General features: G+C 40.0%; 2 protein-coding genes and 1 long non-coding RNA gene across 7 annotated transcripts; all 3 read right to left on the bottom strand.

The window, feature by feature from the left end:
- Positions 1–28095: 28095 nt before the first annotated feature.
- On the bottom strand, positions 28096–31732 carry LOC138109130 (uncharacterized). Its single transcript, XR_011150298.1, has 3 exons — positions 31635–31732; positions 30335–30443; positions 28096–30005 (listed from the first exon to the last, which is right to left on the bottom strand). It is a non-coding gene; the product is annotated as an uncharacterized lncRNA (long non-coding RNA).
- Positions 31733–47354: 15622 nt separating this feature from the next.
- Positions 47355–109554, bottom strand: RAB28 (RAB28, member RAS oncogene family). Of its 5 annotated transcripts, none has more exons than XM_069014429.1 (8): positions 109275–109554; positions 101534–101630; positions 96292–96380; positions 88903–89032; positions 56178–56281; positions 53271–53348; positions 48928–49025; positions 47946–48031 (listed from the first exon to the last, which is right to left on the bottom strand). In XM_069014429.1, the coding sequence occupies exons 1-7, from the start codon at positions 109350–109352 to the stop codon at positions 48933–48935; spliced, it is 669 nt and encodes a 222-aa protein (XP_068870530.1). In that variant the 5' UTR covers positions 109353–109554; the 3' UTR covers positions 47946–48031; positions 48928–48932. The 5 variants fall into 5 exon arrangements, with proteins under 5 accessions (XP_068870529.1, XP_068870527.1, XP_068870530.1 ...); XM_069014427.1 differs by lacking the exon at positions 109275–109554 and adding an exon at positions 107723–107844; XM_069014428.1 differs by lacking the exon at positions 48928–49025 and having other exon boundaries at positions 47355–48031; positions 109275–109547.
- Positions 109555–133503: 23949 nt separating this feature from the next.
- On the bottom strand, positions 133504–136015 carry NKX3-2 (NK3 homeobox 2). Its single transcript, XM_069012213.1, has 2 exons — positions 135535–136015; positions 133504–135069 (listed from the first exon to the last, which is right to left on the bottom strand). Exons 1-2 carry the CDS (start codon positions 135929–135931, stop codon positions 134591–134593), a joined length of 876 nt encoding a protein of 291 aa, XP_068868314.1. The 5' UTR covers positions 135932–136015; the 3' UTR covers positions 133504–134590.
- Positions 136016–144179: the final 8164 nt, after the last annotated feature.

The following is a 144179-nucleotide window of genomic DNA, read 5'->3' as shown; positions in this document are numbered from 1 at the left end:
CTGCCTTTGGGCTGGATAAACTTGTAAACCCTCTGACAGAAAGGGAGAAGCATCAAGAGATAAACAGGGCTATGAAATTTCAAGGTATTTTAAATTATTTCCTATTGTTTTTTACCTCAAGAAAGACTCATGTTCATGGTTAGAGATTTTAAAAATAGCTGAGTAACTTCCTGGCTGAGGGAAAAAGAAAGATACAATTCAGGTTTATTGGCTGCCTAGCAGACATTACATTCTGGTTTTCTCTGTGCTTTTGCACAAGCAGTTTCCTGTATGTACACAGTCATAGAATCAGAGAATACACTGAGTTACAAGGGACCCATCAGTATTACCAAGTCCAGCTCCTGGCCCTGCACAGGAAACCCCAGGAATCACACCATGTGCCCAAGAGTATTGTCTAAACACTCCTTGAACTCTGTAGGCCTGCTGCTGTGACTTCCCTGGGGGGCCTGGGTGGAAAAGTTCTTTCCTGGCTGAAAAGCTTTTTCCCTGATATCCAACCTAAACCTCCACCACTCAGCTTCATGCTGTTTCTTCTAACCCTGTTGCTGGTCATGAGCATGAAGAGATCAGTGTCTTCCCCTCTACTTCAGTCCAAGATGTGAAAGTTATCCTCAAATTAATTGTTCTGTTATTTTGGTGCCCAGTGCTTTAAGGAAGCCACTGCATATTCTATCAAATCCTACCCAGCTCTTCAGATAAATCACTACTTTAAATATTCAGATACTTTGCCACTCACAAGAGCAGAGGCTGAATCCACTGGTTTCTGTTTCATTAGTATCCATTTATGGCTGTATCATATACAACATTTGTAATGAAAACAATAGCTTTTCTTGTGGCTTTTTTTTGGTTTTATTTTTTAATTTCAGAATACCATTACCAGAGGACTTGGGAAACTGCTGAGTTCAATCCCATGCAATACTATACAAAGGAAATTGATGTATCTTCCATGGTCATTGGAAGAACACAACTGTAGAAAACCCGGAAGAGCAGACTATTTGAAACAGGCTGGAAAGGACAAAACCTACATGACTTCATGTTGTGTTTAAAGCTACATTTGTGTGTCAAGATGGCTCTACTAGATGTGGCCACTGCTGATATTCGAGACACGGTGCAGAACCCATGCAAAACCCCACTGGGAGAGGGGACCAAACAGTTGTTTTCTCTTTTTTGTGCTGCTTAGGCATATTCACTTGGCTTGAAATAATCAAGTTAAACAGATTCTTCATCTCTGCCTTAACTCTTCACTCCCAAAGCTATGCCCAAAGCCAATTATATAGAACCCTATAAGGTAAATATCCCTGGTTGTACAAAAACAAACTCACTACATGTTGTTTATTTTTATGAACTGCTAAGAATCACAAGAAAACTCATTTTCTTCAAATACACTCAAGTACAAAAAATGGTCACATGAAGGCATAGGCAAAAAGCTGATACAAAGGAGTAGAATTTTAATCAATCACAGAATTCAGAAGGAAACAGATTTGACTAAAGCATGACCTAGTCAATGCTTACCAGACTTACATTCTCAAAGTAGCACTCTAAATAGTAGAATGTAATGCTTACAAGGAACATTCATCAAAAAGACACTGGAAACTGAAGTTCTTTTGGTCACTCACAGTTAAATATCCTATTTGAATTTCTAATTCCTCAATTTTTACTCAGACAAAAGCAAGGATATGCCCCACTCTCTGAACCAGTTTTGTCAGGAATTATTGAAGAAATGTTTATGCAATGGATATTAAGGGTTGTGAGGGAACTTTCACAACCCTTGTTACTTTTTTTTACCTCTGAAGGGAGGTACCTCAAGTCAGATCCCATAGGCAGGGAATACCATAAGCTGGGTTGCAAAGATTTCACTTTGCTGTAGTAAAGCTGTGATGTTACATTAATTTCGTCGGAGCAGGGCTGACAGGAAAGCATGTGTGGGGTCCCCCATTGCAAAGGAAAAAAAATAGAAAATCTCCAGTTGGAAAGCTCTGTATGTATTCTAGGATCTCACATCTCGGTGAACGTGTCCAAGTGACCAAACTCACAGCTAGAAACAGTAACTTAATCCCCTCTTCCAAACACATTTTAGCAACATGTGGAAGCCACTAAGAGGGTTGCAACAGATAAGTGACCACACATAACAAAATGAGACTCATCAAAATAGTTGTAACAGACTGAGAAAAACAACAACAACAAAAACTGGAGCAAACAAAAGAAATTAACAGAATGAAAGGCAGGCATATTAGAATAAGCCTGGGAAGTTTGAGTGGAATCCAGTTCACCTTATTTATGTAATTTTTTTTTTTTAAAAAGGATGTCTGATTTCAGAAGACCTGTCAGCTTTTCCATGAGCATGAAAAGGGTTTATAGGAAACAAGTAGAATCACTGTCTAGAGCTGGTGTCAGAAACCCCAGTATCAGAGCAGAAAGCTTTCATCTGGCAGGGAGACTGAAGGGAATGAGTGTGAATGAGTAACTCCTTCAATGACTGATCTACCTACTTAGTACTAATAGGAGTTATTACAAGAAAGCAGAGAATCAAATCCATGCCTTTCTGAATCCAAATGATTTTCAATAGAAACGCTCTGCACAAACATTTATAGAAGTGAAAGGGTGACTCACTGCTTGCATATAAGTTTGTCTAGGAAATTGTTGTCTTACTTTGCAGAGTTACATTTTAAGTAGGTGGTCTCCCATTTTTGAATTAATATTTGCTTCCTTTTTTTTTAAGGCAGCTACACAGCCTATAAAATGCTAAGGCTTGTTTCAAAGTCTTGCCATTCTGCACTGTTTAAATAGCACAGCTCTAGAAACCAACACATTTTGAAAGCATTACCCACCCACATCACTAGTCATTAAATGAGCAGCTGTGTCCCAAAGTCTCATGCCGACTGGAGGAGTTTGGAGATCCCAAATTCAGTGTGGGACCTACTGACCCACACTGCTCCTCATCTGGTGCACTTACACAGGAGATGAGGCCACTGTTTCAAGCACACCTCATCACCTCCCTTTGCTTCATTCTTTGTGCTTTTCACAGGGTGACCTTTTCAGTCACCTGCACATTTTAGTTTAGAAGTCTTTGTTTGTTTTCTGAATAGCTCATATTTGTGGCTCTCAAGCGTGTGCCCTTTGACTCCATCTTCCCAAAGGACAGCCGTTTTCATCATACCTACTTGCTTTTCCTAAACCACAAAACAACACTCTGAGTCCTATGATAAGGTGGTTGCTTCTCCTGCTAATCTCCAGACACACAGCTCTTTACATCTGTTGCTATTGTGTCAAATCTCTTTGGAGGTGTTTTACCAATGCTCATCTTCTTTGAGCATAACCAAGATAGTTTTCTTCTAGATTTGCTCAAATCAAAAGGACTTTTTGCTTTTTCCTCTCTTTAAGAATGTTTTCCTGATTGTTTTAACTGTAGAAAACTCCATAATTAAAAAACGTCTGCTTGTATGATTTTGAGGTAAGAGAGTAACAGTGCTGAGTGCCACCAGAGACAACTTTGGGTATCCCCCAGTCTACAGTAGGAGAGCTATGTCTTCCCAGGGACACATGAGACCTTCAAAACTACTGTATGATGCCTGGCAGCCCCACAGAACTGTCATACACACACTCTAGGGAATCCTGATAACATGGTTGCCTGGGGCTGGGCAGCAGAACTGAGCTCTGTCTCTTATATCAGGCTTGCAGTATGCCATGCAAGCAAAATCAGCTGAGGAGCCTTCATCCCAAGGAGTTTACAGCACAAGAATTTATAGCTGCAAGACTAAGGTGTAACATAATGTCTGTTTATACCTTGAAGACTACTGAAGATGTAAGCTGGCCAGGAAATAGCAGTCAACACAAACATTCAGGGAGAAGAGACAGCAGGCTCTAAACCAGAGAGGAAGAGAGTTCTTGACAGTGAGTGTGAATCTAAAGGAAAGCTAAAGGAAACTTGCAGAGGGGCTGCATGGAGAGATTTTTAATAATTTAGAGGAAAGACAACAATTATCTCTGGTTAAATAAGTTTGCCATGACAACCTCCAGATTTAGAAATCTCCCTGCAACTTGTGGATACTTCAGATTTGAAAGCTTGATTAACAAAGAGGGATCTCCATGTTTTTATGTTCTATGTGTTATGTGTAAACATACATATACAGAATGTCTTTTCTTCTTTTCCCTTCAGGTTCTTATAAATCTCTCTCTCTCTCTCTATATATATATATAACAAATAGTGGTTACAAGTAAGTTTTACATTGAACAAACTCATAGTAGAACATGAAACCGAACCCACAACCTGAGTGCACGATCAATAGAACTCCTAAGCCCTAAGATAGAATAAGCCATCTCCCTAATACTGTTTTGTGCAGAAGCACACACACGTATGTCTAAGACACAGGATTGAAATATCAAGACTCTGTTTTTAGCTATGCCAAAGCTTTTCCACCTGACACTAAACATTATTTCCAGATAGCTTAAATCATCACAACTACATTGAAATCATTAATTCTTGTTAGCAATTATGTGTACAATCCTCAGACCTCAAATTTATAATAAGCATGCAAAGCTGAACAAAAAAGAAAAAAAATTCACGTTCTGTGTCCTTGTTTGACATAAGATGCAAAAATTTTTTTGCATTAAATAATATTAATGGAAATTTTTAATTATTAGCTTGAAGACTGTCACCTATCACGCTTGATTTTTCAAACAAGCTGACCATCTTTGGCTTGCACTGGTTTCAACCAGAGCTGCACTCCCTTAGTTTGTATGAAAACTTCACACCCATGTAAACACAGGAGTAACAGAGAAACTAAGGTCAAAGCAAGACACCTAAAAGGATAGAACTGAAACATCTATATATTACAGTAATCTAAATTTGATCTTCTTTGTATTCAAATTGACATTGAGAAGGAAATCTTGTCATGTTTTTGAAAATAGCTCTATTGGTAGCTGTAGAAAAGCTGTCAGAGGTACCTGGCCTTCTGCTGCTGGGTCACTCTTGCGGAAGATTTTTGAGCCAGTTCAGCCTCCCACTAATAACAAACAGATGTACTTAATGCTACTGAATGTAAATATTATTCTAACACACTTTTGCCTAGTTTTCCATGAGGCCTTATTTTGAACCACACATGCTTGTGAATCCCCCTGCCCAAGGGTTCTGCAGGTGGCCTATCTCACAGCGCCATTAGAAAGTTAATTACCTACAAGGGAAGTTTAAACAAGTTGTTCCAAAAGCAGTGGAACTAATAAAGCCTGGTTTCCTAGAGATTTGTGGCTTGCATCATTCCCTGCTCTGTAATGTTACAGTCCAAGTCCCTTTTCCATACTCCTTTGATAAATTCCCCTCTCTGTGATCCACACTGCTCCCCTCCACCCCTCCTGTATCCATCAGCTTCAGGTCAAACAAGAGGCACTGTGCTTGTTTCTGAACACTGTGCATGCCACTGGCTTGACCAGGATATGTGTGCTGAAAATTTTCCCTCCATCCCTGTACATCTGTGTTTCCTAGCTCTAGTTTTCTCATAATAAAGAGGAACTTCACAATGTTCAGAAAACAGTGGCACTTACATTCAGTAAAAATGGCCAACAAGTTCAGAAATCTCTTTAGAATAAAACATCTAATCATACTCAGTGAATTATTTTATTAGATACTTTCCTTCAGAAATTTAGTCAAAACTGTTCCTTCCTCTCATATCATCTGTGTATATTTTCCCACTGGTTAAAAGGACATTTCATCTCTTAATCTTCTAGCTAGTATCAAATCTTTAAGACCGTTCCAATCACTGTCTTCTTCATCTCAAAGATAATTAGGCCTACAGAAAGATAACTGCACACCTTCCAAAATTTATCAAGTAACATGTTGTACTAAAATTAAAATGAGGATTTTAATTTTTTACTGCCACAGGGAATGAGATTACAGTCTGAACCACTCTCAGATACTTGAACTCTTCAAGGACCAAAGTGTTTTATTTCCTTTTGATAAGCCTGTCCCACAGCTCTCATAGCATCTTTTCTTCACTAAGCAATGGTCTAAAAGTGTAATTTTCTTGGACTTTCTACTCAGTCCTCCTTATGACTGTTGTGAATACCATGGGTCAGTAATCTATACAGTGCAGGTTTCCTAGCCCCTCACTCACAGAGAGATTAGACTTTTACAAGAGAGACCTTTCTTAATAGCAAAAATAATAAATGTACCTCCTAAAATAACATCTGTGACTCTGGCCCAAATCACCCAAAGATATTTTTCTATCACCCAGTAACTATAACACGCATGCATATTACTATCCCTGAGCTCTCTGGTCCCATTTTGATTAATCTTTCCCCAGGACACAGAGCCTTCCAAGACATGAATCACTTTGCTTGATTTTGTCTGCACTTTTCCATGTCAGCAGTTTTCCTGCCCCGCCACATGATGACAAGAGCAGCATGCAGCTTTTGTTGACTGCCAAGTGTTACACTCACTGTCACACGAGTAGGAAAGGCAGTGGAAACAGATCTGCTTTGTTTAAGGATGTGCAGTGACTTTGTAGGCTTTTCTAGCTTCATCTATCAAAATTCAAAACCTCACTTTCCAAAATACCCCACAGACTATGTGAAGGTTTGAGGCAAAATTGCTTTACCATGGGTTGGTATGACACAATTTAAGTGTCATAGTGGTAACTACACACTTGCAACACCCTAGGATAACACCCATTTCTGAAGGCTGAGTCCATCTGAAGAGCCTGACCCTAACACCAGAAATTCCCTGTGACACACTCGACTTCCCCAGCACATTTACCTCACCCTCTCTAATGAGCACAGAGCTGCCCAGCTTCTTTCCAATGCCCACCAATTTCATATCAGCCTTGCCCTTTGAATCTATCCTTGCCCCTATTTCGATGTGTTGCTAACTCTGCAGCAAAGCTACACCCTTCTTTTGGTGGAGAATACGTTAAATACTTTTTCATTACAATAGTCATTAAAGACCTATCATGAGTCAAGCCTTTGGTCAGGACTTTGTTTATTCTGCATGAGAGCTTCAATGGAACTTGTTCCAACTGTGTGCATTCATCTTACAGCTGATGAGAGACATAGGGAGAATTTTGTTTTGACCTTCCTAAAATAAACACTTTCAAGAAAAGAGATACAAAATAAATATCAAAAAGATTGTAAAATATTGAGGAAACTTGGAATGTCTTAGAAGATTACATAGTGTCTTCCCATTCAAAGAGATTAATTTCTTTTCAAAATCCTCTTTAAACTGTAAATTATCAAATAAATATCTATTTCAGTGATTATTTAGAAATTTAAAAACAAAAGGATGAAATTACCAGAGAGAACTATTAAAGGAAGAGGAGGTTAAGGTTCTGATTCATTTTAAAATCAGTCCTAGCTGAAATCTCTGGTAGGATGTTGTAAAGAAACACATGGGCAGCAGCCGAAGAATCGAACCCACTGCTCAGGGTCTGGGAGAAGATGAGTTGTGGGGTGGGCTGCAAGACCCAGCCAGAGACACATCTACCCTACATATCACAATGTCCTCCTCTACCCCATGCTCCTGCAATTCATCTGGTTCTGCCCCTGGTGGCTTGTGATCCAGCTAGGAAAAGGAGTGAAGATATTTTCCCTTGCAGTTTTTCCCACTTCTTCAAGGAAAAAAGAGAGGCCGAGGTGAGGAGGAGGTGGGAAGAGAAATGAACGCCTAGTTGTTCTCTGCAACGGCGGCTGTGAAGAAATAAACAACTCACATTACTCACAAGAGGGGGTGAAAGGAAAGTGTAGCCAGTCTGCACTAGCTGGATTTTCCTGGCTCCAGCAAACCCCTCCTGGAGTAATATATTGAGCCACCTCACACCCTTCTCTCCTTTATCTGAAACAAACTGTCCACTCGCAAGAAGCATTTTGCCTTCCCTCGCAGACCTGTACCCAGCTGCTTCACACAGGTAAAGGAACAGAGGGACCAAGAAGTCCAAGGCACAGACAGAGACTCATCGGAGGAGGAAAATAGCCACAGGAGTCACAAGGAACTGGAAATTCCAGTACCATCCAGGAAAGAGATGGGAATAGGCTACACTGTTTGCAGAGAGGTGCCCTAGCTGTAAAGTTGCCAACTTTCCTTTTGACCTGCAACAGAGATCGTGGTGTGGCTAATACACAACAGGGAAGCTGCACAGGGACTAAGGAAAGTAAAAACACCACTTCTATTTACTCCGCCAGATTTGGATTTGCATGGCAGGGTGGCAAACTGGGAACACACGGTGTATTTGCTGCAGTTTTTTCAGACATAAGTTGTTTGAACATGTTTAATCCAAAACATTTTACCAGTTTTGAGAGGAAATGAATAGAGGCAAAATATGCATCTTCTTAGAGGCTTACATTTGAAATATACAATTTCATGCACATGGAATATTCAGAATTCTACATCTTTGCTTTGAAAATCATAGGTTAGATGATGCCCATGCTAGAGCTCTTTCCTTTCAAAAAAAACCAAAAAAATAAAACTTCCAATTTATTTTACATTCTTCTGTACCCAGTACAACTTAAAATTATCTTTCTAACTCTTTCACTTTTTTCATAAAGATTGCATACTACCATCTATTTCTTTATGCTTGCAGTTACTAACAAAATGGTATTGCAACCAAACTCACAATTTTATATAACCCCCCAAAATTATGGAAAATACTGTGAGTAGTGGAAACTTCTAGGAAACATTGCTCTAATATGCAACCACCAGATGACTGCACAACATATTTATAACTGTTTTAGGAGGGTAACTTGAAATCTGAATCTAACCGTTGTGATGAATGATGGTATTTGAATTGTCTTAGAAGGCAGCTTTCTCTTCCACTGAAGATACATCATAGGGGAAGGATTTATGGAATTCACTTTTTATTCAATGCCAATTTTCCTTAAAGCAATACAGACAAATACACAAATTCCAGGTCAGCCCTGAAAAGTCTGCAGCCCAATGGAACACAGTGGCAATGCAAGCTGAACAGAGGACATACTGGAAGGAATGTTGGGAGCAGTTGGCATGGGCAGGACACTGTGTGACCCATCTGCTCTCAGGTCACCTTGGCCTTGTGAGTACCTCCAACACCAGCTTCCTACCCATAACCTCATCAGAGACTGCCAAACTAGGAATCCCACATCCAGCTCTCAGGCAGGGCCAAATAACAGCCTGGTAAGCAAATGCAAAAACTCATCTCTTGGTCACTTTCTGCAAACCCATTGTTTGGCACCTTCATTCAGTGTATGGGGTGGCTCTGGCCCCTACCTTGAATTTGGAAATTTCTCTTCAAAAGAGTAGCGCCCAGGAGTCAGGCATAGACAATGCACAGGAACACTGAATCACCTCTTTACCTTTGCTTATCAGTAGATAGATGACTTTGGTGTCCAGCTCCACTTTTTCAGACATAACTTAGGCATCAAGAACCACAGATCCATTGGTCTGCCATAAAGTTAGCTCTAACGACCTCTACATGTTTGAAAAATGTGTTAAGTTCCTTGTCTCTGAGTTGGCTTTTGTAAATGTTTCCTTCAAGCCATTTTGGAGACAGGCACATGTGAGAGGACCTAGCTGAATAAATTTTCATCCACTGTGTGTGTGTCTCAGCAGAGCAGCATAAAGCAAACCCTCATTCTGTTAGAGATCCAGAGATTTCAAATCTCCTTTCCTGCACAATCCATTATCTCTGTTAGTTACATTACAGCATTGTCAGATATCCCAGTATTGACCAAGGCTCTTTGTTTAACATTAGGATCCCACGCAGGAGCTTCCTACTTGTTGGCCAAAATTTACAAGAGAGGGCTTTGACCCAACTCAGTCTAACATAATCCACTGCCTAGCAAATGTGTAGACTTTATTAGTGGGCCCCCAGTCCTTCATCACAATATTGCTGCGCTTCAGCTAACCAGAATCCATGCTATGATCATCAACATTGTACTTTCCAGAAAGAAAATTTCCTGGGAGTCCTTTTACAGTCTAGAGCCAGGATGAGGCAACTTGCAGTAGGAAAAAAGAAAGGCTTAAATGTAGCTCACTGGAGCTGGCCAGTGACTGAAAACCTGAACATTCACAGACAAAATCCTGGCCCTGTTAAAGGGAATGAGCAAATTCTCATTGATTTCAGCAAGATCTGGATTTCTCCCAGATGTAGTCAGAAAAATCTTTAAAAAATCACCCTCGAGACTAGGTCAAGCATTCACATTCCTGCTCCTGTAAAGAACCAAAATTCTCTCAATCCCCAGAGCATGAAAACCAGCCCTATATCTAATGTAATTGCTTTTATCTTCAAAAGCATAGCAACTAGTCCAGAAAATGGATCAAGAGGCTTGTTAAATGTTAAACAAGTTACACTCTTCTGTCTCTCCCTTATGTTTCCTCCTGTTTATTTTAAAAAGGAGCTTTATAATCCAAGAACCTAATTCCCATCCTGCAATGTTTCCAGCGAATGAGTTATGGGCATTACTAGGCCGATAAAATACTTACAGGATTTCAGAATTAGTTTTACCTTTTCTAAAATCATCAATTCTTAAAATAAAGTAAGAGGAATATCCGGTGGAAATGTGTTTTATCAAAAGGAAAAAGGCTGCACCTATATTTAGTCCCATTCAACACAGACAGTTTCAAAGGAATACTGTAAGTAAAACCCTTAGACAACACTATATAAACACATTATTTAAGCTACATTCTGGATCTGATTAATTATAACAGGAGATCAAATGTTAACAACTTAAGAATCTTCACTCCCATCTACACATATGGAGTACTTTAAAAAGTATTATAATTTCAGAGTAATAAATAAGAGCTCTCACCTAAATTATATGAACATTATCTTTTGATTGCTTTAAGGTGAATGAACAATATGGTTTTTATTGCAGGCTCATTTGGTAGAAGTTGCCCATATATGGCTGCTGAGAGAACCAAAGAGGAAAATTATGTCCTTTGTAAGAACATTTAATTCACATTCCTGTTCTGTTTTCTGTACAACAGTTATGCTTATGACAGGTATGCATTCCTGCAGTACTTACAATGTGTTTTTATATGAAAAAGACATTCATATTCATCCTTAGCTGAGAACATGTCTTGCGTTGCTGTGAGTGTTACAGTAATCCTGTTTCTTAGGAGAATAAGCCAGGCCAACTTTCTCAGTATTTAAAGTCCAAATTCAATTTGTATCCTTACCATTTTGCTTCCAGTTATTTTCTCAAATACTGGAAAACTTCCACTAAGCTCTACTTCTTACAAAAATATATTGAATGTTTATTGCCTGATAACAATTACAGCAATTTTCAGTATAATTAGAACTGCCACATCCTGTAGTCACCAATTTAAGTGAAAGGGAAAAACCATCTCCAGTCCAAACCATAACACAGATAGTCCAAGCTCATTCCAGATGAGAGAGAGCAGAAACACAAGCATGTGATCCCAAGTTACCAATACAGACTTTTATATGCCTCATATCACCTTATAAAATTCAGTAATGGAAGTGAATCCTTTATTTGAGGTTTCAGCTATTTTCCTTTTTCTTTCCCTTTTTCAGAAGCAGACATATTGCGCCAGAGTTTCATTTTGAATTAATAGTCAAAGTGATCAACCTTAAGGTGGAAGACTTGCAAGGAAAGCAAGCCCAGTATTTTGGAAAAATTACAGCTGTAAACCGCAGCAGAAATCTACTTCCATGAGTTTTCATGGTGCAAAATCAGACTTTTGGGAGAAACACCTTTTTCTTAACATGTATGAGTTTGGCATCAACTAGTAACCTACCTGTTTTTTAAGAGTTCAGCAGTACCCAGACCCTGAATTTGGGTAACTTCAGACCATGAAACATGGAAGGAGGGGAGGAACAGATGCACAGCATTGCTTTTACTCTTGTTTCAGTGTCACATTTGAATCAGAAGTAGGCAGGATTTGTACCAAGCCACCACAGCATTCTGGTAACACCAAAGATATGTCATCTTTATTATGCCACTGCATCCACCCTCCATTTAAAAATGGACACCAGAAACCAAACTTACTTGGTCTTATGTATTCCGATGGCTGTAATAAAAAACAAAGGATGCTCCAGAATTCAAAATGTCCACTTCCCTATAATACTTGTCACATCTTTATCCCATTCACCACAAGTAACTCAAAGAAAAAGTTTAACTTTTTCATTTACTTTTCTTCAGAAAGCAGCAATTGAATGGTTCATACTATTTGCTCTTTGACTTGTTAAATATTAAAATTTTTTCACCTCAGAACTCAACTAAAGTTTCAAAACAAACTTACTTTCTACTGGAAACATGGGGGAAAAAGAAAAAAAAAAAGAAGACCCAATATTTTATCTGGAAAATGGTTAAACAAGAAAAAAAATTTTTAATTGTATTACTCAAAGTAACCTTATTTTTTAGATAAGCTCATTTGTTTTCCATTCTATGTTGTTTTCCAACAATAAATGTATAATCAGAATATATCTAAGGAGCTGTGATTGTTATTTCCAGGACTCACAAGGCAAGAACTTAGATATTTGATTGGTGTCTGAGCTCAAAAGAGCAGTGACTTGACTTAACCAACTTCTTTCTCCTGAAATGAGCCTTAATACATCATACCTGCACTACTCTCCCACCCTCTCCCCTACCCTCCCCAAAACCATGCCATTGCACCAGGCAATCACCTCATCTGAAACATGACCTTTCATTTCAGCACCTCCATTATCTTCTTTGCTTCCTGAAGTTTCCATTTCTCACCAATTCCCTTTTGGTCCATGGGCATGCATGGTCCATGCTTTCTTTAGACATTAACCTCATGTTTCCTCATAAACATTCAGTTAAGAGAAACCTTCAGAAAGAAAGGCAGATGATATGCTAAAACTCAGGAATCTGGGGTCCTTTGCATTCTTTGTCCTACTGGTGTGGAAGACAATTTGCTGTAGGTCTGAAGACGTACTGTATTATTCATTGGCCTTGACCAGCTAGGAGCATATAAATATTTCTGTATAATACCATTTCTGTCTAGAATACGCTTGATATTTAAAACGTATATTACATGGTTAGGATGGTTTGTGCAGAAAACAGATATGAAATGCTCCAATGATGATGGCACCATTAACTGCATGGAAAACTATCAGCTAACTTTTCTACATTAATTTTAATATTTTTCAATACTGTGTCAGGACGACTTTTCACTTCAAAACAGCAAGTGGATATCCCTCTGGATAACCACTTTTTAGATTTCAACTGCATGAACTCCATAAGAAGAAGGCAGCAAACCTTCCAAAATGTTAGGTGCGGTTTTCTAAAAACATCTTTGTTGTTAAGGAGCTTAAACATACATCTTTTGAATTTGCACTTAAACAATTATGAAAAATATCATAAAGCAAATATGAAGAAATGTAAAATGTTGGGGTCCAACACCTGAACAAAGTTCAAGCCCTGTGGAATACGTTCATTCTTTTAAACTTAGCTCAGGATTAACAAGTAACACTAGTCAGAGCCAGGGTGAAATATGGAAACTGTCTTATTGGGAGATGAATGGATAGTACAAGCCTACAGAAACAGGTCTGGACTTTTTGCTTATATAATGGATCACCCAGACAAAAGCTGTAGCTCCAGGTTAAAGGTACATATTTATGAAACAGGTGCCATCTTCCTCCTTTTCCCCTGGTCCCAGAGCATTTCTAACACAGTAGAGTTTTGTCTGCTGCTGGTTTTCACTGCTATTACACTGTAGGGACTTGAAGGATGGAGCTCTGATTCTTTAACCTGCTGCAGAAATCTTTGGGAGAGAACCAGCCCTCCAACTTTTTTACTTATTTACCACATACATGATTCAGAGCTAACAACAGTTCCCTGTTTTATTCTCCCATCTCAATACTGCTCAATACTCAATACAGAAAAAAAGAAAGCATATTTCCTGTCCAGCTAAGCCCCGAAAGAATTATGATATCTTTGGCTTTCTTGAAACTAGGACAAGGCAAGAAGTCCTTTGGCTCTGAGGGTTTGTGAGGCTTGTCACAAAGACAGTGACTCAGCTCAGAAAGCATACGCGGTGGTGCTCCGTGGGCTGTGCAGTGTATCCAGAACTGGTGTGCCTGGCCCTGAGACACTGGAGAACATGGCTGGCCCATGGTCCAGGACAGCCTCAGAGTGCTGGACTCGCAGGCTGAAAGCTCTTGTTCTATCAGCTGCTGTCCCCAGCATGTAGGAAAAGCAGGATCCCAGCCACGGTCAGCAGAAACAGGCTCACCCTGTTCATTTCAGCTACAGCACATTGTCATAAATCCTACACACTGTGTGCAGGTGGCCAAGTGCCCCTGAATGCATGACCTGCTGCAGCAAAAGGTAGAGCCCTGCCTGTAACTGGAAATGACGCCCCACCTGCCACAACTCAGCAACACTGAGTACAAGAATGGTTGGATTAGGTGAGATGATGAGCCTCCACTGTGGAGCACTTGCTGCAGTCAGTGTCCATGGGTGATGTTCTTAGACACATGGTTTAAGCTCAAGATTGTTCTGTGCGAAGAGTGGATTTGGACTTACCGATCTTAAGGGGTCCCTTCCAACTCAGGCTATTATTAATCCATGGAGCTGGGACTGGGATGACTTCGAAGTTATGGAAGAGATGTTATTCAGTGCTCTAGTCCAGTAAATGAGCTTCATATCCTGTAAATGATCCTTTCATGACAGAGATGATTGACACAAGCCCTGCAAGGTCTGTAATTTTTAAAGGCTGCTTTTAAAGGGCGCAAACTGCTGGGAAGTAGAATCAGCTGGGACAACTGTGTCTCAATATAAATATTTTGCTATATTATGTGGACTGTCATTAACTCCTATATGAATGAAAGTTTCACAAACAGAGGTTCCACCTCCTTCAAAAAAATAAAAATAAACAGCTATGGGTGAGCCAGGGTAAAATTCACATGGTAAGCAACAGAGTTCAATGTGCTAAAAACCATTAATCATGCTGAGATCAACCAGTGCTTTACATATTTCCTCCCCAAACTCTGCCTTGTGGGTGATCTGTCTCCTAACAGGTTTTCTATCGTTGAGTTGTAAAGCATTCCTGATTAATTGTTTTTGGCACTCAGTCCAAAGCCTTGAAAGCCCAAGTCCTTGAAAATAAAAAGCAGATCCTTTCTTTAACATCAGTGTTGGACACAGCACTGGAACACAGTCTACACTGTGCGCATAACAGGAGAGGAGTCTATGGCCTGCACATTGGTTTGTCTGTGGTATCAGGGAGGCACGAGGCTGTCAGCAGTGTTTTAAAGCAAAGGCACTAGAGAAATGAGAGCACATTTGAAAGAAAGGCTATTGATATTAAATTTATTCGTCCTTCACTCTACCCCAATAACTGTGGGACTCGTTACTGACTCTCTAACTTCCACCATCAGACAGTGATCCAGTACACCCTTTCTGCTGACCTGTTATGTCGGGGCCCCTTCCCCCCGCCATGTGGTCCTGGGAGAGGGGCCCTGAGGGGGAGGCACAGGGTTTCCCTACTCCCTGGCCAGCCTCGTTCCCCATGGGTTGTTTTGTGTTCCCCTGCGTGGGCAAGGACCCTCGGGTCCTGTGATTGAGCAGTTCCTCAGCAGATCCTCAGCCATGAGGCTGGAGAAATAAACATCTCTCTGAAGCATCTATCAAGAATCAGTCCATATATATTCCTTTTCCACAGGCCTCGTTGTCTGATACACGTGTTGCAGTATCCCCACTGTAACAAATGGTGGGTAATGCGAGCAGACGATCCCCGATCCCTAAGGACAGCGACTGGTTTGTGAGTAAACTCTGGATTTCTCTTCTTGTTTTTGTTTTGCTGTTCCATCTCTAAATTATGGAGGAACCACGGAAAGACTCTTGGCTCTCAGAGCCACATATGGACATTTATCTTAAACGTGAAAAGATTCTTGAACAACAATTTGTAAATTTTAGCTTAATTCAAGCTCAAAAGGAACAGAAACACTTCCTGGCATGGTTGTTTAAGAACTTTTTCTACGTTTCTTGGGATTTAATTCTTACCAAAGACTTTTGGAAGACCGTTTGGACACAGTTAATATCTGAGTCAAAATATATACCGATGGAAGAATATTTTCATGAATATTATTTAATTACCAAGACTGTTGAGCAATGTCCGCTGTGTCCTTGCAAAGTTAAAACTGCTTCAGGGACCGTGCGGCCCCGGCCACGTGCACCGAGCGCTCTGCGAGCAGCAGCGAGGCAGATCCCGTGTGCGGGCGGAGCCACGCGAGCCGCAGTGTCGGTGGCGGAGCGAGGCGCGGCAGGAGCAGTGTGACCCGGCAGTGCCCGCCCGGCCCCGCGCAGCGCGTGGTGGAGCGAGCCCCGTGAGCGCCCGAACGAGAGGAGTGGCATGCAGGTGATGGCTGGCGGCGGTGGCGGTGGAGCGGCCAGTGTGGGAAACTGGAGCAGGGCACGGGGGGCCGCTGCTCAGGGGCCCGGCCAGACGTGGATGCAGCCCCAGGCAGCAGCAGCGCAGCTGAGAGCAGAGGTGGCAGCGCACGGGGAGCTGAGCAGCGTGGCCTGGCTCATGCAGCCCCAAATGCAACCCCCGGGAAGAGTGTGCAGGCATGAGCAACCCCAATGGCCCTGGCAGCCCTGACAGCCCCGGCAATTCCAACACGGGAGCGAGTGAAAGAGAAAGCAAAAAAACAGCAAGACAGAAAACAACAGCCACTCGGAAAAAGGAAAAGATCACCGTAGCTAAGATTTTAGGAATAGTAAAATGGTATAATGTTAAACGCAATTAGGGTTTTATAATGAGATGTGACAACCAGCAAGACATATTCATTCATAGAACTGCTATTAAAAAGAATAACCCTGAAAAGTACATCCCAAGTTTAGGAGATAGAGAAGTAGTAGAGCTCCAAATTGTGCAAGGTAGAAAAGGGTTACAAGCAGGAGAGGTCACTAGGCCTGATGGTGTTCCTGTAAAAGGCAGTATATATGCTAAAAATCGTAGTCATGTTAGACAATATCTCTATTATAAGCCCCCCCTACAGTCTCCCTTTCCTAATCCCACCTTTCCCTTTTATCCTATATCCTAGTACCCCCAGTGTATTCCCAATCCATTTTTTCATCCATGGTTTCCCTCACAAAACTATGCCTTTGCCAATTGTTTCCCCAAAAGTCCCTTTCCAAATCCGAGTGGGGGATGAAGAGGGGGAGAGAAGAAATTAACTATTGTTGTTTAGAGTTCCAACAGGTACAAATGGAAGAAACCCTCTCCTGCCTCAGTTTCCCCACAAAGTATGCCCAGAGAGTCCTGTCTCCCTTCTGTCAGCCTTAAGATGTTCCACAGAATCTGTTTAGACATTTAAAGACTCAGGAGGGTGGCTTGTTTTGTTTTGAAACTGTCCTTGTTATCTCATGTTTATCCAGTTGTTTTCAATGTTAAGTTTTAAATCTCTTTTTGTTAAAAATAAACGGGTGAAATGTTGGGGCCCTCCCCCTGCCATGTAGCCCTGGGAGAGGGACCCTGAGGGGGAGACACAGAGTTTCCCTGCCCCTGGTCAGCCTCGTTCCCCATGGGTTGTTTCGTGTTCCCCTGCGCGGGCAAGGACCCTCGGGTCCCGTGATTGAGCAGTTCCTGGGCAGATCCCGGCCATGAGGCTGGAGAAATAAACATCTCTGAAACATCTAGCAAGAATGGGTCCATATCTATTTCTTTTCCACGGCCTCGTTGTCTGATACACGTGTTGCAGTATCCCCGCTGTAACACTGTTACTCTCCCTGCCTTTCCTTAACCTCTCATTCTCATTAGTTTCCTCCCACTTCTGACAGAAATGTGCCATACTCTCCTCCACTGTTTGAAGAAGAAGAGCACAAAACCCACTCTGGCTTCCATCTTTTTATCCTATGTTTTTGACAGTTGCCATGAGCAGTCATTCTGAATTCTTCCCCACTGACCTCATTCTTTACTCAGTCCAGTCTGACTTCTCTCTTGAAATTTCATTCTTCCAGATACAGTGAAGCACACCTCCTACCTGAATCCAGATGTTCTTACTCCACCTACAGTCCCTCAACTTTCATCTCTTTGTCATGCTTCTCTTTACATCCAGCCTTCCTTTGCTATTTGTGTTTTGATTCGGCATTCAACACATCTCCTTCCTTTTCTTTTCCACTTTCAACAAAGAATCCAAACACTCCATCTTCGGTTTATGCCCTTTCTCTTTCAGTTTCCATACCTTCCATACCACCTTAAAATTGCAACCCACACAAACTTTTTGCACAGAATCATTTTATCAGCTGTGTATTAAAGTCATTACATCACAAAATTCATTAAATTACAAATTCATTACATTCAAAATAATTAGTACTGAATTCTGTAATTCTGTAAATAGCAATATTCCTAGACTGCAGAGAAAACAGAGCCTCTTTTTTCTTTTTTTTCTTAGTCTCTTCTCATATAGAATTATTGTCTGAGAACTGCCATGGTATTTTTAAGCAAAAAGTATCAAAGCAATGTATAATTCACTGTCATATGGCACTGTTATGGTATGCCCTACAGTTATACCTCATCTACACATACTCTGTCATAATTTATTTTGTCCTTCATAAAAACACTCAGAACTTCCTAAATTACCCATAATCAATAACATAAAAGGACAACTCTTCAATTCTCAGAACAATAACACTTCAATTTATATCCCCTTTCAGGTGTAAAAATAGTACTATTTAGTACTATTATTTACTATTATAGTATTATTGTGTCTCATGGCTTGGGGTTTCAGTGTGTTTAACTACACAGTCTAATTTTTCATAAAGCTTGTAACCTGAATTGAAAGATCATTTCTCTTTTTGTTTTTACAAAGGTCAGTAGGAATCTGTTCCTGGATTTCAGCAGAAGCTTGATCAGACACCTGTTTTCTGTGATACTCAGCTTCATTCATCACTGTTATCTACTATTTATTCTTCAGCACTTGACTAGGGTTGTGATTAAAACACAATTAAACTAAACAAGTTAAAGGAAGTTAAGAGACATTAAAAATCATCGCTGTTTTAATTAAATAAGATATGCAAATAACTGTTTATAACATAAGAAAAATATACTCTGCATAAGAATTAACAAACTGCAACAAAGAAAAATTTAATGAAATTCTGCATCTTCATTTGAGCTGGAATTTGTTTAAATACAACATACAATCATTTTAGAAAAACAGTTATGGATTGATCAATGCAATTACAGTTTCACCTGTGAAAGTGAAAAAGCTTGTTAATATAGGTCTGTAAGGATCAGCTCCTTCATTCCTGTGATTACGTTCACTTAGTTATTCCAATTTTTATTTGGTTATTTGTCCACGTCATGTCTTATCCTTTCTTACCATTAAATGCTCAGAAATGGAAATTCTTATTTCATGTTTATAAATAACCTAGCACAACAGGATCTCAGTCCTGCTTATGAGATTCAGAAACAATTTGACTTCTAATTATAGGGACTTCATTACTCAAGGCCAGCCACAAATACAGTCCCATTTAACTCCAATTAAATAGATCTGTAAACAATATTGCTGTCAGCCCCTTGTTTTTGTGACAGAATCTGTAGAATAAATGAATGCTTTAAGCATTATCGTTTCCCCTCTCATGTACAAGACATGGATGTTTTTATGTAGCCTCTCCTGTCAATAAATTGAATGTATCATTTAATGTTTCATGGAAATCCGTGATCGATGTTCCACCTCAAAATTGCTAAGAAGCTCTGTGTTGGCCTCTAACCTCAGCTGCCCCAGTATCTGCTGGGGGTAAGTGGATGCAACAAAAAATGTCTTGGTCCTTTGAGCTTGCCAGTGAACTGATTTAGAGCACCCCACGCCACATCTGACTAGCTGTGACCCCACAGGGCTGCCTGCCAGCTGGGATCTGCCAGAACATCGTGTGCTTTGGACATTCCCCTGTTCCCACAGTAACATTTCTGTCGGGGGGAATGTGCTAAGCAATGAGAATACCCAGCTGAGGAGATGCAGCAATTTTCCAGACATCCACAGTGCAGAATAAAGGCGCTCAGACTGACACACTCCAAAGCTGTTTGCAAAAGCAAACCCTCTTATTCCAGGATTGAAAGATCACACAACACTACACCAGCCGTGGCTCTGAAAGAGGGAAGGGGAAATGCTGCCTATGAAGGCATTTCTATTTTAATTTATAGGAGAGCTAAGATAAACAATGCAAAACTGCAATTGTATTCAGACAGAGAGCAACTAAAATAAATCCAGATAACAAGGATTTGTGGTTTCAGAGCACCATTCTGTCTTGGAGCAGTATTATCTATCTTGTCCACGATTTTACACGTGTATTTAAAACTGTCCACCCACAGAAAAATTATTTTTATAAAATCAATGTATATAAATAAATGAGATGTATTAATGAAATTTTTTTTTATCTCAACTATCTTTGCAAGATAAAATACATACTTGGGAGGAGCCTAAACCAACACCCACCTGCATATTAAATTAAATTATGTGTTTCTTAAAAATAGCTTTTTTTTTTATGAGACTTAAAAGTGAGGCTCTAACTGCCAAGAGCACTTAAAAGTCCAAACCCATTTCCAAACAGGACCTAATCAACTACCTTGGCTCATTGTCTCCTGCTTGTTCACTTCCTGTCCCAATCGAGTAGCCAGGATTGCTCAACAGCATTGGGTGGTTATTGAATTCCTCTCCCATCGATCATGGTGCTCCAGTGCTGGGTTTCCGAAGCTGTGAATAGTTTTGCAAATCCCTGATGAAATGCAAAAAGCACTTTGGGGGAAAGTTGATAAATGAAAGCTCCATAGAACTTTTTTGTTTAGCACAAGAGCTTAATGGAGCATGATCGTGGTGGGTGGTGTGCACCTTCGATGGGGGGCGAGGGGCAAGCCAGAAAACAATCTTGCTGAGAAAAAGGAGGAGGCAGAGACAGTAAACATGCAGCCATGGGCTTTGTAAGAGATGATTTCTTAAACAAGCATATTCCAGTATGCAACACATATTTTCTATTTCTTTGAAATTGCATCTGCTTTTTTTAAGATTATTATGTAAGAAAAATCCTATTTGCCTGAGTATGTGGTTACACATTTTCTACTGACTTCACAAATTGTTCAAATTTCAGTATTTGTTGGCTTCATTATAGACCAGTGTTGTTACTGGCAGCTACTATAAGGTATTAAAAAAACTTTTTTATTGTTACTATAGTGTGGCATTAAGGATCAGAAACTCATCTGAAATAAGTGAAAGCTGAAAGGGCAGGAGTCAGTTTACATTGTATTACATTTTAAAATCTTACTAAAATAAATCCTATTTTTCCAAAAGGTCAAGGAACCAACAGATCCCCCAGATGTGTGATGGCTTCTGAGGTCTCCTCAATTAGAGCTCTCTGTTTCAAACCAAATCCTTACTGATTATTCTGCTCAGTTGAAGAGGCTCCCTTTGACTGGCCTTCATGCTTTAGCTCACTTCCTATCCAAGGCAATTTCTGAACTCATTTAGAGTTGATCTTCCCCACACACTTTAATACTTTCTATTGGTTTCAATCTCATGCTAAGTGAATACAAGATTTTCCATCACAGTCACCCACAAACATAAGCAGTAAGGAGGAAGCCACAGCATGATGAGCCATGCACATGGAAGCTGAAGGGTTGGTGTAGGTCAAATCAACAGCAACTGGCCCTATTCTTGACAAATTGCCCACTGCTGGGTGAGATGTTCCAGTGTCACATTTCTGCCAGTGTGACACACTCTGACAGGCAGAGGAACCAACAGATTTCCACCAATTGCTTATCTAAGTGGTTGCTAATCTAATTTAATTGCTCAACTAATTGCTCATCTGAGTGGCACCAAGCACCAGGCAGTCCTGTGTCAGGAATGCAGGCTCCTTTGTAGCATCAGAGAGGGAACTCATACAGCATTTTGAGGAAACTAGAAAATCAGACACAACACCACTCCCAAGTGAGATAGGTTAAATCTCTGTTCATTGGTTATGTTTTTACTTTGTTTCATCAGTAAACTGAAACAAAAAAAATTGGTTTATAAAATCTCCAATTATACACTCAGGTAAATGTTTTCCTTCAAAATACTAAACTAGCATTGTAGAAGCATGTGAAGTTTTAGGGTAGCAAACCTGTGTGTACATTCATCCTGATTAACTGAGACCACAGAACACACCCATTTGAATTAACAAGCAGGAAAATTTCAGGCTGAAAAGAATAAAGACATACATGAATGTTACGTGAGCTGTTGATTTTTAAGACTGTACAAAAACATCAATTATTTTACTGTCTTTGAAAGTAAAGTGCTCAAAGGACATGAGAACTGTTTATAATCCAAATGCCCTGAGTACGTACAGGGGTTCCCTAACTTTTCAGTGAGACATCAAGTGCAGTGGCTGAACTATTTCACTTCATAGAGTTGCACTGAGCTAATGTCAGCAGAAGCCACTGTGCACCCCTGAGGGCAAAACTCATCAGGTCTGCTCTCAGGTCAGGACATTCAGAAAATTCAGGTTTAAGGTCAAATGTGATGGGACAAAAGGACAGAAAACAAATCCAAGAAGCCAGCAAAATGAAGCTTTCATCTCAATTTATGGCAGCACTATATGCAGACTATTAGAAAGCATACATCCAGTTTGCTAAGTTTTACTGGGGGAGAGGGAAGGTCAGTCGGAGTAAGTGTAAGGCTTTCTGCAGCATTACTAGCCTGGGTAAATGCCCAGTACTTACTGGTTTCACTAGGTTTGACACAGCATCTCTAATACAATTACCTACAGCATTGCCACCCTCTTGATAAATTGCCACAACATCAGCTCTATTCTTGGGTAAGGACACGAGACCCTTGCTGAGCCCACTCTTCATAAACCCTGCACAAGAGAAGAGATGATCCGTCACCCATCGGTGTCACTCTGCAGTTGTACAAATGACAGGTTATTTTGACACCTACTGGCCAACTCCACGTACAGCATTGTTAATTTCCCAAATTCCCAGGCTGAGACAGTGCCAAGAGAAGGCAGATGTTTAAACCAGACCCAGTAAAGTAAAAACTATTTTTCTTTCCTTTTAGTTTTGTTTGTTTTCTGCTGGAAGCCAATGTATGATTGGAAAGTGGAAAGGCAGGACTGAATGCTAATCCTAGGCTAGTCTGAATCACAGCTTTACTTTAAAATAATTTGAAAGGATAAGGATAAGGAGAGGATAGGAAGAACACAGGGAGTGGGAAGCAGGATGCTGCTTGGAGAATGTAACATTTACATTTGTAAGCACTGGTGTGGTTAATGGCTCTAAAATAGCTCTTAGGCATTGATGCATGAAATCCATTGCCAGGTCCAGGTGTTGAAAAAGGACTTGACCGATAAGAAAAGGCTGGCCAGAACTGAGAGCACTACCAATGATATAAACAACTGTCATTTGGGGGGAAAAAAGGATTAATCACCACTGAAAGCTAATCAGAACACCATTGCCCCTAAATACCGTTAGAGGATTATAGTATCAGAATCCATACAGAGAGAAGGTGCTGTTATATTACAAGGCAGTTAAAAAACATCATGAAAGTAAAATCTAGGGATTCAGCATGAAAAGATTAATGAACCCTACAAGATTTTGACACTGGGAGTCAAAAAGCATGGTTACTGTCAACTGTCCTGACAGGCTGACACAGGTACAGAATCAGCAGTTGCAGACATAAAATGATGATTCTGCCCAGTTAGTTCGACCTACAAAGTGGAGAAATTATTAAAGATCCAGAAATTATAGTACTTTTTGAGAGAACAACAGAGTGCATTCATTTAAGCACTGATCCCTGGATTCTCCAGTCTTCTTTGCAAGAGATTCCACACTCCACGTTTCCCTGGCTGTGCACCTGAACAGAAAAGGAATCCCACAGTGCAAAGCAAAGCAAAGTTCAAAGAAATGCTCAGCTGAAAGCAGAGCAAATTTTCCAGCTTTCTGCTGTTCCAAGCCAGTCCTTCAGATTTAGCTACACTGTAGACAGCTTAAGCAACAAGTCATTCCATATCTTTTGCAAGCAAGGAATACAAGCAACATGTTGCAAGAAAACAAGCCAAACATACTTTCCAATTTTTTTTTTAACCAATGGAATTTAACAATTAGCACTAGAGTCACCATATGTCACATTATGCACCGAGGAAAGGTGAGAAACGGGCAAAAAAGATAGATTCTAAAGTGTTGAGACCTAATACTACCCCACCTTAGTCAGCTAGACTTGGATATGCAGCAGCTGTTCAGCTGGAACACTGAAAAATTAAATTTATGATAAGAGACGGAAAAGTTTTTCCAAGCTGAAAAGTTTGTGAAAAATCTTCCTGGTGAACACCGGTAGTAAAAGGGATCAAAGTCTTAAAAATTTTTCTTTCTTCCCTCTTTTATTATGCTAGGGGCAATTTAGTTTAGCTGTGCCACTAAATGGAACCCTGTCCTCCCTGGATAAGGAACCTGGTTTGGACTCAGCATGGTGATTGCCCATAAAATACAGAGAGCGCAGACATTTTCGTATGAATTCCTGCCCTTCCTTGTCCTATTTGTTTATCACTCTCAATCTCCATATTTATTTTTTTTCGAGAGAAGCACTCCATTACCTTTTTTTGCTTTATGTTTTTGCTGATTTTTTTCCCTGCCCCTTTACCACACTCTTGAAATGAAACGTGAACCTAGTAATGTTCAAGATTGAGCTGAACCTTGAAAGTGATGACGTCTGAACAGGTTTCAAATTAGACAAAATGAATTCTTCATTCAATTGCACAGGAAAAGATATCAGCCTTTTTAGAGAGATATGGGGACTGACTTATATTTTCAAACAGCACAGAACATTTTTACAATAATTCTGTGCTGTATTTGGAATACTGAGTCATTTCAGAAGGATTTTGTACCCTACCATTTAGAGAGGGCCCAGTGTTCAGAGAGCTCATACAGAGTTCATATTTTACATGAGACTCAGAGAATACAGTAATTTTTTAGGCAATCAGTTTATTAGTTAGTATCACCTCTGTGTGGTTGCTATAAAAAAAGCAAAGCAAAGCTGCAAATGAAATACTATGAGAACATTTTTTGAAGTTTGTCCTTATCTGGCAAAATGTGTCTCTTCAGGCTGTTTATCCCACTGAGACGGGGAATAGTTTTTTCTCTCCTCTGAAAATTATAGTCCCAAGTCTCCAGTAATGTAAAGCATTGCAGTGAGAGTGATACAAGCATAAATATGGATACAAGAGGAATTACAGCATGAGGATTTAGCCTGCGCCTGTAAGCAAGGGCAGTCATTGGCATCTGCAGAGTAAGAGGTGCTGACTTCAGTTCATGAAATGTTGTTAAACAGATTTTCTTTGTATTTGACTTTGCTGCAGGGAAAAAAATTGCCGGATGTGGACATCAGTGTGTTAGGTGTAGACTGATCCTGAGTGACCATGTACGACCTCTGTGACAGAAAGATTGCAATTCCAGGATCAGACAAGAAGGTACAGACAACTGCAGATGTGCAGGGAAAGCATTAAGAAAGCTGAACAAGTCATCTTGAAGGGCAGAAATCTCAGCTGCCAGGTGCTAATACTCTTTTTCTAGGCTTTTTTGGGAAAACAGAATTTTAAGAGCTGATACTTAAAATTCATCTGCATGTAAAGCCAGTGTCAGTCTCTCCTACCCAATAAAATGACTAGAAAAATTCTTGAGTTCATGCCCTCCAGCTAGTTCAGCTAAAGAACTTGAGGGAGCATCCATTGCATCTCATTTTAGCAGTGCAGAATCAAGGTCCTTGAAACTTTATACTGTCAAATGATGCAGTTAAAAGTTAAAAGTCCCTGGTAGCCATTGAGCCTGAGGTCAGATATTTCCCAGCTGCACTCCAAACACAAAAATAACTTTTATCTTAAGCCTCCCATGATATCTCAGATGCCTTAAGCAAAATTCTCCTCTTTCACATGCAAACTGGGTTTCGTCTCTGCTGGTTTTTGCTCTCCTCCTGTGGGCAGAGTTGGTGGGATTCCCACTTGAGCAGAGCAGGCAGAATAGCACAGCCAAGATCTCTTGATTCCTCAGGAAAAGAAGCTGTATTTTAACAAGGCTGCCCAGGAAGATCAGAATGGGTATTATTATGATTGACACATTCAGCTCCCTCCAGCATCAAGAACGCATGTACCCCACTCCTGTTATATACATGGAAGAACAGGAAGATTGTGAACAAATTTTGTGGCTTCATCCTCTACCTTACCAAGACTTTATCCACTCAGTTTACCATTAACAAACACACTACACTTTTGCTGGATAAGGAAAGATACTGCCCTGTATCTTGACACATACCTGAGTGTAATATCTCAGGGATGGGTTAAGAACATCCAAAAGCACTTAATAAAGACTTTACTTCCAGTGATGAAGGGTACATGCAGGTACTGAAGAGAATAAATACAGGAATGACTAGGCTAGTGTAGCACTAGCATCAGAGTTGTATGCTACTTGCTCTGCAGATGTAGTTTGAAGAAGTAGAAAGAAGCCATGTGTCAAGAGAGGGAGAGAAGAGGGAGGCAGTAGCTGGCCAAACTAAGGCAATTTTACAGCTGTATGGGTTGCATATATATATATACATATATGTAAAACAAAGGAAACCCCAGAGCCCACTTTTCCTTCCACTAACTATCTGGCCTCTGAACTCTGATCATCTGCTCCCCCTACAGCTATAGTTCTCCTGGCTTATTTGAGGATTTAGTTTCAAATTATGCATGTGCAAAAACAGACTGAAATCCCATTTTACCATTGGTTTGATCACTACTGTCTGAACTATAATTCTAAAATATAGTGACTGTAATGTAGTTATGCTTCTTGTTTGCTCTTTGTAGTATAATAAGATACAGAAGCCAGGAACCCACTGTATCACACTGTGCAAACATATCCCTGTACAATTCTCCCTCCATGAGTTTACAATTTAAATACACAAGGGTTGAACTATGTTAACACTACTGCTACTTCCACTTTTTTTTTTAAACTAGGCTCTGAAAGACCTAACACCAAGTTGACTGTACATGTTATAAATATTTTCTAAATATTATTTACCCAAGGGGCAGGATAGCAGCTCTGAAAGTATAAGTACAATGTAGAGCCACTTAAAACACACACAACTTTCCCATGCCTCTCCCTTGCAATCCATTTAACACAAACACCCACTACTCTTTTCTCCTAACACCTTTATGTTAAGCATTTCCAACAAAAAACAGAGCTTGCCTTTACCTTCAAGGCACCACTTAACAATCACCTCATTCCTTTGCCCAGACAGCAATATCTTCTAGCTGCCCCATTTTTTTATTGTGGCCTTCACTACCATAAATTTAACTGAACTTCCAACTAGACATGTAAGAATCCCCTTAAAAATATTTCTTTTGCAAACTAATTTCTCCTTGCTACATTTAATAGAGAGCAGTTTCTGTACTGTGCTAAATTACTTTTTTTTTCTTAGATGATACCCAAAGACAGCAGGTCCTGTAGGGCCTACAACTGAAGAGGCTCCAATGGACACGTTGTAAGAGAGAAACAAAGCTGAAGTTTATGATAAATATAATGCCACCTTCACTTCTGAATTAATTCCATCTTCTTCTTCCCAAGTATGTAACTTGAAAATTAATCCTTCCAGTGTGTTTCCCAGCGCATATTCTCTTTCCACCTTTAAGCACTAAACTGAATGAGCAAGGGACTGGTTCTGTTTTGTATCTCACACAGAACTGAGCAGTTCTGTAATTTGTGATGAATATGTGAAAGTGAACAAGGGAACGTACCACCTGAAGTTTCCATTGCAGACCACTGACTAAATTCACATCCAGACATTAAATATTGATTTCCAGAACAGACTGGAATAGTTTCTCCCTCGTGACACACTAACAGATCTCTGGTAATTTAGCTTTTTTCTTTCAGGAATCATGTTTAGACTTAAGGTTTAAGTAGTTGAATGAAGTTGCATAAATTTACGATCTTGATGGAGATTCTCACTTATTGTAAAAATGTATCTTTTCTTCCCCTGTTAGAGAAGCTATTGCAGTCACAAATTACTTAGAAGTGATTATAATAAAAGAATACCTCAGAATCATCTTTCTGTCACATGTGCATTGATTAGGAAAACTTTCCACAGTTTAAGCAGTGACAAGTTCACCCTTACTGCCGTCAGTGGCTTCATCTTAATATATTGAATTGGAAATTACAGATTCTGGTGATTAAAAAGATCCAGAAATTTATTTAATAGATATTTAATTGCTGGAGAGGCTACCATTTTAAAGCTATTCATCATGTGTTAAGTAGTTTATTACACGTAACTAGCCCGTTCAAAATTCAAGGAGCTTTGATTTCACTAATATTAATATTTGTCCTAAGTTACTACTAATGATGGATACCAGTTTGAAACGATCTCTTTTCCTTTATATATATGACCTGCAACCACCCAAGCTGCGAGCCTGCTGCAGATGCACCAAAGAATCCATCTTCCAGTTACAGTCATGTCTAGGTTTTCCTCTTTGCTCTATAACTTACCAAAACAGCTGTAGGAGTTTGGCGAGAAACAAGCAATGTGACTTTATTGTCTCTTCTAAATAGCGGACTATTCAGCCAAAATAAACTTTGGCCTTCTAGTAGCTTAAAGGCAGTATCGGCACATGTAAAACAAAACATACAACAATACATACCACGATGAGTGCCAGATGTTCATGGGAGAAAACACACAGCTGTTGGGCTTAGATCACCTGAATTCATTTTAAAGCCAAAGACACCAGTCACCTTTGTTGAGCTGTCAGATTAACAGAGGGACTGCAAAGACTGGAAGCAAGGGTGGGTCGTCTCAGTTACACTGAAGAATGCCAATTTATGCCTCATCAGCCAGCTGTCATGTAAAATTCCTTATGATAGACAGAGCTAAACATAACTCATTTGTCTTAAATGTACTGTTATGTACTTTGAAATAATCTAGTTATAGTTACTCTTCTATCAGAAGTTGAATGTTTCTCAAGTTCTCTGCAAAACCCAAGTGACCACAATTCTTCTGTTCTTCTATCCAGAAATATCATTGAGCAGTTCAGAGAGAACTTATTCAGGAAAACTTCACCATCCCATGAATTACAAGCAAATGGACCGCCAACCCCTGGATTCTATATAACAATAAAATAATAGCTAGGAATTATTATTATCCTGTATACACAAGCACAAGCTAAATATTGGGTGATACATATCCCTGATATTGAACTTCAGTAAACATTAATAGATTACAACAAACAATTAAACTACTAAAGGTGGAGTTACCCTATTGCTGGAAGAAACTCTGGCAAAACTAGTCCCCAGAAGAGCACTTCCCTTAAAAGGATATATAGCTACAGGATTTTAAGTCATTTTGATGTAAACCAGTTGTAAGATTAAACACAATATTCCATTCCAGTCCTGAATTACAGTAAATGCAATAAATATTTTCCTCAGTTTTCTGAGCATTCAAACATCAGGATCATGTATTCTATAAGGATCCAGCAGTCACAGTGTTTGGATCAGTGATCTAAAATTCTGCTAGTTTGCACAGGCACAAACAAAAACTATTTGTAAATCAAAATAACCAACTGAATAGTCTACTTATAAGTCTATTTTTATTGATTTTTATCCTGTGTATGTATCCTGTGGAAGACACTCAACAGTCTGTTGTGTTTACACATGTTGTTTCAGTTCTTTCTCTGAAATTCGGTTGGGGCCAATTCCACAAGTATGTTTATCAGTAAGTTTTGTTTTCTCATCTTCTTACTATTTGACAAAATCATCTTTTGCCTTTTTTAATTACATTAGTACATAAAATAAAACTCCTTTTGACAAAATATTCTTGCCCATAGTAAGCAAGTATAAAGATGTACTTCTGATTACACAAAGAAACAAGGTTTGGACAAAAGCAATCCTAACTGGCAGCCATCGTTCTACTTAAGACATGAGACAACATCTGGGATGTTTTCTCTTACTGAAGACACAAGTAAAATTCACATGGTGCTAGCTCACGAAAGATTTGACTCCCACAGTCCACACATCAAGTTTCTTCTTCTTGGTGCCCACATGCACATCCGTGCGGAATTTCCCCAGGACAACTCTGTAAACGGCAAAATTATACGCCTACGTTTTTAAATTTTGTTTCTCTTACTTATGACAACTTACTCTGGTCTTACTTAGAATCAATATGCTCTAATATTTGTCTGATAAGCAGATTAGGTCATGGTAGAAAGTTCATCATGTATTCAACATCTTCTGACAAATTTAAATCAGCCTTTATGGAAAGGCTTTATGCAGAGAGTCTACGAGGCCCATCTGCTTTCCACAGGGTATGAGAGCCCATGAGATTCCTATAGTTTCATATTCTGCTATTAGTTAAGAACTTTATTGCTTCCTAAATAAATACAGCAACTCAATCCATAAACTCACCACTGTATAACATATTTGGTACGACAGGCCTGACATTACCCATCTGAACATGTGATTGCCAAAAACAGGTGAACAATTCTTCCTTCAAAGCACTGTATTTCTACATGCACTGAAAGAAACATTGAGAAAAAAAAATTAAACTATCATAAGGAAACATAATAAATATCTTAAATATTTTCATTGCTGTAAAATCTCACGGGTGGTTTCATGGAAATACCCTCTTTTTATTAAGTCTAATAAATTCAGTGTTTCCTAAAGTCGTTGCCTCAACTGAAGAATTTAATTGCTATAATAGCACAAAACATTTATTCACGCATCTGGTTGGAATTCCTTTTCTCTGACAAATTTAATCAATGTAATTATCTATTTGACAGACACATAGAGAAGGAGAAACCTCAACAAGATGTAATTGACATGCTTCAATTAATCTTTCTAAAAATTTGTATAGTCTAACAGATGGATCAAACTTTATGCAAGTATTTGACCAAAGGCTATAAATCAAGTGACATGTTTTCTTTCAGGCAGAGGAATTAATATTGTTTCACAGACTTAGACAAAAGAGTTGTTAATCTTACAATAGCTCCCTTCCTCATAAAATTATCTACTACATAGAGACTATTAATGATACAGCATTCTTAACCATGGCAAAGAAAGTATAGGTTTAATACATGTTATTCTTGTTAAATCATTTTCTTTTATTAATGTAAAGAACTTCATAGCTTTGTAATACAGCAAATTAATTCACAGTGACACTGATGTACAAGCAGTAAAACTCTCCTAAAGGCAGACCCCACAGTTACCATCAAATCTCACAGCACTCCATCAAAGCAGAGACACTGCTCTGGTTTCATATTTTCCATTGCATTTTGAAAAATGCAAAAAAATCGTGATATGAAAACAAAATTTGACCCAGGGAAGTAGTAATATTCTAGGAAAGGCTCCAAAAGATGATTTGTGCTGTACAGGAGAGAGAACTATGTCACTGGTGACCCTCCCTGTCACAGATGGCACCACAGTACTGCCTGTCCCTGGCCAGCGAATTCCTTCTGCTTGTGTCTGGAACATTGGCACCACGGCGCTGGGGCTCGGCACACCTGCAGTCGGCCCTCTGAGAACTGCTTTGGGTGTATCAGCTGAAAGCCTCTCAGTTTAGATCAGTCTGGACCTCCCAAGCTGCCCTCAGAAGGAAAAGTAAACTCACAGCTTCACCCCCCACTAACCAAAACACCCAGCAGCTGAAGTGCCATGGTCTGCAGCAGGTCACCGTGTCACCACCCTCTCACTCTCCCTGTACACCCACCTGGCCACGCTGACAGCAGCACTCAGAGCCTCAGCACCCACAGGAGCCCCTGCCATCCTCCCCTGAGGAGTGACACACCTGACACACAGCAGGTCTCATCAAGGAAGGCAGCGTTCTTGCAGCTGAGTGCCTGCAGGCCCTATAAGAAGATCAGAGCTGCTGCTGCCTTGTACACAGTTGTTGCTGATCAGCTGAGTGATGGCATCTTCCTACAGACCAGCTCAAGCAGCTTCAAACAAAGGGAAGAATTAAACTTGCATCTTTCTCCTGCTATGAGTGAGCACCATAGCTAAGTGGAATGCCAAATTCATTCATTGTTTAGGCAACCTTCAAAATGAAGCCTCTTTCAGTAGCAGATCCTGCTACCATATTGCTGTCACAGCATGCCTTAAGTTTGGGTACCTTGGAGTGACAATACTTCTTACTCTTTTAAGCACAAGTGAGAAGCTATAGGAAGAAAGTTTGTCTGTCATAAAAACAGTCTCTTGGTTATGACCTTCAGCATTCTGCTCTGTAAGAAGTAATAGGAGCTTTGACAGCAATTAAGGAGCTGGCAACACACAGCGCAATCCAGACAGAGAAGTGTAGAATTGGGTGGGAGCAAGAATTTCATTTAAATCTTCCACTTGTTAAATACATCTTTCCATCTCTCTCTGAGTCAGCAGCATCCCCCTCAAGGCTGACACAAAGCTCAAGAGGAAACAAAACTGCTCCAAAGTTTTTGAACTTAACCTATCAAGCCAAAATTTAAAACCATCTGAGGTTCACTCAGCTCTAAAAGAGAGGGTGGGAATATTCCTTTCTGAACCATGAGTGGACTTCAAAGGTATACTCTTTTCACTTCAATGTGAAAAGCAGACCTAGTCCTCTAAAGCTACAAAGCCCTAATGCCCTTGATGTCTTAAAGATTATTTCAAATCAAATCAAAATTAATACCAGATGGGGAGGGGCAAGAAGGCCAGAAGAAGTGAAAAAAAATTAACTTTCTGTTTTATCTGCAGTTATTTTTGGCATTTCATAGCGGTACTTTAATTTCTTTACCCTTCAGTCTGCTATGACTAACTAATTCCAAGCTTAACTGGTAGTGACTATTGGCAATTTTGGTCACTTGTCAGATAATCACAGCAGTTAATTTTTCCAGATTTTTTTATTTAATAGTGCTGGGCAAATACATAAAAATTTATTTGCAAATACTACTCCCTTGTCAATTATGTCTTCTGCTTTTTCATTGCACTGGTATTTGCAACCTGCTTCTTTACTTAGGCCCTGGATCCTGCTGGAGCTTGTGTCCAGAACTTGCTGCTCACACAGAGCCAGCCAGTGGGATTCTGCATGAGTCAAAAGCTATCTCATGCAAACCATGGATAAATGTGGTCAAACTTTGCATTTAGAGAAAAAAAAAAAAACCTCTTACTTCACAGTGTAGAAATAGCTATTACAAATTCAACTTGGAAACAGAGAACAAGATAGCACATTTTTCAGTCTTATGCTTTCCATAAGGAAACAAAAAGAATAATGTGCAAAACCAACAAATGATCCTATGGCATGAAAAACTTGCAGTAACCAGCATAAGAAAAAAACCCACAGACTAAAATTAATTTGCACAGATTACTGATGGAACTTTAAGAACATGAACTCATTCCCAACACAACCTGTTTGTGGTAACTTGAATAATCTTGAGGGATATACTTTAAGAAGATGAAAAGGTCCCTTTTTACACTGTTGCTAGTTCAATCTAACTGAAAACCCAACAAGAATGTAAGATAATTTGCTTTAAAGTCTACTAAACTTCTCTTGGCAGACTTGGCTTCACCATAGCTTATTTATTTATGCATGTATATTATATTCAACATATATATTACATTATATTATACTCCATTATATTTATTATATAATATAATAATCAAGACAGCCATATGGAAAAACATTAAGGCTCCAAAACCAGAAACAGGAAAGTTAGCAAAAAAGGCAAAGTTGCCTGTTCCACCATGGTGCCATCTGCTCATGCCTATACATTTTGACACCCTCTCCCATTACACAACTGCTTACTCTTTCCCCTAAAGAAACTCTCACCCAGATATTGGATGAGATACTTTCTCCCTTCCTCACCCAGAAAGGTGTGGCACATTCTGTTATTTACTGCCTGAAAGCCTTGCTGCGAGGGCAGATTCATTTCCTCAGTGGTGAATGCGGTGTTGAACATCCCCATAGTAACTGACTGCTCCAACCACATGTGTATTTCCACAACACCCCTGTCTCCATCCTCCATCACTCTGCTTGGTCCCAATCCCTTTGGCAGCCAGTTGCCTTCCACAGTTCCATGCCCCAGTCACCCAATTCCTCATGCAATCTTGGTCTCAGCCACACCTAGAGAATGAGATTTCCATCCAAGTCATAACTCAGGCACAAAAAAAGTTAGAAAAGGTGGGGTTTAACCCTGGCTTCCTTGAACTTCTTCTGATGAGCTCCTCTCCAACTCTTGCAGACCCACTCAAGTGGAGAAACATCAACCCCAACAGCTAAAATTTAGCAAAATTTTTTAAAACCATGTGCAGGGAATTGGAAGGGATAATTTAATGTGGTAAATCATTACAGAAGTTACAGCAGTTCTGCCAATAATTTTTATAAAAGAAGACACCAGTTTCTAGGAAAAATTAATTTGAACAGAGGAAAAAAAGAGCACATGGGGTTAAAGACACCCCCTGGAGAGTCTCACAAGGTTAGGTATACTTTAATCTGCACCACTTTAAGGGCCAGTTCTCAGCAAAACACACCAAGGAGAGAAAGGTCATTTTACAGAAAGCAGACAAAGTTAACAGTTGTAGTGAGAAGTGTTGTTTATGTGTATTTTCTAATTCAAAAAGCAAAATATATTACATCCTCTGAATCAACTCTTGCTATCTTTTCAGATTTGAGGTTTTTTAAAAAAATAACGGTAATATGAAATTACTCTTCATTACTGGATTTGTTGGGGGGGCAGGAGTTATGTTTAAACACAGTGTTAAAACTTCTTGTCTCTACAGTAACTGGAAAAAATATTCTTGTAAACTTTCTCCCATTAAGACACATTTTGGCAGACAGATGAACACACACATGCATGTTGATGAGTTGGTCACTCACAAAAATCAATCCAGATTCTCATTACTAAGGCTTTGTTCCTCTGCATCCCTGCCTGCAGGCTCTCCTGGACCTGACACACAAAGCTGCAATACAAGATGTGACCTGGATAATTCAGGCAAACCAGATGTGGGTGCACACCTGGGATCAAATATGTCTCTTCTGCAGTATTCCAAGGTTGAATTCTATGATCTTGGAGGTCTTTTCCAACCTTAATGATTCTATGATCTCTGAGCACCAGTTCCTAAGTGGAGACCATACAGCCATGTGTGAAATACTATGCTAATTTAAATCTTTACTGTCCTAAAACCCAATGGTCTGTCCTCTGTCGGCCTCTGAAGAGATGCCTCTCCAACACTGAGTCAGAGTATGACCCTGTCTCTGCATCTCAGAGTTCACAGTCTGAGTGCAGATGCTCAGGGCCAGGACTGGTGGCCTTCGATTCAAGTGCTTAAGGCTGGAGGCTTGTCTGGACTCCATCGGTCACCACTGTCCCCTGGAGCTCCCCTGCTGAGGACAGCACTGCAGCTGAGCTCCTCGGAGTGCTCCCATGGCCAACAGCAAAACATTTGCAATTACACAGACTGAAAAATGCCATGGCAGCACAGACATACTGGCCTTCCACTGTGCAGTATCATCTCTGGTAGCAAATCTCTTACAGGTATGAACAAAACTAACCTTTTCTTTTATCAAACAATTTATACAAGAATTGTACCTGCAGTATCAGCTTCCAGAGAACTTGTAACAATCAGGAGCATTCAGACTCTATGCGAAGACTCCCCACCTCCAAACATCATAGAACAAGGCAGATAAATTTTTCCTACTTGCAGCTTTAAGACCAAGTACAATATGTCAAGTAAAAAAATGAAAAATAAGCAGCATGCTGACAAAAAAAAAAATTGACTGGGCTTTATTTCAGTTTTATCAAATCCCAGTGAATTTCTGGAACATTTATTCAGCTGGTCTGGATAAAAAGTAATATCTTAAATATTTTGAAGTATCATCAGATGTAAGACTCTCTCATAAATTACAAATTGAAAGGTCAATGACTGTGTGAGTGTAAATGGTAACCAATTAGAAATCAAAGGCAGGAGTCCAACTATTACGAAATCCATCTCCTGACTCTATAAAGTAGGAGATTAAGTACTGTGTAGCTCCATGGACACTTAGTCCTCTATTAAACTCTTAGTCCTTTATGCATCTATTGTTTATTAAAATTCAACAAATGTTTTGAAGGCCACATCACCTTAGTATAGAATGAACCTTGAATCAAGGATCCTCTAGTTTTTGTCCATAATTACTTTACAATTAATACTTTATAAATAATACTTTATAATTGCTGGTAGTTTTAACACTTTCTAAGAGGTACTCTGCAGGTGGGGGACATAAACCCTACTTAGGGTGGTGCTAGCCATCTCCTTGGGTTGTGATGTATTGATCTGAAGGAATGGAAACACTCTAATCTCACTACATAACAGGTACAGATCTCCTGAGGTGTTGCTGCACATCTGCAATAGAACCAGAAAGAAGTCCAGACCTCCTGGCCCTGGTCTGAGAGCTCCATCCACAGCTCCCTTTTTAAGTGCCTGATGAACAGCATTTAAACAGAATTCCTTTCTGATGGACAATCTGCCTAGGTGTCACCATTTAGCACTGAAGTAGGGATTTTTTAGTCAATTACACAGAAGTTCCTGGACAGTTAATGCATCCTCTGACCCTAGCAGTGATGGCTCAGGTAATGTCACCAAACATGACAGTCGTGTGCCCAGCTCTTGCCTTCTACTCAGACAGTGTTCCAATGCTATTAATTTTCTCTTTTTTGTTTCTTTTCTTCTTTGCCTTTGTTTCATGAGTTGTTTTACTCACAGTTCGAATTAAAATACAGGAGACCGGAAGTTGATTTTCAGACTTAGATGTTTATTATCTCTTATCTATAATACAGCTGCACAGAGTGTGCCTCCAAGTTAGCAAGGTGAAAATGGCTCTGAGTTCTGACTTCCAAGGTCTTTTAAGGTCCAAATTACCCAATTATGGAAAGACAAGTAATTTATTTTTACTTATAATCCAATAACTAATTATTCATGATCTGCACTGCGGGTGTTTTGACCCAATACCAGAGCACCCAGATTTGTGAAGAAGAAGGAGAAAAGAAGAACAAATCTACACCCTAAATCCTCCATATGGTTACATATATCCCATAAACTTATTTTTTCTACATCTCTACATATTCCACGCAGTGATATAACTTTTAATTACACAGCAACAATCTCAGTGTTATCACACAATTTGGGAAACCTTTCCCAAGGCTTCAGGTCAAATGCAGTGTGCTTCTGAGGATCACTGTCTGTCAGCACTGAAAAGGGGAAATTCTCAGAACTCAGGGCTCCAACACAATGCCACCGTTTAACTTACTCACGTTGAAAATATATTGTGGGTATTACTATTCGTACTACACATTCTGAAGAGTAGGAATTTATGGACAGACTCCCTTTTGCTTTCCCTGGGAATCCAGGAGGCCTTGTTTGGTCTCCACCTTGAGAGCTGGAAATAGAGTGGCTACTCAGCTTTTACCATCTGAATAATTTTAATGATTTTAAAATTCAGTGTCAACAAGCATTACAGATCACAGAAGAGTGGGCTGCCTTTGTCAAAATCCAATCTACAGAGCTTTTCATTTCCACCTTTAAGGGTGCACCTGAAGCTCTCTTCACCCTTATCTTTCTGCATCATGTTTGGCTCCTAAATCCTACTTACAATGAAAGCTCTTTGTGACAAGGCCATCATTTGTTTCCGTATTTGAACAACATCAAGTTTTGCTAATTCCAGAACAATGTTGGTGTTTCAGCACTTTTTGATACAGACAACAAATAGATACTCTTCTGTTTCCCCTAGGAAAGAAACAAAACCCTCTGAAACACAAAGGGGAGAGGAATGCCTAGATTTGATTGATTTGACCAAATGTATATCATTTACATGGCATCATAACTTACATGGCATAATCATTTACATACATGACATACTTACACTGCAAATTCAAACTAACTAACTAGGGATTGCAGTTTCCATACAAGTGGGCAACCTCAGCTCCGGTGCATGTGGGCATAATGACATTAGTCAGTGACAGCCATATGCTAAACACATGATTCTTCCCACAGGGTTGTTCTTGATCGAGGAACAAAACTATACAAGAAAGCCTCTAACAAGTATGGAGTCATCTATGCCAAAAAGTTACAGTCCCTTCCTCAAGTCACTTACCCTCAGATGGAAGAAGAGAATAGAAAGGTACACTGAAAACAGCAACTGTTTCTTTTGTGAAAAAAGTGCCAGAAAACCCAGGGAGAAGTGTAAAGTGTTTCTTTGCAACAGATTTCATATAGGCTGAAAGGGCACTCTGCATTTCTTCTCTCTCTCTCCTCTCTGCTGTTCAAGAAACCGATGAAGAGTTACAGAAAAGGGACAGGCCATTTTATGCTTAAGGTAATCATCTTTCTTCTTTGAATTTTATAAGGAAAACACAAATGATTTTATATAGAAAGAAGTTAAAGATACCAGTTTTCAAAACTTGAGGTAACCCTAGCTCTGCAACCAGATGCTCAAGTACTTGTCTCATTTTAGGCATCTGAAATATCTCCTATATGGAACACAGTCAGACCTGTCTTTTGGTGCCAGATGTTCTTTGATGAGACAGCTCATTTGGAAAAAAAAAAAAAAAAGGAAATTCTTGAAAATCATCATCTGCTGTGTTTATGCCACTAACAGCAACATGCAGGGGAAAAGAAACAGTGGTTTGAATACCTAGGAGCCCAGGAAAGGATGTGTCTGCAGACTGGCTTTCTGCAGGTGGAACTGATGTCAAGAGGAGGCCAGATAGAGGTGAGCAGGATGAAAAAAGGCCACTTTTCTTTACAACTTTTGGATGGCCTGAGGACTGCAGGTCATTAAAAAGGTACACATTTTCTCAGGTCTGTGATTCCATGAGAAGTTGTCTTCACCTAAACACTGACCAGGGGTGCTTCTGTGCTCCAGCTCACTGTCACCTCAGCCATGCTTAAAGAATGCATGTCAGGACACCTCGATCCTTTCTTCTAAAGCTCCTCTTCCATATTTTTAAGATAGATCATTTTCCCAGTCCAGATTATAACATATAAATAATTGTGCTGCCTTACTGACAGTGAAGTGGAAGGAGGATTTGAAATACTGTAGTCTGATACTACATCCAAGTGCTTTGGTGAAAATGACAATGAGAGTTGGTTTGCATTCCTATTCTGCAGCCATCTTCCCATTGCCCTACTTCCAACTGCAGCTCTTATTGTGTTGGGGCCCTCCCCCTGCCATGTGGCCCTGGGAGAGGGGCCCCGAGGGGAGGCACGGGGTTTCCCTGCCCCTGGTCAGCCTCGTTCCCCATGGGTTGTTTTGTATTCCCCTGTGCGGGCAGGGACCCTCGGGTCCGTGATTGAGCAGTTCCTCGGCAGAGCCCGGCCATGCAGCTGGGGAAATAAACATCTCTGAAACATCTAGCAAGAATCCGTCCATATCTATTTCTTTTCCACGGGCCTCGTTGATTGATGCGTGTGTTGCAGTATCCCCACTGTAACATTATTGCACCATGTAAATAAAAGTAGGTGGTGAGTTCTGGTCATGTCATTTCTGCTCCACAGCAAGCAACATTCCAGGGCTCTGCAAGGCTCCTTGGACCTGCTTTATTTGCTGCGTTGATGTAGTCAACGTAGCTTAGACACAGATATATCTAATATCTACCATTAAATATTGCAGGTATTTCCAAGTTTTAGCCACGTAATCTAATATATACTTCTAGCAGTCCTGAAACATTTGGCTTCAAACAGTAAATACAGAGAGGTGAGGAGAGAACCCAACATCTAAAACTTTGCTAGCACCAGCTACCAAGACACTCATTATGTGCACAAATGTATGGAGGCTCGTATATATTTATATACACACAGATGTACCTCTGTGTGTGAGCAACACAATGTCCTGCAGGCTAAAGTACACAGGGATAGAAGAAACAGCCCAGAACGATTGCTGCTGAGGATGGCTGCCAATGTGAAGGGCACAACAGAAACCACTGCTCCAATGAGTGGAGCAGTTAAAGAAAATATTTTTAAGAAGTGGTTTTGGCAACTTTTTGGTTTTTACAAAAATAATCAGGGAAAGGAACAGACCAGAAAAAAAGACTAATTTTTTTTCATTAATTTAAAAGAATCCCAAGACTCACTGTGATTAAGGTACACTCAGGCCTTAATTCATCTATCTTCAGGCTTTGCCAGAATACCTCAGTGATCACTTGCATTAGCCTTCAGCTGCCAGCTGTGTGTCTTCTGAGCAGAATTAGACAACATCTTTTAATGTGTATGGCTTTCATGATGTAAACAGTAACTAACCTTGCTGGGATAACTTTTATAAACTTGAGCCTATTTGTTACCTGAAATACACCTTGTCCAGGTCCGTCCCAAATATTTAGCTACATGAGGGACACCACCAGACTGTACACTTGCACAATGGAAGCATTGACAAGAATCCTAGAAAATATTGCTTGATGTCTCCCATGTCTAAACAAGGAACCAGTCAAAGCTACCACTTCACCACAGTACACAAGCACAGGACACTCCCACAAATGTCCACGGCAGCCCCACAGGATGGAGCACTGTGGTCAGCCTGCAAAGAGTTCCAGGACATAGACAGCTTAAGTGGTTTGTACAAACACGCACAGGGAGCATTTGCAGCTCCTCCAACTCAGAGCCAAAGATTCTGCCAATTTCCATTGAAAATGCTGGTCTGCCATATCGAGTTCCAAATGAATTCAAAGAAATTGTCATTTGAATTTCTTGGTGACTAGGTGTCAATTAGACTAACAAGATCCTATAAACAGGCAAAAAAACCAATTCACCAATTCACCAGTTTTCATTGCCCAGCACTTCTACCATGCTGGGGGTTAAGAGCACAGAAATAATCACAAAGACCAGAATTATCATAGCTGCTTATAGCATCCCCTTTGAATGGATACTGCAGCACCAAATGCTCCTCAGAGAGTCGGCTAATGAAGTGCCTGCACAAGGATCTGGATTCAAACTTTCTCAAAGCTGCGTCAGAAACAGCGTCCAACCGGAATCAGTATCGTTAGTGAGCCTGTACTGCAACAAGCTTCTCAACCAAAGAGGAAAAGACTGCCCACCGCAGGACACAGAAACATCCAACCTGTTGTCACAACTGGAACAACTACAGTATGTTTTCACCCATCTGAAAAAAACAATAACGATAATTAAAAAGTCAGTTGGTGTTTTATCCAAAAGACAGTGGAAGACATTCAACTGCTGCTGACATGCAGAAATCAAACTAATTGTATCTCAGTCAATTAACTCACACTTCCTCAATAGCAATATCTGGCTGAAGCTTTTCCAAGCCTGCTCAGCTGCACTTCAGTATCACCACTACCTGTCACCTCAGTCTCTTCTGCTGGGGACCTGGCTGGCACCAGGTGCCCTTGACAGAGGACACTGGGAAGCCACCTCATCAGTTCAGCAGCTGAGCATATGGAAACAGAGTTAAACTCTGAACTTTCAAAGGCTGGCCATTTAGTTAGGAAAATTAGCAGAACCACAGGGAAAACAAAAAAGAGAGCACCCTCTTTAAGACTCCTGATTATATTCGAGCTTAATTAGCACAAACACCAGTTGCACTTTTGAGAACGTTGACTACAGGATTGTTTGCACCCTTGAATTTCAGGGTGATAAAACCAGTAAAGAGGTTCAATTGAAAAACTTCCATTTCCTTTCTTACATCAGTGTGTGATTCCTGGGGGATATGATTAGTTTTCTTGTAGTTTATGCTAGGTTGTGAGCTCACTCCCCGTTATAAATGGGTTGTCTGTATAATTGTTACCAATTACATGCAAATTGCTCCTAAACGGCACAGACAGCCCATTTGTGCCAAATGTTGGTTTACACTTTGCTCTCTTTCCAAGACAGTGGAGAGATAAAAAAGCAATTGGATTGATGAGTGGGATGTCAAAATTTCTCTCCAGTTTCCATTATGCAGTTAAACATTGCCTCACCATTCTTTGACAAATACTGGAATATATCCAGAAATCACACTTCATTTTTTCCAAGATGGTGATCAAATACCTCCCCAAATCTGAGTAAGAAGTACCAGCTCTTGTTTATCCTCCATGTCAGATCTGCAATTCAGACACTACAAATGGGAACTTGATATGTTTTCCTGCACTATCAGTCGGAATTCAGTTTGCAATGAGACTTGTCAAGCACCTCCAGATTCTTTTGTTTCTGATTCATTATGGATCTGAGGAGCATTTGTTCCAAAAACAGCAACTTGCCCAATGTCAAGTAAATGTTCTGCTCACAAAACTAAACCACATTTCAACTTTTATTTTTTCAATTTCCATACTATTCATGCTAGAGAAAATACCAGAAAAACAACTGACTGTATGAGAAACATCTTTTTTCATTTTTTTTTTCTTTTTAACTTGGGAGTGGCTTTAGTTTATACCCTTCACAATGGGTAGAAAATTTAAGAAACAACACTGAAATTCCTGAAAGAACTTTAGCCTCAAAGGCATTTATTTCAATGGAGCCAGAATTTCTGTGTCAGCAAAGTATGACAGAATGTATTCAGCTTCAAGTGTCTACTTAAACAGCATAGACTTCAAGGGAACTTAAATACATGCTTAATTTTGAGCATATGCTTAAGTGCTTTTGGTGAATAATACTGAACCACAGCATTCACTTCTTTTTTAAAGGAGAGAATGCTTTCCAAAGCAACATTTACTTTTCAGGGCACAGTGTGTGTCTTTTAAATCCCCCTTTGATGTTTCTTGGTCTACTTTGTTTTTAAAAGCTCACCAGAAATCAAAAAGGATTAGTAGGTCATGATCCTCCAAGCTACCTGGTATGGATCAGCCCAGGAAAGGACAGAAATGGAGTTTAGCTAGCAAAGAAAAAATGTTTGCCTGAAGCAGTTTGCAGGAGGTTTTCTGAGGCATTAATTAATTAAAACCGCTTTGGTGTTTTCTATTTATAATCATTATCATTCTAAAGAATAAGTAAGAAAAGTAGAAAGAATACAGGATATTTAGCAGACAATAACAAGCAAATATGATTATTAATGTGTATTAAGTATCTTCAACTATGCCAGTGATATTTCATACAACATAAGCAGTTTTTTCCACTCATCCTTAAAAGAAAAACTTTCCTGAACCAAAGTATATTTACCACATTTTGTTTTTAAAATGGGGACTTGAAGTAATATTTTTTTAAAAACATTGATTGCTAGTATGACACTACAGAGTAGAAGTAGAGGAAGTCTTGAAAGTGCTATTAAAAAAAGATCTGGATTCCTACTTCCTCCAGAATTCAGTGCTCTAAATGTGGTATCTGAGCAAACACAAGTTCTTGACTTCAAATCTATATTCTTCTCCGAGGTTCATCCACCAGGATAAGGACTGCTGTGTAGCAGTTAAATACAAAACAAACCTGAAATTGGTACCTTCTGAGGTTTGGTTCTGACCAGCCTTTGAAACAAGATTGCTTTCAGTCAATCGGTTATTTCAGCACTTGACATCACCCCACATAAAACAAGGCAAATGGCCAATTAGCTAACTGGAAGTCTTCCAGTTCAAAATGGTGCCAAAATGAATGAAGATGAAGTGGAGTAGAAAAAAAAAAAAAAAAAGAGTTTAAATTGGCTGAACAGTCAGCTCTCTATGGCAAGCTGAAAATAGAAATCAGTTCATGGAACTCAGGAGCTTCACTATCTTCTATTTGGGGAAGATCAAACTTCGGCATTTGCAAGTTAAACAGGGATCCCCAAGGCTTCTAGAGAGTACTTTATAAAAAGAGGTTTTATATAGGACCTGTGTATTTTGCAAATAAAACTGCAGCACATAAAATTCTAATCACATTCTATTCATAGCATCTGAAATCAGAGTATAAATTTGCTTCCTACGGATAATTATCTGGACTGGAGTTTTAATCTCATATGTACACCATTACCCCTATGCAAACATGGATATACTTTGGCTTTTTCTTTTCAGCAACATTCAGCTATTTTGACATTTTAAGTGGTTATGAGTTGGTTTCAAATAAAGACAGCCTAAAGAAATCAGATTATATGTTAAGCAGTAGTATTTAAACTGAGAAAGAAAAGAATACAGCATTGTAGAATAACATCTTTGCTTGGGAAATAATGTGCAAATTCCAGAAAGAAAAGTAGTTAATCACGCCAGCTTTGTAAATATAACGTCTATAAAAGTCAATGCTGCTTTAAATACATCTATCAGGCCCCTCATACAAACTGTTAAGCTACATCAGAATTGCATGCAAGTATTCTAAATAGGAAAAATTCCCCTGCAGAAAATTTCCCATTATTATAAACTTGTTATTTATGTTACAGAACAGTACTTTAATCTTCTGTCAAAACATTAACATCACAGTACAGTCCAAGTTAGATATACCAATGTTTACCTTCTAAACAGTACTCTCTACTATGACTTTGTAAAAATGTCAAGAACATCATGAAACAAAGATTATAAACTTTTGTGGAAAAGCAACCATATTCCTGACATAAAATAACTGTAAATAGGAAAAATACAATTGCAATTTATCTAAATTGCCATTCTTACAAAAATGCAGAATAATCACCTTCAAATATTACAATGATATTTTTCTTTACAAAATTATTATTAAATTTTGCCTATCAGGCTCATTATCAGGTGCACCTGCTGACAAGCAAATTTGCTCTGCATTTAGAAGAAGCTGCCTGATTCATAAGCCCTTTTCTTCCAGTGAAAATCAAGCAGCGATTTAAAGAAAAGGGAATTTTCGGATGCCTAATGATGCAAATAGATAGCACTGACAATTTTCAAATTCCTCAAAATAGCACATTTCACATAATTTCCTAGTAATCTTGTATGTGTCTAAAACGTTTAAAAAAAAAAAGTTATTTTGGCTAAAAAGCAGCTTCATGTGCTTTTATGACTTTTATGAACTGTCAGAAGAACAAGGTATTCAGGGAGATCATGAACTCATCACATGTTCTGGCACTGACAGCATCTGGTTGTAAGGGAAAATACCTTCACGCTGTTGTTTGTGAAACAGATTCAATTTGACTCCACCAAACTTTAGAACCACAAAAGACAAGAAGCTGCATGAGTCTAACAATGCTTCAGATCCGTGTTTTAAAAGCACTGATATTCTACCACGCAGCCAGACACAATGTAACTACTGGTATCCACCACATCACAGAGACTGACCTTAGCAAGGAGCTGAACTTAGCAACAATCTTTAACTGCAGAGCTGTTACTGAAATGATTAGTTACAACAGCTCTGAGCAGGCAGATCACTTCACCAGCGTGCATCTGTGTAAGATCAGGGCCTGAACATGTTTCTTCCCTTCATCTGGCCTCAGCTTCAGGAAAAAACATGCTTCACTTGTCCCAGCCCACTCCCTATGTCAGTGGACATTAAGCATATGTCGCCTCACTTTTGGAGAGCACTGCATTTTTTACTTCATTACTGTTTGCTGAATTGCCTTCAACGAGTTCTCACCTTGGAAAAAGCTTTTAAGTGCATTAATGTGGCACAATTCAACTCTACTATATATGAATCACGTGAATCAGTAGTGGTAGGATGTTACTTTACAGAAGGCAACCGGACCCAAAGCAGTGGTTCACTTGCCTTCCCTTACACACCTCTCTAACTAGATTTGTGTCTATCCCTCGTCACCTTGCCTTCCCTGCAGAACACTGCCTACTCCCTCTCTCCATACTGCTTAATCCCCCAGAATCATCTCTGACCTTTCTGCTCTGCCTGGAGGAACTTGTGCCATAGCACCAGCAACAGCACTGCTCAATCTTCAATCACAGCTGCTGCAGCACTTCAAAGGCAGCTACCACAGCCAAGGATTTAGACTGCAGCTGGAATCAGAAGGCTCAAGGTGGGGTCCCCGAGGCTGAGCAAAAAGAGCAAAGCTCATTTGTAAGGATTAAAAGGTGGACAGGTAATGGATCTCAATGGGGCAGGAAGGGTAGGGAAAAGCAGAGAGAGTGGAAGTCAGTATACAATACAAAAAGCTGAGGAGGTTAAGAGGGGCAGCAAAAGGAGGGGCTGAGGGCACGGAAGAGAGGAGATTCCCAGTTAGCGTAAATAATACAGATGTACATTAGGAAGAATGAGGGCAGTTTGGAAACATAAACAACAATATCTTCAGAGGAGGTAGGCCTTTAACATAGCAGTTGGTGAAAGATCAATAGGAATACAATACAAAAGGATGCACAAGTCAAAGACAGCTAGGAAAATAGGCACCAAGAATAAAAATTTGATGAGACCAACACACAAAATCCATCTGTAAAACAGCTCAGACTGAGACACATATAACATCTTTCATACTATAGGATACCCAAAATGTAAAAGCAAAATTTTTTTATTATTCAAGGTAGTAATGGGCTCTGCATATCATTGTGCTCAGCTCCTCAGAGGGGGCAGTTCTTGTTAATATTTGAACATACAATCAGAGTTCAGGCCGCAAACACACCAAGAAATCTAAGAGTTTAAAAAGACTTCCCACCTGCCTTGGAGGCCATAAACTTGTGAACTGAGTAACTACCTTAGAAAAACTCTTCAAAGACAAGTTCTCATCTGGTGGTAGCGGAAGAGAGTTCCCCTTACAGCTGCAGTTAACTATACAGTAAAGCAAGTGGGACACAAAGTCCATGGGAAGGAGCAAGATACAGACTGCAACTCTAGAATAACTACTTTACTGCAAATCACACCTACCTTAGTGTAGAATAATCTTCTCAATATCTAGGCTTCTTTCTTAGAATTTCCCATATCTGAATGCTAAACATTACACACTAAGTCATATCACAGAATTATATGTGTTAAGCTAACAAATAGGACTTTTTGCCATCTGCAATCTTTTTTTAATATAGTTAAAATAGTTTAGCTACTTTATTAAATTACTAGTTGTTTAATTGTTCCAACTAGTAAGCACTTGCTTGAACAGTTTAAAGTAACATTCCCTTGAAGAACCTCATGATTTTCACTTGTGATATACAAGCTTCCCTCAGAGCCTCATTATTACTTTCTGAATCTCCAAATGCTTCCTCATAGTGATAAGAAAGCACATTCTAGAGTTTAAACATGAAAAGATTTCTAGTTTGGAATTGAGCCAGCTTAATTTTTTTTTCTCTCCTTAGCTTTCTGTTTCAAATGTGCCAGCAGAGAACTGTGTGCACAGCTAGAAAAGGAACAGGGAAGAAGTGTGACGTTCACAGAGCAGACTGATTTTTGTAATTTACTCTCAACTAGAAAGAAGAGTACCAGGCCAAAAGTCATTCTGTTAGTTATTTAAAGTGAGTGATGCAAATTGATCTATCAACAGTTTCTAATGCATGTTGAATATATCACTCATCATTTACAGACCAAACTGCTGACTGAGATTCATCCATATTCATAAAGATATATAAGCCTATCTTTTACTGCAAGAAGTAATGCTGATGTGGTAATAAAAATACACAAAAACACTAGCATTTTTCAGAGCATCCATGGAGACAACTTGAAACATCAGAAAAGGTATTTTATAATAACAGCTTTATTTCAAGCACTGTTTCTCACTGGATACAATTTATACATTTTGTGCTAACTATATATATTAATGGAACACTTTCAAAATTATCCCTAGATAAAATATATTATATGTTTAAAATTATTCCAGCAACAGCTTTTCCAAGTAACGTTTTTCTGAGTGTTAATTCAAATAACTGGAGAAAAAAAAAATTTTAAATGCTTTGGCAAAATACACTTCCATGGTGATGTCTTTAAAAGCATTTTGAATGCAGGGCTTCCTCATCCATTTTTGTTCTGGTATCAGTCAAATAGACAGGAGAAAACATAAACACAGTTATACAGTTTTATTTAAATATAATTTAAAAGAATATAGACCTTAATTTTTCAAATGTGTGGTCTCACACATATTTGAATTTCAGCCAGTCAAAAAACTGCCTGCTGCTTCTTAATGGACAAGGGTGCAACATGTTTCTGAAATCTCTAATTGCATTGTTGCAGTGGTCCCTGTTAAAACAAAGTGCCTGGTAATCCCAGAGCCTGTGTCAAGGCAGGAGGACTGCAAAGGTATCAAACCAGAGAAGAGCAGCGTGGTCACTGAACCGCACACATTGAGCTTCTGGGAGGATTTACGGTTCTTGTCACAGGCTCCTGACTGTAGTTGACAATATCTGCCTTCACCACCCTCTGTCATAAAAGAAAAGACAGTAACAATCAAAAAATACAACCTTCATGCTGGCAAAGCATTCAACAGATTTCTACTGAAATATGAAGGGAAAGACAACAAACAAACCAGTTTTTTTTCCACTACCTTACAGGAAGCTTTATCAGGCGCTAATTCTGATTGTAATTTTCAGTTTACTCATACTAAGGAGAAGCAAGTGCCTTGGTAGGTTTTCACAACACTACAAAAGGAATACAACTTTCTTGCTAAAGCAGTGAATACAGTTCTACTTCCATGAAAATTGTTCTGTATGAGAGTAATAAAGCAAAATTTATTTGCAAAAGTTGTGCCATTCGTTCTTTAAGAATAGCTGCCTAAATTGTAACTGGAAATTGTACCTAAGTTTGCCTTTTTGTCTTTACTACAAGCATTTCATCAGAAAACATGGACAGAATTCAAAGCAAATTTTAGATACAGCCATATTTTTAAAAAGCTTTGATAGGCATACTGGCTAAAGATTACATTAACATAAAAAGCATACTATATTTATTCTCCAATACAGATCTAACAGATATTACCCATTCTATTTACAAAACATTTGATAAGACTGATGTTTTCTCCTACATGAGGAGACGAAAATGAACAATTTTGCATCCATTTCCATCTGAGACAGCTTTGTAATATTTTGAATGCACAGCACTGAATACATGAAGCATTTCAAAGTTTCTACCAACTATCTGATTATTAGAAACACTATATAATTAATTGTACACAGAGTTCCAAAATAACATGTTGAGTATTACAAGTGCTTACATATACAAAACACAATCTTTCAATAGAACTTACTTTAACAGTTGTTACTTCATGTAAAAGCAACGCAGCTTATAAAAAAGAAACAAACCAAGTTTTCCATCAATACCTGAACTACTGCATTGAGCAGACTTTGCTCTGGCAGTTGGAAGTGTGATGCTGGTTATCTTCTTCAGGATATTTCACTAGTTCTGCCCTGACAACATGCTGTTAACCATGTATCAACATGATGGATAGAGGGCAAGGAGAAGAATGTAAAAAGAAAAGAGAAGGAAAACAATGGAGAGATTAATCAGTAGTTGAAAAGAATGAATGGATAACATAAGATTATGCAGAAGCAAAATGAAAGTGCATTTTCAGGCCTTAGGCTGATACAAGAGCAACATGTCTGGCTGAAAGCAGCACTCTCAGCACCAGGGCTGCTTCTCGAGCTTCTTCCAGGACATGCCCTTTCAAAGCACCAAAGTGAAAGGCTCATACATGCAATCAGCAAAAGTGTATTAAAGCTAGAGAAGGGACAGAATAAAAAGGCAGGGAATTCAGTGGAAGAAAAGATGACAATGGCCTATTCCTCCTTTAACTCAAAGATACTTAAATATTAAATACTACATTATCAGCCTGTAACAAGTGCATTAGCTGTACGCATGCATCTTTCCCATTACAAAACTATCACATTATACCTAAATATATAATCCAAAAGCAGTGACCAAATTAACAACCTCACATCAAAATGCTGCAAGTTTTGATTTTTCTTTGCTTCATTTAAAAATAAAAGGTTCCCATTTTTCCCCTAAAGACAAACAAACAAAACTGTTAAAAGTTTTCTCATTATTAATATAGGTTAGGGATACAGGGTTCTCATTATTAATAAAAGGTCAATAGAAGGTTCATGCAAAGGAAGTAAAACTCATGGAACAATTTCAGCAAAGAAGCAGCAGACGAGGTAAGTCTGCTATGAAAGATACCCTAAACCAGTTTAATATTTTTTTCTTAAATACTCCAACTTTCCTACAATACATTTTCAAGGTTAAAAAGAACTAACAAAGAATTAAATTCTATCATTTTAAAGGAAACAATATACAAACTGGATTAGGAATATATAAACAGAATATGTTAAAGATTACCTCTGTAAATAAAACCTGTATGTCAAACAAGCAACAATAATTGAATAGGCTGGTAAAGGACCTGGATTTATTAGCTGCTGAGGTACTCTTCTTGAGTTTAATGGATCACATTCATATTATCTTATCTAGTGGACAACACTCATGATTTACTGGACTCCTGGCCTGATGTTATCAAGAGAAAGGTTGCCAAATTCCATGTAGGGCAGTAGTAGGAGTTTTAGCATTAAACAGCGTTATCTGACCTCACAGGACCTAGTTTCTTCATACCAATCTTTTGACTAGAGCTAAGGGGCAAAAAAAAAAAAAAGAAAAAAAGTCTTGCAATCGGTAAGCAATTAATTGTTCCTCAAACACTGGTCTAAATCCCATCCTGTAAACACAGGCAGGTTAGTGACCTATGCTTAGGTACACTGTAGCAAAAAACTGACGATCATAAATTACTTCCATTTTCTAATGGAATTTCATCCACATAGGAGTAAAAAAATATCATTGCAACATTTCTTTTATTAAGTTCATGGTAATTAAAAACTTGGGCCTCTGCATCAGATTCTATGTCAAGTGTTATCATTGCCATGGTTCAAGTCACTGTCAATAATGAGAAATAACCTTTCTTGGTCCAGGTGGTCTGTATTCAAGATCTGACTTATCTGCCAAACATTTTATTGTACAAAGCTGGCGCACACACACTGGTCTGCTGAACTGGCGTTTAGTTAGAGAGAAAACTACACATCACTTACAAAAATGCTAGCTCTTGCCAATGCCAAGGAACAAAGCTGTACCCCATGCAGTTTTTACACTACGGTTGAAAGTAAAAAATACAGAAAGAAAAACATTTGATTAGTAGAGGAGCTATTTCCTCAAATTTCATCAGACCCTTGCAATTTAAAAGGGAGAGTATTATGAAGACTAAAATTAAGTCAGAATCGGCAATTTTCTGATTTTGGAACTGTTCCATTTCAAAAAACATGCTCTACTTTCCAGTCACGCATGAAGAGTAATCTAGTTCTTTGTTTCACCACAGTTTTGTCCAAATAAAGGTTTAACAGTCATCTCAGCATGTTAACAGACAAGGTTTAGTCGCTCTAGCTGAGATAGTTTAAAAACTTACCACCCCCAAATGTCTGTTCTATTCCTCTGCTGGAGATCACTGCTGCCAAAGGAGAGCTGGTGGAATGTAACGTGTACTTGCACCTCATCCACTTCAGCACAAAGTCTGGCAGCTTCTCTTTAAAACAACTTTCAGCAGCAGTTTAAATTAAGCTGCTCAACTTCACCCTGATGTGGCCAAAGCACATGATCACCTTCCATTTTCTGATTCTGATGTGGGAGCAACACATTCCAACAAAAGGGCACTAGCAAATAGCTTGGGCTGCATTAATATCTTAAACTGCTGCAGCTGTTTCCTAAAACAATGCAGAGTAAATATAACTCAATTTCTAAGGCTTGTTCTTGCAGTTAATTAACAGAAGTTGTGATGCTAATTTGAAGGCAGCAGAGAACCTCAAATACTTTCCACAAGAGCTTCTGTAGTTCTGCCAGTCATCAAAGTTTAAAAGTCATGAGCCACAAATTCACACAAGTTAAAATAATGTGTTTGGGATTCCTATTACTTATTTCTATCCACCTATGAGTCACTGATAAGATCTTCCTAGACTGTGACAATTATAACTGCCTCTAAACACAAAAGATCTTCAGGCATAAAATCGAGTGCTAGAAATAATTTTAAAGCATATTCTCAATACTAGACAATAAAAAACAATACACGTATAGCATTTGACTGTTGGCGTCTTACACAAGTTCAGTATTTAATCTTACACTTTGTTACCACCTAGATGGAATGAACATATCTGATGTTCTCTGACAAACAGATTCAAGCAACAACCTTTGCTGTATTCAAAATGAGGAAATCTCACATTACACAAAATATGGAAAACTCAAATATATCATGCAGTGTGTAAGTAGTGCATATTTGTAAAAACTACAGTGGCTTTTACTCCTTATTTAAAGATTAAATCCAAGTCAACACTCGTATACTTTAGGGATGAGTCACATTACTATAGTATTGTTTTTACTGGATTATTTATAGCATTTATCTAGCATCCATCTATCCACCAATTTAATTTTATAGCCCAATAGCTAGAGTTTTAAGGAAGGAAATTTTAAGGAAGCCTACTTAAACCTGATATCATTTTGACACAGAAAGTTATGTATTCTTGAGTTGAGGCTATGTGGAGGTTCCTACTCTAAAGTAACAACCTAAAAACAGACACTTTCCTTAGAATGATACAATTTCCCATATAAACCTATTATCAGTCTCTTTTTAAATTTAAGGTATTTGCACACCTTTCTACAGTCTTACACCTGAGGTATGGAACACCACTCACAGCACAGAGAGGTCTAGGACTGATATTCCAGTGCTAGCTAAACAACCAAAGAAAAATTCAAGAACTCTATGTGCTCAATTATTTATATGCAAATAATCACAAAGCTCAGAGTAATAGATGGATGGTACCTTATAGTAAAAGAACATTGAAAAGACACACTTAGTATTTCTCTGCCTGTAAATTACAGCTTTTTGAAACTACTCTGCTTGTTAAGTATGCTCTGTAAGTATATTTTACAGTTTTACTGTTTGCAATTCAGTTTTCTAGTTAACCACTTCAACACAGATTGCAAACACTGCTGTGGCAAAGCACTTTCAGAAATTACATATTTATTGTATATTTCAAAAAGCAGGAGACCAAGCTGTACATAAGAAATGTTTTGCCATTTATTTTAAATAAACTCATTGACTTATTTTGGGGTACTTGTTCAACACTGGTAGGGAAAACCAGTTCCAAGATATTACACCTCTAGAATAGCAACATCTGGGTTCACTAAGTAAATTTAAATAATTGTAATCTCAAATGTCATTACACAGGGTTGCCTCAGTAGTATAATCTTCTTTTTCTGAGGTTTCTGAAAACTGAGTAGTAGAAAAATTTTTCAGTTTAAACCCATGCATTTAATATCATTAATATCTTCCTTGCTACCTGTATATGCATACATATTTAATTTTTAAACTCATTTTAAGTGCTATTTTTAAACAAACATCCTTAGAACTAAAGTTTTTCTTCATTTTTGAACATGTTTTTTCTTGTTTCAGAGAGTTGATCATGATGGATAAATAAGAAATTATTATATTTTTAAAAAGCTGTTGAGAAATTAAATAATTATCTTCAGAAAAATAAATGAAGATTGATTTAAAGAACAATTATAAATCTGCAACAAGATACCTTTTAATACTAAATAAAATACTAAAATCACCCATGTATTTGTGGAAAATCACCTGTGATTGTTCCAATTCTGCTTTGTTTAATTTGATGCCGAGTATGTCAGCGGCAATTCTCTGAAAACATAGGAAGACCTATGGAAAAAAAAAATTGCATTTAAATGATTAAAAACAGACATCCTTGAGGTTCTTTCAAATATATCAAACCATTCTTGAACTGTAAACAATGATATACAAGATTATGACCTGTGCAAAACAGATCTTAAAATAACCTCATCTGGTACTTTCAATTTTGTTTAAAATTTTGGGAAAATAACTCAACAATGGTACAAGGAATGAACAGTATGCTGGATTGTTAAGCAACACTTCTACTCTGCCTCCAGAGACCTAAGTTTAAACAAGCTTTTACACAACCCACCTCTCAAATACTACTCTTGGTGCTATAAAATATGAATAAGGGTATTCACTAATGTTTAGCACAAAAATATATTATCAGTATATTGTGAAGTAAGAGATGTAGGTTTCCAAAACTGAGAACAACAAAACTGTGCATCGACATCACCAAAATCTCTGCTACACATGTTCAAAAAATAGCAATATGAAAGAGTTCTGAAGAATCTTACAAAACATATCCTGAATAGAACTATCTAGGAACAAGCAAGATGTTGTACAGCCTGCAGCAGCAGCCTGGCAGTTAGACTTTGGACATGGTTTAACACATAATACTGGGTGGCAGTGCTGTCTTAAATAATTCCTTTAATTTATCTCAAGACAGTCCACTTACCTTACTGTTTAGGTAAAACTGCATTTTAAATGTGATTAAAGAACATGACAGATGTTCAAGAGGAGCAGATTTAAGTGTGCACTGCTGCTGAACACTGTATTGCCAGGCTACACGTTACATTTTATCTGCGGGGCGGTTTGTCTGAGCTCGCTCACAGTCTAAATTACTAACAAACATTGGTTTTCATCATGTAGCTGCCACCCCCAAAAAACAAGATCTATGTACATGCTCTCAGTCATTTTCAGTGAAAATTCAGAAAAATACTATTTACACAATCTCTTCTTCCACCTGAGATGGAAAGCAGAAATAAATTAGTGGCTCAACCAACGAAGTGCGGTAGTTTCCAAAACAATTGCTCTTTCTCTCAATTCCTTGGTCTAGTACTGGTCTGTTCTACCAACATCTACACAACAAGAAAGGACTTACTCAACAGAGATTCTGAGGCCCAGAAACCTAATTTAACCTACACCAAGCTCTCAGGTGCTCTGAGCTACATCACCTGCCCTGAGGGCACCTCTGTGCAAAAAACATCAAGCACAAGTGCAATGCCTCAGTTATGTGATTTGATGGACAGTAACACAGTTAGTTATAAAAAATCTTCCATGAAAATTTTTCTCCCCTGAGGACACTTTCAGAATTTTCTATGTACACAAAATCATCTTCTGCAAACAAGTCTGCTGAAAAGATCTGATGTAAACAAAACAAATCATTTAACTGAGTAAGACTCCTCTAGTCTATATGCACAGTTGCAATGGATGCCCTCTTCTTAAATCACTGTCTAGGATAAACACTCCATCTTTCCTGCACAACTACCTAAGTACATGAAGATTTTGAAAGATGAGTGTGCAGCAACAGTGAAAGGGCTAATTCGAATTTATACTGAAATTCAAAATGAACTACTGAAACTACTTCTTTTTTTAGTAGATATTTAGGCAAAGATTTCCGGTTAATGTTTTTTAGGTATGTTCAGATTTACTTTTGTTTTTAAGCAGTTAGCTGTGAAAAGTAAAATCAGTATATATAATGGAATGCTGATGTAATTAATGACTTAATTTAAAAGCTGCAATAAAGATTCTGTCATAATTAGCAATAATAAATGTATCAATTATGAAATGAACTGATTTTGGTGGTCTCCTTGAGAAAAGAATACATTTTATCAGATGCACTTTTTATTAACTGCAGTATTATGATTTTTTTCTTCTGTTTCTAACATAAAAAGCCTGTATTTTCACACTTTAAACAAAAAAATATGCCAGGGATTTAACTCAAACTATAAAGATAATCAGGACTCACCGCATTTGTAACAGCAGTATTGTTAGACTTTATAGAAAAAAACTATTATCTTACAAAATTAGGCAGTTCACTGCACAATTTTAATCAAAGACCTTAACAAGTGATTCCATTTGTGGGCTATACTTCCATGTACTTGAACAAGGTCTTGCTGTTCAATAACATAAAAATAAAGTAAACTTTCATGTCAACAATAATATTAAGGAGACAGATACAAGACTTTTATGGCAATGACAAACTCATTAGGCATGTGACAGAAATCAAGCAAAACAATACAATATGATTTAATTTGACTGGTAGTGTCAACTAAAAAGAACCTTTTCTTTCATACACTTCCAACTAAAACAAATAACCCAGTTAGCTCAGAGTCAAAAGACTGTTCAAAAATGCACTCTGCAAAGCATCTGCTACAAATGCCAGAATGTTCAAATTTCAATGGACCTGCAGAGGCAATGTCTCTTATGGCTCAGGACTCGTATTAAAAACTTTTATTGCAACAGGGTCTTGTCACATTATTTACCAATTGTTGGAAATTTCTATATTGATGGTCTATAGATGGGACTCCACCTGGAATGAAGAAATAAGTATTTAACTACAGGTTGACAGCAAACAGAGATTTAGCTGGTCTCAGTTCTCATGCTGATGTATAAGCCACACCTTTTCCATTAAAATCTGTATCTCAAACTGAAAATCAGATGAGAAACCACTGTAATTTAATAACAATAATATGTACTCATACAAAGATCTACTTTTCATGCAACTAAGGGAGGCAAAAAAGGGGCCTGCAGCACTCCGAGTTCTCAACGGTTTGTTATGTGAAGTATAACAAAACTGCTGCATCTTGAAAAAAAACAACAGGCATCTACAAGTCTGCTTTTTTTCTTACTTACAGAATCTCCTGTCTTGGCTGACACAAAATGGCTACTGAAATTGTTTTCCTGACAAAATCGCTGGTGCTTGTCAGCTTTCACTGTGCGCATGTGCTCCAAGTCAACTAAAAATAAGTTGAAGAAATGAAAAATTATTACACTAGAGCCCATTTTTTTTACCCAGCTTAGAAATTATTCATTGAAAACTCATCAGATGTAATACTTTCCTTTATAGCGGTATACAAATGCAAGCTTCTTGCTCTCTATAATCATTTGCTAAAATAAAAGCAATGAATTACCTCAGACTAATTTTATTTGCAAAACTAAAATGAAACCACAATTAAAATTTTATGGTCCAATGCAACAAATTCATATCTCAAAGCACAAATTTATTTCTGGATACACTCAAATAGAGTTTGTAATAACTCTACTGCTAGCTACATACAAAAACAAGACAGAACTAATATTCCATATTCTGTTTGCAAGCAAGATGCATATTGGGGATTCCAGTGTAACCTGAAGACTTTTACAAAATAAATTCACCAAGCACATCTAAATTCACGTATTTTTCTTAAGTAAAAATGTAAATAAGTTATAAAGAATTTTATTGCAGAACATGGCAAAGCAAAAACATTCACTATAATAAAAAACTGAGTAAGAGCTTAGTGATGCTTTGTTACATATGAGGCTTTCAATTCCACAAAGGTGTGGTTCAGAAAATTTTTAAAAGTAAAATGCACATTTCAAGACACACACATATTTTCATTTTTATCACTTTACAACCACTGGAAGCAGAGTAAAGCTTTCAAATGGTATTTTATGTTGCAAAGCACTGGTTGCTTCCAAAATCTCACAGAACTCAAGTCTTGTGCAGGTTTTATTGTGTACATTCCAGTCTCTCCAATCTGATCCTAAGGTAATTGGAAACTATATTGAACAGTTTCTCTTTTTTTTATTGCATTACGGTTCCTATAAGGGTGTTGACTCAATGCAGTCAAATTATAAGGCAAATATATTCAGAAGGATTTAAGGACAACCAGGCTCTTTGAGTCAATACAGGAAAAAAAACTTCAACTGATTTCCTGAGGAAGGGACCCAACTGACTTGTAAAAACTTGTAAATTTGCAAATCTAGTAAGCCTGCATAATAGTGTCATTTGATTATCAGCTGAAAAAATGCTCTACTACTACATAAAAGGCTTTATTTTAAATGATATTGGAGGTCTTTAATTTGTAGGCTCTGGAGATTTTTCTCTTGGAGATTTTTAGTCTAACAGGGGATTCCTACACCCCATTTATACTGCTTACCTTGGTTAATGTGGAGTTTTTGACACATATTACTGTTCCTTGCACATCAGTAAGGCCTTGTTTGTAAGAACAGGCCTAAAATCATCCAGTTACCACAGGCATTAATTTGTGAAGGACTAAAATACTAAGCTATTAACACTCACATTTCTAGTATAGATTTTCCATAATACTAAATGTCCACTATATAATAAAGTTTCATTAAAAAATGGAAGAACAAATACATTTAATAAAATAAAGCCTGAAGTCAATAACAATTTTGCTAAAACTCATGCATTTAATTTTTTTCTCTGAAAAATACCAAGATAAAAGATAGACTCTTTTGAAATGTCTTTAAGAATAAAATACAGCATACTGCGTAAAACATTTCATTATTAACTATTATTTTTATGCTTCACATATTAGCTTTAAGTGCAGCCTGGAAAACAGAACAGTGAGATTACTCTTTGGGGAAAAATAAAAACATATTTTCATTATTTTCGTTTCATGACCTTTTACAGGAACTTTAACCCCACCTCCAGATTTCACTCGTATTTCTCTGACTGTACCTGAACTCCAAAAACCTACACACAGTTACGATACAAATAGATAAATAGATAGATAGACAGCATGTACACTATATTCCTTTAAAATACCATGATATGTTTACATAAATACATAAAGGCACATTCACTAGTTACAATCTCTCTCAAACTCTCTTTCCCAGGAAGGAAAGAATAGAGAGTGTACAAAGAAAATAACAGGCTAAAATTGATGAATTTCCAGGAAGAAAATGCCAGTGACACATTGGAAACCATATCCTCAAATGCCTCTTATTTTATATGAAGAAACATCAATAATAATACACAGTTAGTGGAGTATATACTTTACTACAGAGGAGAAATTAAAGCACATGAGATCATAGAAACAAACAGACTGAAAGTGAAAAATCAAGGTGTAATTATGTTTTCAAACTTTGTGTACTTCTCAGCCCTTTTCCCTGGTCACAAGTCACTTTCTGTCTCCTGAATGTCAGGCTGTCTGCTCTGAACTGTACAGTCACTGTCATGCCAGGGAACTGCCAGGTGACTGTCCATGTACACATTCAAAGCCCACAGAAAATGCCAGGTTAATTCATGTTACATTAGCCCTTGGTGAAAAAGGGCATGGTTTTAGTACAAGAAAAGAGTTTCAAGTGTGAATAAATATTTAACTACCCCAAACTGCAGTCTGAAGTCAATGAAGGGCAATGATCCTAAGTCCAATTCCTTTGCATTGCCCACAGGCCAAGGGCATAATCACAGAGTTACTGAAGATCAGCTAAAGACAGTGAATAGTTACCCTCCAGTCCTTTTTCTTTAACATCTGACATTGGTCAGCTCAACAGGCAGAATTCTTAGCACACCGGGAGATAAGTCTTGCCCAGCTTTTATTTAGACATCACAGCAAAAAGACTTTAAGGAGAGCTTTGGAGGAGAAAAAGGATTTTCTAAAATAGATGTTTATAAGGAATGCAGGGACTTTATAGAAAGAAAACTAACAGCTGGCCAATGTGAACTCATACGATGAGCCAATTAACAGCAGGAATAGGTATCTTGGGATGAAGGATGATACAAGAATGCACTTAAGCCATGAAAAGTTTAACGGCAAAGACAAACAAGTTTTGGATAGAAAGAAAGTGAATAAGATACATAAATATAGTTTGATTTTATAAACCAGGAAAATGATCTTGAAGAATATTCTAAATGACGAGATAACATAGCAGTGGCCAAGAAAAAGGAATTATTGAAATTAAGATACAAAATGAGAACATTTTAACTGTGTCAATGGCTATGATATGCTGTATCTAACAAAGGTCTCAAAGACGGAATCTGAAAATTTGGCCACACATCAAACACAAACATTTAGAGAAAGGCCCAAAGTGACGTTTACGTGCCAGATGGTACAGTCATCCTCCTCATCTTTAGGGAATGAGAAAGAGGATAACAGCAGGGCAAAATTAATAGCTTCATTTTTACCAAGTAGAATATAAACTGATGGCTAGAGATTCACAGTGGGATGTATAAAGGAGACAAAAGGACATAAGACATGAGTTAGAAAAGTAAAAAGAGATTTAACTATTTAACTAAACAGTGACTCTCTACAGCACACAAATGTTACAAACCAGTACTTTTGGTCAAAGGCCTGAATACAAACTCTCCTATCTACATTAAAGTATGTTTTCGGATCATGAAAAGCTAAATAAAGCAAGCCCAAGATGTGTAAACTTTGGAGAAGGCCATGAGGGTATTTCTTCGATGTATCATTTCAAAAATTCTATACATCTTAAAAATGGGTTCAACAGGCAGAAAGGGCAGTTAAAAGTATATATTACCAAAGCAATAGTTAAAAATGTCAAAAAGAGTACATTGCTAATTCCTTGGCTAGAATGGAATGACCATACTTGCATTAAATTGAACACTTAAATGTAAGTATATGAAAACTTGTATCAGGAGAAGCAGAGGGACATCGGGAGCAATGGGGGAAAGAAAGAGAGATATAGGTCATAGTATTGCTCCCCTGGCTAGCCTGATGAGGACAGAAAAAGGAGGCTCATCAGCTTCCAAAGTATATTCAAAGTCCTTTTCAAAGAAAAGGCATTCACAGTATAGGCTGTTGCAGTTTTGGTCATTTTTATGCCTGAAATATACACTAAAAGCCTTGAGCAACAACTACAAAAAATACATGGCTGCCAGATAGTCTCCAAAAATTACTGTCGTCTTGCTTATCCTCTCAAGAGCCCATCTTGTTGATTCTCTAAAATAAGACTAAACATTCATCTTTAAGATTGTCTACTATGAAGAACCATTTCAATTGCACATAGCAAGATAAACTGCTGTTCCATAACTAACAGGTTGATATACATCTGTATGTACAAGTATCCCATAAAGACACCAACACAAAAAAACCAGATAAGAAACTTCAGGAATTCAGACATAACCCTCAGCAAGGCAAACAGATCCAAGTGAAAATCTCCCCTCAAAGTCTGAGCCAGCATAGATCAACTGCTGTAGCAAAAGTAGGTAAGACTTACTAAGAAGTATGCTTGCTTCTCATGAATTCCAGGGAGTTCCATTTTGATTTATAGGTGAGATTAAACAGAGATCTAGTAAGGTGAAAAGAGAAAACAGAATCTAGGAGAGAAGTATCAAACTCCCACAGAAATCCCAAGGATACTCCCTCTAAGGCATTACTGAAGCTATCCTGAAGACTTCTTGGAAGAAAACCAACTCTCTCCCAGCCAAAACCAGCACAGCAAAAAAGAAAAAAACAGGTAAGAACAACTCTGCAGAATTTAGGTAAGGGAAAAGACATAAACACCACCATGGCCATCTCTGTGGAGAGCAAGTGACATTGCAAAAAAGAGAACGACAAAATAGTAATTTTAACCTGAGAGATTTGATGAGGTTACATCTTCAGGTGATTTATAAAAGGATTTTCACTAAGTACCCTTCAAATTGCTATTATACATCAATTATTTGCAGTGAAAATCTCATGGACAATGCTAAATCAAAATGGAAAAGGAAACCATAGTTTAAAATCCTGTAAGTCTAGATATCTATCCTATGATTAAAAAGTTGTGAGGAAACACTTGAGACAGCATAAATTGTTCTTCAAAGTCAAAACTCTATACGAATTTACTTGAGAAATTGAGAGTAAGTCACTGAAATTTTAGTTTATTGCACTGTAGCAAGGGAATAGAAAAACCTTAAAAAGTACCAGATAAAACACAATTGGGTGCTTTACCATCTACCCACACCTAGCCATTCAACAGCAATTCCATCTTGATTGAAGAGTTCTGCTGCTTTTGACTTGAGACTCTGAAACCACTAATGGTAAATAAGTTAATGTCAAAATTGTTTCTCTTCCACTATTTAGATATTTGCATCATTCCATAAGTTAAAAAATGGCCTGCAATGAGCCACACAGCACCGCCATGCACAGACGGTCATTTCCATTCCACTACACCATTAAACACTACTTTAACTCACCTGCTTCTCTGAAATCCAGGAGCTAGGACCAATATAATTAGCTCACCCGAGTTTGCTGCGAGGAATAAAGTGTGATATCAAATCCCAGAACTGTATTGTCTTAAAATTAAGGCAGTAATAAAATACATGTAACAATTTACCCAATACAGTTGGTACAAACACAAAGCCAGGAAGTACTTTAAAATATATATCATCAGTCAGAAGACAAATGTCCTGGTTTTAAAACCATATAAGCAAATAACTGCATATACTCTAAAAAGACAACAGAACATCATTTGTGCAGAATGTAAAGGCTGCTACTCATTTTATTTATCTCCCTTTCCCACAGGAAAAGGAGATAGGGCTGCCAGTCTCTTCTTTCATAACATCACCAGAGAAGAGCTCCATGGAAAACTACAGGGGTTTTTTAAGTAGGGAAACATCCATTTTGCTTGAATCTTTCAGGTAGTTCTGGAAGAAACACAAATAGGTAACTTGTACAGCTACTTCCAAGCAGCTGAGAAACTAGTGACAGTACTTGCTGAGGACAGTATGGACAACTGAGTATAATGCACGTGAAACAAGTCTCACTGTTTAATAATTTGTTGGCCTTTCTCCTGGATCGTGAGATTAGGCTTGCAAACTGTAAGCTGTTTTCAATGATTATACCAGTGATAACTAACTTACCCACTTTCTAAACCATGTGTAGGGAAAGAAACATGAAAGAGACAGTTCAGAGTTTCAGTAAAGGAATGCCTCTCCACCCAAATCTGTCCATCTTCCGCTTCCAGACCTTGAATTGTAAAAACTGCAAAGGATTCCATTGCAAAGGGGCAGTTCTCTTTAAAATGAACTTTTTTTTAAATGACAACAGTATTTTCCATTAAATCTAGTAGTAACACATAAATGAAGTTACAACTCTCTAGTTTTTTAGTTATCTTACACATTATAGCTATTTCATATTTCAACATAATTAAGGGTAGTTTTAAAGTTATGAGTAAACATCTTTATTAATCTATGGTACCACACAAAAATATATTCTTTTATAGTATGCTGTGAAAAATGAAATATAAATCTTTCTGCAAAGTATTTGCAGCTGTGCACACAAGGTATACAATTACATAATGTTTAAATAATGAGCTATCACGATTAGCCCACACAGACATGACAAGTAAAATGCTTTAAATAATTTATTAATTTGATTTACATGTGCTTAAAATTATGTACACATTTTCTCTTCTGAAAATACTCCAGGGTCATAAAAAAAGGGGTCTGTATACGACAATGTCTTTTTCATCCTATTTTTTGGTATAATTTCTGACTGATTTCTTAAGAACAAAGCTAGCTTGAGCACCTGAAAACATAGTAGATGAGGACAATACTGTTAAACAGCATTATCTTCATGCAGTACATGCTGCTCAACAAGTACGGTCAGTTTAATTCCAGCACGTGACAGTTCTGCTTCCTCCATGCATAAGCAAACATGTATGAAAAAGGGAATTAAAAGAGGGATTTTTCCAAGAGGTACCAAATATCCACTATTCTAAAAAATAAACCATAAATCAAGCTGAACATTGAGCAACATTCTAGGCAACATTATTTACTTCCCAGTTTATCAGACCTCTGTTCCGTAGCATGTCAACAGAGAATAGCTTAGCATGCCCCACTGCTCTGGCCAGAAGGAACCCCCTTTCAAGCCCTCTTCTGCCATAAGCAATATTACCTGTTTTTAATCCTAATTCTGCCATCAATCCAAAGAAAAAAGTGGTTTTTATTGCACAGCTTACCAGCAACCTACTGCTTTTCCACTAAAAGATGGAGCTATTTCATTATATCTTAGATTTTAAAGAGTATTTCAATAGGTTACTTAGAACTTCAAGCAACTGCACTTTCATTTTCTATCTAGACACAAAGGTTCTTTCTGTGTAAATTAAAAAAAAATCTAATATCCACTTATTATTATCCAATATAACCAGATTTATACAGAAATAACAATAAATTAATTTGCCAATAAATTGTACCAGGTCTGCAGTGCTACCAGACTGTGCATCAGCTAGCTTTTTGAAAATCTGTTTTGATTTGGTACTTCTAAATTACTACAGCACACATTCTCGCATATTCAATCCCAAATGTCAAGAGTGCAAACTGCAGCTTTTCATAGTTAATTTTCTGTTAATACTTTCAATCTTTTTCTCACACTAAAATTGTATAACTGCCAAGAAAAGAAAACTCTTTCATGGAAGTCCTGAAAACCATGCCCCTACTCTGATTTAAGGAAGCTCAAAAAGAAATATAAATATAGTTCCAGTACAGATTTTCTCAGTAATTTTTTTAGGTTATCAAGAAAACATCTAGAGTGTTGATCTGGTTATACTCATGTCAGACAAACTATGTGTCACATTAACTACCTCCAGGAAGTTATTCCAAACACAAAATAAACTGTTTATGCCGCTTCTCAGATAGATAGCATGACAGATTGTTATTAATTGAAGACAGATGAAATACATTAATTTGATTGCAAGCATGTGTTTACTTTTTCACTGTCATGTACACTCTACTGCTGGTGCTTTCCTATGAGGACATAGTAACAAATCAAATGTTGTATTAAAAGACTTGCTAAGGCAGAATAATAGCTGGTGCTGCACTTTAATACTTAAAAAACTACACTTAACATTTTCAGATACAACAGGAAATTACTGGTTTCAGAAAGAAAAAAAAAAAAAGGATAGCTTAAAACCCCTTGTAATTTACACAAAACACTGTAACACTTCCTCCTCCAAAAAAATAAGAAATATCAGCAAATATGTTTCTCAATTACAATAATGAAAAATACAGCTTTCTAAATGACAAATCTATGATCTGAGAGCCTTCCAAAAGACAAATTCCTACAGATACAAGACATGAAAATGTATGCCTAATATGGGAAAAGAAAGGTGAAAATTCCTAGACCTCTGTTTAAAAACAAAAAGACATCATGTCTTTGAATGAGGTTTACCTGGTTTTATGCACAACTCTCATATAAGCCTCCACTTATTTGTACAAAGCTTATGTGGAATCCTCTTTCTTGTCCAAAAAATGACATACAGAGACAAAACCTGAGCTTCTTGGAATAAGAATATTTCACACATTAAAATCAAATTGATGAGGCTGACAGTTTGTTCTAATATGGGAAATAATAAAAAGAATGTGTTTACCATGACAAGTTCTCTGATTGGCATTTATGAAAGTACTTTATAAAAATATCCCATATTGAATGAGACTTTCAAATACTGTTAAACAATAAACAATTACAGCATTTTTGCTAAAGCTCTAAAACACAGTGGTTCTTGTGCATCTTAGGTTAATGAGGTTAACACTTGCAAGATTTAAAGTAGGTTTCAACAGAAAACAAGAGCAGCCAGAAGCAAATGCCTCCATCTCAGCACATCAAGTGCAGAGGACACAGTGTGACAGGATTCTTGCTTAATAACAAGCATTTTTAATGTCTGGTAGATGGCAGGTCATTTTTAAGATGATGTTAAGTTTTGCAAATACAACAGCAGGCATCTTTTCATACAAAAGTAAAATTTTGTATGAAGGTAAATCAATAAACCCAAGTTTCTTTTCAAAACTAGGATGACAGATGACTGGCTTATACAGATTGAAGAGACAGTTAAAGAGAAAATAAGAATAACTTTTTTCTCAGCTAGACATTTCCCATTTTCATTTTTAATAAATTCTTGGCAGAAATTCTTGCAACCATTTCTCATTTGACTGAAAAGACTAAGACTACACTGACAGCTGGAATCTGATCCTTTCTGTTAGGTACCTGTACCAGTTATCCCTAGCCCTAATGGTGACATTCTTGGAAACAAGTATTCAGAAAAGATTATATTATTAAACTAATACAAATTTGAGTCACCTTGAATATTATTTTAGGATTAAAATATAACTGGAACTACTTTTTTTTTTTTTAAAAAAAAGGGTATCACAAGACCACAGAAAGCAAGAGATGTGGATGAAAGGCATTGTTGACTTTCCCCACCCTGCAACTCCAGTGGCTAAGTACACTGAAGATCTATCAAGGCAGCAGACAGTGAACTCAGAAGGCAATAATCTAGGCACAAAGAGTTTAGATGTCATGCACAGACCTCTGTGCAGATGAATGTGCCACGTATCTCTGTTTATTGCAGCGTACAGACCTAAACAAACACCTCCTTAGGGTAAGCGCAACAAACCAAGTGGGGCTGTGAATGAAAGAACATGAAACACTTTTGTGCATTCTGGTATGGAGAATGAACAACCTGGCTTCAGCAAATTAATGCTACTCTCTCAAAAGTATCATCTCACTAGACTTTAATGTTCTCTAATTTGCAACCTTTGGTTAATTAGTTTTTACTTTCCACAGAAAAACATATCCTAAGGTTACAAGCTCCTCCTGGAGAGAAGACAGTTTGTTCACTGCTGCTTTTTATCCAGTCAGTCAGATTCTTACATGGCCCCAGTGCCAATTTACAAGCCCTTTGCAATTAGTAATAGATCATTTGCTGACTAATTTGCTTCCCAGTAAATTAGGCAAATACCATTCTTGTTTTTACAAACGGAAAATGAAACACATATGAAAAGATCAATTTAATGCCTTGCCAAGATCACAGGGACTTTCACTGAACCATCAATTTGCTGCTTTGTGCACTAAATCATCTTTCATCTTCTTTTACACTTGTGTTCAGGCTTCCTAATCTTTGTGCCAACGAGAAATTTAAGTTATTAAGTTAAAGGTGTTAATTTAGACTCAAACATCTTTATGAGTAGCTATTTCCTAGAGACAAGGAGAAATGAGAAAAAGCCTAGGACAGGAGAACACACTCCAGCTGGATTTTTCTTTCTATATTAATTCAATTATAAAAATCACTGGGCATGCACAGTGACCAGCATAGGACAGGAACATAGTTGAAAATGTTTATTGAATGATGCTGAGAAAGCATAGCATAGCACAATATGCTGTGTTCACACAAACCATAATCGCCAGTGCCCAACACCCTGTAGATTAATTCCAGTCCCCACAGGCACACTAAAACACTGGCATTAGACAAGGATATGTTTTATGAAATTATAGATTATACAGCAATAGCTTGCTTCTGACTTGCTGACAGAAAAAAAAGAAACTCTTCTCTGATTCAACATGAAACTATTTTTATCAGGATTACTAAAAGTTTAAAGAAATGCTTAAATTGATTTACCTGAGCTACTAGTGACAAATTGCTGGGCTCAATAGCTTTTTTCAAAAATAAATTTCCTCCTTTTATCATGAAAGGTAAGTTTTAGGACAGAGGTTAAAGAAGTGTGAAAAACAAAGAGCCTATTTTTCCCACTAATCCAGCTAGAGATATCCTTTGCTTTGGTTGAATTTAACAATTCCATAAGGTCAACAGAGTGCAAAAAAAAATACAGTAACGCAATTTCTGAAATTCCAAGTTGAATATTATTTTAAGTGATCTTTAGTACATTATTGAAGACATAAAGTTGCAATGTACTAAACATTCAGAAGATGGTGCTAGTCCAATATATCCACAAGCCATGGGTGGATCAGCTTTTCTTCATCTCTTTCAAATATTTTCTCTAATTTTCATGTATCTACTACATCATCACTGAATTTATCAATACCAGGACAAGGTATAGTCATCATCAGTTAAATACTAAGGGGACTACTAAATGATACCATTCCAAAATTCACAAAGATTTACTGGATTGACAGGCATAAAATATAAAGCTCACTATAACTTCATAAACTCAAGGTCTTGGGATCTTTATGAAAACTTATACAACATTTCTTGCATCCTGCCTTCAGTCACTCACATCTGTCTCTTTCTGCAGTCAAAGCAAGACCTTCTGGTCACAGTTTCAAGACTTACTGATGCCAGCACCAAAGTTTGCAAAATCTCACCTGTCCCACTCCTGGCTCTTCATTCCCCCTTCATCCCACAGTGTAACTATTCCCTCCTCACCTACTTAGGAGGCCATGCAACTCGTGTGAACTTACAAAGCTCAGTGAGCTGATCCACGTTAAAAATAGCCTTTTCTTTTTGACTGCTCTGTTTAACCCAGATCAAGTTTCAGATCTGATTTCCATGGAGCTGCAGTGGTAAATTCAAGCTGCAAACGTGCTTCACCCCAAGGCCAACTGATTGTGGAACTGCAGCCTCCTTGAGCTTGCAAGGGCTGAATTCCTTATCAGCACTGAAAAGGGCTGGCAGGTTAACAAATTCAGTCTCATTGCTGCATATAAAAAGGTAACCTTTTCATATTAAAGGCAGGTATCTACTTATTAAGATATTATGCAGTCTGTAGCTATAGACAGAAATCAAAACTAATTCCATCTGCCCTCTCCCCACCAAACCCCTACAAAATCTTGGAACCCATTTCCAGTTCTGCCTATAATTCAAACATTATACAGTCCCTTCCAGACTATGTACAGTTGTACAAGTAATTTCTTCCAAAAAATAGTAAATCTGGACATATTAAAACATCAAGCAAAAAGCCTTATCCTTACCTAACCGTTCCTAAAACGGTCTTTTCCAAGTAATGCATAGAACATATCTAGGAGTAATATATTTCATGAAGCCATGGAAATGAACTATTAATACCAAACTTATTTCTATAAAAAACATTTACCTAATAAATAACAATTTCTCAGAGGACCCATGCCAGCATTCTTGATGGCTACTGCTGCATCCATCTATACAGACTGTTTCCACAGGTATGCTTCTGTTGACTTCAGGCCAACAGCTGTGTTTGGCTACCCTCTCCAGTGTGATGCTTTATCCAATACTCTGAATTACTAGGTCCTACCAGAGCCAGCCCAGGTCAACTCCAGGGCCCTTCCATGCCTGATTCCTTTGTGCTTCCAGCAGATGTAATAAGGAGCTGGAGACACTTAGTGCTTCTCCTACATACCCCTCTGGGAACTCGCCCACAACAAAAATTATAAATGAACATGAAATCATTCACTGGGATATAAAAGCAAGTCTTAAATGTTCAAAGATCAGGCCAAGTTAGTATTACTGTTACTACAATAAACCTCCAGCATTAAGCAATTTCTAATATCAGTTCTTCTTCCAAAATTTTTCAACGCAGAGACAAGATTGGCACATATCTGAGTGAAATTATTCAGTTACTAGGCAATTTATTACTGCTTAACTGTTCCATGTGCATCAAATCCTGTTTAACAGCAGCCCAGTTTTTCTTGCATTTGGAAGCTTTTGTAACTAATTATTACCAAGCCAAACTGATTTCAAATGGCAGTTAAAAAATTAATACTGCAACTTAGCCTTATATTAAATGACTTTTTATAAGAAAAGTAAGGCTGCCTAGTAAATAAATATAACATACTTCAATTAAGTACAAAAGGAGAAATTAAACCCAAGCACATTCAGATCAATGACAGTAAATTTATCAGCTAATTCTTAAACTGAACCACAGCATTTCAAAGACTACAAAGAACAGAATTCAAACTATTTATACTTAACAATATGACTTCAGAGCAGACAGTAGAAGTGGAGCTGTACAAACCTCTTACACATTTGCCAACTCACATATTTCATTATCACAATCTAGTCATCCAGGCAAAAAAACCCACTGTCCTTGCCTCCAAGCAGAGTGAGCATACAGCTCATTTCTCACTGATATAAATTTCTATCATGATGTGAACAGAACTTCATTAGATTAACAGAAAGCTATTATTGACTCAGATATTGAGGAAAAGCTACAAAAGCTTTTTCCAAAACAAATTTAAAACATCAAATAGTGGACACACTAAGATGGATTATACTAATATTGCAACTTTACTGTATTAACCAGTCTCAGATGAGCAGAAGGAACCAAGTCATCAGGCTAGCTATAAGGGACTAAACAAAAATCATCAACAACCTTGTCCAAGATTTAAAAAGTGGTAACATGCATAAAGGAACCAAGGGAATAAGAGAAGTACTTTTATGCAGTTTGTTACAAATCAGGACCCATACTCTTTTCAGAGCAAATCAGCTGTCTGCCTATGCAAAGCAATGCAATTACCTCTGTTTCTCTCTCACACACAAACAGAAAAAAAAAATTAACCAAACCAACCTCACACCAAAAAGACTTTCATCAAGAAAATAACAGTTCAGCAGAAAAGTCAGGCCAGAAATCAGTTACAGAAATGATAGTTTCTTTAGCAGCTTAAGCTACTGGAATTGCAAATCAAATGGATGGATATGGCTTTTCCTGGACTACTGGCTGAACATTTCCAAAGGCTCTCATGTGATAGTACCACTACAAAAGAAAAGGAATCCACATGTTCATTGAAAAATGAACTCCTCTTTGTTCTGTTCATTTGAGGCTGGATCAGTGAGCAGAACTCACTCTGTGCAGAGCTACCATGACTGCAGATGACAAAAGAGAAAGTGGGTGAAGTCAGTCACAAAACCAGCCCGGGCTGTGTTGTGAGAAATACATCACTGAGAACAGCTAAAATTAACACATGTATGCACTCTCATAAGTTTTTGTCAGGATTCATTTTGATTTGAAAATATTAAGCAAGTAAGTTAGGATTCAGCTGCAACTTCTTTTTGTAAACTTTTTAACACTTTTTTCTAAAACTTCCTAAAACCAAAGGTGATTTTAAGAGTTTCTGTTTCATTCCATTTTTGTTGAAGTTAGAGAAATCAGCTACATCTGACTTTAACCAGAACTTAGTTGCTGAAAGCATATTTTCCCAGACTGTTTGGTCAGTCATATCCTCAAACAGTGAAACAAACTCACTCTACTTTTTATAGTTTGGAGTCCTCAAGGATCAGCAGCACTTCCTTTGCTAGGTTTGAAAAAGAAAGGGAGAATATGCATCAAGAAGTTAACAAGTCCCTTGTAAATAACCCCAAGGTATCATCTAAAATTTTAACACAGCCCTGATGATGATCTAATTTCTTTGTGACTTAGAACACTCCTCCTCTTCTAATATACATTAAGAGTTTCCACAGGCACAACTGCCATGGGTGAAGTTTTCTGAATTAGGATAGTAAAGAAACTTTAGTTAATGGTTAAACATTTGTTTAGGCCATCACTGACTACTCTTTGACAAACTTATGTCAACATCAATTCATTTTAAAACATATTAATAAAAATATATTAAACAACACACTAGACTTTTAGAGCTTTTCAGTATCACAAATTTCTTTAACATAGTCTAGGCAAGAAATAGGGTTTTCAGAAGAGTCTGTGAGATTCACACAGCTGAATTGGTTAAGAGCAGATATTCTGAAGAAAGACCTTGAGGGCGTAAAATTAATCACCAGGGACTACTGAGATACTCAGTACTTCTCCTCGTCCCCCAGACTTCTTAATTACTTTATCCAACAACAATTGTATTGAAAAATAAATGAGACTGTGGAGCAACCACCAGAGTACAGACCACACTCTCTCACCTGCACTGTTCCAACAAACTAGCTACAAAGTAATACACACAAATACAGCTACACAACCTAAGGCACTGAAGTCAAAATTGCAAGGACGTTTGGAGGTGTTTTGTTCACTGTTCTAGAAGGGGTTTTGGAGCTTGGAGTTGGGGAGAAGGAGTTGTAACAGCTCAAGATTGTGAATTTACTCTTTTCATTTAATCCAGTAGTTGAATGTCTGGTATAGCCCATGCCAGCAACTTCCCTTAAAGAGCATTCAGCAGCAGGTACTGAGGCAGGAAAATAACAGTACAACTACAGTGATCACTCCTTCATACACACCCCACTTTGAGGCAGCCTGAGTTCCTCAGCCTGACACTCCAGCTCCAGGTTGCCAGGAACACAGCTGAAATGTTTTATAGATACTGGTGGGCCAGCCCTTCACAAGTCTCTGCAGTTCCTTTCTGAAGCCATGTGCATTTCTGACTTCTACAATCAGTGAATAGGACTTCCACAATTTAGTTGTTCCCAATGTGAAAAAGTAATTTAATCTGTTTATTTTAAGCTTGCTGCTTAATAAAAAGTCATGAGATTTCCTCGGGTTTGTATTGAAAAGATGCCATATAATTGTTCTCTACCCCTTTTTCACGGTTTTATACACCTGTCTGCCTTTTTCTGACTGCAAAGGAACTCAATCTATTTTGTACCTCCTCATATAAAAGCTTTTTCATTCCTCTTGTCATTATTGCTCTCCTGTGTAAAATGGGATCACCTAAATCTTCCCCAATTCTTGAGGATCATTCTGAGATTCATACTCAAAATTCTAATCCCAGTCTTATCAGAGCTTTGCAGTTTGGCACCAGGGATACACACTGTGTTAGAAGGAAATTACTCACTTGGCATTTTGCTTGTCCTGCTTGTTTCTTCTTTTCATTTCAGAAATGATAGTAGGAAATTTGTAGGGAATTCAAACTAAACAACATAAAATTGGGACATCCAAGAAACTGGAAGTGATAAGAAAGCTTTTTGGGTTCTTGCTTTCTAATAATATGAAGTCACAACATACTCAGACATATAAGGAGAACAATGGCCAAGTAACTTTAAACAAATTTATGTTGCAACCCAACTCGTCTTCACCAGCTGCCTATGAAAAGGAAACAAGGGCAACTCGCAAAGTTGCAAAAAGAAAAAAAAATATTGCAAAGACAGATGTGTTAAATGAAAGCCACACCAAACCTTTGAACATGAAACATTTGGCTGCACACCACAGGCCACACCGTTGGGAGCAAAAGTGATACTGAAGGTGTTTCCACAAGTGTGGAAACCCCAACACAGCAGCTGGAAGCGTAACAAAGCAACAAATACCAAGACCAGTGATGGCACCAGTTATGACAGGCTGTAATCTGCTAAGATTAAAAGTCAACAACCCCAACAACCTCAATTAAAAAAAAGAAAAAATTGCAGCTTGGAGAACACTTCAATAGCATCTCTACTGCCACACAAAACAGTCAAAGCCTACAGCCACCTACCTGACGTGCTCCCAAACTGTCTGAAGACAAGTCCACATCCAGATGCATGCTCTGAATGGGCACTGACACAACAAGCTTGAGCTAAGTGAACTCAGTGTGCCCCTACCACAAGGTAACCTCTTGGTGGGACAAGTCACACCTGCTCCAAGGGCCACCAGACATCTGGGACGGCTTTGCAGTGACCATGTCTCGCTCATGGAAGAGACCAGCCAGGACAGGATCAAAGAAAATTGTTCAAACAAATTCCAGAGATATGTCTACATGGTTATTAGGTCACAGAGAATTTTATATTCTAGCCCCACCACCACAACATCAATAAAGACAAAATTTTCTTGAAGGAATTACTTTTTTTTTTTTTCTCTTTCAGAAGGTGGATTGATACATCTTTACAGATTTACATCTGATAAATTCTCTGCCTGTTTCTGTCCAACTGATTAATCAGATTTAGTAACCCCAACTGAAAAAGAGAAATCCTATGATTACCTCAAAATACTTAAATCATGAGCAGGACTATAATGCCTGCAAAATACAGCACAAGAGAAGTATTATCCTTCTACACTTAGTCTTGGAACTTGGGAATTTCAATGAACAAGATCCGTCATTAGAATCAAATGGGGACAGATGTACTTACATGGTGGGTGGGCACGGGTGGACATCAGCCCCTCCAACCTCTCTAATGAGCAATTTCCTCAGATTCAAAGAAAAATTTCATAAAAAGTTAAAGAGAAATGGCAACTTGCCTCCTATTACCACTGGCCTAACTGCTTGGGCTGCTGGTTCTATAAAAAAGGTTTTTTTCAAAGAAAATAATTGTTAAAACCATTTGGCTGAAAGTGAAGAGCTATTGAAAAGTACAGTCAAACTGGCAGCTTGCTCTTAAAATTCCCCCCACCACTTTTATAAGTATCGTTTTGCTTGTGGCTTTTAACAGCTGTTCACACACGTCTAAGCTAGATGTGAACTTTTATTTTCCCAAAACTAAATGGGAAGCTTTAAACAGCATCTGATTTAATTTTTTTTTAATTAAAAGTGGAGGTTAAAAGGACTGTGGAAATGGATGATGCAGCTGTGCTGATGCTAAGGAAAAGAATTCCAGAACAAGAAGTGAGGTAGAGTAAACACACAAAGTAAGCTTCCCAACACTAAGTGCACACCACACTCAAGTGATTTTATTAGCTGAAGAGAAGTTAACTCTATGTTTCTTCAGAAACATTTTCCAAAATTAAAATAAATTGTATTTTGCAAATATAATAGATGTGTGATGTCTGCTCAGACCAATCCTAAAATTAATTCCAGAATGAAGTGGGTTCACAGGTTCCAATGTTATTCCCAAATTAATTTAGAAACTCAGAAAACTCAAGACACTCAAGTCAGAACTAGCTCACTAATATTGCCATATATTTATTGGTTTGGTTATCAAAAGAATTGAACTTCCCCTGCATTTAGATGTTTCTTGGAAGAATTAAACATTTAGAGTCACATTTGCAATGGTACTGAGAGACTGAAGCATGAAAGCAGGCATTCCTGGGGCACTTTTTAAAGTACTAAAGCAACTACCAGTCAACTAGGCAACGGTTTAACCACATTTGAAAGTGTCACCAGACAGCAGTCTACATTTCTAAGCACCAGCATACTCATAAAAATTCTGCCTTCTTGGCCTAATTACTTAATACACAGTTACTAAATTCAAACAAAAAACACACAGAAAGAATAAAAACGCCACAGTTTATTTCTATTTGTACATGTTAAGTACAAAAGCACACTATGAAAATATAACAATTCTGGATATCGACACATATTAAAGATCTATTCTACTAAAGCTCTTAAAAAAAAAAACATAAAAGGAGTTCTAAGGCAGAAAATTCATAGGATTATGAAGGAAATGCCACATTAATTCACGTGGATTACGTACTCTGTAGACGGTAACAGCTCCAAAAGCAATCTTCTTCAGTACACTAGTAGAGCTACTTAAACCAAAAGAATTTAGTAGTTCATCCATCAAGTTTATTCAAAGAACTTCTATAAGATGTCTAATAGAGTGAAAAAGTATGCAAAGTAAGTACACTTCTCAAAACATAACCATTAAAAAAGAAAAAGAAAAGAAAAAAAAAACAAAAACTTGGCATCTATATTGGGCTGATGAAGCAACACTTCCAGGTCACCTATGGATGAATACGAAGCCAACAACACTAAGAGCATTCCCTTTGCACCAAGCACCAGGGACTAGATGTAAAGAGTATGAAGAAGACGAAAAAGTGGAAGAAGAGAGACAAGTAATCCAGCCTGGACAGCAGAGCCTAAGAGAGAGAGGCAGATGGAAAATTACAGTGATGCAGTCATTTGTTTGCCTCCCTTGTCCACCCACATACAAGAGGGTCCCTATAAATATGAAAATCTGAGCTAATCAAAACCAGAAATCCAGAACATTCTAGTTAGGTCCAATAAAAAATATTGCAGCCTGGATCCCTTCCTGGGTTTCCTCTGGGACAATATCCTCTGGGATATTGTCTTTGATGATACAAAGCCTTGATTTCTGTTGTGTTAGCTCCTTGCTAAATCCAAGGCACAAATCAAGTTGAACAAATGAAACCCCAGTCACAGGTGAAACATTTTATGCAGGTGCACATAAATTACATTTGTGCACTTTAAGAAATCAAAAGTAGAAAATAAAAATTCACCACAGGTAAACACAATGATATAGCAAATATAGCATAAATGTTTCTGACCCTTCTACAAAAAAACCCCAAATGCTTTAAGAACTGATATTAATATACCGTACACCACTTGCAGATAAAATGATTCAGAGTGAAAAAATTCACGTTTAGTATTAGAGCAGAAAGGAAACTTAAATTCCATAATGATGAAATGATTATAAGTCACTTTTTGGTTTAGTTCCTAATAGTACTGTCCTCAGCACTACAAATATACATAAACTAACCATAAGAGTATCACTCAATGAAAAGACAGAAGGAACTATCAGTGACCAATATGCATTTTGCTGAAATATACAGTTGCTTAAGTAAAAGTGAGCTGGAGAAAAAATTGGCCAAGTAACTTCAGTAATGGATACACACTACCAATAGGACAGAGATGCATCCATGCTATAAAATGCTCCAAAATGGCTGGCATAGAAACAGAAAATGCCTTGCTACTACAAGAGATTTCTTTGTCCAAAGGTTACCAGAAATCCTTTCTTTTCTCTACTGTCAGTTAGTATGAGCCTAAACTTACGAGAAGGTAGCTCCCAAAGGTACACAGAAATTCTTCTGTCCTGAGAATTCTTAGCTGGAAGTGTTCCCCTCAGGTTAAACAACTACAAAAGCTTTTTTTTAGGTCTTGCAACCTAATAAATAAGGCATAACAGAGTGAAAGTAATCAAATTCAAATGAAAATAAAGCATTCAAATGAAAAGTAACCATTTCCATCAATAAAGCAATATAATCTGTTAAGGACAAGGAAAGTGGTTTTACTGCATGGTTTCCCAGTGTTCTTTCTACATGGTAGTTTCCTAATCACAGACTTTGTCAAGAACCTTTGTTTACCAATGGCAGCAGAGCTTAGGACGTTAGCAGTCAGTACTGCTTTTCAGAAAAATTGATGGCCTTTCAAAATGATCTGTTCTAGTTCAGTCTGAATTACTGGACATGAAATAAGAGGAAGAGAACAAAATATTATGACCTGAGCTGTGCAGATCAAGCCTGATTATAAAACAAGGCTTATGGCTAAAATCTCTGAAACAAATCTTGGTCATACTGATATTAAAGGCCAAACAGTACCACTGACAATGGAACTAGACACTCAGTTTTAACTTTATGACTCTTCAGTTCCTTCTCAAAGCTGATCTAATCTTAAAGCTCATCCTCACATACCTGTCAATATGACAAAAGAGTAGGGTACTACTCCATGTAAACATCACAATTAAAATAATCTTTCTATGATCATTTATTTCAAAATTAAGAGATAAGGGGAGTTAACAGTTGTTTTGGTGACTGTGAAAGACCAAAACAGTGGATCTGTAAGTATGCTTCAATTTTAGAGAAACAATATACAAGATATTTTTCTGTGCAGTTTGCTCTCTAGTGTCCTGCTTCCATTATTAGTTCATTGCCATGCTCTAAGCTTGAAAATATGAAGGAAACTGAAGTCTTGTTTCAGTGCTTTTGAAGGCAATGAGACTGCTTGGAATAAGTGAGGATAAGTGTATATAGTGGGACTGTGACGTTGCTATAGTGCTCTTTCATGAATAGTAATTACTCTGCAAGTGTGTAAAGCAGACAGGCCCAGTTGCATAAGGCTCAATGCAAGTTTTATGAACTGCAGAAAAGCATGATTAGTATGGGGGGAAAAACATGTTTCACACTTTTATTGTAAAGAACATGAGAATCTCAGAGAAACTGCCAGAACAGATGTTCATAAATTGGGCCCTTAATCTGCAGCACTTTCCAGGTTTTAAGCTATATCCACTGGTCTGTAGAACATATTCCTCTCTTTTTAATATAATTCTTCTGTTTAGTTTTTTTAATAAATAAGTTTATGACTTTAGTAGTGTTGCCAGCTGTTCAATTTTGATTTACTGTCAGAGTCTGCTTTAATATATAGTGGCTTTTGTGGCTTACCCATATAGATTACATTTTAAGCTTCAAGATATCACTATAAAGCAGCTGGAAAAAGTACTGGCTGTGCTCAGAAACCAGCATTATTGCCCTAGTGATCAACCACTGAAACATGCAACTACACTAGCAACCATTCTCTAATAAACTTTTGTATACACCATTCCCAAAATAAAACTGCAAAACTTACGGAGTAAGTTACAGAGCAGGTCATCTTAACACATGTACTTTAAAAAGCCAGCCCAAGAAAATTGCAAAATTATTAATTAGGAGGTATATTAGCTGGCAATAGAGATCTCTACAATGACTGCTCTTTATTCTTTCATTATATTGTTTCCTTTACTTCTACTGTGCAGCTTGAGACAATGTAAGAAATAAAAGATTTTGGAACTGCTTTATATAGTGCTTTCTAGGAATTTTCTTTAAAGCAGTGTTTACTGAATATTACTGGGAAAGAACTGTCAGTACTCTTCACACTGAACCATTTTCAACCTCACAGAATTACAATACAAGCAGACTAGGCTTCTCTTCTCCAGCATCTGCAAGTACACAGAGTAATGTTATTAAAATAAACCACTACTACAGTATACTTAGAATTAAACAATGAATTAAACTCAAAAACTCTGGAAATTCTCTACAGCTGAACTAGTTCAGAATCATCAGTCAGAACTACTAGGGCTTTTTCATTACACTGAAAATTACTTTTTCTGCTCAAAAAGATTCCTTTTCCATATAAAACTAACTCCCTAAAAAAAATTCCAACCAAGAGAACAAAACAGTTTGATTCAAAAAGATCAGTATGGTGCCTCGTGAGAAGGAGTTTTTTGCTTGTCTTACACTGTTATTTTCCCTTAAGTTTATATTTGCCAGTTGGACAGTATCCATGGTGCATTACTCTCATGAAGTCCTATCATACCTAAGGGGAAGGCAGACCTACAACATGGAAGATATAACGGGAAAAATAAAACAAAAACAAAACCAGCCTTTCTACCCATAGCATCAGGAGCAAAGCCTGTAGGAGAATGAAGAGAAGCATAAAAAATGCTCATCCCTTGAGACATCACAGTGGCACCTCCACAACAAAATATGTCAGGATTTTCCATAATGCTTTTGAAGGGGGATTGAGAAGTAGACTCCAAAATGCCACCATTTTCTGTGTCATGAGCAGAACATAAAAATATTTTTGAAACAGTTCAACTTAACAGCATGACCAACAACTCCTATCCACTCCCTTCTGCATGCCTACAGCAATTACTTTCCAAAGTCTCCTGTAAATGTATAAAGTAAGATTTTAGGAACTGAGTGTCTCTCTTTCTGTCCACAGTATCAAAGGTATGTCATCTGTACAAATCTTGGGTTCTCCAGCCTTTACGTTAAATTATCTACCCCAAAAAAAAGCCTGGTTGCAAAATCCAACAATTTAAAGTTACTCTCAATACACATACTGACTATATCCCTGCATTTTTCCAAAGCAAGCCTTTCTCAAGACCTTTTGCTATTCAGTGTGTTTCATTCAACTATTTAGTCTGCAGCTTTTTTTTTAATTACTGTTTGTTTAGCATTTGAAACAAAAAGCAATGGTCCTGATGGCAGTTTTTAAATGGTATAACCCAGGTATGATTGAGTTCTCCAGTCAAAGTAAGAAAGAGCTAATGTTATTGCTCTTTCTGTACATATATTTCAAAACTTTAATGAATTCTACCATCACATACTAGTATTATACTAGTATGATATATTCCTGTTATCACACATAATTAGGTAAACATATTGGACAATACTTAACAGCCCAAGAAAACCCTCATAGTATACAGATAAAAAAGGTAATCCAAAAGAATATTATAAACTAGGGGCTAGCATGAAAACACCAGAGTAAACTTGGAGGAGCTCACTAAATGTGCTCTAAATTTACACCCATGTAAACAACAGAAATGTTTATCTTAAGCACTACTTCTGAAAAAAAAGATAGATTTAAAAAATCAAAAATGTATCATGAAAATTTCATAGGGAACTCAGTATTTTTAAAACAGAAACTATGTGCAATGTACATAAAATAAAGCCCTCCCTCTATTAAGATCTTATTTTAAATAAATAAATTAGATTACTAATTTACCATTCATCCTCACTGTACTCCACCCTCATTAACCAACACATTTCAGTAAATCTTAATTGATTTTTAACTGAATTTAATGCTACAGGGTCTTAGATCTCGCTCTTGAAAACAAGCGTTTTTTGAAGTTATCCTCCAAATCACAATGGCTGGAAGCACAGAGTGTAAATAACAACAATAACAACAATGCTGTCTGCATTTAACCACCAGGCTTATCTGAGTGATCTGTTCCATACTGAAAGTATGGAACAGTAACACTTTCACGGCCTCATATTACACACACAGAAGTAGGGAAATATCTTTTTTTATTTTTTTTTTTAAATACCATTTATCCCCTCAAAAAAACCATGATCTATAAAATACACTGAAGTAGATACCAGAACGAAACTGCAGCACTACTGGTACCTCATCAAGACATACCTTCTCAAATACTGGGACAATGAAGAACTCGTAACCATAAGTGTTTAATATGCTTAAAGCTCTATCAAAAAAGCCACACATTTAGCAGAGTACACATGTTCCTGTACTGAAATGGGCATCATAAATCCACAACATCTCAGGAATGGAGCTGTAGCTGTGGACTAAACTTGAAATGGTAGCATTAATTTCCACTTCTCTTGCAAAACCCCAATAAACATGACAACTACACAATTAAAAAATATACATAAAATGCATTTCCCATAATTTTTCTTCTTTGTTCGTAAATCTGCATGCACATCATTTATACTATACCACTAAGAGAGTGAAGGTTATCCATTATGATTATTCCCCATATTAGCATAGACTATCCCTTATTCTCTAAATTGAACTGGAATAATAACTGCTTACTTCCAGTAAGAGGTGTTTTTTGGTTTTTTTATGTTCACTAAAATAAATAGAAAAAGCTTAAGTTTTCCCTGCTGATTAGGAATAAATTTCTCTTCCACACTTTCTGCCCATCTAGAGTATTAAATATATTCAACTACTGCATGCATTTCAGTTGAAGTTGCAGAGTACACATAAACACTGTACAACTGTTACTATATTAATCAGTCTGACTCTGAAACTGAAGCTTTAAAAAAAGGTTAGTTTACTGACTTATCTAGCTTTTAAATAGAAAATAATGCTACAATAGCACTTGTCTTTTTCCCCATTTTGTCCAAAATCCTAATATTAATGCCCTATTCACACTCGAAATTTGGTTATCCTCTCTCATCAACTTCCTTCAATAATAATATATGAGAATATATTTCCACAGTAGCTAATGGAGACATTCCTACAAATCAATGTGCTGCAGTGATACAGAAATAAAAGCTTACTTCACTGTAATGATGCTTCCAGACTTCCCTCAAGTCAGGTGGTTACTTGCAGTTAATGATCTGTGACATACCACACAAGTAGTCCTAAAAAGACTTATTATCCACTGCATGTGCAACAATATTTGCTTTATGGATGGCTAAATGAATGAAGACATTCAACATAACTGTAAAAGTAAAATCAAAAGAAAACTTACAAGTAACATGTTTTCTTTGAGTAAAAGAGATGTGAACATTTTCCATTAATACTTAACCTTTTGCTGGAGCAGTGCAACCACATATAATGCTTGAATCCATAAGGCCCAAGAGCTGCTCAGGGTTAACACTGATTAACTGCCCCCAATCAAAAGTTGTAACTTTTAAAAATTTCAGAGAGCTTCCCTCCACTAATGAAATCGAAACTGCATTTATGTCATGTGGCAAAGATAGGAGCAGGACCACTGGCAAAAAAAAAGAAATTCTGTCCTGCTTTAAAAACAGGTATTTTTTTCAATCCAATAAAATAGACATGAATTTGACTGGGATTTAAAACTATGTATATTATGCTCCACTGACTTCTATTAATATACTAATAGAAAAGAATAGCAAATTAACCTAAAATAAGCTCCAATCCAACAGCACAATATCTCCCATGACTCTCAGACTGTGCAGACATTCACACATTTTCTGTTTATAATTTTTTTCATTTACTAGACTCAGCTTTTGTCCACCATATGTCCACCGTAGATTAACTATTCCCTTAGGTACAATTAAGGGCTTTCCATTTGTTGTAAGAAGACCTAAGTATGAAGGACGCAGCCAGAAAAAACATTTCTACCTAAACCAAAAACAGAAGCACATTCAGCCTGGTCTATAGTTTATGCAGCATCTTTTTTATTGGACGTATGTCTACATTGCTAAATAAACTACAGACAAAATCCATGGAAACAGTAAGAGATCTCTCAGCATTTCATTTGTGTATTATTATAAAAATATGATACATATACCGTTCTAACCTTTGTATTTAAACAGTTTACCTCTATTTGCATTTTTCGGTGACACCTCTACAGATTTTTCTGAATTTAAGCATAACGGTTAGGGAATGAGAATATATTATTTACTGCCACTTCTGTCACACTGATGTTTGAGTTCCAGCTATACTAACAACAGCCTACCAGGTCCTTGAACTTGGTTGTGGCTCTTGGTTAGTCATAGCAGGCAAAACTCAAGTGCATAAAACAAAAACCTCAAGTGCAGCCTCAAGATTTTACATGTAGGAAGAAGAAACCAGTTTATTCATAGTCACTAAAATAAAAAAAGTGTAGCATAAGAACTGTTTATTAGTTGGAATAGCTCACAACTATTCTCACTTTCTTGTTAAAGCACTGTATAACCCAAATGAGAAAATGTCTTCTGCAAATAGTTCGCACATATCTAAACTGGCCCAGTTCAAATAAATGCAAATTCATTGATTTTCATAGAACTACACCTGTTTAGGTGTATCAGAGCTCTGTCTAGCTAAAAAAATCTCAAACTTAGACAAGTGGTATGACAGTAATATATATTCTGTGTGCAAGTCATGTATATTGTTCAGCTTCAACCCTGTAATGAACCCCAGATTGAAAAAGCAAGCTCACTACTAACTAATGCTATCTGGGTTTAATACAGGCATGTGATAAGGATTATTAATTATCTTTTCAGCAGCATGAGAGAAAGGATTTTTCTACTCTTTTTTTTTTTTTTAATGGGTATTCTGGCAGAGGCCACTTGGTTTTTAAGAGCCACCATCAAAACCTATACTGTATACGTGCTTCAATAATGGCTGCAGCACTGTAAGAAAGTCCAGAAGTCTAAAAATTTGCCTTTAATCAGGTTACTTATCAGCTTCTGTGCTCACTGCCTTCCCCCCTAAGAGATCATTTTGTGAAGGATTCTGAAGAAGGCTCGAAACATGGGCTGATTTGCAACCCTTTGCAACAGATACATCTAGCACAGCAAATCCCATGAAGACTGGAGCCAGAATGGAATACATATGCACACGTCCTTGTGATTTTTCCTGCCAGGTGTTTTCCCTTCACAGCCAATAGAATATGGCAAGGTAAATACTACACAAGAGCAATAAACGTTCCTTCTTTTGCTCTGTATAATGTTCTGTGAGCTCAGATCCTTTCTCAAGAACAGTACTTGAGGCTCAAGCTCTACTAATCACAGTTTAGTAGACTTATCCACATGGCAATTTAACAGACATAATTAAATAGATCTCTTCAGCACGGATGGTAGCCAGCACTATTAATGTTAAGCCAAGCATGATTTAGAATCAAAATCTTGCAAGACAGATGCTTTCTCAGACAAGCAAGGTAATTTTCTCACTCAAATTGTGTGTGTTTCTACGTTGCTCCCACTGCTAAAGTAATACAGAGCACATTGAGACACTGGGTTGGAAATACAATATTATGGTGAATAAAAGATCCTTTTTGCCTGTAGTTTTCCCTTCCATTAATTTAAGTTTGTTGTTAAAAGTAATTTTTAATAAAGTTACCTGACCATTGAAACAAACAAATCCATAAGACTGCAATTTTCTATTAATCTTACAAGTTGGTTGAGACAAACATTCTATACATACTTTGAAACAGGGTATCATTCTACATTTATTCAAATGAGTTGGTAAATTGACTGTACCACAGGACAAGGTTTTCTTTTTAAGGGAGTCTCTACATATAAGTAGTTTACCCTCCAATCCCAAGAGCATGTGTAAGGCTCAAGTGACCAGACCTGCTGTCAGGCATACAGGAACTTTAGTTTAATCAGGCATAAAGAACGGGAGTCTTTGGATTAGATGCTCAACACTTGTCGTAATTACAAGTGAAGGACCTAAAAAGGGCAAGCCCACGGGAAGCAAGAACAGAAAACCAGGGGAGGTTGGGAGGGATAAATGAATGAATGCTCTGAATTTTAATAAGCCAGAATATCAAAGTGAGTATTAATGAAGAAATTTTCTGAGTACAACTGGGGAGACTAAGTATATAATGCAGCAACAGAGTCTAAAAGCAGACTGGGCAAGTCCCATGACCAGCCAGATTCACATTAGTACACTGTACACCAAACATTAATTTGTACCTGAGCTGGAATATGTTTCTTTCTGTGCTCAGATAAGATAGGCAAAAACATTTTATGTTGTATGTAAAGGCAAGTTAAAGGGTACACTAAAATGTAACCTTTAAACTTCACAATGTAACAGCATACCACTTCCTGTTCAGAGATAGCACTCCAAGATCAATTAATCACAGCTAAGACGAACAAACGGTCAACATTCTTAATTACCGTTGATGCATTCCCTTCTGTGCCCTCATCTGTCATGAAGACTGTTTAAAAATCTGAGTTATTAGTCTTTATTGAGGAGTGGATCTGGTTAATATCTCTAAGAACAGAAATAATTCATCTAGCCACTATACACCGGTACCTGATAATTCCTACCCCCTATATAAGCTACAGATAACCACCGCCCTAAGACCATCTTGGTAGCTATAAATCAAAATGAGTATAGCTCCCATGCAACCTGGGTTAATTTTTGTTTACAATATATCCACTGAAAATGCTGGTATGACACTTGAGGAGACTGCTTATAGATTAGTGCAGAAGAAAATACATAAAACAGTCAAGGTAGAAAGGAAGAAAACACATCAATCATACAAAACACAGTAAACCCTCTCGAATTCACACTTAATGACTAGAAGATCCATTGTGATCACTGCACTTTATCAATAACTAATTTAAGCAAAGATGCTAAGTGCACAAAACACTATTTATTTACTTGATAACTATAGTTTCATTTATACTATACAAATAAAAGTATTTGACAGAAACATATCTACAAAAGTTTTAAGTTATTGCATGGAAACTTGAAAACAAGTTAAAATTAACACTAAGGTTTACTCCCCAATTAGCAGTGCAACTCAAGTGGTATTAGCAACACAGAAATAAGCACACTTCAAATATACTTTATTTTAAATAAGAATAAAATGACCCAACATAAGTTACTAGGGAAGTCAAATTTAAGATTCAGTATCACCTGTAAAGTTCAGATTATTAAGATCTTATGACTTATAATTAATAGGAAAAAATAGTTCTACATCAAATTTTATAATTCCTTCTGTTGTTCACCAAATGCACAGACAAAAACCTGTGGAAAGACAGAGAACTAACTGGTAATTGAACATAGGTGCAGAAATCAGGTCTGGGCAAGATCTTGATTCAAATCAGTTTTCTACTCTCTCTGGCCAAACATGTAGGACAGGCTATGAAAATAAAAGAAAATTGTACAGGAAGGAAAAAAGAATGAAAACTGAAACTAAGCACCCAGGAGGAATCCAGCCACCTTAAATAAAGTACTGGCTTTACAACAGAGGTCTGCATCTCTGAAGCTCTTCTCCTCCCAATTATTTTTAATAAATTATTTAAATAAATTAACTTTTATTTAAAATTAATTAGGGCAATGACAGTCCTTCATTTTAGCTACTACTGAATAACAAAAAAAAAAAAAAAAAAAAAAAAGAAAAAAGAAAATAAAAAAGAGGTGGGAAGGTCCAGAATTTAGATGTCAATTCATACCACTCTACTGTTTTCAAATAAATCTCTGATGGATGAGAGACCAGCAACTGATTGGAGCTTTTTAAGTAGAAATAACCTTTCCAATGTTTCATGAGTAACTCGTAATCTCTTACAATCATAACAGGACATTTTAATAGATTGACACCACTCTGAAGTTAATTATCATGTTTTCAACAGACACAGCAGTTTACTGTGTTCATGCTGCTAATCTATTGCAATGTACAATAAACCAGAACAGTGGAAACAAGCACTGATTCATTTAAATCAGCACTGAACAATTTCTTCAAGTTTTATGGAATACTAGAGAGATCCCCACAAACTTAACATTTAACAGAATGACTACAAATTGATACTAGAAACCACTAATTAAATATCTATAATATTGCATGACTTAACAGTAGTAAACAATTATGCACCATATACTGCTATATATAAAATAATTCACTTTCAATGATAAAATTACCCAAGGAAATTATTTTCCTTTAATAGAATTCAAGTGTACAGTTTTCTATATCATACTGTGTAGAAAAATATTTTTGTTTTCTTCCAAGCTATAGCTTTATTCATAGAAAGAAGCCAGGTATATCTCCCCAAAATGGAAGAAACACACACGTATTTCAGACAGTATCAGTATGAGGAAACAGACAAAGGACAGCCTAAGTCCAAGTTAAGTAACTAACTTGAGGCCAAAGTTTCAAAACAGAGGCTGAGTTTCCAAATTCTTATCAAGGTATCTAAATACTGGCCCAAAGCTCTCCAGTTGCTATGAATGAAAATAACTGCATACTTGGCAATTTTTAAAAGCTTTTATCAGAAAGAAAGTTAAGTGTTAGAACAACTTGCCTGTGGATATTGACATTTCTAGTCTTTCGGTGAGCTTACCTGGATATTTTCCTAAAAGCAAAAGCTCAAAAAAACCAAGTGCAATCCTGAGACAGAAACCACTCACTGGAGTATTTCTCCTGAATGATGCATGAGGTCAAGTAAGTTCATCAATTCATCAAATGGCTTTTCCTGGCTCTTAACCTATTATTGCTCTTGCATTGTATATGAGTGTCTTATCACTTACTAAGTAAAGAAGTTGAACAGATTCCTCCTCAATAATTTGTTAGTACCAGTAGTTTTATCTTTTCATAATACGTGAGAGTCAACACCATGCTTCTATATAAACACCTTGTTTTCTATTTATGTAACAACAGGAAGGAACCTGACTACAGTTTCCTCTCACAGGCCACTAATTTTTTAGTATTGGGGTGGAAGCCTTCTTAGGTATTCTTATCCTACTACAGAATTTAGAAAAGCAATACACTTCTAAAATCTAACTTTTATCATGCTGAAATAAAAATAAAGCAAAAAAAAACCCCTCTGTAAACAGGATCCCCTGCATGCTCAACATGTACAACAGCAACAAACATCCTTAGCATCACATGAAATCAATATTTTTGCTGTTTTTCTTTATACACAGCTTCTGAAGGAAAACAAGGCAGCAAGCACAGTTCCTTCGGCTGCTGTTTTCATAAAATTAAAGCCCTTTCACTAGTCACTGTCAGCCTTTATCTAAAAATTCACCTAGGAAGCCAGACTCTATTTCCATATGCTCCCAAGGAAATGCTTGGATATAAAAGATTTGCAGGCATGTATATGTGAAAAACAACAGAAATAAAATGCCTCAAAATGGAAACCACTGTATCATTTTCTACATCTATTGTGTCAGTTCAGCAAAGGAACATTTTTTATCCTATGTTACAGTGTATCTTACTGCAAATACTTTGTAAGATTTACAGAATTCCAGCTGGGAAGTCAAATTCTGGGGCAAAATAGAAACCAGTGAAAAATATTTTTAATTCGAATTTCAACAGAATCTGTATTATTGACTCTGGTTTGCTAGAGTACAACACTGTCTGTGTTATACTTTCAGAAGTGCTATATATATATATTGTAACTCTAAGACCTCTGTTTTCTTCACAGGAAATTAGTCTTTCATAATTGATGTCATAAAATGTTACAGCATCACTGTAGCAATACTACAGTTAATGGTTCTGAATGAATGTCTCTACATTGTTTTCAAATGATTTTAAATAATTCTAACTTGCTAGATAAGGTCCTTTTCTCAGGTTTGTTCATGACATGGTCACTGTAATGTGGAAACAAATTACTTGGAAAGTGAAAAAAAAAAAATCAACTTCTACCATTCTGTTTCCAAAATTTTTGTATGTTGCTTTTATCATCTTCAACAGAAAAGGGGGTAAGAGAGCCAGGATCAAGACATCAGTTATGCCAATAAGGATGTTTCTATTAAGATGTAAGATTTACTTGGAAACAGGGGAACTGGGAATCCATCTAATTAGGAAATTAACTAGGTGATGATTATTTATATTTTGGGGGTCAGAGAAAACTGTTGTTATCATTCTGATGTGATCACAAAAAGGAGAACACAACAAAGGAGAAAACAACACAAAGTCACCTGATGTCCAAAACTACAAGCATGTTAGAGACTGAAATATTACAATTTATGACTTAAACATGAAGGACTTTCAAAGCTGTATTACAAAAGCTGCAGAAAAGACTACCACAGCCTGAATGGGGCTCTGAGAGGCCCTGGACTGCTCGCTGATGAAGATAAGATAAAGTAATAACTCAGGGCTGGGGACATTCACAAAGCACAAGCTTAACACCTCAGGAGTAGAGACCACAGCCCCAGGGCTATCAGCTGCCAGGCTCACACAGACCCTCAAACCAAAGGGTGAGGGAGGAGAGCCTTTGGGTGTGTGTCGGAAAAGCCTCTGGTGAGAGGCACAGTGACTGCCCATCCTCCACTGCGCAGAGGAGCCCAGCTGAGGGCCCCTTCACTCGGGAAAAAAAAGCCGCACCCACGTGAAGGACAGAGGGGGTGACATGGTCCATCAAAGCCCCCCCGCCCCCAAAGGGGTCCCCAGACCCTGAACCAGAGATGATGCAACAGACCCACAGTGTTGCAAGGGACAGGGGAGGCACCCAGCCTTTCCCACCTGGCCCAAAGGTGTATTATTCCACTGAACTCTGTACTCTTTGGTGTGTGGCGAGGCGGCGCGGAGTGGCCACAGCAACGGGGGACTCGCACCACCAGCAGACCAGATGGAAGGGAGCAACGAGAGATCACTGGGACCCTTGGATGGGTGAGATGCTTCCAACTAACCCGTCACTTTCTTCCTGTCTCCCCACTCCCCCATGCACACTTCTATTTCTTTCTTTTCTCTTTCCTTCTTCTTGCCTCTTTTACTATTAAATAAAATATATCAATTTTTTGGCACCAACATCTAACTTTGTTTGGTTTTAATCTCGTTTTTGGGTGTATTTTGAACCTTCAAAGTTCTTTCCGGTTTATACACAGCGACTTAATTTTCTTTGTTCTTCTGGGTTTAAACCGGATTGTTAACAAGGTAACAAAAAAAAGTCTGATAAGCAACTCCTAAGTATTAGGCCTAGTGCATTGTGTAGTTTTTTAAACATATACCAGTAGTTAATCCAGCAGTCTCTTAACACACAGAATCATGAAATATACCTTTTACTACATCCAGGAATGCTTCCCAGTTCTCCATTCCGCATGCATGCCATGGGTATATGCTGGGGCCCTATCAAATTCAAACACGGGAGAGTGATCTTGCTCTCTACTCCTGTGTGCTGCTCTCCAAGCAAGGGAGAGAAGGAGAGAGCACAGGGAGAGAGGCTGCAGGCTAGGCAAAGTATGATGCAGCAAGTCCCATAACCTATCTGTGCAGAGCCAGAATCCTAAAGTATACCCAAATATGTCATCTGAACGCAGCAAAAATACACAAGATAGTATTTAGATGCATTTGCTAAATATATATACCTTATGTCGTTTCTTTAATAGCAAACCACATCCAGAGTATTTCAATTAATATGTAAATATGAGTAACTTACTTTTATTTCCAACCAAGGCCACAAGTGGCTGTGTTTCTGATTCTTCATTCACTTTTTTTACCACATTATACCAGTCTTCCAAATTTTCAAAACTCTGGCCATTGGTAATATCATAAACCAAGAGAATACCCTAAATAAAAAGACATGTTTAAAATGTTACAGATTGTAAAAGAATTTAACATGGTAAGATTTGCATGAATCTAAATTATTATTATCATAAAATAGAGCATTAACAATAATGGAAGCCTATCATTTGAGGGTCAGTTAAAGGAATTATAAATTTCTATAGTATACACGTTATTACAGCATTTCTCCTGCATTTCATGTGTTCCAAATTCACGTTAACTAAACTACAATGGTAGAAAAAATGGCAACACAGTGAAGAGCACAACTGGTTAGATCAGAAATATTACGAACTGCATATGCTTTATGAAAAACCCAAGATAGCATTTCACACTAATAGAAAGATAAAAATTACAGTGGAGAAGGACTTTTATTTTAACTTATATTAGTTGCAGTTTCATTGTTCCCTTGTTCAGGAAAAAAAAAGGCAGCTCAATTTTACATTTCTGCACACTGTCTGTCATGTTTCGGCTGTCTTTCGGCGATAAAAGTCAGATTCCATTCCTTCAGTATTGTAGAAGACAAATAAGAAATACTGGTGAGCTTTAAACTTTCAAAAGAGAACCTAAAGACATGGTCAGAAGTCAAAAAAAGGAGTCCCATATATTTCAGAGGTTTTGGGCCAAGCTACAGGTGACAAATACTCAAAGCAGACAGTGATGATGATTGCTCTGCAGAGGCTGGAGCACTTGTTTTATGAGGAAAAGATGAACAAACCCAAATTCTTCAGCATGGAGAGGAAGCAGCCCTAGGAGGACCTAAAGCAACCTTCCCATACCCATGAGCCAGGCTCTTCACAGTAGTGCATGGCAGGATAAAACTCAATGGGTATAAGCTGAAATAAGAGAAATTCAAATCATATCTAATGAAAAGCTTTTTCACCACGAGGAAAATAAAGCAGGTTGACCAAAGAGGTTCTCAGTCTCCATCCTTAGAGGTTTACAAGAAGGAACTCCATAAATCCTTGAGCAGCTTAGTTCCTTTTCTCAGTTGACCCTACTTAGAGAGTGTTTTACTACTGACCTCCTAACATCCTTCCACCCTGAACTTTCTTAGGAATCTGTGATCAATACAACATGTAGCAACAGGTTTAACTCAATGCAAGATTATAGCAAGGATACACACTAAAAACAAGCAAACAAACAAAACAAAAAGATCTCTATGGAGACTGTAAGAATAGCAAAGCTCTGAAATACACCACCTATTACAGTCACCAACCTGGAAATTTTTGAAGGTTGCTGAAAGTCATTACACATGGATAGCTTTGAAGGAAGGCAACAGATCCTATTGAGATTCCTCCAACTCCTACTTTCCTATGACAGCAATACCAATCTATCTCTTTTCTTCCAATGTTATCAACTCCTTGGCAAACTGAGTTTTTGTTCCTTATACTTACATAGTTGCTATTAATTTCTGAGGAACAGCTTTCATCAGTTCCTTCAAGGAAGTTAAGAATTATGACACCCCACTTTTCCCTTGTTATCTTTCCTTCTTTACCAATCAAATCTAATATTAAACATCCACTTCACTCTTCCAACTTTGGTACAATTAATTCCTTAATATCTTGCATCTCTAAGTTAATCTCAGTTAATTTCTCCTATTTTTATAACTACCCAAATGTCTGGGCATATATGTAACTGTCTTTCACAATCTAAGTTCTGCTCTAAGAAGGTCATATTCGCGTTACTAAATGCTCAGTGGAAAAGAGGAAACTCAATCTAAAGGCTAGGTATGGTACAGGTTAAAAAAAAAAAGCCAGCCATAATGCTGAAAGTTGTAAATAAGAAAGAGCACACAGCAATGCGTCTTTCACCAGCTGCTGAGTTCTCTCACCAGCTTGCAGAAGAGCAGACTATCTAAACCATCTTCAGCATTAATCAAAGCTAGATGAAGAAAAAATAAGAAAGTGTGAGCATTTAAGGTTAGCCAACTCTTTCTAACTAATTCTTCATCAAAATTGTACTCTGTTTCATGTTCTCTAGACAACTGTAGCCTACCTACCCCTTTGGATGAAAGGGTATTCACAGTGGATTCACCATGGAAGAAATCATTTAACAAAATTTGCAACTAAAGCTTACCTAACTTCCTTTTCATCCCTTTCTCTGTGATCTAAAACACTGCTTCTAAAGCCCATTCTTCCATTAACCATTTTTTTAGTCTTGTCAATATTTGCCACAATAAGAAACAAAGATGGCAGGTATAACATCATAGAGATGCAAAAAAGGTAGCATGGCATCCAGGTCATAAAGAACACTTTCTGCTTAGATTTTCACCACAACAGCACTCTACAAGCAACTTATTATGACATAGATAATTAATGAAGGACTGGTTGTAACTCCATGGCTAAAATTTATTTCACCTTTATTTTATTTAACAGAGAAATCCCATAACTGCTTTCAAAAAAATACAACATATTTTCCACAAACTTACTGTATATGGAGTACAGACCAAATAGCATAAAAGCTGTTGTTTCCCTATTATGTGTGAGGAATTAAGGAGGAAAATTAACACTGGCACTTTTACACAAAAGTAGTGTATTTCCCAGCCATGAAAAAGGTTTGAAACACATGGTAGACAACATGCCAAGAACAGCACACTGATTCTCTAGTCTCCAGCAACGTGGCAAATAGTCCCTGCTTGCATAATTGCACTCTAGTAAGAGAGAGACATTTTGCCTACATTAGTGCATATGTGAGTGCTTTTTGTTTTGGTATTATAGAGCATTTTCAAAAATAGGTCACTGGAAACTGAGAATATTGCAGAAATTATTTGCTGCTCCCTGGAGAAGGTAGAGTCTTCAGTACTCCTATTAACAAGCCAATTTATGATGTAGCATATGCCAGATTTTAAAGATTTAAACTAAATATGTGGGTAGGGGTAGCAATTACAGGTAAGATATGGGAGTGGTTGTGAAAGATTTACCACGCAAACAGCAGCAGTGTTATTTCAAAACTGAACTGCTAGTATGGAAATGTTGTAACCAGGCAATATATTCATACTGATAATCAAAATTTAAGAGGTGTTTATGTCAAGTTTGTGTCAAGACTTGTCACAATAAAAGGAAGCTAGAGAAAACAATAATTAAAAACTTATGTTTTCTTCATTTATCCTCAGCTACCCTCTTCCTATGACTGACTTTTGCATCAAGAAACTAAATTAACTTTCAAGTTTTCATTAATAATATAAAATAAGTCAGGCCAAAATTCTAGAGTATTTTTTCTAGTCACAGAATATTAATTTAGTAAAGAGCAACTTAATTGTGGCAGAAATGTGCAGATGAAAACAGTTTTTTGCAAATGAAAGCAGCTTACAGTCCACATATACTTAACCACTGCTGTCTTTGCTGATACTGAGGACATAGTCACTCAGATAGATGCATGTGATTAAGTTGCCATAATTGAATGATTTACTGTCTATCAGTACAGCCGTGGCAACGGACTACACAATTACTCTCAGCATCTCTCAATTCTGAGATAAATGTGGTAGTTTTAAAGAGCTTTCAGTCAGTGTTGATTATTAACACCTTTTATTTATAAAGAACAAAGAGCTCTTTTTTCCCCACAGCTTGCAGAGTTCTTCTGCCCCATGACTGAAATTCAGCTACCAAGATGGGATGCAGCAATTACATTCTTCTAAATAATCAACATCAGAGAAAAAATGGGCAGGAGGAAAGCAACTGCTTCACAACAGCAAGTGAATTGCAGTTTCTCCAAATGCAACCATGCAAGCAAATTACGCAAGTTCTCATGCTCAAATCTGCCATTCTTATTTTTAAACAGGGCACAAGAAATAGGGGATCTCAATCAAAATATGGCATCTTAGCAATTACCCAACAAAAAGATCTATCCTAGAGAATTGACTCAGCTCTCATTAGGGAGAAGGAAACCTCCAGTGGCAAATTTTTGCAGTGAAGTATAGATGGATGCTCCACTTACTCTTCTTGATATCCTGATCAAATTTCAACCAAGATCAGGTGAACTGTGGACCATAATCTTTTCAATTGCTGTAGATTCTCGAAACTTCTATCTCCAGGCCATAGGATTTTAGAAGTAGGCCTACCATACACATAGATTTCTGAGCACAGAAATAAGAATTCAGCCACTTATGATTTCTGAATCTCACAATGATTGAATAGATAGAAATCTAAACAAGGCTATGGGCATCTGCAAATACTGAATAAAGGCACAATGCATACTGTAGGTATGTTACAAACAATTCCATCCATGTACTTTGAATTATTTAGATTTAAAGAATACACAGATGAACACAATTTCTGCAACAGATCCAAATCATCTGCTTTATCTGTATCTGTAAGCTTGTGTACTTTATAAACCAGATGTTTAAAATCCCAGCTGCACCACATATGCTAAGTGCTACACATCATAGCCACATACACTTTCTTTGTAGCAACCTTCACCCGAATTATTTCAATATTTTAAAGGCTTTCTTGCACTGGGGAACCCCAAACTGAATTTGGAGTACTGAACACAGACTGAATTTTGGAGTACTGAACAAGTACTCCAAACGTAGCCTCAAAAATGTCAGGCAGCATGATATTCACTTTCTTTGATCTGACTACTTCATTCTTACTGACACAGCTCAGTATTCAATTAGCTTTTACTGTTGCAAGGGTGCATCACAAACTCAGATTCAACTGGTTTTTACCCCAATAAAACACCCATCCAAGACCTTTTTCCTCCAAAGCCATTTCACAGAATGACTGAAGCTGGAAAGGACCTCTAGAAGTCATTTGGTTCAATGCTCCTGTTCAAGCAGTGACCATGTCCAGACAGCTTTCAAGTATCTCTGAGGATGGAGACTCTACAACCTCTCTGGTCAACTTGGGCTAGTTCTCAGTCACCCTCACAGTAGAAAACGTGCTTCTGGATGTTCAGAAGAAATCCACTCTGCTTCAGTTTGTGCCCATTGCTCTGGTCCTGTCAATAGACATTACAGAAAAAAGTCTGGTTCTCTCTTCCTTGCATCCTTCCTGCATGGATGTATATATATTGATTAGCCTTCTATTCTCCAGGCTGAACAGTTACAGCTCTCTCAGCCTTTCCTCATAGGAGAGATGCTCCAGACCATTCATCAACTTTGTGGCCCCTCACTGCACACTCTTCAGCTGATTCCCAGCTGGACAAGATTATTCTGTACCAGGTGCAGGACTTGGCATCTGTCATCAGCTGAACCTCACAAGGTTTCTGTTGGTCCACTCCTTCAGCTGGTCATGGTCTCTCTCAGTAGCAGCCCCACCCTCCAGCACAGTGATCATTCCTCTCCAATTTGGTGCTATTCATAAACTTACAAACAATGTTTTGTTTCATTGTTAAAAAAATTAGTAAAAGACACAACAACAGTACCAACCCTTAAAAAATTAAACTTATAATCACATACCAGTAAGACATCGAGCTATAGACTTTTAATACAGCTGTCCATTCAGATTTTCAGTCAATTTATGGTCCACCCATTCCACCTGTTATCTCTACATATTGTAACAATATTATGGGAGATTACACCAAAGGCCCTGCTGAAGTGACGATAAATGACATCCACTGGTCTCCTCTCCACAGAGCTAACCATCTAACCACAGACAGCAATCAAGTTGGCTGTGTACAGTTTACCCTCACCAACTCCATGCTATCTCTTCCCAATTACTTTCTTGCTGTTTTGTTGTCCATTCACAGGAAATTTCATCCATGTTTTAAAGGATTTTCCCTTATAAATATAAATTTGTTCTACTTTGCCTTTCCTTTTCTTATAAAAAGCTGCAGATGTTCAACATGAAATAAGCTTCTGCGTAGAAATAAGCTGAAAGTAGTGCCTTTCCAAACTATTCATGGCATTTCATGAATAGATGAAAATAAAGACAGTTTTATGTGTACTTAACAGGCACTGTTACAAAGCCAATAGAAAAGTGTGTTAGAAGTCAATTCTGACTATAAGAAGCCTCTTACAGACGTTGGCAATACATGCCAACACTGGGAGAGAAAAATCACTAGTACATTAAAAATAAATTAAGGTTACAATGAGGACTGGGGGAAGATAAAGACAAAGAGACTGGACATAGGAGTTTTTTGTTAATGTGTTCTGAATGACTAAAAAAAAAAAATCAAACTTTAGTGTTATTGATATCAACTATTTACCCACTTTGGGCACTGGTATTAACTTTTTGACCTGATATTTTTAGTAAGAAACTCCTAAGTTTATCACCAAATTAAATACAAACAAAGCTAATAGCCTTTTATTTCCTTCATTAAATTTACTTTGGGCATATGGCAACAATTTGTGATTAATCAAATTCCCTCTGTCTTGGAAGCCACTTTCTCCTATTGCTTGGTAGATCTGTAACAGGTCAGCAAATAATTTTTTATTTAAAAAAAAAAAAAAAAGAATATGTTATAAAACAGATGCAACAGCTAAAAACATTCAGATATTTTTTTGAAAGTGACAAAATGTTACATTGACAAGTTTGTCTTTATCCAATTAACTAATAAATCCCAGTCTCTTTCACTAGCCAGTCCTGCATTGTATAACATTATCTAATAGCACGTTATGCCTATTGTTCTCATTACAAACTACAAATTAAGGAACAGAGTACCTTTTAGGATCACTCACGCTTCTAAGAAGTCTGGCATATATAATACATCCTCCTAAATCTCAAAATGACTCAAGATACCGTTATAATACTTAGCTCTTAATCCTACCATCCACTTTAAGTTGCTTAGTTAACCTGAAGATGAAATTAATTTCCACTGAATAGGAGTCTGCAAAAATATTTAGCTACCTCGTTGTCTCCTTTTGTTTGCCCTCTTATAACCCCAGTTGCATGCATGAGTTTAATGGTGTAGGATTGTTCTTAATTTCCTCCTTCTACCTTTTCCCCCCAGGAGGCAGCTGTTCTGAAAGCAACCACTCTATCTACCATGTGGATATCCAAACAGCCTTTACTATTTACTATGATTGCTTTTCTTAACTCAAGACACAAAGCCTGGAAACAACCATCTGTTCTCGAGAGTTACTCAGTTCTATAAATGCACACTCTTGCTTCGCTTTTTATGTCAACTCTCAAAAATTAGCTACACACCAAAATTAAATTAATGTATTCATATCAATTAAGTTTAGATTGAACAGACATTCAACATTTTTGAGATTTATTAAACAACCACCTAAAAGCGATATATATGTATGTATAATTTTAAGAACAAAGATTCAATTAATTTTATATCATGGCTATAGATACGATTATCAGCATTTATACTGTACCTGAGCTCCATAAATATATTTATCCAGCATTTTGCCTCCTATCGTTTGTCCCCCTACATCCCAAACTTGAAGAGTAATATTCAAATTTCCTGGAAAAAAAAATATACAGATATAGTGTAACCTGGAAAATTTAGACACAAATATATTCAACAACAATAGCTTTTAACAAGTATACAAAAAATAGGAATTAAGTATCAAACCAAAAATTATTGTATCATTTGGGAAAAAAAGTCATTTGTGTCCAGCTAAATTATTAACATACAGTAAAACTATAGCTAGTTATTAACATATCTAATATTCACAGAAAATAATTGGAATTGCATAAAGTATAACACTCCTGACTAGAAATTACATAACATATTCCACTGACAAAACATGTAAAACCTCATAAAGAACGTTCTGTAGTGTGGTACTTGGAACTGAAAGGTAACACAACGAATGCCAACTTATCCACATTATTTCATACTGTGTGTCCCTTCCTCAGCCCCTCTCCAAATCTTCCGTACAATCAAGAAGCGAGGAGAATCTTCATGGTAACTTCCTTTTGGTAGTGATGCTACCAACAGTACTACCAAGAGTACTACCAAGAGTAGTATACAGTTACAGAATTATATACTTGACAGAGTAAAAAAATAGAAATACTGACACACATCTAAGCTGAGGATGCAAACTATGATTACTTCCTCCACTCACCACTTTAAAGCATGAAGCTAAATTGGACATGATTTACATAATTTCATCTTTGAAGAATCTACACCGAGAACAGACCTTCCTTTCTACTCTAAATGGTTTTTAAGCTATGTTAGCAGGTTTTTAAAAACAGAACTAATAAAAAAAATCACAGTAAATACAGAGTATTTAATATCCTAAAAATCATACATATTCTGCAAGCCAACTCAGCAACTCACAGATCAAAAATACAGAAAGGTATGTCACCATATACATACAAATATATTAAAGTATGATTTCTCACATTTTGCATGGTAAGAACCGTTTTCAGAACTGTACTGATTACCTGGGAGCACCAAACTCTAAGATTAAGGACTGACAAAATTTTTTCTAATCCACATATAACTCACATGACATTTTAATACCAATTCTACATACTCACAAATAATCACAACTGCCTATTAATTTTACTCCTAGATGTAAAAACATGCAACAAATTTCACATCACAACAACTGCAAATCAAGTGAAAATGAACACATTATTTTGGGGTGCTAAGAAAGACATATTCTTACTTCAACCACTTTATGTAGTTGACAATCTTATTTTATACCACGTGATCCACAGAGCTGTAAATTTATAACTAACATGCTCACATTGGTTACACAAGGGAATGTGCTCCATGGAAATGTGAAAACAACCAGCAAATTATAACTATATAGCTAAATGTATGCTACTCGTGGTGTTATTTTTATAATGCACCTTGCTTTAATCTGGTTAAAAGAGCAGATTTCCAAAACTACTACCTTGGTCTCAAAAATACAGAAATGAATGTGAGACAGTACTATTAAGCTACACTGAGTTTTATGTAATAGTAAGAAGATTTCATGGAGAGCTTAGAAAACACATCATAAACACTCCAATTCAATAAAGGCAACCTTTTATAGTCAACAAAAAGCTAATTTGTTTTGATAGCACATATACTATGTATTAATCAGTTAATTATTTTAAAAGCTTACAACATAAATGATTGCAAACAATTCAGGAAAGTCTTCCATAAAGCACCTGGCATGGATAAACTAATGCACCCACAGTCTAAAAAGACTATACATCCTCATGGGTAAACAAGCCATGCAGGCTCAAAGGCTCACCATGCTGCAGTATTCTACCCCTATGTATTCTACTGGACCGTCACATATCATTCATGTCAGCTACTTTGAAAAAAAAAGCCCTTCATAAATATTATCACTTTTAAACAAAATAATTTTCAGATGCCTAATTTTGTGTTCAAGTGCTCTAAAAAATTTCAACTTGATTTTTCCTCCTAAGGAAGAAAGTATGCACAGCATACTGGGCTTCGTATCTGGATAATTGTATGGAACAACGTGAGAAATTTTAGTGCAATAAGTTAAATTAAATAGTCTAACTATGACTGTCCAACTAAAATATCTCCTATTACAAATTATTTACTCTGCTTCATTAACAACAGAAAAAAGAAATGGGGGGAAAAAAGATTGGTATGTTCATTTAAAGTGAACTCCTCCTTAATTAGGACCTCACTAACCATGAAATTCATACTGATCATCTCCTGTGCAAAATGCTTCATTTTCCCTTTTATTTCAATTAGGTTCTGCAATATTTGCTTTGTGCTCAGATTGATTCTGGGGGAGAAAGAAGGATGTTAGGATTATTCTGACAAAAAGAAAAACTGCAGGCAATTTACCTAGCAAGTGTTTAATTAACAACTCTGATAGTAGCACATAAAGTTTTCTGCACAAAGTTTGAAATCTTTTATTTTTTCAATTTAACAGGAACATAAAAACATACAACAAAACAAAAAAAAAAGCATAATAAGACAGTTCTTAGAAACAGTCTTAATACACCAATAAAAATAACTGAAGAATCCCATCAAAATAACATGCAATACACTGATAAGGAACAAGAAAACTCCAGCTCCTCTTTTCTCTGTAGAAAATGCACACAAGTGTAAAGCTGAAATACATGAGGCAGCACAGTGCAGGTGTGTAGATTGCTTCTGGTATGAACTGAAGCCACTGGGCTGCTGCAGCACTGACCCTGCAGGAGGACACTTGGTGCACTGGTTAACCTTATTTGAAGTGCTGCACAGTCAAGATGGAACTAAAAACACAAGTCTGACCACTTTTTACACCAATGACTTTAAAAAAAAATCCTTTTAACAGAAGAATCCTGTTTACTGAACTGCACCCACAACCTCCCAAAAAGTATACAACTATGGCTCTTAAGAGTCTCTATCAGCAGACTCTCTGACTAACAGATACACTATTTAAGCACTAAAATCTACACCATGGTTGCATCCAGACTATACAAGATTCGGCATCAATAAATATGATGAAACTGATTTGCACTTTAAAAAAAGTATTTTGAACAAACTGCATGTGGTGAATTTTTCATGCTGAACACTGAAAGTCACATTGCCTAGAATTCATCAAAAGATTTCTGATTTGTATTAAACTCTATTGTTTTACAACGTAAAGTATTTACCATTTTCACTGCAAAACTGCATTAGTTACTAAAACAACTGGAGAGAAATGCTACTTTTATCTTAAAAAATAAAAAAAAAACAGAAAAACAGTATTTTATAAGTTGTAATGTATTTCAATGTGGCCTAATGTAAACTTCTGTGCAATTCTAGAAACCCATAATTTTAACTTCTGGAATCTTTGTTTGTGTTGAAGAAGAAAAAAATCAACTACTGAACCATAGTTATTCATCAATTCTCCTACTGAATAAGAGAAATTGAGTCTTTTTTTCCTACTGATACACACATAATTTCTGTGCAGTGGTATGAATTAACCTTTCGAGTAAACACAGCAGCTCTGCAAACCCAGAACTAATCAAGAAATTAGAAAAATCCACTTACTAAAGTAAGTTTCCCATTCCAGTATTTAGAAATGTTACCTCCCTCCCTCTCACTCCCCTAACTAGTCCAGTTTACCTATAAAACAGAGAGCCATATATACCTAAACACATATATAGGCATAGGCAAAACCAGAATGACAACCTACAGAAAAATGTTTCTTCCTGAATATGAATACTAATGCTACTGTTTTGAGGAAAACAGATGTACAGACTTTTTGGTGCTATTTTTACCTGCATTCTGATTTTATTACAAAATAAACTATGAATGAATGAAATTCACACACAAAATAAACTATGAACAAAAATGAATGAAGCAATAGTTGATAATTTTCCAAATTTTCTACTCAACAAGAATATTTAGAATCCCAGCAATGTACTAGTAGCTTCTGTATGCTTAACAGCTGGAAAAAAAACTTGCAAAGTACAAGTTCTCAGCATGCACACTGCATGATTTGTGTACACATTCCACTTGCAAGTACTGCTGTTACTGCACACTGGTATTTTTAGAGGTATGAGCAGGACAATAAAAAAATTATTCTGTTGATTTTATGGAGAAATAAGCACTGGAATTTGGTACTTTATCACTCACCAGATACTAAAAAAAAGTACAGCAAAATGGCCTAACCATAACAGTGAATACAGGAATAGTGAGAAAAGATTATTCTGTTTCACTTAAGAAAATATATAAACATAATTAAGAAATTATTTGCAATATATCTTTTTTTTAAAAAAGTTAAAGAACTGCATATATTTTCTAATAACTTCAGGTTACACATAAAATGCTTAATTTCTGGGTTTGCTTCCCTCTCCACCCTTCACAAGGAGAAGACAGAACATAGAACCTGCATCAACTTTATCAAATCTCACTACAGCTTTTAATAATTACATATACTTTTTCTAACTTCTGATTTCTGAATCCAGAAGTAAATGTTTTTAATTATATACTTGCATATTTAGAATATGAGCACACAAAAGTCAGTGAAAAGACATATTTTAAATCCCAATTGTTCAGAGACAAACTTAACCAGCAATTATTCTTTTTTAATTATTTCTTTGCATTTTCCATGCAGTGTGCTGCAACTGGCATCTAAATAGTTTCTTTCCTGTCGTGAAGTGAAACATCTTGAATGCCCAAACTGTATTTTTATGAGTGCCAAGGGACCCTAAATTTTAGTGGTCTATTAAATACCAGCAATTTCATGCTGCCTTGCATAAAACAGCATTCACATATTAGACCACTGTGAGTCCATAGCTGCATTATGTTTCTCTCACACAACTCAAATATGAATTGTGTATTTCATTTAAAAACATATGTATTTCTTTCAAAATACATATACTTTTTCAATTAATATGTTTAAAGTTCCATTTCATTGTTGTGTGTTACACTAACCACATGGAAAGTGAGTGCACTCAAGCAGGGTTAACAAAATTCATCAATATAGATAGCATTCCTTTTATTTGGATTCAGTGTTTTACTTAGAGACGTAAGTTGGAAATGCATAACTCTTTGTCACCTGGCAAAAATGTACAAACAAAATATTCTCTGAACAACTTAATTTACTTTGCCATAAAAATCACTGCACTAACCTTATTTAGTACACATTACTCTGACGAATCTGTTTCTGCAAGTCTTGCTGCCACCCAACCTTTCAGTGTTAGTTTTTATTCTCTTACCTGGCAATAATATCCTTTTCAAGAAGAAGTCCAGTCCTATGGTTTGTTTGTACTGTTTTCCAAATGTTTCTTGAGCAAAACGTGTAGCTAAGGATGTCTAAAACAGAACAGTATCAAATTGTCATTTTAAACAGCAATAAACTTTATGTCAACCCAGAAGTATGAAATACAGTTAAGCACTTTTTAAATCAATGAATGCTAACAGTGTTCATAGACTTCGATTGACAAGCACTCCAGTCAGTTTCAACATAATAACAGGAGGTGGCAAAGGCTACTAATTTATGCAAAAAGAAGCAAGGTGCGTATTTGCTTTGATTTCAAAAATACTGTAACAGTCCTGTAACAAAATATTACATACATTTTCATAAGGTATGCTCAAACTGACACAAATCTAAGTGACACTATCTGTACCTGAAGATCTTAGCACTTTTAAAAAGCATTCATTTCCAAAACAAGGGTCCTCCCCTGGTAAAGAACACCATGATCCCAGACCTCTTTCTGGGAGGGAATAGAGATCTGCACAGTGCAGAATCCCGCAGGGGGCTCCTAACTGTGCCAAAATTTCTGCCTCTGTACATCAGTTTCAGGATCAGGGATTACAGGAACTCTAAGATGGGAAGGGTACTTTCTTGCACACAGAAAAAAGAGCTGAACTCATATAAGAATGTATATTTAAAGAATCATTCCTTTCAGTAGAACTTTGAAAACTTATTTCTTCAATTCGTATTTTGTGGATTTATGAAAGCAAACCAATACACTGTTGACATAATAATAAGCTTTTACTGTATACTGCTAAAAGGATACAAAATTAACCTAGATTAACTACTGAAGCAAGGCATTTATATTCTGCCAGTAACAATTTTGTGGCAATTTAAGGTCTCCATTCAAGACAAAAACAAAAAAAAAAGGGGGGGGGGAGCGGGGGGGGTGGGGGTAGAAAAGGAAAGAACAAAAAAAGCCCACAAAACAGAAAAGGAGAAAACAGTGGTACAATCATAAATAATACAGAAATTTGTATTGTGAAAAAAATTAACACTAAATATTAAAAATTATAAAATACAACCCACATCAAAATAGTGTACACTTAAAAATCTCTTGTTGACATGACACTTGTAAATATAAATACAAATTAAACTACAAAAAAATAATCTAAATATTTATTTACCTATTTAGACAAGGAAAAATACTAAGAGGCTAACAAAACCCTTACACTGTCTGAGAAAACTCAAAACGGGCCAGAAGGGCTTTTTCTTGCCAGTTTTCCATTCATCAAGACCTGAAGAGATGAGTTACTCCAACTGTTATCAGAAACTGCTGTTAAGAGCACATTAAGTCAAAAATGCAAGAGCAAAATAATGCCAATAGTTCTGAGATATGAGAATAGGCAAGATCTATGAACAGAAGGTTATAACAAAGATCTAATTAGGCTAATGATGTCAAATGTACAAACTTTTTTTTTGCATTAAAACATGATCACCAGAGCTCCAGCATTAAAGCTCTAGTATGAATAGGCAAACATTTATTCAACTATTAAATTTCCTTTTAAGTAAATAAAACAAGATTTACTGTTTTCATTTTTCTATATCACATTTATATTCCTATTGCTCCCATATATATAATGAATTATATGATATCAGAAGATATGTTTAGGAAACAATCCAGTAGGCCAGTTATAGCTTATGGCAACATTTTCATTTACTTCACTGAACTCAAGCCCCAAGAGGATTAAAAATAAATAAACAAATGGGGAAAAAAGCAAGTAAACTAGAAATAGCATGAGTATGCTTATATATTTATATCACTGTGGAAAGGGGGAAGACCACAGAGGATGAATCGTGAGAAGATTCATCATGCCTCAGGATGAATCGTGCTTCAGCTATGTGACAGTAATACTAACAACATACACAAAATAAAATTCAATACAGATTCAGACTGCAGTACTGAAGAGTCAGTAGAACTGATTCATTTAATCCCAACAGTTATCATATCAAGATTACAAAGACATTATCTTTAATCTGTCATGACCTTAAAGATGTAGATGAGAACAAGATGGCTGCATGAATACACCATTCAGTCTTCTTGAAATGTACCTTTTTGGAAAAGTAACTAGTGCCTAGAGTACAGATACAAGTATCATTTGACTATATCATCAAATTCTATATTCTTCAACACACTAATTTAGATCCTCATTAAATAAGTAACCGCTCCCTTCTTGTTTTAAAGGCTCAGTAAATATTAGTTTATCATTCCGTTATACTCAATGTTCCCTGAGGACTTCTACAGGTGTTAGTAAAAATAAATGATACACATTCAATTAACAGCCAACCTATAAGAGCAGGAAGTAAACAACAGCATGGCAAAGTCCACTTAAACAGTTTTTCTCTACTGTGCTCTTGAATGTAAAGGAATTTATAGCACAAAATCATTGACTAACTCCCTTTTAAATTTTTTCCTAATAAATGTTAGAGCTCAAGGAAGGTGTTGGATTACCAGTCTAGGGTCCTCTATTTATTCACAAAACAAGCATTTATCCACAAAATGCTAAGAGCAACAGTCCAAACTTCTTTACAACAATAAACAAAGAAGTTATGTCAATGCATATCCAAGTACCTTTACAATGCAAATATTCCCTTCAAATCCCAGAAGTGTTTGCTGCCATGCTTGCCATAAAAGATTTTGCTCAACAGTTTTAACTGAGAGAATATGTTGAATATAATCTATATAAGAATTAATGGAAGTTAAATAATGGTTCAGTAGAACTGTAGTTGTAAAAATAAGTAAGTAATCAGTGATTGTTTTTTAGAAAGGTTGTGTTCCATTCAATTCCACCCCTTAATGTTGGGGTCAGAGAACAGTACGATAGCACAGAGGCCTTGCTCCTTTGCCCCTGTACTAAGACAACCAGGACACCAGCTTGCAGGGCAGAATTTCCAGCTAAAATTCCATCAGTTTGGAAGGTTCATACACTTGCCTTAAATACTTCAAAGTGAAGGTCGACATCCTATTCTAAATATCAATACACTATTGAAGGCTGGTGTTAAAGAGCCCCTCCTTTCAAACAAGAAAACATCTTTGGGTGCTAACATACAGCAACCAAGATAGCAGTAAAAAAAAAAAAAGTTACAGTATTCTAAGCGCAAATTACAATAGGATATTTGGCAAGGTGTTTTTGAAAGATGCAAAGATGGAATTTAACCTTACATGAAAGGCATGACAGCTTCTCACTTCTGTTTTTCAATGTCAATAATTCGGTATGAACTGCTGACATGCTTTCCTAAAGGTCTACATAATGAGTACATAGGAAAAAAATCAAACAATATCTATGAAATAAACTGAAAAATCAATAAATTGAAGTAAATTGAAAGTCAAACAGAACAAGCAATGATAGCCATCTCTGAAAATGACTACTCACCAGGGCAACCAGAAACTTGTAGAGAAAACCCCACCAATGACAACTCTTTGAGTAAAGTCCTACAGAATAAAGTTTTGAGAAAGCAGTGGCAAAGTGTAATATTATAGTTGGAAGAAAGAAAACTAAACCCAAATTTCAATTAGATGCAAGCACAGTTCTGAAGCCATGAATTTGCATCAATGTACGAACTTCAGCCACTAATTGAAAATCCACTTACCAAAAAACCACGTCTCTATCCCTTCCCTCACTCCCTTCTAGAATGTCAATGCCATTATCCAAGCACAGCTACACCCATCCCTCAGTTATGTCCTATCCTAGTGGCAAAAATTTTAGGACAAACAAAATAAAAACAAACACTAGGCTAAATAATGAAATGCTTTAACTGCCATAAAAACACATAGCTGTCCAAGCTAATGTCCTTCCATCCCACTCCTAACTACTGATGCAACTTTGTTCACTGAAAAAAAGAAAATTATCATAACTTCTTGACATTTGACGTAGATCTATTTGATGCAGCTAGGCCAATCAGCACAGCACACTTCATTCAATTTTCCATTTACAAGACTCAACAGTGACAACAATATTTTTGTCACCATCGATGAAGTTTTTGAGCCTGACTGTAACAAGACAATTCAGAATTGCCACAATGCTTAAAAATCTGGTATCCTAAAAAACCCTAAAGTAAGCAGGATACTACTTTTTATGCCAGCCTGTTTTAGCTCCTGCAAACTCCCATACCAGCTTGAGCATTCATTCTTTCATTTTCATCATTGTGGGAGACAGAGGAGTAGAAACTCCTGCAATTAAAGGAGGCTTTGATTTACAACCCTGGAAGAGACTAGGTCTGGCTTAATTGACAGAGATTTGTGGACTTTAAGCAACAGGATTACAAACTTGTGTTCCTATCATTATAAGTAAAATTGTACACTGGGTGTTTTGGTGAAGGGTTTTAAAATATAATAGTGTGATTTTATATAGTTTAAGTTAAGAATTTAGATAGTATAAGAGAGACATCTGTGTGTACGTGACATGAGAAGTTATTGGTCAAGACATAGCTGCATTGCAGTGAGAAGTGCCACAGGTGATAGGTCATTAATCTAAAACAAAGTGTCGTTTTAAGTATCTATTGGATTAGAAAGTTATAAATTCCGATGTAACCCTAAATCTTGTGACTAGTCGCCATTACTCGGAGGTGTTGTAAAATCTCACGCCTCGACTGATGCGTTTGTTATTTTAAACAATAAATTCGTGTAGTTGCATAGTCCCATCCCTTAAAGTTATTTTCCTCCGACACGTGAAGCGCGAGAAACGGACACATCATCCATTGTTAACAGAAGGAAAAAGTAGGATGTTTCTGCTACCACACTTCAGTCCCAGCTACAACAGATAGCAAATAAACAGAACCTCGGCACACCTATTTTTCAGGACCTCCCTTCCCATGAGTAGCTCCAGGATTTGCTTCCAGAGGCCCAAAACATTTTTCAACAGTAGCAAACCATAGCATTCTACCTCAAATCAGCATCCTTGTATATTTCAGTATTAAGCCAATCTGTGCACAAAAAGAGTAGAAATACTTGGATCATAACATTTTTTTTTCAATCCATACTAGTAATGCTGGTTTATTTTAATGGAAAATCATTTTAGCTCAGGAAGAGTGGATTGATTTAAAACTTAAGACACATAAGGCTGCTGTGTCTATACGTGCCCTTCCTATACACAAAATCAAAGAGACAACTGCTATTAATAATTGCTGTTTATTTTCATCTCACACTGTCCCCACTTCTAATTGCTTTTTAGATTTTCTTAGTTTGTCTAGTTCATTAAAATCATTCTCTATTATCTTCTGACTAACCAGTCTTGCTTCCCTCAATTTTTCTTTTTCACAGTTCACCATTACCTTACCATCTCTATTTTATTCTAAGAGTTTTACAGGTTCTACTCTGGCTCACTTCTCTTATGCTTTCTTCCATTTTTACTCTTCTCTACTTGAGTTTGCTCCAGCAGTGCTTATTGCTACCTTTAAAATTCTGGGTCTCCAATTATCCATTCAATCACCTCAAAACAAAGTATTAGAAGTACAGTCTCCCTCCCTTGCCTCACAGATAGAGCAATTCCTAGCTAGGGTAAGTACAAATACTACCCTTAGCTTGAACTGACACTGATTTGTTTTTAAGCTGCCACTAATCCTTGCACAGGACCAGAGTCACATTGCTTCTAAGCAATGGATGAGAAAAACAGAAAGCAAGTATCCACCTGACCCACAACAACAATTTTTTTTTTCTTTTTAAGAGGAAGCAAAAGACAGAATTCAAATGTGAACACCTCGTACTAAACACAAGATACAGTATTTCAGATATATCCCATCATTTTCTACACTCCTCCAGTCTCATGATCCCAGAGTGACAGAGGAAGAGAAAAACTAACACCTTGCACAGTAAAAGATTTTAAGTATGCATGTGTGTAAAGACCAGCTATGATCCAGATGTGAGAGCCAGGCAATTTAAAGTTGAAAACACACAGACATACACACGTTTTTTAACAAGCAGAACGAGTAGCCAACAAGAAAGGAACCTCAACAATTTAGTCTTCTGAGGTGCTTGAAATAGCACTAGGTACATTTTATCTTCCCATTCCATGACCCAATTGCTTCTCTGTTTTCACAAGACCTTACAATAAATCTGTTATGTCATATGTGTGTGCTGCCAGGCCATTGGGATGGCAGGAAGGTGCCTCTATTACAGCATCATCTAGGGGGGACAGGAGGAAAAGCAGCCCACCAGAGTATTGCTGCTGTTCATGCTCAATAACCTGCCCTGGAAGCATGAGATTCCTAGAGTCAGCAGGAGATGCAGTGAGTGGCAGCTCCTGTGAGAGAGGTAGAAACCACCAGGAATATACATCAAAACTCAAGAACGCTTGAAAACCCACGTTTGGCGAGAGAGCTTGCCACAAGCTGCTCAACAGCAGTAGTGAAAGGACTCTTCAGTTTTAATTAAAAACTCCTGGGAAATGCTACCAGTGAAGCAGCACTTCAGCTGTCAATCCTGTGCATTTATTATGCTCTCATCACACAGCTGGTTGGAATTGCCCATCTACTGACTCAGATGAACACAATACCACTTCAGACTGGGTTTAGAATTGCCAGAAACACAAAAAATGTTTTGTTTCTTTATAGAGGTCTGAATAAGTAAGTGAGCAAAACCACATGTACTCTCACTAATTTAAGGCAGCTCATTTAAACCAAGTCTAAGAACACTTCCACTTTTCAGATGAACTGTGAGGCAGGCAGAATTTCTTCTCCCCATAATTTCAGAAGTAAACGACAGAGGAAAAAACAGTATACTTCAAGCACACAATAAATTTACTATTTTCAGGTGTATCACAAAATTATTTGGGCTCCATATGATGATACGTTCAAGTGTATAGTTAAGATCAGTGACTACTTTAATGGTTAAGAAAGCAGCCCCTCTTTTGCCTTCTTTGGTCTCTCCTTGTCAAAACTTCTTTTACAAAGAGAAATTTGTTGGATTATTGTTTGATTGTTTTGATTATTGTCTGATTATTGATGATAAATAAACTTTTATAAACAGGGTTTCATTATGGTGATTATAGATAGGGGGAAAAAAACAAAATCGCAAAAGTTACAAACTAAAACTAAATGGACCCAGCAGTGCCTTTTCAAACTCTGGAATAGTAACTCCGCTAGATGCAAACTGTTCTGTCCAGCTCGGGAGGTTGGTAGCTCTGCATCCGAAACGAAGGGCACCTGCAGAGCCTGCTAAGCGACCTTCCCTGCTCGTCCTTTCGAGGGGAGCCGCGAATCCACGTGCTCCGTCCCGGCCCCAGCCCTCCGCGCCCGGGGCACTGCAGCCACCGAGAACGACTTTGGGCTATTCCAGCGACTCCAGCCAAGCAACTCCTGCCTCCAGCGCGCGATCAGCAGCGCACGGGGATCAGTGGGAAACTCCGTCAGCGCCACAGGAATTACGTTATTCGCCGCTCCTTTTCTTACGGCTCAAGAAAATTGGATTACAGTCGTGTATATCTATTTGTTGACGATGCCTCCCCGGGTGCGGAAGCCCCGTCAGAGGGTTTGGGTGCCGGGCACGGCGCGGATACTGGCGGGAAGCCCGCGTCTCCCGTGCAGGGCCTGGAGCCCAGGGGGAGCAGCCAGCCGGGTATCGCGACAGCGGCTGCGCGACGGACTGGAAGCCGCCGCGGGCTGCTCCTTCCTCAGCAGCAGCCAGGGGCAGCGAGAAGGGGAAGGCCGGGAAAGGGCTCGGGGCACCGCGGCGAGGGAGAGGAGCTGCCGGCGGGGCCGGCACTGACCTTGCCAGTGGTGCCGTCCCCCAGCACCACCAGCTTGAGCTGGCGGTCTGGACTCTCCTCCTCCTCCGAGTCTGACATGATCTCTATGGCCCCGGCGAGGAATAAGAGGCTGAGAGCAGCCGGGAGGAGCTGGGTGCAGGAGCGAGGACGGGACAGGGGGAAGAGCGAGTGCCGCGCTCACGAAGCCGGCAGCGACGGACAAACTACCACCGCCATCTTCGGCGCGCCCGCCGTCGCTATGGCCCGCGCGGGGCGAAACCAACGACAGCGCAGAGGGAAGGGGAAGAAAGCGGTAGATTGCGGGCGGAAGCTACAGCGACAAGTCCAGCGTCTGCGTCGGGACACACCCACTTCTGCCCCCTCAGGGTCATGAGATGGTTCAGCCCGGCTCGCGGGCGCACGCCGCGGTGCCTCGGGCTCCGCAGTGACGCCAGGCGCGGTAACCGAGCAACGGGGGGCGGGGCGGGGCTGCGGCCCGGCTGCTCCCGCTGGAGGGGCGGGGCCGCCCCGTGTGGGGCTGCCCGGGGAAGCCGCTGGGTGTGGCTGTGGCAACTAAATCTGGCAACTGAACCGTAGAGTCACTGAATGGTTTGTGTTGAGAGGGTCCTTAAAGATCATCTCGTTCCAAACCCTCTGCTATGGGCAGGGACACCTTCCACTATCCCAGGTTGCTCAAAGCCCCATCCACCCTGGCCTTGAATACTGCCGAGGATGGGGCAGCCACAGCTTCTCTGGGCAACCTGTGCCAGTGCCTAACCATCCTCACAGTGAAGAATTGGTTCTTGATATCTAATCTAACCCTCCACTCTTTGGTTTAAAGAATGGTTTAAAGCCATTCCCCCTTGTTCTATCTCTACATGCACTTGTATGAAGTCACTTTCTGGCTCTCATACCCCCTTTAGGTACTGAAAGGCCACAGTAAGGTCACCCTGGAGCCTTCTTTACTGCAGACTGAGCAATCTTAGTTCTAGGGACTCCACCACTTTCCTACACAATCTCAGAACTTTTCTATCCATATAGGCAATCAGTAAGAAAATTTGCCGAGGTAGCCCTCGCCAGTGTAGGCTGAAAACCTAGCTGAGGTAGCTGAATTTTGGACTGTTACTTTATCACGCACCATGGCCGGGGAGAACAGGCTATAGACTCCTCTTTTGCATCAGCCTTCCCCGTGCTTGAAGACTGCCAGTGTCCCTTTGGCCTGTCATCTTTCCCATAGACTAAACAACTCCTCTCCAGTCAGTCTTTCCCTGGGTTGTCTTTTCTAGACTTCTGATTATTCTTGTTGCTTTCCTTTGGCCTCTCTCCACTTTCTTGCAGTACTGTGCCAAAAACTGGATACAGTACTTCTGTTGAGGCCCTGGGAATACTGAGTAGAGTGGAAGTATTACTTCATGTGTCTTACATACGAGACTCCTGTTTATATATCCCAGTATGATGTTTGTTTTCCTGACGGTATGATATTGCTGACTCATACCAATCCTGATTTACTAAAAAATCCTCTGAATCCTCTCTTGTTATTGGCATTTCATAAATGTTGAAGCTTTATTTCTGTTAAACTGTAGTGCTTTCTGCTTTTCCCCATTGAATTGAATTCTGTGTTTCAGGCTACTTCCATCATTTGTCATATAATATTATATAATATTATATATATATAAAATGTTATAATATAATATAATTTTATTTATAATTTTGTCCTCCAAAATGCATACCAGCCATCCTAACTTGGTTATATCTGGAACTCTGAGATCTATACTCTCTATTCAAAAGTCATTAATAATGATATCCAATAGTACCAAGTCTCTGCAAGCCTCTATTTGACATATTTTTCCAGTATGAGTGACAAAAATTCTTTGGGCATCATTTCTATGACAATTTGAACAGAGGCAGCTGGAACTCTTTAAAATATAGATGTATTTTACTGTATTCAATAACAAGCTAAGAATTTTTAGAACAACTTTGTATAATGCCTGCATAGAGATCAAACCTGTTTCAGTCTCTTTCAGGTTTTCTTTATGAAATGTATGTCTGAAATTTCCAATATTACGAGTACACTGTTTTACTCAGTCCTCAGCAGGATTAAGAAGTTCCTTGTAAATCATGTGTTCATGTGTTTGCACAATTGAGGCTAAATGCTTTCCCAATGACATTCTGGGGAAAAAAAGGGAGGGGGGCGGGTGGAGATACACCATAAAGTACTTTAAATTCTAATGGAAAACAAGACACACACCTTTGTCACTCCATACTTTGTATCAAATTAAACGTGTCATTCATTAACTGTTTTCCACTTCAGATCATCTTTTAGCCTAATTGTACTGCAAGTTCTCTTAACTTGGCACTTCAGCAGGATCAGCATCAGGGCTCAGCTGAACAGCATTTCTTGGAAGGAAGAGCAATAGGGACAAACATTAAGGAATTTTCCTTAATGATTTCTGACCTACTGAACAGTTGTACAATTGGCATTAGACATTTAAAAGCTTCACTTCTCACTCCAGGGCAGACACCTGGTTGATAAACCAATGTTGGTGGAACTGCTCATATTTCTGAAATGCTGCCTCAGCCACATTAAGAAAAAAAATACAAAATATTAATTTAAAGCTTTCTGATGCTCTTGGGGAGAAGCAGGTTCTATTTAACCCACAAGATGAGAAGCTGTGTGTGCAAAAGCAGAATGATGAGAGAGCAAGGTGCTCCAGGTGTCCAGACTATGTGTATTTTCATTTGAAATACCACAAAGAAATGTGTGCGTTCTAATACAGATGCCAAAATTTAATTTACTTCTTAAATTATATTAATTTTTCCTTCTCAAACCACCCAAGCTTATTAAAAGTTAGCATCATCATCATCTAAATGAACGTGCAATATAGAAAAAGCTGTTTCATCTTCATGGGCTTAGATTTGTCTTGACCCTGTTTATCTGATCTATTTAAATAAGCACTTAGATACTAAAGAATAATTTTGGAAATACAATGAATACTTGGTGTGGATAAACATGTGTGCTTGCTGTTGACTACCAAGAAAAATTAATGGAAACTACCCCAGGAGATAGTAATGCAAATGGACAACTCAGCCCCCCAAAACCTCCCTGCATAAGTCTATGAATGACAGGAGTGTACTAAAATCCTTTTTTATTATATAAAAGATCAGTGTACAAGAAAAAGCTGCCTGGTGGAGTTAATGCTTCAGCAATAATACTACCAAAGAGTGTTGTTTACCATTATTTAACTTTACTAGCATAACAGGGCAAACAATCTGACTGCAAATCTTTACACATCTTGCCGGCAATGTTCAGCAAGTGCATTAACAGTGTGGTGTAATTTTATGTAGAGTGATACAAATTTTTGCTACCAACACAATCCCCTCTGGGAGGCTTTCAAATTGAACTAGTTTTGTCATTGCCTTCTTTACTAAATATGGATAGCAGATGAAATGAAGCTAGTCTTGAACTGTTTGATACTTCACAGTTAAAGGAAATATATGAAGTGTGTTGAAAAACACTGGAATTAATAAACGGAACACTGCTGTAAAAAAAGAATCATTGATGGCAGTGTACAAATAATTTGAGACTTATGCCTCTTTAAAATACTAAGAAAAAAATACTTGAGCAGTTACTTTGAATCGAGTTTTCACTAAAAAGTGCCTGGGTCACTTTTCAGTGAAAAATAAATATATATTGTTAAATAAATATGTATTGTTTATCTGACATTCTGTCTCTATTTTGATAGTTGCTCTTTTTGGTTTTTTATTATCCTTTCTATATACTTTATATTATTTCTTTACGATGAAAATTCACTGCTAATCGACTGGTAATTGAGAATGTTATGAATAATAACTGAGATGACAACAATTTTTAAATTCCCATATTTCATTAAGGCTACAAAGAAGAAAGTAATTGCATCCTCATTCTCTGTCAAATTTTGGCCTATTACTTTACTTGGCCATTTTCTTCTGAGTTAAATCGACTTCTTAATATGTGAAACAAATGGTTTAGATAGTTTTCTATATCTGTATTTCAAAAAAAGTGAGGAAACAGCTATGTGACTTCATTTCAATTCCCCTCATTTCAATAGTTCTTGATCAGTAGAGCTGTGGGCATTTGAAAACACCTCTCAGGAGTCCATGGAAGGTTGCTGAGAAAAGTAAACCCAGAAGACTTATATTTAAGTTACAAAGACTTTAACTTGAGGACTTTGAAGAGTCTGTAAGATTGTTTGTTGCTGCTGCTCTATGCCATTACCACCTTTATCAGCTGGGCAGTGAGTTTAATAAATGTCTTTACTTATTTTGGTTCTTCAGGGTATCACTGAAGTTGTTTCAGTTCAGTTCTAGTTGCAAAGGCTTGACTATTTGAAGGCTTGGTAACTCTCCCTAAGTGGAGTCACTGCAACTGCTGAATGAGTTTTGGGGAGACAGAAGTAATAGAGTGTGACAGGAGGGGCCAGAGGTGTTTAGGAGAGGAGACAGGCAGTGGTGGAGCAGTCAGAGCTTTTATGTAGGTGAGGAAGAAGGGCTGGAAGGGGAAATCTGTGGGAATTTCTGAGGGTCAGAGACAAGTGTGGGAGTTTTTAGTATTCACTCTTCTTGGTCCACATCTTCTGTGCAACATCTTCCTCCATCTCAGGAGACATAGCGAGGTACTCAGCTCACTCCTCATCTGGGTCAAAAGGAACTTTCCTTCCTGGCACCGGTGAATTTTTATGTTGCTCTTGGATGTCACTCGTTGCCTCCTTCACATTTTCCCCAACAAACCCCTGGTTGCATTTTTTCAGTGCAAGCCATTGTTTTTCATTTCGGCTCACGTTTTGAGCTGGCAGTCAGAAATACTCTTTTTTTTTTCTCCTGTCATTTTGTTCCAGTTTAATTAGAAAACCATTTTTGGTAATTCATTTCAGTTTGAAGAAGAAATAGCACAGTTCCAGTTTTGGTTCCTTTGCCCCCTTAAGTTGCCCTGACTAAACAACTGTGGCATACACAGTCAACCATGTTTGCAAATGCAAACTGTACAAATGCAAACTAGAACTCTGTGAATGTAGGAGAGGTTTTTTTAGAACATTCTATGAGGTTGCATTCCCTTCATGCAAGTATCTACAAAAGCACCAAAAAATATTACCTACATAGGAAATAGATGTATGCTTCTCCCAATCTCTGAGAAAAAGAATGAATCAAGCTGAATGAGGTGGAATCTGCGCTGAGAGTAAAAGGAATAGCATGTGTGAGAGCCTTCAACCTTTTTGCCATCCTCTTTAGGAATGCAGGGTCATTAGCTACCGAGTCATCTGTGCTGTCCTTACAGCGCTTGATGGAAACAACACATTTCTCAGAGTGATTGACATGAACTGTGTCCCCTGTTACCAATACAAGACATTCTTTTAATTTTTGTTCTGCTTTTTCTTCCCGTGATTACACAACAATACTCATTCTCTTTTGAGTTTCATTCACACCAGTTTTTCTATTTCCAGTCTCTGTAGCTGGGATCTGTAGATGCTCCTCTTCTTCAAGGTGGAAATTGACATTACATTTGTTTGAATGAGAAAAGTGTCCTTGAAAAGAAAAATAAAATTGTTGCCACAAAAGTGGAGTGTGCATTTAAAAAGAAAACATATTTACTTCCATTATAATGTTGATTTTGCCACCCATCTCTGGAGCAGAGTAGAAAGCAGCTGTTGGTTTTAATTGCACTACAGATTTGCAAATAAAGCCCAAACTGTTTCTTCTTCATTAGTATCATCTCTAATGTCTTTACCAGACAGTGTTTTCTTCTGCAATGCCTGATGACTGTGCCTTGAGTGAAACTCTGATTAATGTGGCTGACTAGACAGACCACTGAGTGGAAATGGTAAATAATGAGTTGTTTTTATACATGTAAAAACCAGTTCCTACTCAACTTGGAAATCCTTGCTTTTGGAAGGGCATTCTTCCATCTTGCATCCTGCTAACCTAAGGTCACTTAAGGAGTAACTGTTTCAAATGCTGTTGATTACAGTGATGTAAACGTCTGTGGCCCAGACACTGCAGTGAACAAGACTTTCCACACAGGAATATGGTTAAGCTGAAGGCTGCAACTTTTATGAACTACATTCCCTAATAAAACAGGGAAGAACCACTAGCCAGCTGCTCCCCACAAACTACCCAGTAAAACAGAACCAGTGAGGTTCACCGAGCATGAGATGGTGGAGGCCAAGCTAAATGTTTAAGAGAAAGCTGACCGCATCCTCCCTCTGGCAAAAGTGACCAAGGTATGTGGTCCCACTGAAACTATCTCCTCCTACATTGTCTGTGCTTGGGAGGGGAGAGAAAAGAAATGTCAGCAGTAACTTTAATTTGTGTAAGGCACTACCTTTTTGCCTGTATTGGGGAAAGAGAAATAGCTCACTGACATCTGGCTAGTACTTAAGACATGAGCAGTAATTCTAGCCACAGCTAACATGAAAAACACACATTGGAAACCTACTCTCCAGTTGTGTGAATGGACAAACAAGTTCTCTTGTCTTTCCACTAGCTGAATTTACTAATAAAGCCACACCACATCTTCAGTGTGGTAAACACTTTTTCTCACTAAAGCACACTATCCAACTCAGAGTATAAAGGCCAGCAACAGCCAGGCTAACAACAACAGTTACAGAAAGACAAGGGGTCTTCAGAATAAGAATTATTTTATAAAGGAAGTACATCTACCTTCTACTGAGACGGTCATGCAAATTTGGAATTTCCCACATGAACACAGACGATCACTGGGAACTCCTGTTTCTTGTCTCCAAACCTCAATGCTTGTTGGAATAATGGAGAAAGCTGTCTTTCTCACAGTCTTGACCTGTTACCAGTTCAAAACAAAGTCTTTTTTTTTTTTTTTTTCCTTTTATAACAACATGGAAAATCCAAAATTGTTTTCTAGCATGTACTGCATGTTTGGAAGGACTCACCTGAATCACTGGTGTCCTGTTGTTGAATTCCTGAAGGAAACCATCGAGTTCCATCACAAAAGTAGGCAAGCCATTTGCCCTCACCACTCTTCCTGGAAGTTTGTTCTAGAGCCTGGTGGTTTTTTTCTGTGTTGTGTGTTTACTCTTACAATTCTTTCCCCAGTCCTGCTGATGGTGGAGTGTGCAAGAAGCCGCATGGGGCTTGGTTGCCAGCTGGGGTGAAGCCACAACAGCCCACCTGACAGAGAAGCTCCCACCCAGTCACTTGCTCATTCTCCCTCAGCAGGAGTGAGGAGAGAATCAGAAGGACAAAATCAAGAGATGAAGGTTGAGATAATGACAGTTTAATAAGTGAAACAAAGCTACACACAAAAGCAAATGAATTTTTTTTTTTAAAGGGAATTAATTCTCTACTTCCCATCAGCAGGAAGATGTTTAGATGCTTCCTGGAAGGCAGAACCTCAGCATGCCTATTTGGGAAGACAAGTGCAACAATCTCAAACGTCCACTTTCCTTCTCCTTTTCCCCAGCTTTTTTTACTGTGCACAACAATTGCATTTGCTTTTTATCACACAGAAATCACATTTCCAGTAGATCTAACAGCCATCTCATTCTCCTTTTAAACTTTTAGCTTTTAAGTCTCATTTTCCCCTGAAGATTTAGTTGCTAGTTTCCAAGTACATGACTTTGCACTCTATATGGCTGTACGACATCAAGGGTTTCAGGCCACAGTTATCCAGTTCTCTTGGCCCAGTATCTTGAGTCTCTGTTGTAGCTTTCCAAAATCCTCTTACCAGTTAATCAGCTTGATCCTGCTTTTTGTGGGCAGCTCATTAAGAAATGCATTACACAATGTTGCACCTGAAACTTACTGCTCAGGTAGCCCACCCCCTGCAACCTGATACTTCTTCCAGTAACATCCATCATAATAATTTTCTCTTTATCTAAGTCTCCCATCTTCACCGTATCTACTTATTTCCACTTTTTTGCCTTAATGTGTAGCTACTCTCCATGAAAATCCACATAGATTATATCTACCTATGGTGGGTTGACCTTGGCTGGGTGTCAGGTGCGCACCAAAGCCACTCTGTCACCCCTTTCCTCAGCTGCCATGGGGAGAGAAAATACAATGAAAGGTTCATGGATTGAGATAAGGGCAGGGAGAAATCTCTCACCAACTACAGTCATGGGCAAAACCAACTTGACTTGGGGAAATTAGTTTTATTTATTACCAATCAAATCAGAGTAGGAAAAAGAAATAAACCCAAAACTTAAAACACCTTTCCATCACCCCTCCCTTTTTTCCCAGGCTCATCTTCACTTGTAAATTCTCTAACTCCTTCCTCCAAGAGGTGCAAGAGGATAAGCAATGGGGGCTATGGTCAGTTCATCACACATTGTCTTGGGGAGGACCCCTCAAACTCTTTCTCTGCTTCACCGTGGTTTTCCAAGGATCACAGCTTCCTTCAAGGATCCGCCTGCTCCAGCATGGAGTCCTCTAGGGGCTGCTGGTGGATCTCTGCTCCACCATGGACCTCAACAGACCACCTGCCTCTCCAGGGTCTGCACTACAGACTGCAGGGGGATAAATCTCTGCTCTGGTGCTTGAAGCACCTCCTTCCCCTCCTTCTTCACTGACCTTGGTGTGTGCATGTTTGTTTGTCTCACATATTCTCACTCTGTTCTTCAGATGCACTTGTGCAGGTTTTTCCCCCCCTCTCCTTAACTCCTAGAGGCACTGCCACTGTTGCTGTTGGCTTGGCCAGTGGCAGGTCCATCTTGGAGCCGGCTGGTATTGGCTCTGTCGGACATGAGGGAAGATTCTGGCAGCTTGTCAGAGAAGCCACCCCTCTATGTCCTCCTACACCCCCCGCTACCAAAACCTGGACACGCAAACCCAATACACTGCCATGTCTAAATTGCCCATGTCTAAAAAATCTTTCAGCAAATCAACTGTCACATTAATATGACACATGAAGTAAACCTGTGTTGCAATGCATCCTATTTTTCACTTGCCTAGAGGTCCTTATTAACATTCTTTTTAACTTTGAACTATATGCCAAAAGAAATCCCTTGGAAATATGTCAATTAAAGCCATAATATAATCTATCAGTCTGTGAAGACTGTGTGAACAGTTCAGAAGAAGACAAACTCAATTTTCTGAATAAATTCTTAATTGCAAATACTTTTTTAAGGCTCCCATGATAGTGAATATATCCTTTTCAACACTTTTATGATCAGCTTCCACAGCAATAACTATTCGCTATTGATCTTCATCTAAGGAACCGCACACACATGAGTTGAATGAATCTTGACATTGGAAACCCACTGCAATCCCCTTTTTGCCAAGTCTAGATGACCTGCTCAAAGTCACATATGTTGTCAGCCTCAAAAGCAAGAAAAGAGCTCAGAGTTTCCTACTTTGACCTCTTCAAATATACTTTTATCTCCAACATTAAACTGCAAATACTATAGTCATGACAGTGCAGTTCTGTGTTCACTGGGGCACATGCCAACCATGCTTTCAAAGTGCTCAAAGCTAATTAGTTCCCCAGACTCCTAGACTTTATTGTACTGGTCACTGTAGAGGATCTACTCCTCTGCTTCTCTATTGCGCAACCTCATCTATAAGTACTTGGCAGCTGGAAGGTACTGATGATCCAGTGCAGTTGTCTATCATATTGTATAAAATTGTCTCATTGTTTCTTGCTTGTGCCCCATGACTGTGGCAAATTGCTTTCCTTTTTCCCTAGATTGCAATATGCAATTTTTAAGGAACAAATATGATCTATTGGCTATACCTGTGTTCATCACCTAGGGAACTGAGATCCTCATGTCTGACTACAGATTTTAGCTGCTGTGAATATTCAAACAATGCAGTCAGGTGTATAGCTCAGACTGGGGTTATTTGATGTACACTTTCCTGTAAAACTTTCATGGGAGAGGTAGGTTTGCACTGACTGCAGACACCCAAGACTGATTTTCTTGAGCAGACAACTATTCCAGTCCAAAATTATATATGTGTGAAATATCTGTGAAGCGTCATTTAGTATCTTCCAACTCAGCTATGTCCTGTTGTTAGAGTCTATATAAGATACAGTACTCGAGAGGATGAAGCCTAGTGTTTCCTCCACAAACCAACCAGCCAGCTATCAGCTGTGCCACTTCATTGCCATGTCAGCAAATAAAGGCAAAGCACTAACTACCCTAGTGTGCTTCTCCAGAAAATGATCCCCATCTGAATAGTTTAATGTAACATCTTAATCAGCTTTGAAATGTCTTCTGTGCCCAACAGGCATGTGTGTCAGTACCCGCTGTGGCAGAGGGCTCTGACTGTGCTCGGGACCCAACAGCTGCAGCAGTTCAGGATGTCACCATCCACACCCCCTCCATGGTTTGCTACCACCATTGGCAGCAATGAACGTGCACCCACACCTCACCCACACCACAGCCTCACCTGAGCTCATCTTCATCAGCAACCTGAGCCATGACTTGAGCAATCAGGCTGGATACAAGTCCCTCCAGCTGCTTCAGGTGCTGTGACATCCAGCAAACTGGAGCGCTCACGTCCTGGCTGGGAGCTGGGCGCCACAGTCCAATTCATTAGCTGACCTGTCGTAGCTCTAATAAACATGCTTTCTTAGGCATTATTTATATAATTTAGCACAGTCAAGTTCTCAGTGTCAATGTGTCTCAGCTGGAATGACAAAGAGCTAATATTTCTGCTGGTTTTTCTGTACATCTTTCTTATTGCACATGACAAACTAAAATCAGAACTAGCTCCCAATTTTCCATATGGGAATTTGAGCAGTAGAATTACATCTCTGGGGTAACTGATTTTCAAACCCCTACTTTGTATCAATTTTCTTCTGATGTGGTAGCAAAAGTTGTGACTCACTCAAACTGTTTTTCCTCAACACTAGCTTATGTGCTTCCAAATAAATTTCTTCCCAGTAAACTTTACGTCTTGAGGGCAATTCTACTACTGATGCCAAAACTGTAGGTGGTTCTGATGGAGATGAAGTAGCTTTGTGTCATGATTATCTCAGATCTACGTCGAGCCAAACCATAGAGATGTATTAGCAACATGATAAATATAGAATACTAAGGAAGAGAGAGTTAAGAGAAGCACACCAGGAAAAACTGAACGAAAACTGTGACAGAATTTGCATATCTAATTCTGTACTCAAGTAGACCAAGAAGAAATTAAGGTTGCAATTAAGGTTTTGAGAACATGCAATTATTACTAGTGAAAGATTATGTACTATTTTCTGTTTCCTGAGAATTCCAACACATATACTTTTAACATCTTATAATGGATCCATTTCTGTTGTTTTTACCTTACTTTACTTAGGTAAAATTCTTGCCAGTTAATAACACACTCAATAGTCAGTTTGACAATATATTCAATTAATTGAGAGCTTACTCAGCTTATTACATAGACTTAAAGAAATACTATTAAAAAATCTAGACTTCTATGAGAATTGAGATTCAGACTTAGAATTAGATGTGGTGTCTCTTTAATCCTTCTCACCATTCAACACAATTTGAAATGTTTTAAGTGATTTTCTATTCTTACTTGTAACTAGAATACATGTTTTTCAAAGGAAATATGATATTTGAGTTGCTAGTGTTCCTTTTAAATGGACAAATGTACACCCATAGACAGACAGACACAGACAGTATGTATCTGTGACTGCTGGAGCACATCAAGTGAAGTGGCTGGATTTTAGATCCCTGCTGGCAAACACAACCTGTTGGATGCTGTGCAATTCTATCACTTCCCTTTGGTTCTTCAGTGGCAGTTGTAATCTTCTGAAAAAAAGAAAAATTGGTCTCATAAATTTCTGAGCTGTTTGGCTGAGTTCCTCTAATCCTTTGCCTATACAAAACTGCTTTCTATTTGAGCTTTTTATCCAGTAAAATATTACCAAAGTTCTCCACTGATCTAACTTTGTCATGCAAGAACTTTTCCAAGATATTGCCTGCTAGATCTCAGCTTTAACTGGTAGGCATTAATATGTTTTCATTTTCCTGAATCAGGCAATGTCTGTCTCAAGAGCAAAACAAGGATCCTTGAGCCAGACTCTTGCACTGCACATGCAAAGAAATTTTTTGAGATCAAAGGAGAAAATCTGGCTGGTCTGAAGGGTGATATCACTGCTAATCCTGTTTTATTTTCTGCCTAGTGAGAATGAAGAGCAGAAAGCTTTATACAATATACAATGTAAACATAACAGAGGGCACGAGCCTGTCAGCCTATCATTGACACGAGACATGCAGACCTGGATCCTGAGAAGGATGTTTTGTGAGCAAAGGCAATAATGAGGTTTTGAAAAGCACACATTTAAGAATAGTGGATGCTTTAGAGCTGTGCTCCTACAAGTTGTGATTTAAAAAGGCTTTAGTCTGGACCACTAAAATTCAAAATGACAGAAAATTACAAAATTTTATTGCTCTGCATTTAGTAAAACTTACATTTACAAGCTGTCAGTTTGAAATGCTAAATAACTCATAGTTTAGAACACTGAACACCAGTTTGGATTACTCTTCAGTTCATTGCTTCCTACTTACAGTCTTTCTCAGATACCCAGAATAATCCTTCCATCACACACTTTTCCTATCTCTCTTAGTTCATCTTTGGCCCCAAAAATATCTTGACTTTGAAGAAAGATCAGGGAAAGAAATGCATCTTGTTGCCATTAAAAAAAAAAGCTCAAACAACCTAGGCATAATGAAAAGCTCCCTTTCTGCTTGCTTAATGTGCTAATATAAGAACATTAAGGCCAATATACCATCTACAGCTTGGTTGCTCTGGCTGTTTGGATTTTTTTTTTTTGTTAATTTACAGACTCAATTATGCAGACTCTTAACTTCACAACATTAGTGGGTGAGAAGGTAGATGGTTAATGAAAAAACACAGAGTAGGAAACTTCTGGTTTATATGTATCTTGGGTAACATTTTTAGAAGAACAAGGATCAAAGATTGTAATTTGAAGAAACTCTCAAGACAGGAATAAATGTACATGACTTTAGGGCACCCCTAAAAATTATGGGATGGCTAATATCCCCACGATTCTGTGGTCTGTTCTAAAACAAAAATATTAAGCCAAATCTTTGGCTCTATATAATAAAAACAGATTATCTAATGGTTTCCAGTGGGAAATATGAGAAAGAGCATTCATAAAGATTCTGTAATAGTTATGAATTATAAAGACTTCCTCATTTTCAGTATGAACTGAGACCCCAATAGAAACTGTTAGATATTTATTCACATGCCCTCAAAGGGACTGCACATGGACATTTTTAATTAACATTATTTGCAAGACCTTACTCAAGTTGTTCATTATTAATTTGACATGTTTTGAAGTCCTGACCAGAAAGTTTTCATCACTTACTCTAATGACATCTTTCTTACATGATTTTAATACTTTTAAAGGGTTACAGTGATTTGCAATCTATACTTATTTTAATGAAGAAAGAAAACAATGTTTAAGTAATCAAGGTCATAACATTTAAAAAAAAAAAGTCAGGAAGCATAAAATAAACTTTGGGTCATTATCTTTAGCATGCCATTAGACCTTCTCTATAAGAGAAAACAAGTAAAAAATAAAGGCACAATTTGACAGCACTTCTGCATTTTCAGAGATTCCCATTTTGTTGCCATTTTGCTCTTCTCTTTTCAGCTGCCCAAAATGTTTTGACATTTATTACTGGATATAAAACAGGTATATCAACTTCAGTTCACCTCCATCTGTCCTCACTGGCCAGATGTCTGTGCCCATCAGTTCAAATTATTAAGATAGGGTAAAATGTCTTTTCCTTGCCTCATTTGAATGCTTTTCCTTAGCTTTTCTCTCTCATGCAGTTTTAGCTATTGAAGCCAAACCTGCATGGTGTATCTGCAGCGATTTGTCTGAGGTTACAGCATTGGAAGCAAAGGCAGAAAATATGCAGTAAAAATATGCAGAAAAATATGCAGAAAAAGTTCATGTTTGTGTCTGCACAGGATAAATAAATTCTACTACTTTCTTCCTAGAGAATGGTAAACATAACTAGAAGAAAAGCACCACTGAAGAGACCTGAGAGTACCTGAGAGTTGTACCATGATAGAGACAGAGAAACCTGCTCATCTTCATGAAGATCTGACAGGCTCAAATATGCTTAAACTTTGCTCTTTAGCTAGAAGCTAAAATGCTGAAATTTAGCCTTTAAAATAAAACGGGCACTTGGCACCTCCCTTTGAAATCATGTGTTTAACTGTCTCAGCTACCTTTTATGTTCGCAAATATACATTTTCGTTGAAACTGGTTTCGTAAATAACAGCTGGAACTGTAGAACACAAGATGGCAGTGTCAGACGCCACGTACCAGCAGGGGACTGTGGGACGGTTCAGCGGTCTGTCCCGAGAGAGGGGACAAGCAAGAAGCGCTGAGGTCTTTGTCCTTTCTTTAATACCCCTGTGGAACAATTGCTAGGAAGCGAGGAGACCTTTCTGTTCCAACAACACTTAGAAAATACTCTGCAGAAGGAATAAAGATACAGTACCCTCTGCAGAATAGGTTTTGCTCCACACAATTCTCTGAGATCTCCAGATCTCAGAGATCTGGATAAGGTAGTGTGTTAAGACATAAAGTAATATGTATCTTACAAAGTTATCAAGGAAAAGGAACCTTCCGTCGCTGGAACAATGCTTTTCTTTCCTTATCTAGCAAAGAATGAGCACATAGGTTCTTTTTTTCTCTCTCTCCTTTTTTTTTTTTCCCCCCCACAAATTTATATACCACCAGTCTCTAGATCAATACATATAGTGAGAGGCTAATCTTTGTCAAAGACATACAGGAAAATTAATTTACTAGTTCTTGAATGCCATGGTGTTTTTTCTGGTTTTAGGAAGCTCATTATAATCAATAAGGGCGTGCATGTGGAGGCCAGAGTGGAGAAGGTGCGAACGTGGTCTAAACCGTGGCAAAAGCCCCAGACCAAACCTGCCTGAAATGGAGCTATCCGATTCCAGACACCTGGTAGAAGCTTTAGGGGAAAATAAACTTTAAAGACCCTTTAATCAAACCTGTATGCCCAAAGCGAGGGAAGGTCATTAGCAATTACTGTTCTGCTGAATTTGAGGGATTCTTACTGGGGTGTCCCTCATGACTTCCTCAGTACTACCGAGCACCTGAACCCCAGTCCCGCTCCCAGTGAGGGATGTGGGTCTATTCCTTCGCATGATGCAGTTCGGACCCCTACGGGATCCCCCGGCTGTGTGTTGGGCCCCGCCCGAGGACGGGCCGTTTCAGCCCAGCCTGCCTTGCCCGGGCGAGAAGCCCCGCTGCCGGCAGTCGGGCGGTGCCTGCTGACACGCAGTCGCTCTGGTTTTTTAGTATGTACTGGGCTGGTAATTTTTCCCCATCATCTTTACCTTGAATTCGAGGGCTGCGAAAGTATTTTGTTTAATTCTTGGGGAAAGTACAAAAATACCTCAGACGTGCCTTGGAAGTTTAACTGGAAATAAACCTCATCAAAATACCTCGCTGGGAGCCGAGAAACCTCAGACAGGCAATCCCTCTAGTCCTTATTTTAAAGTATATTGATGGCTAAATCCTTCCACTTGCTCCGTTAAAAAGGCTGTGAGAACCCATTTCCTGCTCCTCAGCTGTCCAAAGCGGGGGTCGGTGTGTTTGCCCTTTGCGGGGCCGTTTTGCTGCGGTGGAAGGTGCAGCAGGGCCGGGGCGGTGCCGGGCGGCGGCCAGGCCGGATTCAGCACTTTCCCGACGATGACAGTTCCCTCTCGCCACACCGAGCCGCAGTCCGGCGGCCGTGGCCCGGCGGTGTCCCCTGCCCGCATCCCTGTCTCGTCCCTCGGTCCTCTCGCCCCGCCGCGGCCGGGAGCCGCTGTGTCAGTGCCCAGCGGAGGAGCGAGTCCGTGAGTGGGTTTTGTAGAAGCACTCGGGGGGCACAGCTTGGGGACTCATCCCACCAAGGGTACCGAGAAGGCCCGGGTAATGCCCCGACGTGCTCCCATGTGCGATCCTCGCCCCGGTAATCACCAGCCCCGTCTGTCCCACTGGAAACACGCGTGCCTGCGTGACCCTGTCTGGGCTTCTCTGTCACTCTCACTGCTCATTGGGCTGCGTCAGGGAGCATTGCAATGCGGGGGAGAGTAGCACAGCCTCAGGATCTGGCTTTGCTCCGTGTCTGCCCTCCTTGGAACTGTGGCTGGGGTATCCACTGTCGGTTATTCCTGACGAAGGAAATGTTTCATGTGACTCTTCGAAGGGTAATGCAGCAGAAATACTCAGGGTTTTAAAAGCAGAGGATGCCTGCCGCTCTATAGAAAAGTGAAGTTTCTGCCTTGCAGCACTTGGGCACGAATGTTGTGCCATCGACGTTGCAGTGGAGCTTCCGTCCTGCGGGGATTAAAGTCAAACAACGGCGGCTTCATTCGTTTATTCACAAAAACAAAAACAAAAACGAAAACAACTAAACAAACAAACAAAAACCAAATAAACCAAACTACCCCAAAGAAATCACCCAGGATGAATCCTCTCACTTTCTTTTTGACAAACGAGACCCAGTGCAGGGGCTCATCTGACCGCAGAGAGAGTCGGTGCCCCGACGGCCGGGCCGAGTCGGGCGACCGGGGCTGGGGCTGTGACGGAGGCGCGGAACTGCCGATTCTGCCTCCATTGGCTGCATCGGGTCCCACAGAGAGACCTTACATCGGGTGCATCTAATTTCCAGGGGACCTGCGGAGGTAAATACCCCAGGAAATGTGATGGATGCAATGGAAATGCATTGCGCACCCTGTTTGCAGCTGAACCTCCCCATCACGCTTTGCTGTCTCCCACAAAGGACAGTTCAAGGCCATGGGTCGTGGCGGATCGAAGCACAAATACACGCGGGTTTTCCTGGCCGCGATGGTGATAGGAGAGGTGGGAAAGGAACAGCCTGCATGGGCGGCCCTGGATGTCGGATCAAGCCGCTTTCCGTCTGGGATTGCTCTGAGGCGAATGAGCGCCTCGGGGGCGAGCACCGCCCGGCTGCCTCGAAGGGCGCCGGGGCGGGGAGAGGAGGGCCCGGCTGCTCCGCGTGGGACTCGCTCCAGCCCCCGCCGGCCCGCCCCACGCACACCCACGGCCGCCGAGCTGCCGCCCGGGGGCTTGCGATGGCGAACAGCCGAGCTCCGGCGGCCGGGGGAAGGGCCGGGGGTGCCGGGGGGTGGGTGGCATCCCAGGTGCCCCGCTCAGAGGAGAGGGGCTCGCTGCAAATGTCATCAGGGCCCCGCTCGTTTCAGCCACATATGGTGGGTGGATTTAGGTGTCAAAAGCCGGCGAATTAGAAATGGTAATTGTCCGTCATTATGGGTGAAACGCGATCTATCACAACAACTGGAACATGTCTGGGCGCTAGCAAAAATAATTTGAATGATTAGCGATCATTATGGATGTCAAGCCGCGTCCATTAAGTTGTATGAAGAAATTATCCTTGACGTGCGAAATCAAACTACAAATACACAGGCCTGGCATTGAGAAGACCCTCCCTGCCGGGCCGCGGGAGGCCGGGAGCAGCCCCGCGGGGCGCTGGCAGGGCCTGGGAGAGGCGCTGGGACGGCTGCGCTGCCGGGGCCGGGCCGCCCGGCGCTCCCTCCCCGCTGTCCGCAGCGGCCGGTGACGAGGGCTCTGCCGCGAGCTTGCATGGCCCTGCTCACGGCGAGGGGACGAGGGACAGGCGCTCGATCGGTCAAAGAAGGTTTTGCAAGGAGCGGGAGGCAAGAAGCAGAGAACCGGGCGGGATGCGGCAGCGATGGGAGGTTGTCCCGAGCAGCCGGCCAGCACCTCGCGGAGGTGCAGGAGAGAAAAGATGGGGAGAGCTTCTGAGATATGTCTTCTGCCAGGCACACGCTGCATCCTCCGTAGCTGCTCCTGTCCTTGGCATGAGGGGATGTCCGGGGATCCGTTCCCCCGGTCCCGCGGGGGTGCAGCGGCCCCGGCCCCTCCGCGCTCTCCAGCCCGCAGCCGCTTTCCCCCGCTCGCCCCTGCCGCGCCCGCCTGGCCGAGGGCTTTGCTACCCGCTGACAATGACATTCTTCCCGAAGCGAGGTCGATTTACAAGTAGCTTCCATGTTGCAAATCTTGCACATATTATTTTCTAAGATAAAAATGTCGGGCTTTTCCTTTTAAAGTTCGCCCCGTACAGAGGGCTTGCAATAGATATTTTTTCTTGCATCTTCGTTTCTGTTCCTTCTTTGTGAAATAATTTGTTCGCAAAAACAAAGTGGTTATTTCAGTATCTTTTGGAGGTATTTTGGGTAAAACTATGTTATTGTGTTCCCACGAGCCATGACCTGACATGGACACGTAAACACAACTTCCCAGTGGCCGCGAATCCACGCAGCAAAAAGCAAAAGCTCTTTGAAGAAGAGCCGAAGACCGAAAAAACCCGTCTGTTTCTTCCAGACATTTATTTTTAATCCGGAAAGTTAGTAAAATTTCAGACAAATCAAAGGAACCTTCAGAGTTACTTGACAAAATCACTGTCTGCACCCGGGCAGAGTGGGGTTTATAACTAGCAAATGAGCACATGTGTTCTTTTCTTGTTCTGGTCGGTGGGAAAACGTAGTGTGTCCATAGAAGTTCCCCCTTTGCCACCATTTTTCATTTTTAACTGAATATTATTATTATTATTGTTGTTGTTGTTGTTGTTGTTATTGTTGTTAGTATTGTTGTTGTTATTATTATTATTACTATTATTAGCTAAGTAAAGACTATTTGTCTTATGTGGTCAGTACCGCCGTGCAGAACAGATTGGCAATGCCGCCACCTCGGTAAATCCGCGCACGACACGGAGGAAAACGTCTCCGCGGCTTCTCGGGGGTGTCTTCGGGGCTGCGCCAGCCCGCCACCCTCCTGCTGCCGCCCGGTATCGCAGTAGAGTGCCAAAAGGAAAGTCCCAAACACGACCTGTCCCTCGCTTTCCCCTCCTGAGCGAAGAAGCCCGGCACAAACTCCGCCACCGAGTCCTAGCTCTGCCGACAGCCGGCAGAACCGCCTTCCCTCCCTCCCTCCCCTTCCAGCCTATCCAGCTTTATTCGTACAGTTTGCAAATCGGTATTATTCCTGCAAAAGCCAAAAATAATATTAGTCCTCTCCACGCGCATTTCATCCCTAATTATCACTCGAGTCCTCTGCGACACAAAGCGTTTCTCTGGCCAGTTTAAGCGCAGAGCAGATCCGTGGGCAAAGTGATTTACCCCGACCCGGGAGACAAACAGCGGGGATTTCACCGTCGGACGACTTTAACGGAGAGCGGATCAGCGGTGCCGAGCGGGGTCCTCAGACCGCCGGAGCCGACAGGCAGAGTAGGTCTCTGTAGCAGCGGGCAGAGGTGTTTCTCAGAGCCGTCACCCCCTGCAGGATTTGCTCTCCCCACAGAGCAATTTAGGAAACAGCGCCGTAACCCGCGCCCCTCCGACAGCGGCTCCTGTCCCGTGAGTGCTCGCCCCAGCGCCGGCCCCAGACACCCCTCTTCCCGGCCCTCGGCGCCCCTGCTCGCACGCTGATACCCTTCAGACCCGGAAAGCTGAAAATCGGACCCGTCTTTGCCTTTCCACCCGTTTTATGGTTTTCTACCATTCTTGTTCGGTGTGGAAGCACTGTTTTACTTGTCAGTCGGCCGTGCACGAAAAGGCTGTGTGTGGCCTTCCTCCCACGCTTCTTTTCTTTTTTCCTTCTTTTTTTTTCTTTTTCCTAATAAAGAAAAAAATGTTTGAAGTACCTATATACATTTTTATTATTATTAATAGAGTTGTCCCTACGCTGGTGGGAAGGACATCCTTCACCAGTTCTGGTGGCTACCTGCACCCTTTTGGAGACAGCAAGGTAGTCCCTGAGGGTCGCCTTCTGCGCCCCTTTCTGTCTCTCCCAGAGCCGAGCCACTGCTGCGGGAGAGGAGAGACTTCTTGGCTCAGTTTCTGCTTCAGCAGAGGATGGATGTGTTGCTAGCTGCCATTAGTGTCCTTCGGGAGCCCAAGCCGTGGCCTCTTTACTACCGAGTCAGATTTTAGGCAAGAAGCCACAGGCGCACCTGAGAACCCCAGAACGGCTTAACCTGCAGCTCTGCAGCCACCACTCTCCGCTCTAATTTTTTTCAAGGATCACCCCGACTACCGCCAGCATCACTTGAGATGGTTAACACCTCTGGCGGCTCCGGAATGGGGCAACAGGCCTGGGGAAACCATGGAGAAAGAGCCGGGGATGGTTCTTCAGCCACCCCAAGGGCCTCGGACCGAGGAGCCAAACCCCTTATCCTCTGCCAGGGTTTTCCTCTGTGGGCCGTAGGACCTGCCTAGGAGGCAGTCAGGGAGGTGTCTGCGGCTGTGGGTGGGGAAGGGCAGCCCTCGTCCCTGGCCTGCCCCAGGCAGCGCACATCCCCCTCCCGGGCTGGCCCGGGCATGAACTCGCCCTCTCTGTCCGCTCCATCCCTCCCTTAAAAAAAACAACGAACAAAACCCAAAACAAAACAAAAAACCCACACCACAAATATTAAACATGTTCTAGGAAAAGGACAATCCCCACTTGCGGGTAAGAGTCCACCCTCTCCCGCGGTCCCTCGACAAGGAACCGGCCAGCCGCGGTGCGGAGCCGCCCCGGTGCGGGTTAATGCGGCTGCCGGGGAGCAGAGCGGGGCGGGGGTCCCGCAGGCGGCAGCCCTAGTGGGGCCGGAAGGCCCCGGACAGAACCTGCCGTCCCACCGGCGTCTCTGCTCGCCTTCGGAGGAGGGAGCGCTGTCCCGGAGCGGTGCAGTGTCCCGCCACTGACGGCCGTGATACCCGGTTGGGAAACGTGTCATTTGCTCCCTCGTTCTCCCTGCTCCTCGGGTAATTATGTTGTTCCCCGCAGCAGCGGACAACGCGAAGGAACAGTCCGCTTTCTTGCGGCTTTCGGAGAGGTTGGGAGAAGTAATATTCCCGATTATGCGGCCGGGACAAAAAGACCTGCCCTTTATTTTTCCCATCACCTCGGGAAAAGCCAGATTGCTAGATGAAGCCACTTTTGGCAGTGCCCTGGATCTCCAGAGGCCGCGGGGTCTGGCTTTCCGGCTGTCCGGAGGAGCACCCCTGTCCTTGTCTTAGGAGCCCTCCCAGAGGAGCGGCTGCTCCGGCGGATTGGCGCTACAGACCCGGGAGAGCCGCTGGAAAGGCGGCCGGGATTCCCTGTGGCCCCGGCACGGGGCTGCCCTGGGGGCGCGTCGCCGTCCCACTGACAGGAGAATTGGAGCGGAAAAAAGCCTGCCAAAGCCTGCCGGGGAGAGGCCCTTAACCTCAGGACACCTTTGGCCCCTGCTCCCGGGAGCCCCTGGGAGGCTGGGCAGGTGCTGCACCGCCGGGGGGGCTGCCTATGCCCCGGTATCTTCTGCTGCTTCTCCTCATCCCGGGAAAGTGACGCTGATTTCTACCTGAATGTGTTAGGGTGTGTGTGTATGTGCGCGGTGGGGGGGGGGGCAAATCTACGTGGTTTCCTGTTTTATTACCCTGCGAGCGAGCGGGAGGTAGCTAAATATAGGCAGCCTCCCGGTTGCAGAGTTGGACTCTGCGACTGTGAGACTGTTTAATACACAAACACAAGCGCCAATGGAGACATATGCAAAGATATACACAATTTACATTACATTTCAACAATCGAATTTCTTGTAGCTGCGGTATTTCCCCCCTCTCCCTCTTGTCTTTGCAAGAATTTTTTTTTAAGACTAGAGCTTGCCCATGGTGAGATGGAAAATGACTCCCACGGCCCCTGTATAGACGCAGGGTTTGTGAGAGAGGACGAAATTGGGACACATTGTTAGGGAGATTATTTTTACGTTGAAGCCGTGTATGTGCTGATGAGCTGAATGTGTGTTTGAGGGTGTATGGAGAGAGCATGTTAGAGCCCAGGTTTTGCTGATAACTTAAACACCGAAAATACAGAGTAATTCCTTTCACCTTGGTATAGTTACACGCCCTGTTACTGGGGATTCTGCCATTAAGAAAAGGTAAAGGACACAGAGAGTTTGCTTTATATTTCAAAAATCAAAATTATAAAGAAAAATAGGAATAGAAATGCCTCAAATTCTGGAAAAATCCAGTTAAATTACCGATTAAATTTTCCCAATATCAAATACTGACGTTTCTCAAATACCGGATTTTGTCAATGTCAAAAGAAGACGCTGTCGATGCATAAATATTCAATATTAAACACCAATACTAAAATTCTGGGCAACTTTACTCAGATCAACTTTTCCAGCAACTTCTATCTCGAGTAAAATGCACATCAGTTTTACCTGATTAAAAGGAAAATAGTTTGACACTTTATTTTGAGTCTGTTACCCAGTGTTATAACCTGAGGAATCTCGAATAACCATCGCTTCCCTTTCATATCAGAAGTTTCCCTAGAGCACTACATCCTTTAGCAAGCACGAATCAAAATAATACAATACGGTGACCTACGGGGAAAAAAAATAGGCTTAGAAATAGTCCGCTCCCGTGAACAGAGAGCCTGATAGGAACCATAGCCGGCTTTGCCAAAGCCATCCCCGCCGGGGACAAAACCTCCACTGGCGTGAACTGTCCCATCGAACCTGAGATGGGAGTCAGCAGCTTGATGTCTTGTACGGGGCTACAGGCAGAGAAAAAAGCAAACTGCGAGGCAGCAGTGGGACGTCTTTACCTCCCGAAGTGCACGAGAGCCCAGATTCTGCCATCCAAAAGTTTTGTTTTCCCAGGAAGGAAAGTGTTGGGAATGTCGGAAGGAAATAGTTACAAAAAAAAAAAAAAAAAAAAAAGAAGAAGAAGAAGAAGAAAGAAGAAAGAGACAGGCACTTCGGGATCGGGCCAAATAAACGTCAGTCCTCCTGCATCTGCCAAGGGACTGCTACATCTGGAACACTCCTTTCGGCAACAGGACTGCCGACACGCCTGGTGGAGCAAAACCAAACCCAAAGCATTTCCCTCGGTGTCAGGACGGCTGTCGGCTTTGGAAACAGAGAGCTTGTCTCCAGCCCATGCTGGGGCTGGGGCAGCCCACGGGGAGCCACTGCCGCCCCTCTCCCTGCCGCCGAGTTCTGCTGGGGGTGCCAGCCCGGGGACATTGAACCTGCGGGGTGCCCGAGCCTGGGGACAGCGAAATGACAGCAAGGGAGGGTCAGAGTGAGAGGCTGACAGGGAAGCAGCCTGGCTGCATCTTGGAGCAGCTGGCAAGCACAGCAGCCGGGAAGTGATGGGGCAGCAGGGGCTTCCTGCAAGCCACTCCGTGTCCGGGAGCCGCAGCGAAAGCCCGTATGAGAACCAGCGGGAAAGAAGCCGGCGGTGATGAAGAATCAGCGGCGCCCAGGCAACGCGGCCGCCTGTGAGCATGGTCCGGGCAGGGCTCCATCGGCGCAGAGAAACAATTGCAGCCACCACCGGGTCCAGTCCCGCAGAGCGCCACTGCCCGGCCCCGGCCCCCCAGGTGGAGCTGCCCACCCCATGGCAGGCTGCCCTCCCCTTCGGGCAGCGCTGCCCGAGGGCCGCAGCCGACGGCGGGGTTGAGCCGCGAGCACCGTGCCGAGGGCCCGGGCCCGCAGCAGAGGCTTGGAGGAGATTCAGTCCAAGGAGGGAGGCTGCCCCAAGCGGCTATCGCCGTTGTGTCGGGACACAGATGACCTTGGCAGTTTCGTCGAGGATTGCGAAGCCCCCTCTCACAGCCCAATCCTGAGCCCGCGTCCCCGCTCTCCCCGCCAGGCTCCAGCAGAGAGAAAACAATCCACCGACCCACGCACTTTTCCCGGGATCCGCCAAGGTTTTAAACCGGCACGGCCCGTGGTAGAGGGGCAGCAGCCTGCACCGGGAAAAGTGGTTTGAGGTCCCAGTGGCTCCCCTGACTGCACCATGCCCTCACCGCAACGGGCAGCCGTAAATTGAGCCAGCGACCCCGGCTCTACGGCAGAAGGGGGATCGCTCCATCCGGGACAGGCGTTACCAAAGAAGTGACTAAGGCGCCTGGCCAGAGCTCCTGGGCCCCCTCCGCCTCCCATTGAGGGAAGGGGCATCGGCACTGCCCGGTGCAGCCGGGCAAGGCGGCCCAGATCTGCGACAGACTCCACGATTCGCACCACCTGCCTCCGTGCAAGTGGGAAAAGGAGGGATGTGGTCTGAGCCACGGCCTGAGGTCTGCTGCGGGAAAAAAATATCGCTGGGGAAATCCGTGTCCGCTCTCAGGAACGACACAAGCAGCAGAGGTAAGTGTTAAACTAAAGTTTATAAATTAAAAAAAAAAAAACAACGAAACAAGTACAGCGGGTAGCTTACAAACATTCACAATTCATTTGTAGTAAATAATCTAGTTGAGTGCACAGTGCCATTAAAAGAGAAATAGAGGGGGGGAAAAAAAGAAGGGGAAAAAAAAGCAACAAGTTACCTTGGAAGAAAGAGACTGTAATTACATTGCTGAGCAGATCAGCAATCCCTGCCCCTGGAGGAGAGCTCTGCATAAGAACTGTAAAAGGCACTGATGGTATTAAAGTTTCCCATTACATTGATTTCTTAAAAAGCCTGACTAGAAATATTCACATTGAATATAAAAATAATAACAACAACTTTAATACATCTGGAAAGTGCGAAAAATCCGTAACTCCTCCCTCCCCGAACACGGAAAGATCTCAGGAAAAAAAGGAAAACAAGAAGTCAGGAGTTTCGATATGTCTCACCCTTTTGTGACATTTATCCTTTGCCAGGGATCATGGAGTACAGGAATAACATGGGCAACAAGAGCAGGGGGGACCTGAAAGAGGTTTCCTTACATTCAGCACCATACAAGGCACACTCAGTTTGCAACAAGTTGGAAGACCAAGGACTCAGACGACAAAAATAATCTTCCTTAAAATCCACTGAGGGAGTCCTTGATCTCCTCCTTTGAGCTGCATTTGGTTTTGAGGATTGTACTTTTTTTTCCTCTCCTTTGTTTTCTCTCTCTTTTTCTCCACACAAGATCGAGTCTTTACCGATCCGAAGCAAAATAAAACACACAAACAAAAAGTCTACACCAAATACACTGACAACATGGATACCATGAACAAGTTGTGCCAAATTGCGAGAGTCCTCAGCTGGCGGGGTGGGGACAGGGTGAGGGGCAGGGTGGGGGTGGCCGAGAAGTCCTACGTTGAAAGAGGAGAGGGTGAGGAACCATCCAAAAATATTAATAATAAAAATAATAATAAAATAATAATAAATACTGTCCGAGGCACTGAGAGCTGCAGCTGGGGCTCTGGACTTGAGAAGCTGAATGGATGGATTGATGGATGGGGAGGTGGCAGAAGGAAGATGGGTTTTCTGGCTGCCAGTGTGTATGGTGGGGGTGTCGGTGCCGGGGGGGTATGTACGTGTGCCTCTCACTGGGTGCCGGCAGCTGCGGCGCAGGTGGACAGAGCCCACCCGGGAAGGCAGTAGTAGGGGTAGTAGTAGGATGGCTGAAGGGAGAGCAGCGAGGGCGGCCGCAGCACCTCGCCGGGGTGGTACTGTCTCTGGTCGTCGCGCACCAGCACCTTGACGGCCACCTTCTTGGCGGCGGGGGCGGCGGCCAGGAGGTCGGCGGCCATCTGCCGCCGCTTGGTCTTGTAGCGCCGGTTCTGAAACCAGATCTTCACCTGCGTCTCGGTGAGCTTCAGCGAGGCGGCCAGGTCGGCCCGCTCGGGCCCCGACAAGTAGCGCTGGTGGTTGAAGCGCCGCTCCAGCTCGAAGACCTGTGCGTGGGAAAAGGCTGCGCGAGAGCGCTTCTTCCGCGGTTTCGGAGCCGCCGCCGCCTCCTCCTCCCCCGGCAGCAGATTGCCGCACTTGCCCGCTCCGTCCTCTTCCTCCGGGGGGCTGCGATCTGCGGGCAGGGCGAGAGCACGGCGGTCAGGGCAGGCAGGAACCGGGACAGCGGCATCCCCGCTCCTCGCGGGGCCCGCACCCGCGCACAGACGGCCAGGTGCGCTCCCTGCGGCCAGTCCGCAGCGACGGGGCGAGCGGAGAGCCCGCCAAGCCGCTGCCCGCCCCGTCGCCGGAACAGCCGCCGCCCGCAGCCGGGGCTTCTCGCTCGCCTTTAAGCGACGGGCGCTCTGGCGGGCTGCGGGCTCAGCCTGGCCAAAGGCCCTCCCCGATCCGCCCTCCCTCGCCCCGCGGGACGCGTTTTGGGTTTTTTTTCTCCCCCCGACACAACCGATCCTGTCGCACAAGCGACTGTCGCCCTGGGGGGCCGGCGGAAAGCCACGATCATCTCCAGTTCCCAGCCCTCCGGGTCCTTCCCACCCTCCTCGCGCGGGTGCGGAGAACCCGCCATCGGGGCCGCCCCTACCTGAGACGGCGGCCGACATCTCGCTGTCGCTGAGGCCGGCGGCGTCCCGCTCCGCCGCCTCCGGTGGCTGCGCCTCCCCCGCCGCCGGCCGACCCCCGCCCGTGGCTTCCGCAGGGCGGGCGCTGCCACCGGCGCCCTCCTCCTCGGAGCGCCGCTCGCCCTCGGGGTCCTCGCTGAGCGCCGAGTCCGAGTCCCAGCCCGCCGGCGTCCGCAGGGCCGGGGCGCGGGCGGCGGGCGAGGCGCGCGGCGGGTCCTCGGCGGCGCCGCACAGCCGCCAGCCGCCGGCCGACCCCGGGGGCGGCGGCCGCCCCGCCGCGTGGCGGGCGCGCTCCTCCTTCTTGTTGAGGATGGCTTGGATGGAAAAAGGCGTCAGGGCGTTGCCGCCGCGGACGGACATGGCCCGGCGACGGGCAAGCCCCGCGGGCGAGCAGCGGACCGCGCCGCGCCTTCAGCTAGGCGACCGCATCGCCGGCCGCCGCCGCGCCGGTGCCGGGCCCTGTTCTGCCGCCGGGAGGGCGGGCGCCAGCGGGAGCAGCCTCTCTGCGCCACTGCCGGCCCGCCCGCCCATAGGGCCGGGGCCGCCGGGGCCACCGCGCTGCGCCGGGCGCCGCCGCGGGTCCCTGGCGGCGCGGGCGCTGCCTCCGCCCCGCTCTGTCCCGCCCCCGCCCGCCCTCCGCTTTTTCTGCCGGCGGCGCTGCCATCCCTCACGGCCGCCTGACAGCGCCGGCCCCGCGCCTTCCCATTGGGCAGCCCCCGCGCGCCCCGACCGCCCATTGGCTCCCGCCGCGGGGCGATGCGGCTCCGCGGGGCGCGCGCCGGGGCGCGCCGCCTCTTAACCCCTTGCGGCCCGCGGGGCACCCCCGCCGTCCCCAGCGCCCGCGGCCGAGGAGACCATCGAAGGCACGGTCCCTCTGCATAGCAGAAAGCGGCGGCTTCCACCTGGAGAGTGTGGGATCATAGTTCGGAGGTGTTTCGGGTGTTTCCCCCCTCGCCGCGCCTCAGCAGAGCGCTGCAGCCTGGCGCCGGGGAAAGGTCCCGTCCCGACGGCAACAGTGGCGGGGAAGGGACCAACGCCGCAGTCTGGCGTGCACCGCTGCGTGCTGCTGGGGAAGAGCCTCGGAACTCGCTTATTTGGAGTCTGTCGGGGGCCGAGACGCCGCGTCGGTGCGGGGCTGTCGCGCTGTCAGGGTAAACGCAAATCAGCCTCGGCCGGATTTGAAAAATGCGCTTTTCACCATTTCGTTTGTTTAAAAACATGGTCGGGTTTATATTAAGTATAGTCTTCTGTCCATGGGGCTTTTAAAGCCCGTATTAGGAAAGCAATTTCTCGCAGATTAAACTCTTTTCCCTAAACCATGCTTTGCCTAAAAGAAAACGGCCCTACACAAGAAGCTTTTGGAAACTATTACACGCACGTGAATTGTACATACGCGACTCATTGCCAAAACAACAATATGCCCCCCAGCATCATGCTTTTCTCTTTTTCAAATATCATTGGCGTTCTCGGAGCTAATAAAAATACCGGCAGGGGTATCAAGCAGGTAGATGAGAAATGAAACGCCTGAGCTTCACGAACACGGGTGTTTGGTGCTGGGAGAACGCGGCAACAATAAGGAGACAAAGCATATAAGAAAGATACCCGCAAACCCGCTTTGCTCCATGAACTAAATTCCCAGGGTGTCACCGGGCTTCTCCACAGGCGTATGGCCACCGCCAACACCTCCCTACTTGATCTCACAGAGATGAGCATCTGTTTGCAGTAGACTACGAAGCGACGATAATTGATTATCAACGACTCTGGCACGAATTAAATGTTTTCAATCATAATTATTACCCCCAAACTAAATCAGTAAAATAAATCATCTCTCTTTCACACACAGCACGAAGCTGGAGAGCACCTCTGCATGACTAAGCGGGAACTGGATTTATCTTTCTGAACAAACTCAGACCGTTTTAATGTCCTTGCTTGGACTCACCTTTTACCTAGGTATTTCCTAGGAAAGCCATCGCTTTGCCACCGAAGACTTCGGTGTCACGATACACTAAGAAAATATCCAAAGGGGATTTTTTTAGTGCTGGAGGTAAACAAGAAGCATCTAAAGAAGCTGAGAGAAATCCACTTACGAGAAGATACACAGGGGGCTAGGAAGGGTGCCCTGTACGAGTATTTTAAAGGCTGCTTAACAGCCAAGAGATGAAATTTGGGATGTCGGAAGAGATGCGTGGCCTCAGACGCGGGCACAGAGGAAGGGCTCCGCTCTTCCAAGGGGGAAGGCTGGAGGTGCGGGTCGTGGGAGTCGTGGTTTGGGTTGACGGCCAGAAAGGGGCTCGGGGCACGGCGGAGACGGGGAGCTCCGGACAGGGAGTATCTTTTGTCGGGCTCTGTTCAGGTGCGGCAGAGCGCCGAGAGCGAGGCAAAGCGGGAGGCTGCCGGGGGCCAGCGAGCGGCGGGGAGGAGGACGAGCCTCTCCTCCGGTGCAGCCGATCTCCGGGCTCTGGCACAGGGAGTTTCCAACCCACGAAGACCCTGATTTACAGAGTTTCGTGCCCAAGCCGTTGAAAATACCTGCAGATGGTTTACAGTGGTTGTAATTCTTTGCCAAGTCACTCAGGTATCCTACACACACACACACCCACACACCCACACCCACACACACACACACCCACCCCTCCTTTTCTTTCTTTCTTTCCTAATTTTTTTTTCTCTCCTCCGCCTCTCGGGTGATCTCTGCACCCTCTTTCCGATCAGAAAACCTCTGTTTAGAGGAGGAAATGCCTGGGGAAGAGGCCGGGAGGAGAGCGAGCAGCAGCGGGGGTAAGGCGCAGGGGAGCGGCGGAGGGAGGCCGGGCAGGGCCGGCGGGCCGGGGCCGTGGCGGCCGGGGGCCAGCTGGGTGGTCCCGCCTCGCCCGGCCCCCAACCCCGCCGAGGAGACGGGCAGTGGGAGGGAGGGAAGGAAGGAGGGATGGATGGGGGGAGAGCGGCGGCCCGGCTGTGCACCGCGCTGGCCGCTCGGGCGAAGGGCTGGCAGCCGGCTCCCGGCCGCGCTCCGCGGGGCAGCACCGGAGTGGGCGGCCTGCGGAGGGCACAGGGCCCCCTCCCAGAGTGTGAGAGGGAAACCGGGCGCAAGCTCTCCCCGTTGAAAAAGGCTCGGAGGGGGCATGAGGTCGCAGCGGTGAGGGCAGTAGAGAGGCAGGGCAGCACCTGAAACGGGGATGTCTGAGGGGGCACGATTCCCGCCTTGCCTCCACCCTTGACAAGAGCTGCACACCTCCCATTCCTCGCCGTCTGGAAGCGGCCAAAAGCCTTGATACACCGTAAGATACCATAACACAGGGATCCGCCGTTTCACAGACTTGTACGACATTGCAGCGGGGGAAAGCCCAAACCCCGCCGTGCCGCAGAGCTGCCTCTCCCCGCGTCCCCCGAAGGCCCCCGGCTCCCGGCTCGCTGCCCCTCTCCCTCCCGCTGCCCAGCGGCGGAGCCTTCCCGGCCCTGCCGGCGGCCGGGCTGCCCCACCTAGAGGCGGCCTGGCCGCACTGCCCGGCCCGGGGCTCCTCTCGGGGCTGCGCTCGGCCCCCGCACTTACCGGGGCGCCCGTCGGGGCCGCGGTGACAGCGGGGCTGGGGCGGTCAGGGCAAGGACACACGGGTGCCAAGGCACAGCCCCGGTGCCCGGTATCCAGTGACAAACCACTGCGTGAGCTGGACAGCTGGAGGGGAGCCTGCTTGGCTGCAGTGTGAGATGGCTTCTCTCAGCCACCTGAGCCGTTTTACTGCCCAGGTGAGAGGCAGCCCGCTCGCAGAAGCACTGCATATGACATGTGGGGTGATGAAATGGGGAAAGATGTGTTCTGCTCATAGGCAGCTTATGAAAGCCCTTTATCACATGTGAAAGCACAAAGAAAGGTGGCTGCAAAACCTTTAAAAAGTCTTTGTAAGGAGCATACACTTTCTACATAATACATAACGTTGTATAAAAAGACCCAGATGATCCCCTGAGTGGGAGCACATTGCACTGGGAAAAGGAAACGTTATAACTTTTCCTTCAGGGTAGGATTTGCCCAGTATGGGAAAATAATTAGTGGTGTAATCTCCATGTGCCAGTTCTGGGGCAGAGCCAAGCTAGCACAGTACCACTTCTGCCTTCCAAGCTCTTCTCAGCTCTGAGGCAGGCCAAGCAGTTTCATGGCCAGGGGCTACCACACACTGCAGCCCTCTTGGCAGCACCTCCCAGAGCCTGCATGGTGGTAGGTAATACTTTTGCCATACCTTATTAGAGGTGATTTTTTTCCCTAGATACAAGCTGTCTCCCTGAACTAATTTGTCTCCTGATATACTCAGAGTGATGCAAATCCTTACTGTGTCTCCTGCTGGGTCTTCCAGGGGCTTAGGTGGAAGATGGCAGTGGTACAAACAGTACTTCCTTCAATAAGGAATTTTAATCCCTTGTTGGTAATGGGGAAGATTTCATTCATGGCTTTTACCTCAGCTGTGCTGCTCTCTGGCTGCACAAAAAAGGCACATAAACATGTCCTGGACACTTGTTTTGCAGGGAAATCTTAGGTCATCTGCTTTTAAACAGGTTTTGACTCTATTTCTTGAATAATAACAATTTGTTTCTAAAAAATGTAGCTGTGACTACACAGTAGGTGACAGCTGTACATCCCTAAACCACATTCCTGTCAAGATTTCTTCGTGTATTTCACGAGAGACCTCATACAAGTAACTGCTGCAATATTCAGTCTCCAAATTCCTTTTTACAGTTGACATAAGGACCCTGTGTTGTTGCTGAGATGTCAGCTGTAAGATGTTTCCAGACTTGAGTGAGAGAAGGATATACCTTCTACAACTGAGAGAAAAATTGGAATGATTTTTAGAATTCAACCGAATATGTGCAAATATAATGCTGACAATGAGAACTTTGTTCTCACTAACTTGACAACCTTTTAGCAAATTAGCTCAGTAGGTTTTAATAGCTGCTTTACAATCCCCTTCTCTGCTCATATTCCTCATATGGGGAAAAGCTCATGTCCTTTAGGGCTGGGAGGCTCAAACAAAAACACTCCTATAGGAGTTTACAACCAAACTGAAAATAAGGTTTGAATCTTGCTGGTTGCATATATACAGTGACACAATTTCTCCCAGTTTTATTGCTGTTTCTGGGAAAACCAAACCAAATCTCCCTCTTGTTGCTTCATCTTTACACTAACAAGTGAAGGCTTAGCATGCAGAGTACCAAGCTTGAAAATAAACCTACCAACATTTCATTTCACTGCATGGCAGTTTCCCGTGAATTATTCCTCCTTGCAAGACCTTGAAAAGGAGAAAACATATGGGTTGTCTAACCACGTTGTGCTCCCAGGAAGGAGTGAAGCTGCACAGTTGTCTCTGATGATTAGTGTCAGGAGGCAACCAGCTCTGTACACACTGAGAGTCCTGTCCCACAGTTGCCTTCAGGCACCACCAGCTTTTGAAATATGCCGCTCTTTCTAGGCTAGGTTTCCTACTAAAGAAGTAAATGGCTATATATTCCTCATTTTCTGATTAGTTACCTGTAGCATAGCAAAACAACCTGGGTAAGAATAGTTTGTTTTACTAACAAAAACCAAATTAGCATGTGAAAATGGCCAGGTGCTTCTTACAGTCATTAATTAAGGCTTTTGTAGACCCTGTATTTAGCTTCTAATCTGTTTTATTTGCAGTCCCCGAGAGAAAAATTGAAGTAGAAACAGATTGAAATACTTATGTCATATGTGTGAGTCATCCATACAGTGTATCTACTTGTTCTGAATTTTTCCTTATAATTTAGTAGAACATTTTAATGACTATTCACCATATTACAGTAGATGTGTTTACTGTGTGCAAGTCTCTAGGCTTTTAGGAACACCTCTAGCACAGGTTAATAATTTGATGTTTATTTGATACAGCATCACATGAAGTCCAGGTTTCCTTTACCACTGCCCTTCTACCTATATTGAAGTAATAAACTTTCCTAACTTTTGTTTGAAATAGTTGAGCTCACTGTTCACATATTGTGGAGGAACTTGGTAATGAAATCAATGGCTACATTGGGGTAACATTTAAATATTTTTATTGCTTCTGATGCTTAGGTAAATCAAGTGAGCCTCTCAGGATACTGACACTGCTTCCACTTCTAAAGTGATTTTACCTCTTTGTCTAAGAGTCACCTCTTCATTGATAGCAAGTCAATAGTAATTTTATATTAATATTTCTATCTCTTTATTATTCATATCAGGAGTAGACACCTACAAAAGGTAGAATCTGATAGTGTTTGGGACTTATCAGTTATAAATTCACACAGATCATTGATTTCAGAATTTGAGAAGTTGAGATCAAGGACTCATTTGTTTCACATCCTCCTCACACTGAATAGGAAGCCTAAACCATGGAGATAGGATGTGGCATTTTGCTGTGTGTTTTGGGCAGTCTCCTGCATGCAGTTCTTGCTGTTGGGATCCTGCTCTGAGGAGCAGACCTGACTCAGGAGCTCCTGTCCTGACTCAGGTGTCTCAAACATGGTGTGTTGCAGAGATGAGAATTGTGGAGTATCTGTCCTGTTTTGGATCCAGGCCTATGTGATTGACTTCCTGAGTCTGAAGGGCAATCAGAGGTGTAAGAGCACCAGCAGTTGCACCAGGTGATGGGTCTGGTCCCCAGGAATGCCCATCGTGCTGCCCAGCAGAGAAGGAAGCCAGGCAGTTTAGACCAAGAGTCTCACTCCATGTGAGACTCGGTTCTTTGAAGGGACCCCTGCCTCTGTGAGAGCATTGTGACACGTCTGGTGGAAAAAAGGCCCCCAGCTCTACCTGCTGTGTGACAGGAGTCCTTCCCTGCAGCTGCCTTGCAAGCTCACAGTGCTGGCCTTGCCCAATAAGCTGTGGTGGAGCAGCCAAGCCAAGCAGTTTGAGCATGGAGAGCTTGGATCCAGCGTTGAGATTATGAAGTTAGGGCAATTAGCAGGTTCACTGTGTGAGTTGTTTCCATTGGCAATGATTTTGTATGTACAGTGACTGTATGTTTCATCTGAACACAGCTTTTACATTAAATCACCAAGTCTTTTGGCTTTCTCAGTGAGAATACAAATACTTACATAAACTTCACGAATAAATTAGTGACTCTGTTTTGTTCAGTAAACCTGCGGATTTAACTGGCTGCCTGAAAATTACAAACCAAAAACTAAACATGACACAAGTTGTCTGCAGGCAATACAGGTATTGTTCATATTTTCTGAGTGTTTCTTAAAGGAAAGAGACTTTGAGTGTGCCAGTTGTGGATGACTACAAATAAGCACCCTGTCTTGTCCTTATGATGCTCAATTCTGTCCTCTCAGAACTTCTGTCTTCATTAGTTTTTTTTTTTTTTTGCCTAATTTTAGATGTTCTGAATTATAGGTTGTCTCCTGAGTGGGTTCTCTGGGTATTCCTGTCATAGAAGTAGCTATTTCTAGAATTCATTCTAGAAATGTTTTGGGATTTACCTAACAGAAAAAAATATTAAGACAGGTTGATGCCTTAGGTGCATCAAGGTGGCAGATGACAAATAAAACCGTGTAATATGATAAAAGCAGTTTGTACGCTACCCATTACATGAACAAGTGTAAACAAGATGGTTGGAAAAATAAACAGTACTAAAGGATTTCTGTGACTTAGTGGAAAACTCTTGTGATGTGAGTTGGACAGAAATGTAGGTAGACAAACATCAGTTATGGATTCCTTGGAAAACTAAGAAAATCCTTTTATTTCTCCAGGTTTTCCACAATAAAAGGATGCAGAAATATGTCTGCAAGTGAAATGGAGAAGTAGAGGAGTGCTGTCTGGAAGGAATGCTTCCAAGATGGCAAATTGTGACATCCTGCAGTATCAATGAGGTTGTTTTTGTCAGGACAAATGAGAGCTTTCTGCTCTCCCTGCTTTGGAAGGTGGTTAGTCTGTGGTGTGCCCTTTTAGTGCTTTATAGTATCATCTGTATTTTGTGAGAGCTGATTAACAACGCCATGCTTTTATCCATGTAGTCTTAGCATTCCAGCCCTGTACAGGAGCATAGTAAACTGCTGCCTGTAGGAAGCATTAAAACACAGTCTTTGTGGCTATCAACTCTCATATCTCTGTAGGACTTCAAATTTGTCTGTATTTCTTTCACACACTGTACACTTTGTGCAACACCTCTCTGTCAAAGACTGTTTTGCACCAGATATGCTCCCCCATCAGGAAATATAACTCAATAAAATGAATTGTTATGCTTTATAGCTCCAAAAAGATGTCTGCAGTATAGTCTTCTGTAAAAGAAGCAACAAAGCTGTTGTAGTCCAAGATCTTTGTACTGTTGATGATTTGGTCTGGCTGACCAGAAATTCCAAACATGGATGGTATGTATGTCTATGGATCAGTCATGGATATCCATATCTCTGACTTTACCCACAGTTATCATGCAGGGGACAAAAATCTCCCAAAGGCAAAGGACCTTCATGTACAATAATATTTCTTACATAGGGTTTAATTTATCTATTTTAGCGTCTCCTCGACAGCGAACTGTAACAAACCTCTGCAAGCATAAGCATGTTGACCCTGAATCCCTGTGAGCTGTCGGCAGCTCTGGAAGAGCAGCAGCATGCTGGAGGGAAGAGT

This window comes from Aphelocoma coerulescens, chromosome 4 (genome assembly GCF_041296385.1).
Source record: "Aphelocoma coerulescens isolate FSJ_1873_10779 chromosome 4, UR_Acoe_1.0, whole genome shotgun sequence".
In the NCBI taxonomy this organism is placed as follows: Eukaryota; Metazoa; Chordata; class Aves; order Passeriformes; family Corvidae; genus Aphelocoma; species Aphelocoma coerulescens.
Note: the sequence above shows the minus strand (reverse complement) of the source record. Positions and strands in the feature narration are given on the sequence as shown.

Excerpts from the sequence above, each read along its gene's own strand:
- RAB28 (XM_069014429.1), bottom strand. The coding sequence starts at position 109,352 with ATGTCAGACTCGGAGGAGGAGGAGAGTCCAGACCGCCAGCTCAAGCTG. Across the intron at positions 89,033-96,291 it reads AATATATTTATGGAGCTCAG|GGTATTCTCTTGGTTTATGA; the intron begins GTACAGTATAAA and ends CTTTTTATTTAG. Across the intron at positions 53,349-56,177 it reads CAGCCAAGACAGGAGATTCT|GTCTTCCTATGTTTTCAGAG; the intron begins GTAAGTAAGAAA and ends TTTTTTCCATAG.
- NKX3-2 (XM_069012213.1), bottom strand. The coding sequence starts at position 135,931 with ATGTCCGTCCGCGGCGGCAACGCCCTGACGCCTTTTTCCATCCAAGCC. Across the intron at positions 135,070-135,534 it reads GATGTCGGCCGCCGTCTCAG|ATCGCAGCCCCCCGGAGGAA; the intron begins GTAGGGGCGGCC and ends CCCTGCCCGCAG.